Genomic DNA, 144,179 nt, shown 5'->3' with positions numbered 1-144,179 from the left:
TCTTTATTTTTAACAACAGACAACCCTAACCCTTCTCCGTCCTCTAAATGTAATCCCTAATTTTATTCTTCTTTCCACTCGGCGCTAGGTTATCTTCTTCTTTGTAACTTATATACAAAAGTCTTTATGTATCAACAATTATTCTTGCACCTGCAGCTCTTGCAACAAGTTCCAATAATTCAAAACGAATAATTTTGTCTTCTTCCTCTGATATTTGATGATCAAATGTTGGAAATTGTAATCTGTTCAACACTAAATCCTTAATCCGACTCAAGTATGGGGGTATGGGAAGTGTGAAAGTCAGTAATCCCTCAGTCTCGAGTCCAGGCGTCAACATCCATATCTCCACTGCCACAAATGGATCGAGATCGATTACTTTCACACTCTTCACTCTCCCAGATTTCTGTCCCCAAGACATCTGCTAGATAAGTCCACTCTGGGGTGGCGTACCTTCTGCAGGGCACACGTCCCCTTCTCGACCTTCGTGGACTCTCAGTTCCTGAGTCTGTCGTTTCTTCCTCCTGATCCGATTCTTCAGCGATCGGGACAAGAGTTCTTTCTTGCTTTTCCTCCGAGCTTGGCCTTTTCTTTCTCTCCGGCCAACTGGCTTCGTCACTCCTTGTTCTTCTGCTCCTTGTTCTTGGACCAGTCTCTTGGTCACTCTCAGTTTGTTCGGTATCCGATTCAGTCTCCCAGTTACTTTCTTCTCCTGAGGCGACTTCGGTCTCGCTAGTGTCTTGACCTTTGTCGTCCTGTTCCAACACAGTTTCAGCCTCTTCGATCACCTCCACAGCTTGGCTTTCCCCCTCTATGGCTTCTCCGTTTTCCGCCGGATTCTCATCCGAGAGAGGAGCTGTTTCTTCTAGAGGTGTTGGCACTCTTCGGGTGTGTGAGGCATGTATCCAGTTTGGCAGGCCTCCACACTTCACCGCAGTGTTCGTGACAAGTATAACTTGAAATGGTCCTCGCCAACGCACGTCTAAGCAGTTCTTCCTGACATGCTTTTTCACCAGGACCCAGTCTCCAGGACTCAGGTCATGGCACAAATCTTGTGCTGATGGAACCTCTGCAGCCTGGACCTGGAGGGACACAGAATTAATGGCATCAGATAGTCCCTTGCAGTAGTCCAAAATCAAGTCGTCTGTGATGTTCAATAGCGCTGTAGTTGGAACCGATGGCAATCTCATAGCTCTCCCCATTAGCACTTCATGTGGAGAGAGGCCTGTTTTCCTATCAGGTGTGCTACGTATGCTCATAAGAACCACTGGAAGTGCGTCTGGCCAACTCAGGGATGTCGATGAACAAACTTTAGCCAGTCTGGACTTGATTGTACTGTTGATTTGTTCTACAATCCCTGAAGCTTCGGGTCGATAGCTGCAGTGTAACTTTTGATCAATATTCAAAGCTGAACACAACATCTTCACTATTTCGCTGTTGAAATGAGTTCCTCTGTCTGATTCCAAAGAGGATGGCACCCCAAACCTCGGTATTAACTCTCTAAGTAACAGTTTCGCTACTGTAAGTGTATCGCATCTACGTGTAGGGTAAGCCTCAACCCATCTAGAAAATATGCAGACAATCACTAAAACGTATCTGAGTCTGTTACATGGAGGCATTTCTATAAAATCAAGCTGCATTCTATTGAAAGGCCCCCCAGACCTTCCAATGTGACTCAATGTAACTGGTGTTCTCTTTCCCACGTTTAGTTGCTGACAAATCGCACATCGCTGACATACTGCTTCTGCCGCTACTCTAAATTTAGGATTAAACCACGTTTGTCTGAATACTCTCACCATGGCATCTCTTCCTATGTGTGCTGATCCATGCAATTTCCTTGCCATTGGACTAACAAGTTCATTTGGTAAAACTGCTCTCCCATCGGCAGAAACCCAAAAATTCATTTCGCCTTTCACACAACCCGCTGTTTCCCAGCCCTTTTTCTCAACATCTGGTGCATTCTCCTGAACACTCCTTAACTCATCCCACGTATCTACAGTGTCTAACAACATCGTCAATTCAGTTCTTTCCTGTACTCCCCCCACTTTAACATCAGTGTGAGAATAACCTTGCTCTGCGCAGTAACGCGCTACTTCATCAGCATAGCGATTGCCCTGCGACACAAAGTCTACATTCTTCGTGTGCGCAGCACATTTGACAACCGCAATAGCTGATGGTCCTTGCAATGCATCTAACAAAAGTCTCACGAATTCTCCATTCCTAATGGGAGAACCCGAGGAGGTCATGTAACCTCTTTGAGACCATAACTGCCCGTAATCGTGAACTACCCCGAAACCATACTGGCTATCGGTGTATATGGTGACTCGAAGTTTGTCGCCTGCTAAGCAAGCACGAGTCAAAGCAACAATTTCAGCTACCTGAGCGGAGTGTACTCCTTCCAGGCAAGCGGCTTCTATAACTCGGGTAATCGTGCAAACTGCATAAGCTGCTCTCAGCTGACCAATATCGTCTCTTACACATGAACCATCAACAAAGAAAATTTCATCAGGGTCAGTCAATGGCTCATCTACGATATCGGGTCTCGGTTTGGTGCATAGTTCAGTCACATCAAGGCAGTCATGATCTGTACAATTTTCATCATCCACCTCATTTGGAAGTGGCATCAACGTAGCAGGATTCAAGACAGAGCATCTTTTTAGGGTCACATTCTCGGCAGCCAGTATGACTTGCTCGTAGCGTGTGAGCCTGCTATTCGTCAGATGCTGAGTCTTAGTCCTGGTCATTAACAATTCCACAGAATGCGGTACGTACACCACTAACTGATGTCCCATCACCACGCTTTCAGATCTTTCAATGCTGACACCCGTTGCAGCTACGGATTTGAGACATCCGGGCAACGCTGCGGCTACTGGATCTAATGTAGCCGAAAAGTACGCTACTGGCCTACGCGCATCTCCATGGATCTGAGCTAAGACCGCTAAAGCGCATCCCTCTCTTTCGCAGCAGTAAAGCAAAAATGGTTTTGTGTAATCAGGCATTCCTAGAGCCGGGGCACGACATAAGTCCTCCCTCAGCTGCAAAAATGCCATCAAACAGTCTTTGTCCCATGGTACCGGATCACTCACTCCTTTGTGCGTCAGTTGCAATAACGGTTTTGCCTTCAGCGAAAAGTTAGCTATCCACTGTCGACAATAACCGACCATGCCTAGAAACATCCTGACCTCTCTTTGAGTTGTAGGCGCGTTCATTTTCATAATCGCCTCTATTCTGTCTGGAGACACCTTCCGTTTTCCCTTTTCAATCCTGTGGCCCAAGTATTGCATTTCAGTCTTACAATATTGCAATTTACTTGGTGACACCTTGTGTCCATTCTCGGCCAAGTGATTTAACAAGGTTATGGTGTCTTCTCTGCAAGCTTCCTCTGTTTCTGACGCAACTAGGAGGTCGTCTATGTACTGGACTAGAACTGAGTTCTTGGGCAGCACTAGACTTTCAAGATTTCTCTTTAAAAGCTGGTTAAAAATCGATGGGCTTTCTGTATACCCCTGAGGGATACGACACCATGTTAAAACGCGATCTTCCAGCTTAAAAGCGAAAAGATACTGGCTCTCTTCATCTAAAGGAATCGAAAAGAAAGCCTGGCACAAGTCTATCACGGTGAACCATTCAGCTTGGAACGGTATCTGAAATAATATCACTGATGGATTCGGTACCACTGGACAACATGAGACAACAATATTATTAATCTTCCGAAGATCCTGCACTATTCTGTATTTTCCACTAGGTTTCTGCAAACCCATAATCGGTGAGTTACATGGACTACCCACGATCTCCTTCAGTATTCCCTGTTTAATCATGGATTCGATCACAGGCTTTATTCCTGCAATCGTCTCTGGTGTCAACTTGTACTGTGGTGTTCTTGGATATTCGGCATTGAGTCTTACCAAGATCTTTACTGGTTCTACTCCTTTAATCAAGCCTATTTCTTCTCCAGTAAAATCCCACACCTCAGCTGACACTTTCTCCCTCAAATCCTGTGGAAGCTCCTCCACTGTCAAGGTAGGATATAATTCCACACATTCCTGCGAGTTCACAACTTTAAAATCGGCATCCTCATCATTGGTCTGTACTTCTACTCCTTCAGGTGTGCAATGTATTGTGCAATTCAGTTTACACAACAGATCTCTTCCTAGCAAACACACCGGACTAGAATCACAGATCACAAACTGATGTTCGTCACTGTAATTCCCTATCTTTACTGACACTGGTTCCGTCAGAGGGTTCGTCATCCTCTTGTTTGCGACTCCTACCACCTGAATCATTTCTCCTGATATCGGCAGACCTGGGACTACCGCTGATCTCAACGTGGATCTAGTGGCTCCCGTATCCACCAAAAAGGTCGTAGGACATCCAGCTACTTCAGCCTCTACGTATGGTCCCCTCTGATCTACTTCCAGGGCTGCTCCTAAAGTACAGTCTTCTTCCCTATTCACTCGTTGCCCTGTAAGAGGATCAACGTAGTAGCATTCTTCTCCTCCTACAAATAATGGCATTTGTCTGTAGGTTTTCCCTCCATTCGTAATGCGAGGTGGTTGAGGAAACGGGGCTCGAGGAGTCTGAGTCCCCCCTTTGATAAACTTTCCCTTCGGGACTGTCGCTCCCTTAACCACGTTATTCTGTACCTCTTCCTCCTCCTGTTCTAATTCCCCTGTCTCAATATTATAAGGACACTCGCGTCTCCAATGTCCCACCTCGTTACACTGATGACACCTGGTTGTTCTTTTCAGTGTTGCGATATCCATTCTCGGTCTCGGTCTTTCTTCCTCTTCTCTGGTCTGATTATTCTGTTTCTTTGCCTGCGCTCCTGTTCCCTGCTGTCGCTGTCCACCCTTTCCAGCTGCTTGCATCTGTACTAGCATTAACTTTTCCTTGAGCTTCTTTGCCTTCGAGTCTATCTCATCGCTACAGTATCTAGCATACCTCAGAATTTCGTCTAAAGGTTTGTTCTGCCAACAGATCAAGTGCTGTTGAATCATTAGGCTTATGTCTGGTCTCAATCCGAGAACGAACTTTGACACAAACTGTCCTATGTCTTTAGGATCCATTACGTCCAAACCACTGTACTGTTTGAATGCTTTCAGTAATCTCTCATAGAACTCGTGAACTGTCTCTTTAGGCTCCTGAGTTGTTCGATCTATCTTAACCCAGTCTATGTCTTGCACCGGCACTTTCTCTTTTAGCCATGTTATTACCCTTTCGTATTTTTCCATGACCCTGTCTGATGGACCACCTGTCTGGGTATCTCTCTGAGGCTCACAAGTGGGCCATTCAATACTAAGTTTGCATGCCGTCCACAAGTCTCCGGGTATTACGATATCGAACAATGTGTTCAAATCAATCCACAGTACCTTAGAGATCCTCACGAACCTCTCTACCTGCTTGTACCACTCAACGGGATTTTCTCTAAGTTTCGGGAAGGAATTAGTGAATGCCGCTAAATCCCCCCTACTCCATGGTACATGCACGTAGTTTCCGTTCGCGATTTCTCGCAAAGGGAAAGCTTCCATTCGCATTAGGTCTGTATCCTGAGACTTCACAAGTGTACTCCGTCTGACAGATCCCTTCTTGGACCATCTTTCCTCCCATCTATCCAGATCTCTCCATATTCTAATACACATGACCAATTCCCTTATGTGTACTCTCAGCCCAATCGTTCTGCGCTCATCTAGATCTTGATCCGTGCAATTCAGCCTATGGTTGGCCTGTAAAGCCTTAGTCCGTGATATGTCTATCATGTACTTTTCTGCCAATTCAGATAACTTCTCATGAGCTGCTCTCGCTTTCCGAGTAACGTCTTTAGATAAAAACAGTATCTCATCTGGTGCGTACAGCTCTAACCTCTCAATTGCCACTGTGCCGTCAATTATTTCGTCTAAGTCTGATTTTAAGCTCATTACATCTATGCGTCTTGCTTTTATTTCGGCTCTCAATACGTCAGTCCTAGGTTGTTCTCTTACATCCCTCTCTCCTCCACTATGCGCCCTACGCCTGAGCACAGGTGAGTTATGAGGAATTTTTCTTCCATCTCTTTGTTCCCACCTCTCTAAATCCCAAGCCTTTCCATCTTCCCTTGGGGTGTGGTGGAACAATGCTCCATCCTTCAACCCTACATTCCGTCTTTTCGATTCGGTTTCTCCAGATACAAGATAAGATCCTCCGTGCTGCTCTAAACCACTGTAACTCGCTTGCTGTCTGGTATCGCTTAACAAACGATAAGGTCCTTCATGGCTCTCCATGCTCCCGCGATCTCGTTCGTGATCACCGGATGTATGGCGAGACGTTTCGCGACTACCTGTATTCTCATGACTTCGCCCTAGATCACCGGACGCATGGCGAGACCCTTCGCGACTCTCCATGTTCCCGTGATTCCAATGTTGCACATTTTCATCCGGAGCATGGTGTGTGCACCTAAAAGTATTCCGGTACTCCTGCGTCCTCCGTTCTCCCTCACTGAAAGTGACGCGAGGCACTTCGCCACACCCTGCACTCCTGTCATCGCACATTTGCCTATTGCCACTAATGGTAGGACTCGTATCTCTTCTGCTTCCTTGACTCCCTCTCTCCCACTCCGGGCTGCTTTCGCCAGCTCCACAATGAGAGAGGATCTTGTTATCCTGGTCTCTCCATTCAGCTCCTGTTTCTAAACTTTTATTCCGAGCCTCTTCGGCAGTATCCCACTCTTTCAGATATTCCCTTAATTCCTTATAGGATTTTGGTTTAGGTCCCCTCAAATCCATTGATCCTCTTCGACCCCCTTGTTCTATCCAGGGACCCGTTGCGGAATATAATGGGGTACTCCGACTCACTGGTGCTAATCTCTGTCTTTGAGGATTCATCGTGTTATTCCTATGCTCCATCTCTGCCCTTTCCCTGTCCCATCGTGCCTGTTCCTCCTGCTGGACCCCTTCTGGGTTGTAGATTGACACTATAGGGCCTATGGTGACAGGTACTTGTAAAGCGTCTGGCATTTGGTACGACCTTGCGCTTTGCGTCTCTGGCACCTTCTGGACCACGAATCTTCCCACTACTCTCTGTTCGGAACTAGCTTGGGGTATTTCCTCACTCTTGTTGGAGTCCCACTCCGTAACTGGGATCGATTTATATTCTCCCCATCTAGCTCCGTCCCCTTGCTGTATTATGGGACTTGCGGATTCACCGCTATATGGAGGTGGTCTATCTGTTAACAGCCTCTCTATCACATCCTCCTCCGTCTCGCTTTCCTCATCTTCCTCCTCTAGAGGTTTCCTTTCTCCCGTGGCTTCTATCATCGTGAACAGTTTGTCTGCTTCTATCTTTTGCACTCTCCACTTCTTAGCTTCCTCATCCCATTTGGCATCCTGCACTGCCTTTACTGATTGTCTCACTCTTTCTTGGCGTCTCTTTAAACTCTTCTCGTGCGCTGCTCTAAACCATGCACTAAGAGCTTCGAATTGTGTTGGCCTCGGTAGAGGTCTTGTCGCAAGCATTACTGCTTTCAGTTGGTTCAACACGTCTAGTTTAAACGTTCCGAATCTCGGAAACATCAGTTCCTTTTCCCCTTCTGTTAGCCTATTCCACTCGGAGATCCACATTATTGAGTGTAAGCCTACATTTACTGCCATATGATAAGCTGGTGTGCCTTCTGGTGGAGCTTCTTCTCCGGCATATAAGTTTCTTCTATTCCTCCTAAAGATCTTCCTTAAACCCTTAAAGCACTTCATTTTTGATAATCTACGATTTTTCTCTTATTAATTCTCTTCCTTATTTATGTCCTGATGACAACCACCAATCCCTGTGCAACTCTCGCTAATCAGCCTATCCCAACGCTGTTCTACGCCGACTGACCAATCTCAGTGCGATTCTACGCTGACGTCACTTGTTCTCTCTGCAGCAGTTTCCTTCTTTCTCAACTCGTCTCGCGGTCTCACATGCGTTTCATTCATACGCCGAAAAATGACTACTTCCGTCCAAGCGATCACTTTTCTCTGACTGTACGGCCACAGTCTAACTGTAATTGCCACCTCAACTGGCGAGACGTCTTTCCTCTTACGGTCGGACGTTTGCCTCAACTGATAGGTTACTTACACACAGTAAACGTACGACCAGCATGCGTTTACTCATACACTCACTCAAACGCTCCCCCTATCATCGGTCTGCGGGCGATCAATGGTACCTCATGACCCCCTTTAAATGGTAGACAAATTACTCTGGGTGTTCGATACACCCGAACCACTTAAGCCCTCTGGACATAAGATTTTATCCGGTTGCGCGCGCTCACAACCTTCCCTCAATCACACTACAGGCATTCAACTCCGCTTGACATTACGACACAGGAACAACATAAAACACCGCAATCTTACAACGCATGACCCTTATACTCACTCTCAACCGATTCTGCTGCTTTTCTCTCGACGCACCGTCAGCACCTTCTTCGGCAGGGATTCTTCTTCTGGTCGTCGATGACTAGGGACCTTGGGGTAAACTAAACCTGGCCTAGGTCGTCTTCCTCAAGAAGATAACCATCATACTCTGCTACCAACTGCGGGGAATGAGATTTTGGTATCAATTTATAATCAATTTAATAATTTATCTCATTCGTTAATTTTGGACCGCTAGTATCTGTCATTGAGTAAAAGACCACCCCCACCCAGGTTTAGTTCAGCCCCATTAAATGACGCCACTCTGAAGAACCACTTACAACTGATAAAGTTTAAAAGTTTTATATAAAAGTCAAATTTGAATGCAAATTACAATCCTCTCAGGATAAATCTCAAAGTATACAAAGAATACAAAATCAGTTCCAAACTCAGCAATTTAAAGTTTCGATGTAAAGTGGTTCCTTTGCGTCATCTATAGAAAGAGAAAAATTAATCAAGTTAAATCTGTCCCTACTCTATACTAGGTGACATCCCTAATTCGCAAGTTTCTTCCCTAAAAAGGTGTCAGCAGTTTGACTTCCAAAGAAGTTCAAACTCTCTTAGCCTCTAAAGGTAACTTAAGTTTAAGAAGCAGTACCCTCTCTGCCTACCCATCCGCTCTTCTAAGAGTCCTCGGCCTACTGCTCCCTTGCGCTCTGATCTCTCTCTCAGCGCATCTGCTCAAGGCATCTACCCTTCTAACTTGCCTCTCGCTGTTCTCTCTCTGAGCTCTTCGCTCCCTTATCCCCGGGGTGCTGTCCCTAAAATACACAATCACAGTGTGGGTGGAACGCCCCTTGACGCCCACCATGGACTTTCCCCGATGATGTCAGTTTCTGGCTCTTTCCATTACTTCATCTCTTTGCGTCGTCCGTTAGGTTGACCCTTCTCCTTAGATGTCATCTTCATCTTCTTGTTGGCGACTTTAGTTTGACACTTTCAGATCAAAAGTCATATGAACTTAAACAAGACTTTAACTTACAATTATTTCTTTGACCTTACTAGATCCTGTGAATGGTCATTCAAAAACAAAGCTCAAATTCCAATCGCCTCCTCTCATGTTTAGGCAATAAACTTCGTTCGACATTTGTCACCTTAAATCTAACAAATGCTAGACTCTTCGGCTCGCACCTTCAAGTGAAGACTATTCACGACTCCTGCGAGTCCACTAAATTACATACATTGGACTATGCTCCTGCGAACTCTTGGTTAGTCAAGTTACAATCACAAATGACCTAACTCTTCCAGCATTCCTACAAACTTCTTCTACACAGTATAACCTTTAACATACATTTACATGTGATCATTTTTAGCAAATACGTTTCTTCTAAACGAATACGATTTTACATAGAATATAATTACGTAGAATATGAACCTTATACATATAACAAAGTTATATTCTCATTGGTTACATCGTTATGTGCATGCTCTCCGCACATTTCTCCATGTTACATTTCTCGCCGTTTCTGCATTTAAAGTTACACACGTACATGAACTCTACTCTGCACGTTCTACTGTTCGTAGGCATTTCTACGTTAGCCCACTACGTATACGGGCCTTCTAGATCTAATACATTCTAATATGAATACAGTTATACATTTCCTATACCATGTTGTCACTTTCCGTTGACTTTTATACTATAAGCGTCAACTTCATGTTACGATATACATTTCATTCCTACGTTTCATGATATGCTTGTAAATATGGCCTATACATAATTCTTATTCAAATTTGTGCTCTCTCACGGTCTGAAGGGACAGACCGACAATCGCCATTACTTCGGGACAAACCTCCTCGGCCACCTCAGCAAGTACACGAGCCGGACATGGATCAGTGGGTGAGCCCGACTTCAGAGATTTAAGAATGGCCAAAATGTCGGACTCGGAAGCAGGCAAGAATGAGGTGAGCCGAGGGATAGAAACACTAGGTATAGGGGGAGACACCACCGGGGGGGAATCCAGTACCCTTGAATGGGGGAACAGCGTTTACAATGCAACTTTTACCACGCACTACCTTTACCACTCAACTTTTACAACGCAAGTCGTTACAACGACTTGTGCAGAGGGGCGCTGTAGGATAGGGAATGGGTAATTTACTATCCAAAACCTTCCCTACTATCCACGGGGACTGGAGTTGGAATAGTAAATTAAACTATTCACTATTCAGCGCCCCCAACGCAAGTCGTTGTAACGCCTTGCGTTGTAAAAGTTGCGCGGTAAAGGCATGCGTTGTAAAAGCATGCGTAGTAACGACATACATCCCTTGAATGAGAACCTACACTATCCTGAATCCCTAATATCTTGTCGACAAAAAAGGTGGACTGCCCCTCACACCATTGTTGGGAGACAGGGAGAGTCTTTTTCTCCGCACTCAGCGATAAAAAGCTCCTGACGATGGCAATGATCTCCTTGCTGTTATTGCTAGCCATCGCAATCCTCCCAGCAAAGTAGTCAATTTTGGCTTTTCTAATGGCCGTATAATACTCCCTTTGAGCTATTCGAAGGGTTGCTTTGGCGGAAGGGCAATACTTCTGACGCCAACAGCGGATGTATGTCGTTACAACGCATACTTTTACAACACATACCTTTACAACGCATTTTTTATACCGCAACATGCATTACAACGCATTCCATTACAACGCATGCCATTACAACAAATTCTTTGAAACTACATTTACAACGCATTCCACTACAACGCATACTACATTTACAACGCATACCATTACAACGCATACCATTACATTGCATATATGGTAAGTATTGGATAGTGTAGGGGTAAAAATTACTATTCTAACTCCGGGGGGTGCAGCAGTAGGGTAAGTGTTGGATAGTGTAGGGGTAAAAATTACTATTCTAACTCCAGGGGGTGCAACAGTAGGGTAAGTATTGGATAGTGTAGGGGTAAAAATTACTATTCTAACTTCAGGGGGTGCAACAGTAGGGTAAGTGTTGGATAGTGTAGGTATGTGTTGTAATGGTATGCGTTGTAATGACTGCGTTGTAATGACATGCGTTGTAGTGGTATGCGTTGTAGTGACTTGCGTTGTAATGGTTGCGTTGTAATGGTATGTGTTGTAATGAATGTTGCGTTGTAAAAGTTTTGTTGTAAAGGTAGTGCGTTGTAAAAGTTGCATTGTAAGTGTTGTTTCCCGCCAACAGCACTCCAGCTTTTTGCACCCCAATTTGAGTGCCTTAAGAGCATTAGAAAACCAAGGTTGCGAAGGAGCAGAACGCTGTTTGCTACAACGAACTGGTTTGGTGCAGATGCTAACCCCCTGACTGATCCAACAATCAAAACTATTGATCGCCCCTTCGAGATCTGAGGCGGGGACCGGACGTAAGTGATGTAAAGCTTCCGAATAAGCGGGAAGATTAATCTTCCCAGGGAGCAGGACAGGAGGCGAGATATGACTTTGAGAGGACCTACCCAAAGCCCAAAAAAACCTGCTCAAGTAGTGGTCAGACCAAGTAACGGGGTCTGGATCTCCTACATTCATGGCAAAATTAGTGCACACCAGGTCAATAAGATGGCCACCAGAATGTGATGGCACTTTGACCCATTGAGTCAGCTGAGCCAAGTTGAGAGAATCCAAGAGAACCCTCAAATCATGTGCTTCTGGTGCGTCCAAATGGATATTGAAATCCCCCAAAAGTAAAAACTTAGTATAGCGCAGGGAGCGCAGGATGATGATGTAATTAAGCGCTTTCAAAAAGGCTCCTGGGGAACCGGCCAGACGATAAACCAGCGTTCCACCCAGTGTAAAGTGAGGGGAGAGAATGAAAGTAAAATCCAAAGCTTCCTCCTCCACCCAATCGCCCGGGACTTCACTGGAAAAGGAACCCAAGTCCCTGAACACTACTGCTATTCCCCCTCCTCTCCCAGTTCTACGGTCACCACGGACAATTTTATAGCCCCTGGGAATGGCAAGCTCCACTACCTGGTCTAAGGACTCACTAAGCCAAGTCTCCGTAATAAAGAAAATATCTAATTTGGCATCCATAAGAAGCTCGTAAATGTAAGAAGCATGTTTGGCCAGGGAGCAAGCATTAATAAGTGCAGCGTGTACCCTGGAAGCACTGGAGACTATGATAGGAGGGTTTAACAAGGTGGTGCGGAAACAGAATTTACAAAGAGGACATGATCTAGAAAGGCAATGGAGGACATCCCTCTGCTCACCTTCACCACAACTAGAGCCTTTGAACGAAAACAGTTCCTCGTGGGTGTAAAACCGCCTGCTACTAACAAGATCGGGAACAGCCAGACCAGAGTGGCTGGCGCTAGTCGCATCCGGGGCACAGACGGGCGCAGACGGGCTTGCACGTCCGTGCAGGCAAGTGAAGTTTGTAGACAAACCCCTCCCCGAGCTAGACCGCTGCCTACGGTCCCGCCAGGATCCGGGACTCGCCCCAAGATGACACCCTGCCCTCCACTCAAGCGGCACAGAAAGCCTTGGTGGACCGGGAAGGGGAAACTACCTCTAAGACAGGAAGGTAAGAATGCAACTAATGAGGCTTATTTTTAAAAAAACAGGCATTAGTGTGAAGTGCCTAAGAAAATATTAAAAACAAGTAATGAGCGAGAATTCGTCAGTGCAGTAGAAGAATAATAAAATCAGATCACATCCGCTAGCAGACTGCCCCTGAACACGAGCGTAAAGCGCAGGTGCTGCCTCCACCTACACTCGCTGAATCGCGCCCAAAACAGCCAGTCAATTAGTAGACAAACCCCTCCCCGAGCTAGACCGCTGCCTATTTACCAATATGATAAGTACATTCAATCAAAAAGAACATCTCCGATGATAGATTTAACAATGCAGTATTTGACAATATGCCGCCCCAGAGTGAGTTACTAAAGCCCCCAGTCCATAAATGCGTGGACATTCACAAGCACATGTACAACAAAAATAGGTTACATACATCTGGCTCGGGCATATTGTATCTGTGGCAACAGAATGAATATAATATCCAAGAAGTGAGCAGTGCCATACGCAGTACAATAGTCTAGCCAACCCCCGAAGGCACTATACCGCAGTCAGTTTGCATGGAGGGGGTTGTTGTTGGGCCTGTAGATAAACCCGGAAAGGACCCCAGATATCTTTGGGCCTCGAAGTGTGGGGGAGCATTGTAGCATATATGTCACTATTGGTAGAGCAAGAAGCCATGGTCTTTAGCCATCCCATCACAGAGGGAGAAGTCCTACCACCCCAGTGAATCGCCACTTCTCTCTTGGCAAGGAGCAAACCTATAGTAACAAATCTGCGCATAGCCTTGGAGAACTGCGTAACGTATCCCAAAAGTGCAATCTCAGGCAATGGGGTCATAGGCACCCTGACCATTTCACTCACTCTCCTATGCAAGGCAACCCAATACGCTTTTACGTTCTGACAGGTCCAGGCAAGGTGGGTAAATTCGGCATCTGGTGCAGTGATGTGATCTGGAAGAGTCTATTCTATGGAGTTTGGCCGGAGTAATTTACATTCTGTGAAGAAATTTATAATGAATCAGTTCATGCCAGACAACAATGGGATGCCTGCTGTGCGGTCACGAACAAGATTTGTGACCACACAGCAGGCATCCCATTTTTCATCCGAGATCGGCCCACCAAAGTCCACCTCCCAGGCTTTGCATAATCTATCCTCATTGATCGGAAGAAGAGTAGCGCATGACCTATATAGCTGAGACACAATGTGCACGCCCCTCTCACTGCCAATCACGATGCTAAGTGGAGGGAAGGAAGGGGGCTCAAGGGGGTAGTCTGGAAAGGTAGCCCGGTGGGCAGAGCGAATTTGCAGAAGGACGAATTCGTCCATGAAGGAGGCATCCGGAAAGCGTGAGTCATCGTCTGGGTCGAAGGCATGTCCGTCTGAAAAAAAGGTCACGCATCTTAACAATGTCAAATTTGAGGCACGTCTTCTGTATCAACTTTTCGTTAGTTATGGGTATCAATTTTGGTTTTGGGATTGGGAGATCTGAGGAATAGAGTAGTGTAGTCTGTGTGTGATGCGTCGCAGCTGGTCCCAAGCCCAACTAGTGGTTGAGGCAGGTTGGACATCATTGGGATCTCTGGGGAACCCACTCGGCAAAACTGCAGCTAGTGTGTCTGGTAGGACTAGGTTTGATTCAGGTCAGATGTAGGGCATTCTGGTGTCTGGGTGGTACCATGCTTGTGCGAAACTACACTGTGCAGCTAAATATTATAGTCTAAGATCAGGCACCCCGAAACCACCTCCATCTCAGGGGAGCGTCATCACCTTCCAGCTTACCTTAGGGTGCCTACCCCCTCCCCCACACCAATCTTATTAAATGGGATTGCAATGTTACATTTTTTTTATTTGTGAACGGGATAGGGATGTTCTGAAAGAAATATTTAAATTTAGGAAGCACAACCATTTTGATGAGGGAAACTCGACCAGCCAAGGACAGTGAAAGCTGAAGCCATTTTTCAATCTGCGTTTCCAATTTGGCTACTGCAATCCCGTAATTACAGCGAATAATCTGCTCCACATTAAGGTGTATATGAACGTCTAAGTATTTGGTCGAGTCGGTATTCCACTCCACAAGGAACTCCAGCTCCCACTGGACCGTGCCGGCAGTGAGCAGGAAGGTAACAGACTTATGCCATTTGATTCCCAGTCCGGAATACACACCAAAGCACAATCTTTCCCGAATGAGTAGGTCTAAATTAATCTGGGGGTCACGAACATATAAAACAGTGTCATCAGCGTATAATGAGACTAACAGTGGACCCGTATGAAACTGCAAACCTCTGTGCAAGTGCTTCTCTTGAAAGTGTCTTATAAGGGGGTCCATGGCTAAGATGAACAACAGCGGAGACAACGAACAACCTTGTCTAGTGCCGCATGATAGTGCGAAGGGGGGGACAGTGTGCCGTTCAGTCTAAGTCAGGCCATCGGCTGACTATATAGCAGGCGGTCGTGGCAATGAATCTATATGGCATCTCCATTCGTTGCATGATGGATAAAAGGAAAGGCCACTTAAGGGAATCAAATGCCTTTTCCTTGCCTAATAGGATGGCTGCTGCAGGGGTTTTAGAGTTGATTCTGTGTTGTGTGTTAAACAAAGTGCATAGATTAAATGCAGTTGATCGGTGCGGTATAAATCCAGACTGGGCAGGGGAGATTATGGACTCCATTAATAGCGACAGTCGGCACGCCAAAGCTTTTGCCAGTATTTTGTAGTCTAGGTTAAGAAGTGACAATGGACAATAGAAGCCACATAATAGAGGGTGTTTGTCCGGTTTGGGGAGTAAAATAATGACCACCTCACGCAGGGTGGGAGGCAACATCTGCCGCTCAAGAGCCTCCGTATGCATGGAGCTGGGAAATCAACACATCTTTGTTGACCTTGTAAAAGTCTGCTGTGAATCTGTCGAGCCCCGGAGCTGATGAACCCTTTAAGGCAGAGATTGGCTCTTCTATGCTTTCCTCCGTTATGGGAATAGCCAGAAATTCCTGCATCACATTATCAACAAACACCAGTGCTATTTCTGAGAGATAACTCTCCTGGCCCGATTTATCCAGGCCCAGTTTGGTGGTGTCCAAAGCCTTAAAAAAGAAATTAATTCCCCTTGGATGTTCAGCGGGTCAGTGATGTGTAGCCCATGAGTGGACTTCAATTCGGGGATGTATGCCTTGCTATGGAGGGGTCTGATCATATGGGCCAGAATACAGCCCTGCCACTCCCCCTCACCGTATACATTGGCGTTATGGTATTTTCCCATGTAGAGAATTTCCTTCTCAGCAGTGTCTCTAGAATCCGCTAGCAGGGAAAGCCTAGGTTTATCTAGGTCAGGGCTAGTCGTCTGAAGCTGCGTGGTGTCCAATGTACCTAATTCTCGCTCTAACCGAGCTAATGTGTTGCGTAAGTCTCTTAAGACACCAGCACTTTTGGATATGCATACTCCCCTCATGTAGGCTTTAAAACCCTCCTACAACATAGTGGCAGTGTGTACTGACCCTCTGTTAAGGATGAAGTAATCTTCTATTGCCTCCCGCAACGCCTCACGAAAAAGCGAGCAGCTCTGGAACCTCCACTGCTGTTCATCTTCACAGTCAACAATACTGGAGAGTGATCTGAGAAAGTGCGAGGGAGTGTTCTGACCGGTTGGCACCAACTGACCAAATCTGGGGAAACCAGCCAAAAGTCCAGTCTAGTCCATGTGTTAAGACAGCTGGTGTAGTGGGTAAAGTCAGTGCAAAGATGATTTATCTTCCTATCAATGTCTGTTAGGGTGAAGTGTTCGCAAAGTGAGCTCAGTGCTCTCCTCGCCCGTGGTTTGGGATATGGAGCATTAGGTGTGGAGTCCTGTGATAAGTCCTGGTCAATGGTAAATTCACCCCCCATCAAGAGGGGAAACGGGCCCAGCTGCGCCAGTCTGGAAAACAGGTAGTAGTAAAAGTCAGGGGAATCGTTGTTGGGGCCATATATGCAGACTAAAGCTAATTTGCGACCCAACAAAGTGCCCAGTACAATAATATATCTACCTTCGCTGTCACGGATTACCAAATTCAAGTGGAATGGAAGCCACTTGTGAATTAATATTGCAGTGCCTCTCACGTAGTGGCTGTAGTTTGCAAAATATCTATGTGTACCCCAGGCCCGGCGAATTGGAACTAATCAGTGGGAGGCAGGTGCGTTTCTTGTAAGAAAGCCACATCCACCTTGTGACGCAGTAGATGTTGTGTAATCTGCCTTTTTTTCCGAGTGTCATTCAGTCTGCGGACGTTCCAAGTAGCAACAACAACCTCAGAGGGGCCAGCGTTATATCCTATCTGTGTCATGGGGGAAATGTGAGTGAGTAGTGAATGAAAATCGGCCTTCCGTACTTATCACAATTGTCAATATGTGCATGCAAAGATGTCACTAGGCAACTAAACAGTGTCTTTCCCAAACCCCCCTCCCCCCACCCAGCCTTCCCCCCCAGCCAGAGAGGCAGAACCATCAAGAACAAATAATAGTGCAAAACTAAGGTCTCCTCTGTAGTACTGAAAAGTAACCATAAATAGTACTTGTGAGATTCACACAACAATCTTATCACTATGAGGGGAGGTGGCACTCCCCCAACAACGACGTGGTAAATGAAATATAGCATTAACAGAAAGAGTCAACAAAATCCCTGTATAGATGAAGCTTTCACATGGTACAATGTCAGCTAATCAGTTCAGCCATGAACTCCTGCACCTCAGCAAGACAGTTTCCACCAAGGTGTCCATACGACCAGGTGCTGTAGGTTCCGGCAAACCTAGAATGCACACGTTGTTTCGGCGACTGCGTGCCCCCAAGTCCTCATTCTCGATCGTGACATTCAGTTGAGCCTTTTCACTGCTTGCTCCATCCCATCTTCTAAGTCGGATGTGCAAGATTCAACCACATTAAGGCGCCGGTCATGAGCCTGTATCTTTGTTCCAAATTCCGCCATGTGTTTGTCTAGGTGCCGAACTCTACATCTAGGGCCCTAAATTCAGCCCTCATTTCTTGCAACAACGAGCCAAGCTGAGTGCTATCCCCGTCTGGAGCTGCTTGTTTCTGGCCACCTTCAGCCATAGCTTCAGAGGTGTCTTGAACTGTGTTGGTGACCTTCGCAAAGGGAAGAAGGCGTTGTTTGGGATCCATGCGGCCCATTCCACAGTTCACTCCACCAGGTGCAAAATGGGCCCGAAAGTCGTTGTTTTCCTGGTAGTGGCGGCAATTGGGTTGCGACGGCTGGATTGAAATGAGCAGGAGCTGGTTTAAATGACAATCACCAATGTGCCAAGCATGTCTTGGTCTGAACGCTGTCGGGATCTAGGCCAGTGCACAGAATGGCGAACCTATAGACCAGGAAGCTTCACAGCGACGGAGTCTCAGAGAGCAGGGAATGAGTGATGTGCTGATGGCTCAGTCCTGATGGTGCGAGGGAGAAAGTGTGTCCATCACAACAATAACGCAAAGACAATCATGTTAGGGACAATCTGGTAGCATTCACGGACTATTGTGACCGCAGTTGGTTAGAGCGACATCTGTGCGGGCCCAGACCGGGGGATCATACGGGACCCTGGAGCCCAGTTGTAGCGTTTAAAGTTTTATTTTGTGTGTTCAGAAATGGCTGTTTAGCCCATGCCTCACAGAGAGGCAGGAGCACTATCAGAAGGGAGGGGGGCCACCAGGGCTCTCTGGTGGAATGTGCAGTGTGCAGCTGGGGTGGCAGCGCAGGCCCTGTCTTTGCGCACCCCCGCAAACCGCGTCTCCATATACGCTCAGCGCTCGACGGGACGGAAGGCCAAACGGACCTCCCACTGTACACGAGCGCCGAGTTAGCATTTGTGGTGTCGCTCACTGCCCCATTGTAGCCCGCAGACTCACTGCACCCTGGCAGAGATGCCAGGCTCCCGGTCTCGTCCTCGGCTTACGCTCAGGCCGACCATGCCACCATCTTGATTTCCACCCGTTCCGATCTCTATTGCAGCATCACGCCTCCAATCTATGAGATATCATCACAGCTGGGGGCAACTTGTGATCAGGACCCGTTCCGCTGCAGATTGATGTTCCTTCCTGGGTCAGTGGAGCTGCTGGAGGGTGGGAGATGGCATTGTAGCCATGTCATTGAGAGGAGCTTCAGCGCCGAGCGACCATCTCGGTCTCCGGCTTGGCCACGTCCCCTTGAAGTAAGAAAACTTGAGGGCCCCCCTTACGAGGTACATGGAGGATCTTTCAGGTTAGGGTACTGTGTTGAGGGGGTGTCTGGAGCTTGGGGGACACGGACCATAGGATCTGCAAGGGCCTATGCTACCCCACTGATTATGGGCACCCTCAATCTCCAGCAGTGAATGTCCGGCTACTTACCGGTAATATTCTTTACTCCGAGTCGTAGCCCACCCCATCCCAGTCCTAACTACATGAGCACAGTTCCTCCCACGAGAAACTCCCAAGCAACTAAAAACCCATCCCTTCCCTCCAGGCCACACCCACACCCATAGGCATATAACCATGTGACTCAGAAATCCACATCCTGTACCACCAAGCACAAGACGATGAACAGGGAGGGAGGGATGTGAACCCGGACTGGGACGGGGAGGGCTACGACTGGGAGTAATGAATATTACCGGTAAGTAACCAGACATTACCTCCTCGTCAGCCCTCCCCGTCCCAGTCCTAACTACATGAGCAGATACCAAATCAAGAATCGGCTACACCCAGTAGCAAAAACAGACTTAATCAGCAAAAGCCGGAGCAGAACACAGCACTATATCCCCAAACCCAGGAGACACAGACCCACTCAACACCCAATGAGAATGGGACATAAAAGTGGGAGGAGAACACCAAGCAGCATCCATGTAGAACACGGCCATGTAAGCCTCCCGGAAGCAAGACTAATACGCAGCCACCACAGAGTCGAGCTACCCTGAACTGACCCAGGCGTCGACACACCACAAGCCCAAAAGCAGGCCCCCACAGTCAACTCAGCCACTGACAGAGAGCAGCCACAGAAGGCCCAAGACCCTGAGTAGCCAGCCTAAAGGACCCAAAAAGGGAAACCAACTTCCGAAAAGGCACAGCAGGAAGGAAGCACACCTCCAGAGCCTGCACAATGGCCAAACATAGCAGCCGCATCCTAAACCCTAGAAAGAGGATCGGGACAGAAAATAGGCAAAACCAGAACTTCCGAGCAACCAAAGGAGAACCCAACAAGGAGCATAGGAAAAAAAAAACGGTTTAGGAAGGAAACATTTTCACAAACACCTGGACACCAAGTGGACCACCGGCTAAAAGTCCACACCCCGAAAGGCCCACACAGCCGCCAAAAGAGCACTCCGGGAGGACACAGCCTGACTCAAGTTGAGGCCAACCTCTAAGAAAACCAAGATACGCACCGGAATACAACGCAGACCCACCCCGTGCCGTACAGTAACCCCGTAAAGAAACCCCCTGAACGGCATAGGACAAGAGAGCCAAAGGGCACCCGGACCGAAGAATAGACTCAGCCACAGAAGAAGAACACCCCAAAGCCACGAGGTACAGCCACACCAGAGCCACCCCGCATGCAGACCAGACACCCCTGAGACAGAGGGGGAAACAACAAGGGACCACCGGCAAGAATCAGCCAGGTCTCACCGCCAACCTCAACAACAGAGGGAACCAAGGCCACTCAGACCAAACCGGAGCCACCAGGACAATGAGGCTCGCCCCAGTCCGACCTGCAGCAGGACCCGCAGATTTAGGGCAATCGGGGGAAAAGCACACAGCAGGCCCCCGAACATCAGAAGGACAGGACAACCACCCTCCAGACAGCTACTGACCGAACCAGATAACAACCTCACCTCAAGGCGAACACCTGAGACGTAAACAGGTCCAACTACGGGACCCCAAACTAGGCCATCAGGCCACCAGTGAAAGGCCCAACTCGGACAGGGAGGGAAACACCCTGCGTAGGCGAGCAGACACCGTGAACAAAATCCCCGGCAGAGTTAAAGCCCAAACTGACCACAAGGAAAATACCGCCCCCGGCAGAACCACTGAGCCGGCAACGGAAGCCAACCACGCATGGTAACGGCTGAAGACAGAACACACCACCACCGACCATCACAAACCTCAGGAGGACCCAAGGCAGAAAAGAGTCAAGGCCAATCGAACCGACCATAGAATACATAGAAAGCATAGGCGGGATTCAAAACCATGTCCAATGAGCCTGAGCCACCAAAGGCACAAGACAAACCAATGAGCTAAAGCTCCTTGGAGTAAATGAAAGCACTTCATGAACATTTAGCACCATGGGATACAATGAAAGCATAGGCAGGATACGAACCCTTGTCCTGTGGGAGCTTGTGCCATCAGAGGCACAAGACTTATCAGCAAGCAATAGCTCCCTGGACATTCAACTCCCATCATTACCAAGACAGCCTCAGGACCAACCGCTCCCGGGACACAAAAGGACAGCCCAGCATGAGGCCTGAACCACCAGCCAGCAGGACAATCCGCGGCCAATGGCCACACCCCCCCAGTAACAGCAGCACACAATCCAGAGATGCCGGAACCCAAAGCCCCAGTGCAAGACACACCAGGGGGAACAAGCGCCAATGGTCCCAAGGAACAAACACCACAGCAGCAGACAACAGCCCCCGAACACGGAGCCAACGGCGAGCAGCGGAAGACTGAGCTCCCAACAACCACCTCAGTTTGCGCAACAGAGCCAGTCCACAGGGCACCAACAGGAATACCCCCAAATGAAAAGTAGTTCCTGAGTGGAGCAAGTTTAGAAACTGTCCAAACTGACGAAGGAGCCAGACAACACCCAGAGAAAGGGCACGAGCGGAAAGAAAGAAGAGGAGGAATCAACCAACCGTACAATGAAGGGAACACCTTGATCCCCTGAGCAGGCAACAAAACCACCAAGGGCGCTAAAACTGCAGCAAACACCCCAGGATATGCAGACCATCCAAAAGGCAATGCCTAAAACCGGTAATGAACAAGTCCCACACCTAAACGCAGGAACCACAGTGAAGCCGCATGTACCGGCATATGAAATTAGGAGTCCCGGAGAACCAGAGAAGCCAGGAACCCTCCCCCCCAACAGAAAGGGAAGAAACAATAGGAGACGCCAACATGAAGGACCGCCGAGGGAGACACAAGTGTACAGTCGCCAGAACCAGGACAGGATGGTAGTCCCCAGAACAGAAACAGGATTGAGTAAACCCCCGACACTGCTGACTCACAGGCACCCCCAACACAGCCTCATCAGAAACGAAGACCCAAACTCAGTGCAATAGAGCCCGATACAGTGTCCAAGAACAGGGAAAAGGGGCAGCACAGAACACATCCAGTAGCCCAGCCCAACAAGGTGGGACAAGAAGAAGAGCAAGCACCCCGTTGACCCCCGGACCAGAGGAAAGAAGGTGCACCCCGGTCCTGTTCCACACCACGAAAGGGCTAGGCTGCCAAAATAGAATGGAATGCTGCCAAAAAGCCTGCTTACAAAGCAATTGATCTCCAAACAGTATAGAGCCTGCGAAGGGAAGCTCCCTCACGGCAGGCCTCCAAGCAGCACCACCTGTCAAGGCAAAGCCACACCTGCCACCGAGCAGACACAGAGGTCCCAGCTGCTGTTGCCACTGTACTAAGAGAAATGAAGGACAAATCCGCCAGGAAATGCAACTCCAGTCCCAACACGGAAAAAGATTTGGAGGGATCCATATCTAGCAAGACTGCCCAGAAAGAACCAAACAGTCACACAAAGCGACTGAACCAGAAAGCCGGGGCAAGTCGTAGCTCGAACCGCAAGACCAGAGGCAGCAAAAGCCCGCTCCAAGACCCCCTATCCCGCATGACCACAGGACAAGAAGGAACCGCAACCACGGACACCACCAGGCACTGAGATTCCACACCAGCCAGCAGGGCTCCAACAGCACCACAGCCAGGATACCCCAGCGAACCACCGTAAAGGAAACCCCACTGCCAGAAACCGGGGAAAGGCATGTTTGACAACAGCCCCCCACAAACCCTCTAGCACAGAACTCCCAGAGTTTAGGAAAAGGGCGGACTACGAGGCCTATCAACCGGTGATTGGCAAAAAAGTCTACTGACTGTCTACGCACCAAAGGCATAGGGAACCCCAAAGTGCCCCGAACACGTAGCAGAACACGAGAAGGTCTGTCCCCTGGTCTCAACCGAAATCACACCTGGATCAATGCAGCAGAGGCATCCTGTCCATGCACTAGGGAAGGAGCAGCAGAACACCCAGCAACCACCACCTCTCCCATACAAAAGAGCCCACTCACGCCCAAACCACTAAACTCCATGATGTGAACAGAACAGAGAAACCAGCGCCCAACAAATGGCCCCAAACCAAGCAATGTGTTGTGCCTATCATCTTCATGTTATCTCTGTTTGGAGTGTTATGCCAGCATGTATTCCATGTTCTCTCTTACCTGTATGGTTCCATATTCTCCATTCTGATCCTGGCGGTTGCTGAGGCAGGATGGTGAATACTTCTACTGCTATACTTGCTGAATAAACTCACCTTTACCAACTCCTGGATTTCGACTCCTTCACTTCATTTTGGCGACGCTTCGGTCTACCACGTCTTTGAGGAGTTCCTGGTGTTCCTGGAGAGCTGTTTTCCTACACTTCGTTCCTTTCTTCTGGTTGGCGCTTCCTGTGGACTCTCGCTGGGCGCTGTTCCCTCACGGCGCTTACCGCTCCTGTGCTCCTGAAAAGCGGCAACCCGAGGTACTGTTTCTTTCTTTTTGGGTTGTTTTGGCCGTTTTTGGCGTCCCTGTGCGCTCGAGCACACAGCGCAAGACAGCGCGAGTGATTCCAACGTTCTCAAGCGCCATTCCTCCGTGCTAGCGCGAGAACTCTCCTTTGTGCCTCTCAGTTGCTAGGAGACGCTGCTTGTGCCTGACGCTCTATGCGCTCTGACGTCATCGCGCACTGCGTCTGGCGGCCATTTTGAGAGCTTTTGCCAACCACGCATAAAACTCCTTCGTTAACATTGCGGTTTTGCCAACCACGTCAATTTCAACCGGCAAAACAACTTTATTGTATTAAATACTGCTTTACAACAGTTTGCCAAATCTAATACAAGCAAGATACTTTACATTACGTTTCTCTTCACCTGCCTCAGCTTTAATCCGCGAAATTTTAAAATTATAAATTTGCAAAGATACAAATTACATGGCTACCACTGCCAACCATACAATTTCTCCACCACCGGCTTTTCTTATTGAAGGGGAGATTCCCACCACGGAATGGGAAGAATGGCTAGGGTTCTTCGAAAATTATCTTGAAGCCATAGATGGCCTTAGATTTCCTGCGACCAGGAAGAAAGCTATATTATTGAATTCCTTAGGCAAAGCAGGACAACATGTCTTCAAATTTCTACCAGAACTCTTAAATGATGATGGGGAGCCTATTGATAACCCCTACAATGAGGCAAAATTAAGATTAGAAAAATACTTTGGAAAACAAATTAATATCGTCATGCAAAGGCACAAATTCTATACTGTTCCGCAAAAAGGCAAAGAAACAGTTGATCAAATGGTTGCTCGCTTACGAGAATTATCCCTGAAATGTGACTTTGGAGCTATGGCGGATCAGATGATTCGGGATCAACTGATAGTACAATGTAAAAACAAGCGCATGCAGCAAAAACTATGGGCAGCTAAAAACCCTACATTACTGGAAGCCATCACAATTGCTAAAGTCGTCGAGGAATCTGACAAATGCATGGACGAGATGCGTCTTCTTGAGTTAAAGAAGGAAGAGACTGTCAACGTTGTCTCCAAAGCTGATAAAGAACCACCTTCTAATGTTGATAAATTTAACGCTAAACCTAAAACTTTTCTTACCAAGTCTAGGTCTGTTTATAATAATCCTGGTGGGAAGGTGAAATTTGTGGGATGTTTTCGTTGTGGAGATATGTCTCATGCTGCTGATTTTCAAGGTTGTTTTGCCAGAGACAAAAACTGCCGTAAGTGTGGTAAGCGGGGTCACATTAGCAAAGTGTGCAAATCTCCTGCATTTAATAGAGTTAGTTTTGTTGAAGATGATGCTTCTTCTCAAGAAATGTTCTTATGTGTGGATGGTGATACTGATGATGACAATGCTCATTTTGTCTTGCAGAAGCCAAGAGCTTCTTTCATTCTCAACGATGTTTCTGTTACCCTTATGGTTGATCCAGGCTCGATGTTTTCCATTATACCTTATAGTATGTATAAGGAACATTGGCCATCTGTACCACTTCTACACAGTGATTTCATGCCGAAAGGTTATACAGGGAAGGTAATTAAATTGAAAGGAGTCATGGATACTTCTTTTCAATTTAAAGGCAGATCTGCTTCAGGCAAGGTTTTCATTTCCGAAGAAGGCCCAGCAATTCTTGGGTGGTTACAACAGTACAACTTACATATTATTCTTGACCCAAGGTCTGATGATGTGGTACTTGCAGTTGATGATTTTTACAATGTTGAAAATGTTCTTTCTAAATTCTCTGATGTTTTCCGCCCTACATTGGGCAAATTGAAAGGTTACTTACAACTTCCTACTGACAAAGACCAACTCAAGTCGTTTCTTGGTTTAGTGGAGTACTACTCCAAATTTGTCCCTAGTTTCTCACATAAGACTGAACCGTTACGAATGTTACTTAGGAAAGGTGTGCACTTCGAGTGGGGAACTTTACAGTCGCAAGCTTTTGAACTGGTTAAAAGTGATATCATTAATGCTGGCATTTTAACAACCTTTGAACCTGGTAGGGATACTTACGTTACAGTCGATGCAAGTGCATACGGTATTGGCGCGGTGTTGTCTCAGAGGTCTGGAGGAAGTGAGAAAACTGTGGCGTTTGCCTCTCGCTGCCTCAATTCCTCTGAGCGCAACTACGCCGTCATCGAGCGTGAGGCTCTAGCTGCTGTTTGGGGCGTTTCGCACTTTCGTACCTACCTATGGGGTATGGTATTTTGTCTAAGAACTGACCACAAACCCCTTCTCAAAATTCTGTCACCGGGCGGAGCCAATAATGGTTCTCCCCGCCTAATGAAGTTTGCTGCCAAGTTACAGGACTACACTTATAAATTAGAGCATATTTCCGGTTGGAGGAATACACAAGCGGATTGCTTGTCACGTCTTCCTGTTGTTTCAGAGGATGTTGGTGAGGATTTGGAGGATGAGAGTGTCTGTTTAATTGCTGCCTTTGAGGATGCTTGTTCTTCTGAATTCCGTTCTATCTCTAGAGAAGAGTGGCATCAGGCTGTCCTAGAGGATGCTGATTTTGCTGAGTTGGTTGATGCTATACGTTTTGGATGGAGAAGGGAAGGGAATGTTAAACCTTCTCTGCGTTCATTTGTCAAACTACAAGAAGAGCTGAGTTTGGGTGCTTCTGATGATCTGGTGTTACGTGGTGAGAGGTTTGTCCCGCCATCCTCTCTTAGGAGGAAAATCTTTTGTTTAGCCCATGAGGGACATCTCGGGCAAAACATGACCCTTAAAAGGGTTAAAAAAGACTTTTGGTGGCCTGGAGTTGACGATGATGTGCGTAGGTGGGTTGAATCTTGTCTTCTGTGTAAGGAGAGTGAAAAGAGATTGAAGATCTCCTCTCCTCCGCAGGGCTCTATTGTCAGCTCTTGTGTTTTGCCTTGGGATAAGTTATGTTTGGATTTCATTGGTCCCATGGACTCCTTACCTGCTGATTGTAGGTTTGCTTTAGTTATTGTTGATGTATCCTCTAGGTGGTTGTGTGTAGAGTTTATGAGGAATATCACCACAGATGCCGTTATAAAACAGTTGAGATCTCTTTTTCTTAAGGAGAGCTTTCCGAAAATCCTCGTTACTGATAATGGCACCCAACTCACATCGTCCTCTATGCATTCTTTCTTAACCAATCATGGAATTCAACACGTTTGCACTTCCCTTTACAACCCCCAGGGCAATGGATTGGTGGAACGAATGAACCGTTTGATTAAGGGTACCATACAGTTGTCTGTACAAGGACAGAAGGATGTACGCAGGGCGGTAGAAGATATGGTGTGGTCTTACAATACCACAGCCCATGGAGTGACTGATTTGGTTCCGTTTGAGTGCATGCGTGGGAGGACTCCCAGAACTAAACTGGTCCCGCAGTGGCTGTGGGAAGGTAATGTTGCTTCTAAGGTAGTTCCTGGAAAGGTGGGTAGAGTTGAAGTGGGTGACTTGGTTAAAATTAAGTTAGGACGTAGGGAGTTTGGCATGAATAAGTTTTCCGATCCCGTGAGGGTCAAGGAAGTACACAAATGGCATGTTGTGCTAGAGAATGGGCAAAATTGGAATTTTCGCAGGATTGCCTTGTACGCCAAGAAGCAGGTTCCTGATGAGAAAGTGGTTGAGCAATCATCCAGAGATGTGTCCTTGAAGGGTGATCCTCTCCTCAGGGATTCCCAAGTTGTTTCAGGTCCTTCTCAGGGCACATGTCACTTGCCAGACTCTTTCCCTGTTATTCCCACCTGTTCCAAGAAGTTTCTCTCTGCTCCTCGGTTTACACAAGGAGTGTCCTCTAGTTTGAGTCGCACCTCCCATGGAAGGACTCTTCGGGTTCCTAAGAAATTTGATGAATTTGTCAGATATTAATTGTTCTCTTTCTTTGTTCTTGTTTTTTTTTCCTTTTATTTTACTGTTTTTTTTTTGTTTCCTTTAAGGGGAGGAGATATGTTGTGCCTATCATCTTCATGTTATCTCTGTTTGGAGTGTTATGCCAGCATGTATTCCATGTTCTCTCTTACCTGTATGGTTCCATATTCTCCATTCTGATCCTGGCGGTTGCTGAGGCAGGATGGTGAATACTTCTACTGCTATACTTGCTGAATAAACTCACCTTTACCAACTCCTGGATTTCGACTCCTTCACTTCACAATGCAAGATCCATAAGGGCCAATCAGGGAATGCCAAACACCAACAGGACAGTAGGCCAGGCCACATGGGACACAAACACAAAATAAACGACCAAAAAGGCCCCAACCTTAAGGAAACTCGAAGGAGCCCAGAAGCCCTAGCACAGGAACCAGCCCATGCAGACCACGTCCATACAACAATCAAAAAAACGTAGCTTAGAAATCACAAAATGAAATACCAGATTTCAAGAAAGGAGTGCATTCACTATTGAGAACTCACAACCAGTGATGCACTGGGATATGAACCCCTACACAGGGGAGTAAGAGTAAGGGACCTAAACCAATAGGCCACAGCGACTCATTGTCCAGGAAGAACACAACAGAAAACTGACTCAAAGACCCTGAAAACCCACCATCAGGCCGCCCCCACTTGCATTGAGAAACGGAAACGCACCATTGAAAGTACAGACAGCCCTCAATACTATCGGGCACACACTGCACCAAACAAATGCAAGCCATTTAAAAAGGACATGGAGCGATGTGTGGCTGGTTAAAAAGGCCAGGGGTGAAACCAAGGGTACGCAGCCGCGGGATACAGTGCCTCGTTCTTCCCAAGCACCGGCCCCGGGCTTGTATTACGAGGCGCAGACCAACACCAATCAATAGAGTTCAACCATACCTCAAACAGGAGGAAAAACACGCGCTCAAGACGAGCACCGAGCACCCAAACACACCTCCGAGGAGGAGCCAAACCGCCACGCCACTGGCGTGCAGAGAAGCTAGCTGCACCCCTACCTCCCCGGGTGTTCCGCTAGAGCAAAGAACGAACCCGGAAGAGGGGAGGCCGCAGCAGGAAGTCACCACCCCACACCGGCAATTCCAGACCCTCCAACCCCACGGACCCGCTAAAGCAGGGACTCTAATGTAATGTAATGACAGGTACCCTAGGGGATAAAAACAGCCGCCAAGCAGACCGTTCCACACTTACCCGAAAGGAGGCCAGGAGTAGCACCCCCTACGACGAAGTTGCCAGGAAGTAATCTGCAGAAAAAACAAACAGGATGTGGATTGATGAGTCACATGGTTATATGCCTAAGGGTGTGGGTGTGGCCTGGAGGGAAGTAATGGGTTTTTAGTTGCTCGGGAGTTTCTGGAGGGAGGAGCTATGGTCATGTGGTTAAGACTGGAACAGGGAGGGCTGACGAGGAGGTAATGTGCTTCAGGGCCCGATTACATAAAGGCACAGGAGTGCGTGCTTGCTTTCTGCACCCCAGGACACTTCGCTTTTCCAGAAGAGGCTGCAGGTGCATGTGTGCCCCTTCAGTTATACATATCACAATGGCCTGGCTCCTTGCAAATGTAGAAAGCACATTGCCTCTGCTTCTGCGCTGAGTTATGGACACAGGCATAGAGGCAAAGAGGCTGACAGATGGGTGCACTCAGTGGGCTGTCCATGGGCACTCCCTGAAAGGAAATGAAGGGTGTCCTATGGACTCGCTGGAGCACCCCCTGCAGGCAGGTGCTCTCGGTGCCTGCACCCACCTGCAGGGGAATCGCTGTTCCTCTTTGAAAAGCAAGACATGTGCTGCCTACACACACTGTGAAAAAAGGAGCGTCGTCTGCAAAAAGCCTCACTGCTTTTCACTAAGGCCCTACCCCTGGAGCAGAGGTGAGTTAGAGACTGCCTTGGGGCTGTGCATTATCTACAATAGGATGCACTGTTACGGTATGTGCAGAACGTACCTATTAAACGGTGTGCGGTGTCACAAAGAGTAACAGTGCACCTTTAAACAAAGTAGGCCCAGGTAAGTACTTATACTGATGTTATTTTTCAGAGGCCTCATTACCTAAAGTATTGAGAGAGCTAACGGGAAATTGGATTTGGTGAAATCCTGACAATCCTGGTGAGCTGTGTTGGTGCATATATATGTGTGTTTGTGTGTGGTAAGCTAAGCGTACCTTTCTGCATTCCTCAGACTGTGTCATATTCCTTCCAGACCGACTGTTGATGTCTGTAGGTCCAAATGTGTGCCTCTATATATGTGCATGCCTTTAGAATTGTAACCATTTATATGTGGGGTTCTGTTTCATTTACCTGAAGGCTCCCTCAGATTATATGCCTGCCAGTGCCTTTCTGTGTTCCTGACTACTTGCCTGCCTGACTGCTTGTCATTATCTTGCTGTTTGCTCTTGCTTAGCTCCTCTGTGTTGGTTCAGCAGGTTGTTTGTTGAGTGTGTGCTTGTCTGTCTGCCTGCTTCTGCGCTGCAGTCTTTGTCTGCATGCATGGAAACTGGACAAAGCCTGCATTACTGATGCACTAATTGAATTGAGCAAATAGAAGCATTATTGCTATATTGTTCAATTAGGGCAAATATGGGTATTAATACAGTACTCTGAGACCAGGGAACTGGTGTCCTAGTCTGGTGCCATGAGAATTATGCATATATTTACATTGCATCAAAATTGTGGTAACTGACCAAACATGTCTGTCACTATGGTATACTTGAAACTACACAGAAATGTTGATTACTTCTGATTATATGGGAAATGGGGAGAATGGGGCTAGTCGAGATGCCATTATGAGTAGTGTAAAAATGCACACTGCTGTGGAGTTACAGGCGCCTGGACAAAGAGGTCAACTGCTATGATAGTGTGGAAACTCGCTGAGCAAACATATGCAGTACTTATAAAGCATTGTAGAAACCTGGCAAAGGTGTACTTTAATGGACCATTGGCATAAATTGGAGCTAAGCACTTGCTTGTGGCAGTGGCGTAGCTATCTTATGTGCTGCCCGTGGCAGTCCCTGAGTTGGTCACCCGCGGCTGCATGTAAGAGCGGGAGGGGTGGGTTGTGCTGGCGATACCCGAGACGACCTCAGGTAAGAGCGGGGGTGTTGGGTGGTGCTGGAGATACCCTCAACGGCCGCAGCTGAGGCTGCCTCCCCCAAAACTTGCCCGCTTCGGTTCCAGCAAAATTGTGGTGAGAAAATGTTACAGTCACCATTAGAAGACTCTACCCCCATGTCTGAAGTTCCCCCAAAAATTATATAAGGGGCAGGGTAGGGAACACTGGCCCCCTGGTACATCAGTGAGGTACTCAGATGGACCCCACTCCAGGGGCCAAAAAGTAAAAAAAAAGAATTTGTGCCACAAGTCCCGCTATACTCCAGCAGAACCCAACAGGTTCTCCTGTAGTTGCTGTAATATGTGACTATGCAAGCTTCAACAAGTGATGCTGTCCTGCGGGTGACACTCGAGCTGCGAGTTTACCTCTGCATTGCAATTTTTTTTTTTAAATATACAAAAGTGTGGGGTGAGGCTTCATGGGGAGTTGGTCCCCCTGTGTGGTTGACCAAACCCAGCGTCCAACCCTACAACATGAATGCTCGAAGGTCCATGTGTGGTATGGAGGTTGAGCACCCATGTGGGGTTGGGTGAATGGGGTGGGCTGAGTGCCTCCAGAGGCGTTGGAAACAGAGCCAAAGACTGAAACCAAACCTTCACTGTGCAAGGTCAAAAGCTATGCTCAGCTCAGATAAAACTTTAAAGTGACGTGTTAGGTTTGGGATAAGAACGTACTCTCAAAATCAGTAATATCATCAATTATGTTATTTGAGGTGTCATTAGTGATGTCAACAATGATGCCATTTAACATATACTGAGTGATGTAATATGTGGGGTCACAAGCAGTGAATGACAGGGGCACCAGAAATAGCTAGCTCAGTAAACTATAACTGGTGAATTTCGAGTATTTTTGGTGTTCAAGTACTAGTTTTGTAATATGACAACACCTTAGTATAACATCACTTTATCCTTTGATTTTTTTCAATGAATTTCTGGTTTTTTTACCGTAAGCTAAAGTCTTAGTACATTACTGAACTATAACGTCACTTTAACCACGTTCACACAGGGAAATAATAGAAACCAAAAAAAAAACAATTTTGGTAATTACAATTTCAAACAGCCATTGTATACAAAATGTGAACTCTTTCTAGCCCACTCAGCACCTTTTTCAAATGATAAGATCTCAAAAACTGCTGACTGGCTTTATAAATAATAATGGAAAGCACGGTTTTTGAGTACAGTTCTACTTTAATGACAAATGTGGCATACATGTATTCACTGGTTTTTGCTGTAGCTTCAAGAAAGATTTTTTGTGGGAGTGAAAAGGGGAAAACTCATCTTTTTGACCACCTCTTTAAATCATGTTTTCCCCTGTACTGAACTTCAAGAAAAATGGAAAAGTGTCATGGCGGACATTAGTTACATATGCAAAGAAACGTCTAAATTTGTTATATTCATAAACAAGGTTGTTTAACTAAAATATTTATATAATATATCAGATATATTATGCCTTGTCATTATAAGCAGTGCTGTTTTCTTTTGTCAAATAATTATAAGATGTATTATGTGACAGCTGTTCATATTACACAGTGGCAGTCACCACCACCACAGTTTAATTATATTTAGGTCAGAGTTTCCATTGGAAAGGCAGTTTTTTGTTTTCCTAATAGTTTTGAGGGTTTGTTAAATGTGCACTAGATTTTCAACAAGAAACGTTCATTTACTTTAGCTCCTTCATGGAAGGTTTTGCATTGACATTAAGTGGGGGCCGAGGAAAAAAAGGGGAATCCCCAATGGGCGTTTTCACATGGTAATTCCCATAATAAACTTTACTTTCTAATACAGAACAAAATGGCTGAAAGTAATGATATCAAATTTGGCAAAAATGCTAAACTTTTCTCAGAAAGCATGTTTTTTGTGATTTGCATGAATCTGGTCAGCCTTTCAGCATTTTGAGAGGTGCTTGGATTGGGCATGAAGGGGTTAACCCTTAGAAAAAGTTAAAAATATCTGAACGGTTGGTTTCAGGGTACTCTCTCAGTATGGACCAAAATGAAAAACATTCTTAAACTTTATCGATTGAGGGAGCTGTTTCTCCTTTTGCTGTTTTGATTCTAGTGTAACTGTACTGCCACAACATCAAAGAAAATATTAAAAGTTTGTGGCGCCCATTACATGCTCAAGGACTCGGTCTGGCAGTATTTGTCTCCGTCGGCCATTTGATCTTTTCGTAATAAAAATGTCATCAGCTTACTCGTCAATTCAGAGTTTGTTGTACATAGGGGCACATGCATCAAGCAATTTTGGAATCGCAAACGGAGCGAATTGCAAAATTCGGGCGGAAGGAGGGTGTGGGAGCACACTGTTCACCTCCCAGCAGAGTCGCCCCTGGGCATCATGGTAGATGCAGTTCAGATCAACAAGCGAGTACACTTGGAAAGTCTTGAGTGTTTCACCAGGTGGGTGCAGATTAGTGCTGGCCATCTCTGGACACGTGTTTCTGGATTATTATCCGTCTTCAGCAGAGATTAGGCAAAATGATTTGGGGTTGCTGAGCAGGCTGCCGTATCCTTGGAACGTAGTATCTCTCCAGGCGCACAGGTGCCTCTCCACAAGCTCGTCAGCCCACAGCGGCTCGAGGGCAGTCTTTAAGTAGAAGGAGGGTGTGGGAGCACACTGCTCACCTCCCAGCAGAGTCGCCCCTGGGCATCATGGTAGATGCAGTTCAGATCAACAAGCGAGTACACTTGGAAAGTCTTGAGTGTTTCACCAGGTGGGTGCAGATTAGTGCTGGCCATCTCTGGACACGTGTTTCTGGATTATTATCCGTCTTCAGCAGAGATTAGGCAAAATGATTTGGGGTTGCTGAGCAGGCTGCCGTATCCTTGGAACGTAGTATCTCTCTAGGCGCGCAGGTGCCTCTCCACGAGCTCGTCGGCCCACAGCGGCTCGAGGGCAGCCTTTAAGTAGAAGGAGGGTGTGGGATCACACTGCTCACCTCCCAGCAGAGTCGCCCCTGGGCATCATGGTAGATGCAGTTCAGATCAACAAGCGAGTACACTTGGAAAGTCTTGAGTGTTTCACCAGGTGGGTGCAGATTAGTGCTGGCCTACTCTGGACACGTGTTTCTGGATTATTATCCGTCTTCAGCAGAGATTAGGCAAAATGATTTCGGGTTGCTGAGCAGGCTGCCGTATCCTTGGAACGTAGTATCTCTCCAGGCGCGCAGGTGCCTCTCCACGAGCTCGTCAGCCCACAGTGGCTCGAGGGCAGCCTTTAAGTAGAAGGAGGGTGTGGGAGCACACTGCTCACCTCCCAGCAGAGTCGCCCCTGGGCATCATGGTAGATGCAGTTCAGATCAACAAGCGAGTACACTTGGAAAGTCTTGAGTGTTTCACCAGGTGGGTGCAGATTAGTGCTGGCCATCTCTGGACACGTGCTTCTGGATTATTATCCGTCTTCAGCAGAGATTAGGCAAAATGATTTGGGGTTGCTGAGCAGGCTGCCATATCCTTGGAACGTAGTATCTCTCCAGGCGCGCAGGTGCCTCTCCACGAGCTCGTCAGCCCACAGCGGCTCGAGGGCAGCCTTTAAGTAGAAGGAGGGTGTGGGAGCACACTGCTCACCTCCCAGCAGAGTCGCCCCTGGGCATCATGGTAGATGCAGTTCAGATCAACAAGCGAGTACACTTGGAAAGTCTTGAGTGTTTCACCAGGTGGGTGCAGATTAGTGCTGGCCATCTCTGGACACGTGTTTCTGGATTATTATCCGTCTTCAGCAGAGATTAGGCAAAATGATTTGGGGTTGCTGAGCAGTCTGCTGTATCCTTGGAACGTAGTATCTCTCCAGGCACGCAGGTGCCTCTCCACGAGCTCGTCAGCCCACAGCGGCTCAAGGGCAGCCTTTAAGTAGAAGGAGGGTGTGGGAGCACACTGCTCACCTCCCAGCAGAGTCGCCCCTGGGCATCATGGTAGATGCAGTTCAGATCAACAAGCGAGTACACTTGGAAAGTCTTGAGTGTTTCACCAGGTGGGTGCAGATTAGTGCTGGCCATCTCTGGACACGTGTTTCTGGATTATTATCCGTCTTCAGCAGAGATTAGGCAAAATGATTTGGGGTTGCTGAGCAGGCTGCCGTATCCTTGGAACGGAGTATCTCTCCAGGCGCGCAGGTGCCTCTCCACGAGCTCGTCAGCCCCGAGCGGCTCGAGGGCAGCCTTTAAGTAGAAGGAGGGTGTGGGAGCACACTGCTCACCTCCCAGCAGAGTCGCCCCTGGGCATCATGGTAGATGCAGTTCAGATCAACAAGCGGGTACACTTGGAAAGTCTTGAGTGTTTCACCAGGTGGGTGCAGATTAGTGCTGGCCATCTCTGGACACGTGTTTCTGGATTATTATCCGTCTTCAGCAGAGATTAGGCAAAATGATTTGGGGTTGCTGAGCAGGCTGCCGTATCCTTGGAACGTAGTATCTCTCCTGGCGCGCAGGTGCCTCTCCACGAGCTCGTCAGCCCACAGCGGCAAAATTCGGGCGTTTGCGATTCCAAAATCACTTTTTGGGATGCATCATTCATTTTACATTTATCGCAATTTAAGAAATCGCAATTTTTTGCGATTTCTCAAATTGCGATAGCATTTAAGAAATCGCAAATTTTGCGATTTCTTAAATGCTATGCATGATTATTATTTTTTTGCGAATTCGCAATTTCGAAGGGGAAAATTACCATGTAGTACACCTTCATGGTAATTTGCGAAAAGTTTCAAAAATGCAAATAAATGCATTTTTGAAACTTATATTTTACACACACACATGCCCTTGGGACATGTGTGTGAGTAAAATGTACTTACGTGACATTTCAGGGGTGCAGGGGTGGTCCTTTGGACCCCCCCCCATGCACCCTTGAAATTGCATTCTCATTTTGCGATTCCTTAATTGCGAATTCGCAAAATGAGAATGCCTTCCCATTGATTCCTATGGGCCTCTTGGCCCATAGAAATCATTGTGAAGGGTTTTCCTTAAATGTGATTCGCAAATTGTGAATCGCAATTAAGGAAAATTACCGAATCGCAAAAAAAATTGCGATTTCTAAATTGCGATTCCTTAATTTTCGCAATTTAGGAATTGCAAATGGGACCGTTGATGCATGTGGCCGCAAGTCCTTTAATGATGGCCGATCTGCAAGTCTGAATACCCTATCGTTAAAAGCTCTTTTTAGTAGCAAGACCTGGATAGATTTTAAGAAGAGCAGACACAGATGAGGTGAATGAAATTTTGCCATGCTGCACCACATAAGCTACGTGTTTTAGAGCTTTTATACTTCATGCATGTTGATCGTCCAAACTCAGGGGCATATTACCAAGCAATAGCGATAATTATCGATATTGCTTGGTTAGCGATAAAAAATTATCGCCGAGCTGCGGCGATTTTTATCGCAGATAAACTTTGGCATTACCAAGGTTTATCACAAATGTGATTAAAATCTGCAATAATGCATGAATATCGCTGAAAAATCAGTGATATTCAGGCATTACTGAGCTAATGCTTTTAGCCATGTTATCCACCTCCCATTGGATAACATGGCTAAGAACTGCTCCTGGGCAGGTGTTAGCTTTTGGAGATATTCGCGCTTAGCGCGAATATCTCCAAAAGTTGGCAATAGGAGATAGCGATGTTAGCGACTGTTTCCAGTCGCTGACATCTTGGCACAGACACTTTGCATGTCATTAGTGATACATTTTTCTGACATGCAAAGAGGTGCTCAAGATGGTCGCTATCTCCTACTAGCTGTCGTAACTGGTGTTAGCGGCAGCTAGGTAATAGGGAGATGATTTTATCTCCACTTTCTTGGCTTTTAAAGCCACAAAAGCGGAGATAAATCCCTTGATAATATGCCCCTCAGTATTAACCCAAATCTGATCACCATTAGCTTTCGTTTCAGACGAGATGAATATGTTGTACTTAGGTATTCCGCCGGCCGTATTGATGTATTGGATTTAAGAACTATCCAGGCATGGAACTGTTTAGCTAATGTAACTTTGTCTTCTAATAATGAGTGAAGTTTAGCTGCTTTGTTTTTCACTCTGCGAAAGACTTGGAAGGAGGGGACCTGATCCCAGAGTTCTGTTATATTGGTTTCCTTCATTGCAGTTTTCATGAATTAGCAGTAACTTGAACTTGGATCGTCTTCCTGGGCTCTCCACAGGGCATCGTGTAAAACATTGGAGCGGTTCTGCCAAAGTTTGTACCAGTTTTTTAAGGCAGCGTATTTTCTCCCTGTCTCCAGTTGGATAAGACCGAATTCCAATCAGACCTGAGCCGGGGATGCATTCTGAGGTAGACTAAAGACTTTTTTATACGTCTTTGTTTGCAACGAGTCTAGAAGTTTTGCATCCTTGCCATTTAATGCTATGCTTGTGTAAGTTACTGTCGGTAATAGTTTTGCGGCTATCACTGCTAGTAGTGGCCTAAAATATGGGCCCTGTAATTTTTTTGCAATGGCTCAGAATGCATAAATAAAGCAATTTCCTTTGATTCCAGGTATTATATATGAAATTGGAAATTCAATTGATTGTCTATATATAATAATGACATGGATATTTATATGTACTACCTATTCCTAGGCTCATTTCTCTCAGCTTGTGTGGATATTGATGTCCGGGGCGATTCATAATTGACATAGTTTTTGTTTCTGTGATGTTGATTTCCAGAGCGTTAGCCTTAGCGAACATTATTATTTTGTTGAGTGCTCTTTGTAGGTCAACTCTGGTTAAGCTAAGCAGGAATATGTTATCTGCATATGAGAGATGCGCTATGGGAAGTGTACCCAGGAGCCGAGGATGTGAATTAACCTGGTCCAATTGTGGTAAGAGATCGGCCATAAATAGATTAAATAGATGGGGGGGGGGTAATACGCAGCATTGTTTTAATTGGATCTCTGTATTTTCCTGGACAATTTTGTACCATTTGCTATTTTTACACTGACCCACGTGCACGTGTACAATTGTATAATGGGTCGTAATTGTCTTTCTGGGAAACCCAATTTCTGTAATTCACTCCCTTACAAACCACGAATTACACTGTCAAACGCGGCTTTAAAATCTATAAAACATAGTTGTAGTTTTCTTTCCAGGAGTTAGCACTTATTCGCTATTGTGGCCAGGGCTAAAATGTTTGTTGTTGTGCAAAACTCTTTACGAAATTCTATTTGGTTGAATGGAATCAGCCTGTTTGTATTAGACCATTCTACCAGATCCTCCAGGATTAATGATGCATAATATTTGGCTTCAATGTTTTACTTAAATGTGCTACCCATCCTGTCTCCGTTACGGAGGCATTATTTATCATTTGTGTTGATCTTGTTGTACCATTTACTAGCTCCCAGAAAAGCAATGTATGGCTTGGGCAAAAGTCATGGTTTGCTCAGTAAACTTCAACTGGTGAAAAAAAAAGCAAAACAGAATTTTGGAAATTGCAATATTAAATGGCCATGGTATACAAAAATGTTAATTCTCACACACATGAGCAACTGATTAATCAGGAATTCTTATGGGGAAACATCAGTTTCCCTAGTATGTCAGGTGTTACCTATGCTTAGTCCTAAATATTTAGGGGGTTTCCAAAGATATTGGAGTAGATGCCTCACTCACTTATCGTGACATGCTTCATCATCGGCGCCTATCCACACCCTGGTAAGGTGGTACTACCAGGGTGGACTGACCATAAGTGGAAACGGGATTTCTTAGATAAAACAAACTGGTTAAGCAGGGATCAAGAAAAGTGATGTATTAAAAATACCTCAAGGTATACCCAGAGGTTTTTCTTTATTAGGAGGGCACCTAGGGTATTGATACAAACTTGAAATTTGTGGATTCTATTGAATGCAATTATTGAATTATACCCTTTGTTTCTGTGCCAACATGTTTCAGCCCTATCTGTGAGCTTGTTCGGGCATGGGGACTTCATCAGGGCTATGCAGTTTTTATTCCTGTTCTTTTTTGTGCACGCACACCATGCACACTTGTGAGGCCTAGTGCTCTCACCTGTCTTGATTCTTTGCTCCAGATGATTTTTCTTCAAAACAGAAGAATCAAATGAAAAGAGAGGGGACTTAGCTTCAGTGTTCCATCCTGACTCATTACACGCGTATCATACATTTCTAATGGTGGACCATAATTATTGGGTTAGCAGGTATCATTAGTCGTTAATCATCACATCTGACATTAACCTTCCTTTCTAAATTTATAGTATACAAACATGAAGCTATGTGCTCCCCAGTGAACGTGTGGTATTTTCGGATATGGCTACATATCCAAAAAACTAGGAATAGTTGATACCTTTTTCTATAGAGTGGTATATTGTCTAGGTCCAGATATCAGTGACTTGAGTGTAGAGTGTACAGTCTATCTTGTGCGGTCACCCATACTTAACCTGTTTGCGCTTACCCTCTAGTGCGTCTTTTCAAGGGCATGGGGATGGTGCCATCTTGAAGTGACATACTTTGGAGGAAAATCAAGTATAAGTGTTTTTAGTTTGTAGGTATATGCTTTAGCTCGTTTATCTGAGCTTTTTGTTCTCTTTTTGTTAACCCTTTGTAGCTCACTATGCACTTTTTTCAAATGCTAACATCTCAAAAGCTTTGAACAGATTTAGTAATGTATTTTTAGAGGCACATTGAGTATAATGGTACAGTTAAAAATGCAGCACCAATGCCTTCTACGTATGGCAGGGGTTCAGTAACAAATTGCAATCTAACCCCATCGCCATGATACAAGTATTGTGAAGATGGCACACACAGTACACCAAAACACATGCAAAACCAGATACCAATGTATATCCTCCAATAAACAGGATTATGAGCACCACAAACTAGGTGTTGTGGCCTATCAGATCCCAAGGTGTAGCAAATTGAGATCTGCTTAACCTTTTAACTGTTTTTCCTCATGATCGCTCTGCCTTACTATGCATACCTACTCTGTCTCCCTTATATAGTGTAACAATGGGGTCTGGCCTGCCTTTAACTTCTTATGGGGTGAAATCCGTCCCACTTAATTATTGGTAGCAACAATAGCAAACTAAATTAGTGCACAATATGTGTAGGGTAGGATCATAAAAATAGGCATGTAATGAAGTGTTCTCATTACAACTATGCCTTACCTCAGTCTGCCCCTCTAACATTTTAAGCAGGTCTGCAATATAACACAGTACTTGACATCACAAGTATGGCAACTGAGTAATTCCTGAGCATGTTGTGAAACAACTTACCAGAAATCTCCGGATAGGTAGCGTGTATGTGCATTTAGTGAATGCAAGTAATGCGTGTAGGTGCGTAAATAAATAACCAGACCGTAGGATTTCAGGCATTTCACAGGGATCTGACTGGTCCTAATGTAAGCCAGGTGACCCTCCATGTAACTAATTTCCATCTGAAACATGTAGACCATTGATCATTTAGATGTACAAAATAATTCCAATTTTCTTTTCTCTGGTTTTAATTCGCCATGGGTGTCCTTGAAAAAGGAACAATTAGGTTTTCTCACACAGGTATTTTAACCATATTAACAGGATCCCACAAAACACAAAACAAACTGTATCTTGGAAAATTAAAATGCACATTCCAAATGTGGGGTCGAGTCCACCCAGTGAAATTGGATGCGGGACATGGTGATGAAACATGCCACGATGAATCTTGTAGGTGATGTCCCTTTTATGTTAAGTTGCAGGTTTTGTAGTACGGACAGCTGCCCCAGCAAGGATCACTGAGAAAATATTGAGGGGAAGAACATCGAGCTACCACAATATCCAGGTAAAACTATCGAGTGACAGAATATCAACTTCCTATCTCCAAACAGGTAAGTACAAAAATAGTGAATCCTAAATATTGTTGTTAATAATATAATTTGCTAAAATATCAACTTTTTAAATGACTTAAAAGTAATATAAATTATTTAAATGATAAATATAATTAAGTAAAACATACTTAAAAATAATTTTAAAAAGTTTAAATTAATAAATAATAAGTGTAATGTAATTTTTTAAATGTTCTTATATATATTACCTTAGTATTATTAAAGAATAAATATTATTTCGAATAATAAAATGTTTAAAAATATAATTACATATATAAATAAACCTATAAAATAAATATATACATACGTTATATATAATAATGTAAAACATTAAAATACATATTTTTTTGAAAAATAATATTTTACACTACATTAAATATAACAATCCTGAAAATTGTGCATAGAGTAGGGGATAACATTACTATTCCCACTCCAGTGAGTGGTACAGTAGGGAAGTGTTGGATAGAGGGTGAATAAAAATTACTATTCCCATTCCAGCGAGTGCAACATTAGAGCAAGTGTTGGATAGTGGGTGGGTAAAAATTACTATTCCCAATCCAGCGAGTGCAACATTAGAGCAAGTGTTAGATAGTGGGTGGGTAACAATTACTATTCCAACTCCAGTGAGTGCAACAGTAGGGAAAGTGTTGGATAGAGGTTGGGTAAAAATTACTATTCCCACTCCAGCGAGTGCAACAATAGAGAAAGTGTTGGATAGTGGGTGGGTAAAAATTACTATTCCCACTCTAGTGAGTGCAACAGTAGGGAAAGTGTTGGATAGCTGGTGGGAATGTTGTATTATTCCCACTCCACAAAGTGTAACAGTAGAGAAAGTGTTGGGTAGCGGGAGGGTAAACATTTGTATTCCCACTCCAGCGAGTTGAACAGTAGGGAAAGTTTTGGATAGCGGGTGGGTACAAATTATTATTCCCATTCCAACAAGTGGAACAGTAGGGAAAGATTTGGATAGCGGGTGGGTACAAATTATTATTCCCACTCCAGCGAGTGCACCAGTAGGGAAAGCGTTGGATAGCGGGTGGGAATAATTTAATATTCCCACTCCACCAAGTGTAACAGTAGGGGAAGTGTTGGATAGCTTAGTGGAATAATTTAGTATACCCAATCATGCAATATAATTAACATTAATTAACAATTAGTTATTATTTCAAATTTTCCCCTATAAACGTCACCTATTATATTGTAAAATCTTAACAATTAACATAATTAATTAACAATTAATTAATTAATTATTAACAATTAATACATTAATAACCATTAAATCTAAATTAATTCACACAATTAACACTTTAATACAACTTTTAATAAATATTCTCTAAAAAAATAATAAAAATTACATCACAAATAAATTACTTCCCACCCTACTCCCCTATCAACCCTCAACCTGCTTTTAAAAAAAGTACACAACTAACATATTTACAAATCAATTATTAATAATTAATATCTAATTAATATCTAATTAATTACTCATTAATACAAATAATTTACCACAATTAACATAATTACCAAATAATTATTAATTGTTATAAATCAATTCATAATTAAATAATAATTAGTAATAAATAAATTAACATAAATTAACAATATACATTATTAAATATTACATTATTAATTAATAAAATATTAATGACCTAATTTCAATTAAATTACCTCCCACATTATTAATATTTGGAATGTACAATTGTTTTGACTAATAGATCAACTGTTGACACTGATTTTAGGATAGTGCTTAACTGACCCGATTGTGCATTGTGCTATGTTGTTATGTTATTTTGATTTGTAGAGCGTGCTATCACCTGGAAGCATACCTGGGCATTGAGCAGGTGTGAGCCCTGCTAATTCTAGAGCCTTGTTGGACTACTAGAAAAAACTTTTCTTTAGCTCCTTGTGGAATTCAAGAATTGAGAATAAGGCTCTTATGTTTAGCTGCAGGTGATCCCACACTTTAGGAGTGCTGTGGGAGAAGGCTCATATGCCGGATCTGATTTTCCATCTGTGTGGGATGTGTGCAAGTAAAAGTCCGGGTGAGCGGAGGAGTCTAGAAGGTTGTGAAAGCAGATGTGATTGTTGAGGTATGCTGAGCCAGTGTTATGTAGTGCCTTGAAAATGTGGAGTTTGATTTTTTCTTTGCGTACTGGGAGCCAGTGGAGCTCCTTAAGATGTGGTGTGTAGTGGGTGCAGCATGGGTGGTCGAGAGTGATTATGGAGTCCCACGGTGAAGTGCTCTTCCTGAGCTTCATGATTTCAGACTGATTGCTGTTCAGCTTCAGACAGTTGGGCTTCACCCAGTGTGCAATTATTGTCATGCAGGCATTGAACTTGATCCGGGTACTGGGTATCTTGTCCATGAGAAAGAGAATGAGTTGTGTGTTGTCAGTGTAGGAAAGGATGTTAATATTGTGAGAGTGGATGATGCTGGCTATAGGGAGCATCAAAGAATTGAAGATGGTAGACATCGGAGATGTTCCTTACAGAACTTCACAAATGAGGTTGCAGGTGTTCGAGGTGTTTGAGGTGGACGGTGCGAGGATGACTGACTAATTCCAATAGCATATAGGCATTAGATGAGTAAGAATGGGGTAATAGACTGAGTCAAATGCTGCAGAGAGATGCAGGAGGATAAGAGCCACCATGTCTCCTCCGGCCAGAGTCATCTCGGGCTGTGATTAGGGCAGTTTCCATGCTGTAATTGGGTCTTAAACCGGACTGGGTGGTGTTGACGAGTTGGTGGTCATTGAGGTATTCTATTAGGGCTTTTGTTGGTGATTTTCTCTAATACCTTGACCAGGAATGGTATCAGAGTGATTGGTTCGTAATTATCAAACATTGAAGGGCCCTCTGGGGGGTTCTTCAGCCATGGAGGACAGTTGCATGTTTCCAAGCATCTGGGAATGTCATGGAAGAGGTGGAGGTGTTCAGAATGGGTGTGAGCATGACGCTGATGGGGCGCAGTCCTATGGAGTAGGTGTGGTGGGGGGCAGTAGTCAGATGGGGACTGATTGGCGCTAATTTGTTTTCTGTGTGGGTCTAAGCAATTGACAGTCTCATTTTGCCTCACATTTTTAATGCACGGTTATATCTGTAATCATAGTAAGAAACGTTAATGGGCATTAAAACAGGTTGGGATAGTTTTTGAACAAAGCAACCCAGGTTTCATTTGTGTTTTCAGTATGGCTACATTTTGTAAAAACACTCAAAAAACAATGGTAGATGCAATCTTGCATCTTTTATTTGGTTTTAACTTGCAATTTAGCACATGCTGATCAGTTTCAATGAGGTAAACTTCTTTCATTTAGACAGTGCAGTTTAATTTTCACATAGGTGTCCCTTGACAGCATGTCATTTCACTTTCATTAAAGGTCTTTATTAGAACTAAACCTTGTTAAGTGAAGCTAACTTCGAATGTATAAGAACAATTGAAATTGTACAAAGCTGTTCTAGGAAGTACCTGTCCCAGAAAGGAGTTACCCTTTGCACAATACCACTGGCCTTGGAAGCCACACCTTTCTATGACATATGGACAAATTGTGGTAGCACTCAAGCAAAGCGGCATACCATTTTTCACAGTTTGTTTCCTTCAGGAAGGTTGCCTTCAAAAATGCCCTGTAGGGCTGTGATAGATGTAGCTCTTGCATCATAAATTGAGTTTTTATCGTCTTTTAGCATAAAAATCCTTAATAACTTACCTTGAGGCACCCTACTTTGATTTACATAGTACTGTCCATGTTTCACTAAAGTAGTTATCTGATTTCTTGTTGTTTCAGGTGCATTAATGCTCTTCAGAGGTACCTAACCTTGAAGGTTGTACTGACTTTGATTGCTGCAGAAAATAACAAATGGTTTAATACCTGTTAGAGGTCAGGAAGGGGTCCATATCATGGTGCCTTTGAAGAACCAAGTTTTCGTGTCTTAAACATATATTGTAGTAAAACTGAAACAGATCAGCACAGAATGTTTCACATGTGTCTTCAGTATGATTACTTTCAGTAATGCCCCATAACATTGTGCTATATACATCCTTTCGTCTTTCATTGAATTTTTTTATCTTTATAGCAGTATAATAATTAGCACTCATCCATCAAACAGGGAATCTTTCATTCAAATAGTTAGCACAGTCTGATTTTAATAAGGTAACCTGCTTACATGCTAATATTTTTCCTTTAATAAAGAATCTTCAAGTTTCACAGGACCATGTGTGAGTTGCTCATCCAGTCATGGGTTTGTCTTTTCATTGTTGGAGTTGTAGTCCTTGTTTTGTAATGGGATAAGCAGGACTACATGTCAGAGAAGGCAGATCACAAACTTGGACTGAATGAGCTGCTTATGCATGCATTGGCTAAGAAAAACTGATAGATCTTCAGATGAACTCAACCCTGCCTGGTGGTCCTGACTTTGAAATCTTGGCTGGTCTTCCTGTTTGAGGACGCCAATGCCCACAAGCCATTGCAGATGAAGAAGAGGCTCTTAAGCGTGCTGACTCCCGCATGGTGCGAAACGCTTTTTCAGGGTGAGAACTTCATTGCCCACAAGCCCTTGCAGATGAAGGAGAATCTGCACCAGCATTGAGATGCTCTTAAGCATGTTGACACCCCGGCGACATAGGATGCAGCCGGCCATGTGCCATGGCGAAGACAAGAGCAGGTCCATCTAATCCCATTCTCACCTGAAGAAGGCCAGGCTGGGCCTCTCCTCTTGGGTGTAGGACAGCATCATTTGGAGGGAATGTGGTCATACAGGAAATACTGAATACCCCACTTATGAAGGTACTGGAATCGGGTTTCGCTGTTGTCAATGTGTTTTTCCTTTATCCCCAGTACAGTGACTAGTGTTTATGACTTAACCTTTCTGTTCAACTATTTAAAACCCAGGGAGGACTACTTGTCTTAGGACTATGGGGAAATGGAAAATGCTATGTGGCGGAGAAAATACGAAAGTATCCACCACACCCGTAGGCTCAAGATTAGACATGTTTCTCACTTGAGCAGTCAAGGCTATTTCCAAAGAAATTGATTTAGCCCAAAGGTAGCTGTCCTTGGACCAATGCGAATTACTGGCCACATTCCCTCCCATTTAACTCTTTCATCACCTCGGAGCTCTGAGCAATTAAGAAATAACTCACAATGCTCCAGCAGAGGGCAATCTTATTAGAAGAGCTGTGATCTCTTTGCAGGATGAAATTGATCTCTCACATTCACCAGGGTGGAGGAGGGATTTGGCAGCAAATATTGCCCCTAAAATGGTATCTCATGCAAAGGCACATCTACCGGGTTCCACACACAGTGTAATGGTCATTCCACCAACCAATTATATTGCCGTGACCCAAGACATGAGGGGTGAGGAAGCACAGTACGATGCTTCAAAGTCTAGGAATTTCCGGGCACATGCATCATTGTCAATTGCATTCGCAAACGGTGCGAATCGCAATATTCAGCTGTTTGCGAATGCAAATTGGGATGCATCATGTTTTTGAAATCGCAATCATGTTGCGATTTCTAAAATTGCGATTGTATTTAAGAAATCGCAATGTGAGATTTCTTAAATGCAATTCATGAACATTTTAAATTTGCGGATTCGCATATAGGGAGAGGCAAATTACCATGAAGTTGACCTTCATGGTATTTTGCGAACACTTTAAAAAATTTACAAAAGTGCATTTTTGAAAGTTTCATTTTAAACACACACGTGAAAAATGCACTTAAAGTTATATTTGAGGGGTGCAGGGGGGGTCCTTTGGACCCCCGCCTGCACCATTGAAATTGCATTTTCAATTTGCGATTCGCAAATTGCTAATCGCAAATTGAGAATGATTTCCCATTCATTCCTATAGGCCTCTTGGCCCATAGGAATCAATGGGAAGGGATTCCTTAATTGCGATTTGCAAATTGTGAATCGCAATTAAGGAATTTTAGGAAATCGCAAAAAAAATTGCGATTTCTTGATGCATAGCCTTTTGCGATTTCTTAATTGCGATTCCTTAATTTTCGCAATTAAGAAATCGCAAACAGCAGCAATGATGCATGTGGCCGTTAGACTCTGCAACCTAATGGGAGGGTGGCCACTACTAGAGGATGCTGCACACCGTCTCCATCTTAATCTTCCAACTGATTATTTTCCCTATGTAGCTGTCTTGACAAACATCTTACACTCACATACAGCCAGGGTGGAAATGTATGGTGATCTTAAAACTAAAGTATTCCATTGGTTAACTAGAAACACTTATTTCAGTATTTCAGAGTAAAATAACATTCTTCTTGTTAGGAAAGTTGACTGGATTGTCCCTTTAACCAAACATTCCTGTGAGGATTATGTGGTCATCAACTAAAGGAATCCGAATTCAGCTGATCAACTGATTTTGCATAGCACACAAAATGCCTACTGGAATCTTCAGGAAAAATGTATCACTATTTTTCTATTGGGTTATTTCTATAGTCATGTCTCCTGCAATCAGACTGCTATGTCCCCATAACCACCTTGGAAACCTGAACAAATTGCCCACACATGTATCCCCACAACCAAAAGATACACCACCAGCAGCAGCAACCCAAGCTTAGATCCGCAGTTTTATGGAAGTGATATCACACAGGGAGATTTCACCTGAGTTTTTGCAAACATAGGACTCATTAAATCCCTTAGTATGCTGGAACATGACTGATCTAAGCACAAGGTGGTCAGACCTGAACTTGTTAAACTATATCTCAAACTTTGATATACTTAAGTTACAGGAAATATGGCACCAGTGGGATATTGTTTGGGGTGGGTTTTAAGTTTTTACTTTACCTGCCACACGTTCTTTTGGGTGCAGAGCTCGATGCAGATGGCATGGCTATCATGGTCCGTGTTTCTTAGTTGTTCAAGGTAATTATATGTAACCGCTGAGAAATTCAAATGCTATGGCTCGTCCTGCCAAACAGGTTTAATATGTTTGTTCTTAACATTTGTAACCCAGCAGTGGAATTGGGTTGCCAAATAAAAGTCCTGTTTTTTGTCATAGAAATTCAAAAAACAAAGCTGGTTTTATTTTGAGTGAATTGCATGTGGGTATTGGGCGTGACTTCAATGCAAAGTTAGGCAACAATGTAACCTAGTGTGATTCCTTTCAAGCAATTTGCATAAATTTGTTTGGGCAGAGGGCAGCCAGACAGGCCAGTCATTGCAGCACAATTTTCTTGTCTTTGATCTTTATCATTTTTCCGAAATCAAGGGTGATTTCCAGGCACAAATACCTACTTTTTTGGGCTGGGGACAAGGAACCATTATCAATTACATTTTCATTTTCAGTAATATGATTGAGTACCTAGCTGTGGAGGATGCTAGGGAAAGCAGACTTAGTGACCATAACCCTAATGAATTTGACTCCTGGTTAGCCTCAAACCGTCCAAGCATAAAGACGTGACTGATCAGACTCTGAAGAATAAGAGACTTAGACACAGGTGGTGAATATTACCTCCCTTGCGAGACTACCGTAAGGGCTAATCTCATTCTGATTGTTGAGCACCTCCTAATTGTTGATCACTGGGTAATTGGCACAGCAGAGGCTTTTGAAACCCTAAATTTGCTTATTAGGGCCTCCCTAACAGGCCCTGTGAAATATACACAATCTACCCAGCCAGGATGGTTTGACAGTTCATTACGGTCGGCTTAATATTGCCAGTGACTTGTAAATTGATACTTGTATAGCACACTACTCACCCGCAAGGGTCTCAAGGCGCTTGTACGAATACCACTGTGGAACCCATCCTGGCTTTCCCTGTGAGGCGTCCACTCCTGGGCACCACCAAGGTGGAAGCCAGGCATCCTTAGCGTTGTGGGGGCCATTGTGGAGATTAAGCAAGCTATTGCCCAGAGTTGCAGAGTGGGACTGCATGATTGGAATAGGCATAGAGGCGAGAATTATCAGGTCTGTGGAATTTTTTAGCCCAAGACCCGCCGAGGCGGGGAATCGAACCCTGGTCCCGGGCTAGACCTCTGCATCAGGGTCTGCCGCTCTAACCATTGAACCACACTTCTCCACATAGCCACACTTACCTCAGCCCTAGAGATAGCTCTACCATAGCTAAAAAAGCCATGGTTACAAAATTACATTAAATAAAAGAAACATGTGCTAAAGAAGCAAACATGGGAAAGCTTGATAAGAAACTGTAAAGAAAAGGATTATGTTGTAATTAAAGAAGCCCTTGCGCCAGGTATATATAACAAGCTGAATTTAATAAAGCTTAGTTCCAAGTTAGGTTTCAAGTAGATAAGTAAAGATGACAAAAGCCCCACCAGGAGCAGCCTCCCTGCTGCTCAGCCTGCATCCACCAACTGCCACTCCACACATCTCCAGACCCCAAGCATCCTGTGACATCACACACATCCAACATTCCAAACATCATCAAGTACACATGCACTCACTCTGGCTGAGCAGTAGGGAAGAGACAAGTAAGTTGGATTAAGGACCAATATAATGATGACAGTTGGATCAACCGCATTACATGTATTTTGTTTTTGAGAACACAAGGCGTGTGGCTTTGGCTGAGGACACCCCCCTCCTCACATTTCCCATCTATAATAGGTTTAACATTGAAGATCACCACCATATCTACTAGTCCATCTAGAAAGACACCCAAACCTGATGAGGTCCCCATGGATTGCTAAAAGTAGAATATCTCGCTATGGGTCCCTATTATCACCAACACTTTGAAAGTCATGCGGCACTTGCTAATTAGCTATCATACTCCCAATATTTAAGAAGGGCAATAAGCAGGATCCTTCCTTTTATGGACCAATAATGTTACTGGAATGGGTAGTCAAAGTTGGCTGCAAGATCATCCTGTGTAGGATATAAACCTGAGCCCAACAGACTGGCTTGATTAGTAAGGTGCAATATGGTTTGAGAGAGGGGTTGGAGCATGCAGGAACAGTGCCTGAACCTTAGCCTATTGATTGGAAAATACACAATTGCCAGAAAGAGTTCTCTGTTCCTTGTAGCCATGGATTTAAGTAGTGCTTTTGACCATGTGACTTACTCTAAATTATGGTGTATCCTCACGCATTAAGGCTTGCCCCAGCTTTTGGTGGATTTTTTACAAGCCCTGCACTGTGGGGTTTCTGCAATGGTCATGTACTCCACTGAGTGGGTGCGTACAGACACTTTTGCGTTGTCTCTGACAATTCTGTTCTGCACTTCGCACTCCCGATGATTTACATGGTCTTACTGATTGTTTTGTTTTTTTGGTGGATGATTTGGACCTTGAAACTGAAACGTCTAAAACCCACTATAGGGTGTCTGGTGTCCATAGATGCAAGACAGGCCTATATTGATTGAAGGTAAAAACAACTCCAACGGGAATGATTACTTTCTCTTGGGGTGACCTTAGATTACAGCAACAGGCTCCTGCCTTATCGCTCTAATCATGCCCTCAGACCCCGCGTGATGTGTCCTTAAAAGTTGGCAGTAAACCAGTATTGCCCTTACTAGACTTGTATAAGGTGAAATGTTTACCTGTGTTGAAGAAGTATGGGGCTGCAATATGGGGCTTATACGACTGCACTAGGCTACAGTTGGAGAAGTACCTGCTTCTGCAGAGGCTTGCTGAGACTAGGTCCACGTAATTCCCATTATTTCCTGCATGAGGAGTTGGGCTTGATGTACGTGGTCGACAGAGTAAAGGTTAACCCACTGCTCTTCTAGCTTTAATTGTGGAATAACCAAAAAAGAGTCATTCAACTACAAAATCATAATCAATTGCCCTGTGTGTGATTTTGGTTTGTAATCTATTTTGCTCTGCCTCTGTGAGGAATATTCTCCTCAAGCTTTGGTCCATTTTTTCTTTTTCTGTACATTTTATCAGCCGTTCAGATGTAAATATTTGGTACCTGTTCCTAAAACGTATGCTTTTTTTTAATATATCTGCCTTTTATTTTCTTTGTATATTTTCTGACCCTCTTGGTTTGTAGGCTGTGAGAGGATTTAAAAAAAATCTTAAAGCTGGTATAGGAATGTTGATTTCTAGCCATTATGCTCACACTAGCTAATTTTATAACCTCTAGAAGGTGATCATCGGTTTTTAATGCATTGCATTTTCTCTGTTCCTTTATGATTATACATTTCTAATCAAATAAAGATATTCAATCAATCTACATAATAATTCAAATTGAAAAGGACACAAGTGGCTATAACAGCAAGGGAGTAACTCCTACCTTGTAAGCCACGAGTTGTAAAGGCATAAATACAGATAGTTGTTGCTTTCAAAAAAGTGAACAGAATATTTCACAGATGTGTACCTTCAAAGAGACCATCTTCAGTACGGCCCCATAGTATTGTGGTAGATGTAGTCCTTGCATTGTTCACTTCATTTAACAGTACATCTCTGCTCAATTTTGAATTTGATAATTTCCTTTCATTTGAATAGTACAGTGTAAGATATACTACAGTAATCTCCTGATCATGGCTTCCAGTGCAGCTCTTCAGAGTAACTTAACCGTGTTGGGTAGTGTTGATTTTAAATGTTGTAGAACAGTTCAAATGCCAACTTAAAAAAGTATCTGTTCCAGCCAAGGAAAAACCTTGCAGCTTGTCTCCACCGGTTTGGTTACTCATTTGCTGAACACTGACAGAACGTGCATAGAACCTCTTTTTTTTTTTAACATTTTTATTGTTTGCAAGAAGTGACAAGATTCATTACAATTCAATTCCATACTTAACATACAAATACAATTGATATAAACAGCAAATAAAATGGAAACAATATAAAATAAACTGTAAACCAAACTTCACATTAGCTCTACAGTTAAAGTAATAAACTACTAAAACAGAAAGACCAGACTAGACCTAATCACATTTCTTGGCCTTCAAATAAGTTCTTCCATATCTTTTCTTTTCTCAGAAGAGCTTTTGGACCTCTAAGCTTAGCTAAAGAAAACTCCATAGTTCTAATTTCATAAACCAATGATAACCAATCCGCAACCTTAGGGGGTTCTTTAGATATCCAGACCCTAGCTACTATTAATCTAGCACATGCTAACAAAATCATTAAAAGATCCTTATTGGGACAGTTCCTATCTTGGATATCTAATAAAACCATTTGTACTGTAAGATCCGATGAATTTATTTGATTAAAATGAAGATGGTAAGATATGCGATTCCAGAAATTGGAAAGTGCAGGACAGGAGAATAACATATGTTCAATTCCTGCCGCGACAGTATTACATTTAGGACACCTAGATTTATCTGTCAAAGAGTTACCTTGTGCCCAGCTGGATATTCTTTGTGGCGTATAATACAGTTCCGTGATTGTCCTATATAGTTGCATTTTAAGATTAGAAGAGTGGACTATATCACTTAAATGGGTTAGGGCTCTTCCGATCTGTACTGAATTGATGTTTTGATTTAATCTACGAGACCATTTGGCTGCGATTTGAGTTGTATTTTCTCCCTTCTCCTTGATGAGCCATTGATATCCCCATTTAATTAATGATTTAGTTTTTTCTGAATAAATACCCTCAAGAATATCAGATTGTTTGACTTCCGTTATTTTCAATTTATTACAGAAAAAATCTCTCAGTTGTCTATATTTAAAGTGCATATCATCCGTGAGCCCTTTTGTAATTTTTAAATTCTCAAAATCCATCAAACCATTAGTACCATAAAGGTCTCCTAGTGTGTTTATATCTTGTCTTATCCACCGATTACCCAAACCGTCCGAAAATATACCAGGAAGGCCAGGATTGTTCCATAATCTAAGTTCAGCATTGTAAAATGAACTATTACTAATGTGCAGAATTTTGTCCCAGATTCTTATAGCATGTTTAGCAGTCTTAAATTTTACTCTTTTGAAGTAGTTTGGATCGTGGACCCGTAATAGAAATTGATTGGCATCAGCCCCCAGCATGTATTGATGAAAAAATAAAGATGGAGTATTTTTTAATAAGCTCCTAATGCGTAAAAGAAAAGTAGCTAAAAAGTAAAAATTAAAATCCGGAAAGGTAAGTCCCCCTTTAAAGATTGGTAATGCCAGAAATTTTACCGCCCTTCGTGCCTTTTTATACCCCCAGATAAAGCTACTACAGATGCCATCCAACTTCCTAAAAAAAAGCTTATTTGGTTATAACGGTATAGCTCTACACAAGTAAAGTAGCTTGGGTAAGATTTTCATCTTAATCAGATTTAATCTCCCTAGCAAACTCAGGGGTATCTTATGCCATTTTTTAAAACTCGCAGCAGTTTCTTTAAGAAATGACCCATAGTTTATTTCCACAATTTTCCCCACTTTAGCAGTAAGCTTTATACCTAAGTATACTGCTTCTTTGCAGGTTTTATAAGTACGTGTAGCCGGAGTGTAATTGAGTATAATTTGGGTTTTGTTAACATTTAATTTATACCCAGAGATTTTCCCATAATTATGTGCTTCTTCTATAATTGCGGGCATAGCTTTACAAACATCCGATGTATATATTGCAATATCATCCGCGAAGGCAGTTAATTTAAGGGTTATATCCCCATGTTGAGCTGGTATTATATTGATTTGGTCGTTTAAAGCATTTAAAAAGGGTTCTAAAGATAAGGCAAATAATAATGGGGAAAGGGGGCATCCCTGTCTTGTACCTCTTGCAATCTTAAAGTTATCAGAATCTATACCTCCATAACTGATCACGGCCCGTGGTTCATCATAAATTGACTTAACCCAATCTAGGTAAGAGCCATTTATACCCATTTTACTTAATACTGTCCACAGATATTCCCACCCCACTCGGTCAAATGCTTTTTCAGCATCTAACATTATCATACCGAGTGGGGTGTTAGTAGTTTCTGCTACATCCAAAGCGGTTATTGAGGTATTAACATGCAAAGTTGTATCTCTACCAACCACAAAACCATGCTGTTGGGGAATGACAATGTCCGGCATATGGGGCGCTAACCGATTAGCTAGAATTTTAGCAAAAATTTTCACGTCAGAATTAAGTAGAGATATGGGCCGATACGAACCACACTCTTTTTCCGGTTTTCCCTTTTTCAGAAAAAATATAATTTTAGCGAGTTTCCATGAAGAAGGTGCTTGTTTAGAAACAATAATTGAATTAATAACTTTTTGTAGTAATGGAGCCAACTCTTGATAGCAAAGTTTATAAAATTCACCTGGTATACAATCTTCCCCGACCGCCTTACCTAATGGTAAGTGGTCGATAGCCAGTTTAATCTCCTCAGTAGTAATATTAGAGTTTAGTTGTTGAATTACTTCGTGGTTTAAAGCTCGCGATGGTCCTAGATATTGATCAAGATATTTTACAATCTCTGTTTTATTCGGTGACTCCTCTGGGGTGTATAGATGTTGGTAAAATTTAACAAATTGATTTAAAATTTGATCCTCTTGCCCATATATCACTGAATCTGATCCAATTATTTCCTTTATTCTAGTTTTCGCTTTTCTATCTGCAGTTTTAAAGGCCAATATTTTTCCGATACAGTCGCCGCCTTCGTATTGATCTAATTTGTATTTATGTAATTTTACTGCATATCTTTCTCTTAACCTTTTTCTAAGTCCAGCTTGTAGTTCCGCCAATTGTGCTCTAAGCAACTCAATATTATCTTTTGAATGCTATGTTGCATCAGCCAATTGTGCTTCCAGGTCCGATAATTTAGATGTCATATCTTTGTTCTTATTGCGATTTTCTGCATTAAGCCTATATACATACTGCTGGACACACCCTCTAATACTACACTTACAAGTGTCCCATACCGTATTAATACTGGCTGAGTTGACATTTAGTACAATAAATTCCTGTATATGTTTTTTTAATTAGTGAAATAAATGTTAGATCAAGTAATAAGTGTCTGGGAAAAGTGAACTTTCGTGGTTTTACATTTTGATTTTCAATATTAACTTCCAAAAGAAGAGGGTTATGATCCGATGTAACTTTGGGGCAGATTTCAATCACACAATTTTCTAAGATTTGTTCAGAGGCCCATACCATATCAATCCTAGAACATGATCTATGTGGGGCAGAGTAGTAAGTAAAGCCTGGCACCCTAGGATGTTTGGACCGCCATAAATCTCTAATATTGTTTAATCTTGCAAGTTCTAAAATTGCAGCTCTTACTTTGTACATTCTTTTGAAGTTCAATGGCCCCGTAGAGTCTATTTTATAGTTCATAACACAATTAAAGTCTCCAGCAATGATAGTTTCCCCTTCCCATTCTAGTAGTTCTAAGCTTAGATCTTCATAGATTTTAGGTTTATCAATATTTGGACCATATACCACACAGAGTACCAGTTTAGCCTTAACACCTTGCATCTGTGCAATTGCCCATCTACCTCTATTATCTGAGGCAGTTTTAATTACCTCTAATGGGAGTGTTCTTTGTTTCAAAATAGCAACCCCCCTTATAGTCTCATTTAAAGAGGTACAAGTAACCAATTCGTAGCCTAGTTGGGTTAGCAGCTTTCTGTCTTGATATTTTATATGAGTTTCTGTCAGCAGCACTATATTAGGGTTATACATTATAATTTCTTCTTGTACTAAGTTTCTTTTACTTTTACTGTTTAGGCCATCTACATTCCAACATAAAATTCTTAACTTAAGCATTTATTTGATATTGGTCTTATACATATTGTTCTCCTTTTCCTCCATGTGTTTTACCTTCGTTAAATTTTCATTCCTACTTTTCTTAGAAAAAAATAAAGCGTCAAATCTTGCAATCACATTTTTTACTTTTATCACCACCCCCCACCCACGACACCCGATGCCACCCTTGCCCTTGTGGCAACCCCACCCCCCCCCTTGCTGCGACCCGTTCCTTGGGGGGGAGCTCCCCTCTAGCGTTTGCTGCCGCTGAAGTGGCAGCTCAGTGAAGAAGCATGCATGAGTGGCTGCTCAAACCATAATTAATTCATGCCTTATTGTATCTATATTTAGCTCAAACTCAAAAAAACACGCAAAGGAGAGAAAGAAAAGAAGAAGAGAAAGGGTATAAACATATAAATGTATATAAACCTGCCCCTTTATACTTTAACAAAAGAGTGTAGCACTAATTTTCTTTTTCTTTTTCTTTTTGGTTTCTTTTCTCGTTGTCACGGGAAAATTTTTCCAGACATTGTTCCGCAGATAGGGGATCAGTGAAGAAGGCCACTTGCCCATCACGAATGACCTTAAGGCGAGCAGGCTCTTGGAGATAGGCCAAACATCCTAGATTTTTAAAGGCATCAATCAGCTTCCGAAGTTCCGTTTATCCATAGTAGCCTTAGTTAAGTCTGACTTCACAAAAAAAGTGAAGTTATCAACGGTAACAGGATTATTAGGTTTTGCTTTTAGTGCTACTGCTTGTCGCAAAAGAACGTTGCCAAAATAAATCAAAAAAGGTCTCGGAAATTTGCTATTAGTGTTTCTTTGGACTAAAGGAAGTCTATGTACTCTCTGGAGTTGGGAGTCCCAATCCCAATCCGTGAGGTCCAAGAAGGCCCTTTGGAAAAGTTTAACCATAAAGGCTCTCGGGTCTGACCCCTCAATACCTTCAGGTATACCGAATAGTCTAAGGTTTTGTCTTCGGGCCCTGTTTTCCAAGTCTTCCACTTTAGCTTCCAGAAGGGACACTCTTGAAGTATTTTGTTTGATAGTTGATGTGGTTTGGCTTACATCTTCCTCCACCTCCACTATTCGTGATTTAATATCGTCTATTTCTTTTGTTACTCCTCCTAAATTTTGGCAGATATCCCTCATAGTTCCTTGTATTTTAGTATTATCCTCTCTTAATTGAAGGTATTGTTGTTGTATCTCCACTCTCTGTTCTATCAGGGTCTGCATAATTGCCTCCATTGATATATCTTTCGAGGATGTAGGATTTGAAGTGTCAGAAGCACTCGGCTGAGAGGATTTACTAGCTTGTGCAATAGATAAATCGGTTACTGTTTCTTGGAAATTGAAATTTGTATCATCCGACACATCAACCAAAGAATCGGGTTCCACAGTTTCTCCTGGATTAGCATCAGAGTTATGATCTAGTTGTGTTTTAGTTTTCCTCAAGCTGGATACTATAATTTCATTAGTTTCATTTGTCGCATCAATATTAAGAGTTGAAAGTTCAAGATCTTGTTCCTCACTGAATTTCGCAACGTAATTTTGTATGGTATGAGACAGAAAGATATCTGAAATACCGGTAGGAGAGACTCTAGAAGTCCCTGAGTAAATCCCAGTACTTAAGTCACCATTCCCTTCCTCAGAGACTATGATCGTATTGCTAGATACCTCTTGGTTCAAGGGAAGTGCGCTTGAGCTAGAGTCAGTTAGTGGATCCATGGGCTTGTTCAAATTTAAGCTTATAACATTACTTAGATTGCCCTCTTGAATTTTACTAAACTGACCATTCAGCTCATCGGGACTGGCCCCCGAAAGTCTTAAGGCCATATTCTTAACTCCACCTTTAGCCTCTATCCATCTTCTCAAAGGGCTATCATCTATTAATCGACTTTTTTTACTTTCTACCAGTTCTTTACCTGTTGTTTTTAGTAAGAGGATTTTTTGTTTAGTCTTGACCTTTCTCTTGGCTTTCCTTGACACCAGTTTTTTGCTATTTATCGCTTTGGGGACCTCATTAAGCCCTTCTTCTTCTGGTTCCAAAAGTTCCTCATAGTCGACATTTGAGTCTTCATCTGATTTAGCCCCAGATTCCTGTACTAAATCAATCACACCCTCTTTCTCCTTCTCGTTCTCCGTTGGTTTAAGCTTGTCAGTCTGTGCAAATGCCTTAGTGTTAGCATTAAGGTGTACAGAGCCTCCCAGTTGATCTTGTACCATATGCAGTGGTCTATTTGTTAGGTCTCTCTCTGTTGGAACCTCCATATTGTTTACAATTTCACTTGTCTTGGCCAGTTTTATCTCACTGGTTTCTTTAGTTACTGAGCTTGTTGGCCCCTTATCCAAGGGTAGTTTATCCGATCCTTTCTTACCACCGCGTGTATCAGTAGCAAGCCCATTATCTTGAATTACTTCCTGAGTAATCTTCTCTGCCAAAGTCTCCACAGATTTGTTGCATGACACTGTGGACACTATAGGTGCAACAGGCTCTTTATTGACATGTATCTCACCGGTTTTATCCCCGTTTTTATCGCTTTTGTCATTCTCATTCCTCTTTTGTTTGCCGGTTGGCAGTGTCTCTGTTATCCTTGAATCAACATTTAATTCGCCACTGACACCTCCCTTTGTAGCTGTAGCAGAATCAAGTTGCCCCCCCGGGCACAAGCTCTTACCGACATCGACCTCAGCATTACTAGTACCATGAATATTTGAAGTCTTTAGATAGTCAGGGTTATGTTTAAGTTTAGCTGAGTTACTAATCACATTTGTAGATGTTTGTTTGGTCTCGTTTTTATCCCCTAAGGAGCCTACCACCGTTACCCCTAGAGCCACTGCAGTCATAGTACCTGAAGGTGCCTTTTTTAATGTCAGAGCGGTCTTCCTGGATCTGGTCTGGCGTGAGGACATTGATTCATGCACCGCCGCCGTTTCCGCCGTTTCCACCATTTCTGTCAGCTTCTGCAGCCTTAGCCGTGTAGCCGGGAAAGCCCTCAGGTGTGCGCCCTGCTGAATCAAGGCTGGGAGCGCCCAGCCTGCTGTAAAGATAGAGGGCGGTGATGAGCGAGCGAAGCTCGCTGCGCGGCTCCAAGAGCGAAGCAAGCTCCTGCCGCGCTGCTGCAGCAACTGCCAGAGCATCGGTCCCGCCAAGCTCAGGTCTCCAACCGTTCCTCTCGGTAAGTGCAGAGATTGCAGTGAATGCGATAAGCTTTCTTTCTCCTTTCCTCAGATTGGAAAGCTGAAAATTTTAAACATTAAGGCAGTGTAGTGAGATTATCAGGAGCAGACCAACACATGCAGCGTCTTCACTCGGCGGCGTTCAACCCGCCATCTTGACTCCTCCCTCAAACGTGCATAGAACCTCAAATCAAAAAAAATCTGAAAAATAAAAACAGTATATATGCAGCTGCTGGCGCTTTGTGGATCTTTATTTTAGTCCTCCACAAAATGCCAACATCTCTTTATATATTGTTTTGATTTTTCAGATATTTTTGATCTGATGTTGACTTTTTGGATTATTCATACTTACGTTGGAGGAGAAGTGAACCAACAATGCTAGCTCTGCCTCCCTGGTTGATTTATTTTCAGAACTCGCATAGTACATTTGGGAGCTCGTGATTCACAACATATGGGAGAAGGGATGACACCTGCACTGAGCTGGTGAAACCATAATTAGCTATCTGACACTCACCGCCTCCATCTTCCATGATTAAACTCAATTGGTTGTTAACAGTTGTGTGATTTTAATCTGGTTGGGGCCTGAGAGATGGTAGCCTCACACCATCACTATTGAAATAACCCTGCCGAGCCCCTAAATCCTAAAGCCAAAAGACATGTAGAAGGGATTCAGCAGGGAAGAAACGGCCACATGCATCATTGTTGCCGTATGCGATTTCTTAATTGCGAAAATTAAGGAATCGCAACTAAGAAATCGCAAACAGCTATGCACCAAGAAATCGCAATTTTTTTTTGCCGATTTCTTAAATTTCCTTAATTGCGATTCACAATTTGCGAATCGCAATTAAGGAATCCCTTCCCATTGAATAAATGGGAAGTCATTTTCAATTTGCGATTAGCAATTTGCGAATCGCAAATTGAAAATACAATTTCAAGGGTGCAGGGGGGGGTCCAAAGGACCCCCCCTGCACCCATGAAATATAACTTTAAGTGCATTTTTACACACACATGCCCCAAGGGCATGTGTGTGTGTAAAATGAAACGTTCAAAAATGCACTTTTGTGCATTTTTGAAAGTTTTCACAAATTACCATGAAGGTCAACTTCATGGTAATTACCTCTCCCTATTTGCGAATTCGCAAATTTAAAATGTTCATGCATTGCATTTAAGAAATCTCAAATTGCGATTTATTAAATGCAAATCGCAAATTTAGAAATCGCAACATGATTGTGATTTCTAAATTTGCGAAAAACATGATGCATCCCAATTTTTTAAATTGCTTTCGCAAACGGCCGAAAATTACGTTTCGCACCGTTTGCGAATGCAATTTACTTTGATGCATGTGGGCAAAAGTGTCTTAATTTGAGTTCACACAAAAAAGCTTAGATCAAATCTGGCATAATAAAATGGGTTAATACAGGGCAGCTCATAATTTACTAATGACATAGTGTGACTATTATTATGCAGGTTGTGCTCTATAACAAAGAATGTTGGAACACCTTTTAGCTCCAATGGTGCACAGCAGAAAAAGTGCAAACAGAGGAATGGCTTTGTGCTGTCTTGTGTCATTATTTGACAATTTCATGCTATGCTGAAGGAAAACGCTTTCATAGGACAGAGTGGGCTGGAGAGACAGCGAGAGAGCAGTAATGACAGCAGACTTTTGATAAAGCAATCTCAATATCTCAGTAACTGAACATAACAAAAAGATGCCCCTTTTCTAGTTCTTCAATCATGCACAGTGAACCCATTGATTCAGAGATGGGCGCGCAGAGCCATCCTTCCAAAAGCACAGCCTCGTCTAAAATATCCTTTGTCCCCTCCGAGGAAATACATCGATGAGATAAAAGAATAAAAAGAGAGATGACCCGTGCCGCAGATTTCTAGATGTGAAGCATAAGGAGCGAAAAGGGAAAAGAGACCCCTTATTTGACAAACACTTGAAAGTACAGCTGCTGTAAGGTGTGTTGTGCACACCTCTGTGCCTCTTAACGGAGCATGAAAATGCTCATTTGCGCAGCTGTCGAGCTACAATAATAATTTTGCTCATGTATTATGCATCAAACCATGAACAACTTCAGTTGAATGCAAGCATGGCATCTTGAAGATACCGGTTCCCAGATCTGATAGCAAGCTGAAAGGGTATCTCACCAACTCAGGTGATTTTTACAAGAGATTTGCAGATGGAAAGGAAGAAAATAGAGTTATATGTACATTAAAATACAATTCAGTATTATACCTTCACTTTAGGCAAGGGATGCATGGAAATTAAACTATCTCATATATATTGATTTCTCTGCAACACTTCGTATCGTAATTTCCAGCTGTGTAAATTACACTACAAATTAACGTGTACTCAATTTACCAACTTCAAAAGGATGGAAAGCTGAGACAGTCTTGCCAGGATTCTAACTCAAGACTTGCAAATCACTTCATTTTTCATTAGTGATCGGTGCACCTGGCCCTCTCTGCAGGGTCACCCTCAAAATATTTCCTTTTCCATGTTTTCTCCACTTTCTGCTGAATTCAATGTTGTTGCCCTGTGCACTTTACCACTCCTAACCAGTGCTGAAGTGCTTGTGGAACTCCCCGAAAACATTTGCATGTTGGCTTGTACCCAATTGGCACATTTAATTTAGGTCTAAGCACCTTGTAGAATAGTATAGGATATTCTCAGCGCCTGGAAATTAAATGCTACGAGTGGGCATACATTATTTTAAAATGTTGTGGTGCTGATTGGCATCATTGCATCATAAGTGCATTTCAATTTAGAGAGCAACACTAGCGGTAAGAAATGACTGTGCTCTCTAAATGATAATAAGGCCATTACTCAGAATCATACATTTACAGCTAAATTCATCATAGTCCCGTTTTGTGAGTCCTTAATAGCGATTATTAAGGAATGGCTATTAAGGACTTGCAAAACGGGATTCATGTAGGAATCGCTAAAAAAATTGCAATTCCTACACATTCCTTATTTGCGATTAGCAAATTGCTAATCGCAAATAAGGAATAACTCCCTATTCATTCCTATTCCTATTAATACCCAGGCAACCAAGGTTTCGACGGTCTGTTTCGGCCTTCTTAGGTCGATTAAAAAAATCCTTCCTCTTCTCCCCTTTGAGGCCAGGCAGATAGTGATTCAAGGACTAATTCAATCCCGCCTTGACTTTAGCAATTCACTATACCTTGGGGCCCCGGAGTACAGCCTGCAAAAATTGCAGCGGACACAAAACTGTGCAGCCCGCACTCTGTTGGGACTCCCACGTAGATCCTCGATAAGGCATGGCCTAAGGACTCTACATTGGCTTCCCGTCAGGGATAGAATAAAGTTTAAGACTCTCTGTATTGCCCATCAAGCCTTTTGGAAGACAGGCCCTGAAATCAATCATGCTCTAATCCTCCCTTATCAGCCCAGTAAATCACTTCGCTCATCAAATGCCTTCTTGGCAAAAGTCCCTAGGATCTATAGGGCAAGAGCAGGAGGCCGCTCTTTTACCTACAACGCGTCCAGACTGTGGAACACTCTTCCATGTCATCTGAGAAGTAACTCCAACTTGGCAAGCTTCCGCAAACAGCTCAAGACCTTCTTGTTTAACTAACCCGGATCCTTCCTGGATCGTCTCCCTGGAAGACACTGTTCTAGCTTTAGCGCCTGGACGCCTCAGGGCAACTGCTGCGCTCTATAAAACCGCTTTTCATTTCATTCATTCATTTCATTCATTATTGCCCTGAAGGCCCATAGGAATGAATGGGGAGTTATTCCTTATTTGCGATTAGCAATTTGCTAATCGCAAATAAGGATGCGATTTCAAGGGTGCCAGGGGTGTCCAAAGGACACCCTGTAGCACCCCTGAAATGTAACCTACATTGGTGTTGCGCAAACACATGTCCAAAGGACATGTGTGTGTGTAACATGCAACTTAGAAAAATGCATTTAAATGCATTTTTCGAAGTTTTCGCTATTTACCACAAGGTTTGACCTCGCGGTAAATAGCGGCCCAAAATTGCGATTTCGCAATTTTAAATGGTTCATGAATTGCATTTAAGGAATCTCAAATAGAGATTCCTTAAATGGAATTCCTCGCAAATGTGCGAATTCTTTATTAGCGAATTTTGCATTTGGGGTGATGAATCCCAAATGCAAAAATTGCACTCGCAAAGGGTCAGATTCTCAGAATCTGGCCCTTTGCGAGCGCAATTAAGCTTGATGAATCTGGCCGGCAGTAACATATTATAGCATTTTCTGCAATATACATAGCAAAACGGAAATATCAAGTGCACTGTGTCCCATGTGAAAGAAAAACCACCCAATAGCAGGAGTAGTAACAGTTTTCCAGAATACCAAAGAAGTAAAGTGTGTTACATTAACAACAACCACCTTAAATAACATTGTACAAGGGTTTAAATATACCCAAGCCTGTCAATATGTTTGGCTCTAATAGGTTTGTTTGTATGTATCATGTGGAGGACATTGTGACCATGACCTGAATGGAGCGTCTCATCAAGACCAATCGATAAGGGGACATTCTTATTAAGATCCTTCGCTATAATCACAAAACAATGTAGAGCAATATTGAATACATCCAGTGTGCGACTCTACTTTGTGTGATAAAAAGGTAAAATTACTCACTCAGGTAACCAGTTAGGGTTTCTTTCAGTATATACGGAGGCCGGGGCATTGGATTTTCAATTAGCAGACTTGGTGCAAAGGTCTAAGGACGGGTCCTTTTTCCTGTAAACTTGCCCCTTGGTACCAAATAGCCGAAATCACAATACGCTCGGACTGCAACTTGCAAAGGATGGGAGGTATTCTATATTCTGGTTCATGTGAGACCCCAATGTCCTTTTGTCCCCTGTCTGGAAGGAATACAGATCACACCACACGAGAGTCTTTAATAGCCATGTGACAATGGCAGAAAGGCCTATTTGCGTTGGGGAAGAAAATGACAACTTTGTATAAGTGAAAAACACAAAAGGTGATGTGAGGCTGCTTGCATTAAATCTGAACACTGACAATAGCTCGGGGTGGCACTCCAACCAATCATTCTTCTGCTTGCCCTGCCACCTCAGTTTAGTCCCAGCGATATTTAAATCAGACTTTACCCTGCTCCTCCTTGGAAGAGTCCAGATCGAACTGTAAAGCCAGGTCCTCCCTGAAATGAAACAAAAGCAACCCAGGACCGGGTTTGCCCTAGTTTTGGACTCTTCAGCCAGATACAGTTTGGTTTTAGCATTCCATCCATCACCTTTTTGTATCATTTAGTATGACTATCACCCTAATTAGGATGGGTCTGCCCAGACAATGGTCCTGTGCACACTGCTTCTGGAAACAAGCTGCACCCGGCTGATGAGTCTATGCCTAGGGAAAAACCTGCTCTTAGAACTGGGATATTCTGGTTGGCTAAGGCTTGCTCCAAAGCCAGGCAGAAACCACCACTCTAGTCAGGGCAAGGAAGTTACTCGCCAAAGATAACCCCTGCTCACCCCCTTGGTAGCTTGGCACGAGTAGACAGGCTTATCCCGTAGGCAATGTGTAAAGCATTTGCGCACGCACACAACAACAACATCCCAGGCACAATACAAAAGGAACTCCACACAAGGTTATATAAAAATAACTTTTGTATTCTTAAAATACATCAGATAGTAATCACACAATTTACATTGTGCCAAATGGCACGGGCAATATTCACATGGGATTATTTACACGGGACAGGGCCACGTGGGCCACTGTCAGGATCAGCACTTAGTAAAAATAGCACTTAGAGTACTTGTAGCACCAAATAACAATTATAGAAAACCACCAGTAACCACTGGTAAAAAGTAGGTACACACTACGCAATACTAATCACCATAGGCATAGATCACGCAGGGACACATAAACTCACTAGTATAAACTATAATAGGCAAAACAACCTCCTAAGCATAAAAACACATTTAGAGGTATCACAGGCAGAAAGGCATTGCACATTACGCATAAATCAGATTAGGCCTAACCAGTATAAATACAGTAGGCAGTCTCCTCACTAGTCTAAACACATTAAACCCTACCTCCTATGTATAACTCACATTTAGGGGCGTAAAGCACAGAGTGAAGCACAATCTCACTAACACAAACCTACATCGGTAAAACAAACTCATAATCATAAACCACAGTTATATAGGTATCAGATACAGGGTGCGCAAAACATACTATGAACAATACATTTCCTAGCACGACATTTAGAAACATCAATCACATTAGGGCCTTGCGCCCTATCCCCACACCAGCCCCCTGGGCAACTGGCCATCTCAAGAAGGGGCTCAAATGCCTGGTGTCCAGAATGTCAGGGCGCACTGCCAGGGCAGCACCAGTCAGGGGTGCGCCATCTGCGCAAACCTAAACGTTGCAGCTGCCCACTACTTGCTGGGCAGTTGAGAACAAGAACAGGGCCTAAACGCTGCAGCTGGCACTAAGTGCTGCGCAGCTGTGGAAGCCAAGGCAGGGGAGAAGGGAGTGCGACTCACTCCTAGGTTCACCAAGAACAGGTCCCCTGAAAGAAAAGCCTCAACGGTGCAGCTGCCCACTACTGGCTGGGCAACTGTAAATCAAATCTGCGGCATGGGCTCTCACTGGCCCTCTGAACAAACTGCGTCAATCATTGGAGCCCTCTGGCTCTGGAGAACCCTGCACAAACGGTGGAGCCCTCTAGGCTCTGGACACACATGTGCCCTCTGGAGCACTCTGGCTCCTCAAATACATAATGCCCCCAAAGTAAATATGTCCCAAGGTGGAGCGATAGGGGCTTTAAGCAACATATGCCCCCCAAGTCCCTCATGGGGACTCTTAAATACTGTGGGCATCATTGGAGCCCGCAGGCTCTGAACATAATCATGCCCCCTGTTGGAACGGCCCGCTGTCATTGGGGGCGCTCCGAAAAATGGCACGGTACTGTTAGGGGCACAAGGGGGGGGGGGCACCGACAACGTGCCCCAACACCACCACCCCTTTCACAATGCAGCCGGCCCCGGGGAGTAGGATGTTGCGGGCTTTAAATTGGATGGAGGAGCATCGTCCAATTTCTCTTGAGGAGCTTTCCGTGGCCCTGGGTATCACCACCTCCGAGGGCCGGTTTCAACAATGACTCGTGGTGTGTAACCCATGGACATTGTGGTTTGCTATGGCAAGGTGGGATCTATGCAGAGTTCCGGCTCTGTCATAGTAAACTTAAGCTTCGCTTGATGGAAGCAACAGGAGGAAATTTGGTCTCTTTTTTATGAAGCGAAGCAGATTTGCTTTTGGGCAAAGGTAGCTTGCACGGGGTAGCTGGCTTTGTTGAAATGGAATGCCAGCTGCCACAGGAGGCGGGGAGGTGGCAGGGAGTATGACGAATTGGGGCTCTTTGCCTGTTTTCAAATCATATTGGGAGGCTCCGGGGATGCAGTTCCCTGGGCCTAAAATGGTCCGGTTGAGGTATTGTAATGAAACTTGAGGGGGCCCTACTGCAAGGTACATCGAGGGGCTCTCTCCTGATTAATATCAGGAGCTCTCCGGACGGAGCCCTGTGCTAAGGGATCACCCTGGAGCCTGAAGGCCCCCGGCAGCATGGGGGCCTGTGTCACTGAGCCTAAGGGTGGCTCTAAAAAGAGCCCTTGTGTTAATTGTGAGTTTGTTGGAGCTACATGTAAGTGCAGATGCACAGCTTCAGGTTGTTGAGAAAAACTCTGTTTCCCTGAACTGTGAAGTGTACTCCATCAATCCTGTAGATGCCATCCATATAAAAATGTATGTTGTTGTTGTAGGTGGACCCCATATGATCTCTAAGGTATGCAGACACAGCTATATTTACATTATTCCTAGTTTTTTGGATCTGACAATAGAATTGATTTGACCATTTCCACTTCTGTCTTAGGCATATATTGGAGTATACAAAGACAGTTTGAGGTAAAAGCAACATTAATTGTCCAAAGGTATCCTTCATGAGCATTTCCAGACCTTCCCCAGTGAATGTGCCTAGGTCATTGCCACCACAGTGCACAATCATGAGGTCAGGGGGTTGGAGATGCAAGGAGATTTTAACCAAAGGCAACAATTGGTGCCACTTTAATTCTCTTTGGGCAAACCATGTAATGTCCACATTTTGTAAGCCTAGGTCTTTGTCAATACGCGTGTGTTCAGCTTACCTTTTGCACCAGAAAACATAGCTGTGTACTATGATCCATACTAGCATTTTGAAGGTATGGCTGGAAGGAAACAAAAGATGTCTGTAGCTCTTGTAGTCCGTTGGTAGAATGAGAGATATGTTGAAAGGTGGAGAAGAAGCTTTTTTTGCACGAAAACGACAACTGATTGGGTGGTGAAGAACATTGTGTAGCGATTGGTTACTAAAAAACGTTTGAAACGTACACTATATAGGATACAATCAGACATGCAGAGCGCAACCACACCTGCTGCTTGCATTTAGAAGGTACTGTTCTGAACTTAAAAAAAGGGTGAACTTGTGACCTGCACGTGCTGTTGAATGTTCCAGAAAGTGTTAGGATGAAGTATGGTGAACATATGACCTGCGCATAGGGTTGAATGTTCCAGAAACTGTTAAGATGAAGTATGGTAAACTTACAACCTGCACGTGGCGTTGAATGTTGTTGAAACTGTTGGGATGAAAGTTGGTGAACTTGTGACCTGCAGTCGTAGAACATAATCACATATGTACACTGTGGCACTAGGTTTGACTTTACATCGGATTATATACATTACAGGGCTATTCGGGCCACTGTCATATCACCACTCACAGGGAGTGAAAACACCAGTAACTACTGGCAATAGTACCCTAGCATAAACACATTTGGCATACATCCTAATCATCAGCATAGCACATTCTGCACATCAGGCCCCTCTTAGGCATAAACAAAATAAGGGGGGGCTTAGCAGAGCAACTTACTCGCAGCCATTAGCATTAGTGCAGCATACCATGAACACTTATTAGGTGTTCATTACAAATACATCATGCCCCCATTAGACATATGCCAACCACTCATAGTGTGCATTAGCAACGTCAGAGCACATCACCTCAGTGGATACACTATCCCAGGATAGAACTCTGATGTCGGTACAGGAAATGAAGTCAGTCCCTGCGATCCAGTTACATCCAGGGATCGGCGGCCTCCATTGAGGTCTTCCCTTGGGTGCTCAAGGGGAAAAAGGCAATGATCCCTGTAGGCAGAGAGACTTTACTTAGTCCCTTTTCCACCAGAACAGTGACCCCAGGCATGCTGAGTGACTGCCAACAACGTACGCAGTGGTCCGTTAATGGTGAGGCCTGAGTGGAATCACCACAGGTGAGACCTTCCCCGGTCTCCACGACCCCCAACTGACCTGGCAACGTTGTTCATTTTCTGCCACTTGCCTTGGTAATGGTGCCGGTGGACTCGCTCCCCTCTCCACCAGGCCAAGTTTGTTACTCCCCCTCCGTAGAGGAACAGACCTGCTGCTGCGGGAGGCCACACTTCAGTGTAGGCGACCCGAGCCGGCTTCTCTGCCCTCACTCTTGTGGTAGTGGGCCCCACCCACAGTCAGGCATAGACTTTGCCTGACTTCCGGCGGGCTTCTTGAGTAACTGGTCTCGCCCCAAATGACAGCGGATGACACCTGTGGGGCTCTCCCCTTCAATCAACTACTCAACCCATTAGGGTCTCAAGGTGCTGGCGGGGCAGCTCAGGCTCAGTCGCAGCTATGGATAAGTCAAAAAGCCAGGTCTTGAGATCCTTTCTGAAATTGTGCAGTGTGGGGGAGTGTCTGATGTCCACAGGGAGCTCGTTCTAGGTTTTGGCTGCGAGGTAGAAGAAGGCTCTCCAGCCTGTTCTGTTTCTGCTGATGCGGGGGACCTCTGCCAGGGTTAGGAGCTTAAAAGTGACCCTCTTCTCAATGGGGAGCCAGTGGAGGTCTCGAAGGTGTCGGGTCATGTGGTCGTGCCACGGAGTCCCGAGGACAAGTCTGGCAACAGTGTTCTGGATGATTTCGAGTCTCTGTATTGTAGAGCACTGTTGATTTCGGCATATAAGGCATTGCTGTATTCCAGTCTGCTGGTTATGAGTGTATGGGTGACAGACTTTCTGCAGTCTGGGGTGATCATTTTGAAAGTCTTGCAGAGGCTGTGCAGGCAGTTGAAGCTGATGGAGGCGATGGTGTTGATTTGGCAGTTCATGGAGAGGGAGGAGTCTAGGATGATGCCAATGTTTGGTCTGTAGGGATGGGTGGATTCCTAAGGGCAGAGGGCCACCAGGTGTTGTCCCAGGTGGAGGTGCAGGGTCCGAGGATGAGGCCTAAGTCTTCTCTGAGTTGAGCTTCAAACAGCTGTCCTTCATCCAGGATGCCACCTTCTTCCTGGAAGCAGAATCTGGTGTCTCCAGGATTCTTCTTGAGTGAGAGGATGAGCTGGGTGTCGTCGGTGTAGAATACAATGATGTTCCCATGCTGTCTTATGATGGTTGCGAGGGTGGCCATGTAGATGTTAAAGAGTGTAGGGCTGAGCGATTATTCTTGGGGTACTCCGCAGTTGATATCGGTGGGTTCATAGATGAAGGGAGGGAGTCTGATCCTCTGGGTTCTGCCGGAGAAAAAGGATCAGTCCAGTCGAGGGTAGCTCCTTGTGTCCTTGTAAAGTCTGGCTATGAGAGTGCGGTGAGAAACGGGGTCGAAGGCTGCGGAGAGGTCTAGAAGGATGAAGGCCGCGGTGTGACCCTGGTCGAGGAGCATGCAGATGTGTTCAGTGGCAGCGAGGAGGGTGGCCTCGGTGCTGTGGTTGCTGCGCAATCCAGACTGGGAGGCATCTAGGATGGATTTCTCTTTGATGAAGGTGGTCAGCTGGGCATTCACGAGTCTCTCTGTAACTTTGGTCATGAAAGGGAGAAGAGAGATGGGCCGGTAGTTTTTCATGTCAGTTGGGTTGGCTGTGGGTTTCTTGAGGAGGGGTTGTACATCCGCCTGCTTCCAGTCATCAGGGAAAATGCCGGACATGAAGGAGGTGTTGATCATCCGTTCAAGTTTGGGTACGATGGCGGCAGCGCCCCTGTGGAAAATGTGTGGGAGCAGGGGTCTGTTGGGGCTCCTGAGTGCGTTTTCTTCCTGATGGTGGTGATGTGTTCGACGGTAGCGGGATTCCAGGTCATGATGGTTGGCTTATCGGTGGCGTAGGGGGGAGGCTGTGTCCTGCGTCTGTTCACTGAAATTGTGATAGAGGGCCTTGATCTTCAGATGGAAGTATGAGCTGAGGTTGTCGCAGAGTTCCTGGGAGGGTGAGATGTCTGTGGCTTCGCTGGGGGGGCTTAGTGAACTGCAGTATGACGTTGAACAGTTCCTTGACGTTGGTCTCATTGGTTTGGACTTTGTATTGTATGAAAGTCAGTTTGGTGTCTCTTATGAGCTGGTGGTATTCCTTCAGGGCACTCATGTGGATGTTCCATGCTTCCATGGTAGTTTGGTTTTGCCAGGTTTTCTCTAGGTGTCTGCAAGAGCGTCTGGCTTTATGTAGGTCTGTGGTGAAACAGGCGGCCTCCAGCGGGTGTTATTTTGCGAGGTGGCGGAGGGGTGAGTGTTTGTTGGCGCAGCAGGAGATCCAGCGGTAAAGTTCTGTCACTGTGGAGTTGGTGTCGGCCGTGGCACTGATGGGGTCTTGGGGGAGGGTGGTGATGAGGAGTTTCTCCGTGGACTTGCTCCAGTTCCTTCGTGGTGGTCGCTGGGCAGGCTTGGGTGCAGTGGTGGTTCTGAAGGTGAAGAGGACACAGTGGTGGTCCTTCCAGAGGGACTGAGTGGTGTGGCTGAAACAGATGTTTGTTCCTCCCGTGAATATAGGGTTGAAGGTGTGTCTAGCTCTCTGTGTGGGCGTGTTGACCAGTTGCTTCAGTCTGAGGTTGTTGAGAAGAGAGATGGAGTCAGGGTCATTTCGGTTGTCGAGGTGGAAGTTCAGGTCACAGAGTAGAATGTAGTGCATGGAGGTGATTGCGTGGTGTGCGGCAAGGTCAGCGATGGTATTTGTGGACTGGCTGTGAGGTCCCTTCCACATGGGAGCCCTGCCCACGGGTTTAGTGCCTCCTCCTTGGGCTCAACAGAAAAACTATCAAGCACCCCTGTTGTAAGGACACCGCAGGGTCCCCACACCCCAGGGACGTAGATGAGCACCTCCTCATGGGCTCAACTGCAGACAGGCAGCAGTGCTCATCACGCGCTTCTGCAACAAGAGCCAATGTCAGAGGGTCATGCACAGGGGAGCCCTTGTGGCGCTCCAAGCATAGGTCCAGGGCAATCAGCAAAATGTGCAGCACTCCATTTGTCTCCCACTTCCAGCTACCAGCATGGAGCAGGCAGTGCTTTTCTCAAGGAAAGGGGCAAAGGCAGAGCTGGCACAGGCAGGCCAGTATACTGGGTTCCTAGACAGAATAGCAGACTCTTCAGCTGCCAAGCAGGGCAGCAGGTCAGTCCCCAGCGGCGGTTCCTCCTGGTAGTCCGGCAGTCTGCCGGCCACAAGTTCAAAGTAAGAACCAACAGCACACTTTACATGGGGTCACAGCCCCAATATTTATAGAGCAAATGTCTTTGTTCTACCCCCTGGCACAGGCCTAAGCCCAGTCAATACAAGTTCCCGGGGGTACAGCCATACATTTGTTTATAGTGCACAAACACCCTCATTGCATGCACAAGGTAAATGTATTTATTTATGTAATTACTTACCTGACTCCTGTCCATTGTATGTCGGACTCCACTACCTCCCAACCCTGCCCCAACCCTCCCCTGACCCTGACCCACCGCCCATCAGCACTCCCTTGGCCAGCGGCCACTGCTGAGACCATACCTATCTGGTTTCTTGAGGAGGGGTTGTATACTCTGGGTTCAGACAGATTACAGAACCCTCAGATGGGTAATGCAGATAACAAGTGAAAATCCCAAATTGTTGCGGTGGTTAAATCTCCTTACAGGGAATCGACTTTACAGTGGAACACTACCCTAGAACAGACAGGTTCTTCCACCTTTGTGAAAAGAGCAGCCAAAGGGTTGGGTATCTCTCCCCACTTTCAGCTGGTGGGTGCACATGTTAGACCTGGCATCCTTGGCGTGGTTCCCCAAACTTTGTGACTTCAGGCTTCCTGTTTTTGCTGACTTTGTTTTTGCTGGCCTTAGGAATCTGTACATGTTACCACTGCTAGCCAGTGCTAAATTGTTTGTTCTTTTTCTCTAAACCTCTAAAACATGGAAACATTGGCTTATCTCCAATCATTATATTTAATTTACTTATAAATCCTTAGAAAAGTGCACTACAGTTGCCTAGGGCCTGAAAATCAAATACTTCTAGTGGGCCTGCAGCATTTTGCCAGGCCTAAATCTTCATTGTTAATCCATAGATGTCACCCCAAAAGTTGGTTCTGGACAGCCCAAGGGCAGGGTGCAATGTATTTAAACAGTTGGGTATGTACTTTGCAGTTTTACATGTCCTGGTAGTGAAGAACTCTTAAATTCATTTTTCAATACTGCAAGGCCTATATCTCTCATAGGATAACATTGCAGTTACCTTTGTACAATTGATATGTGTAATTTCCAAGTGAGAAGAATGCTCTATGGATAATTACTGGCTCTTTGTGCAATAGAAGTCTATTTTAGGTTTCTTTAGGCATTGTAGTGTTCAGTTTTTGAAGAACTGAAACTAAATTGTTATATCACTTTTTTAATAGGGATCATACTTATTTAACATGATTCAGTATGCAATGCATTGCTAAGCTTGACATATCATCCCCACGCATGCGCATTTTTCACCAAGAATGCGATGAAGAGGAAGAGGGCAGCCTGGGGGCGCCGCAGCTAAGGTAAGGCATTTTTATTTACCTAAATCTCATTTTTTAAAAGTTTTACACAATTGTTAATAGGGCGGGTGGGAGGCGTGTGGCATTTAGCTATGCAGAGTCTCACGGAGTTTGTTCTCAACTCTGTGGCACTCCGCGTGGCCCCACTACGCCCAGGGTTACTATCAACATCCAACTCGCCTCAAATCAAACCACATCCTGGACCTCTCCCAATCAGGCTTCAGAAGCTACCAAAGCACAGAGACCTCTCTCCTCACTGCTACATCTGCACCCTCCTTGACCAAGGTAAAACAGCTGCACTCTTCCTCCTGGACCTTTCATCCACCTTTGACACCGTCTTCCACAACATCCTCTGGGATGCTGGCATCAGTGACAAAGCCCTAGAATGGTTTGGAATATTGCTCACCGGGTAAACACTTGGGGGTCGATTCCGATTCGGGAAAAACCACTTCAAATAGCCGTTCGGAGCGTTTTTCCCGTACAAATCATACCCTGCAACGTCCCCCGTACGTACGACGAAGTACGATTCGTACTAGGAGCCGTACTCCGTACGAGTCGTACAAGACACCGTACGACTCTAATCTCCGTACGATTCTCCCTCAGAAACTTGCTGTACGCGACATCTGTACGGTTCGCGGCTGGTTTTTACGACCCAGCAAGTACGATATGTGTCGGGTACGCACCGTATGACCCTTTTTCTACGGGAGCTGAAAACAGCCGTAAAATCAGAGTTCGTGCCGAAACAGGTACGGAACGGCCCCCCCAGGTACGGTGCGTACCCCCCATGATCGCAGGGGTACGTGCCGTACCCCTGCGATCATGGGGTGTACGAGCCGTACCCTCATTGTACGATCGGTGTACGATAGGTGTACGAGCCGTACCCCCATTGTACGATCGGTGTACGAGCCGTACCCCATGTACGATCATTGTACGAGCCGTACCCCATGTACGATCGGTGTACGAGCCGTACCCCATGTACGATCGGTGTACGAGCCGTACCCCATGTACAATGGGGGTACGGCTCGTACACCGATCGTACATGGGGTACGGCTCGTACACCGATCATACAATGGGGGTACGGCTCGTACACCGATCGTACACCGATCGTACACCGATCGTACAATGGGGGTATGGCTCGTACACCGATCGTACACCGATCGTACAATGGGGGTACGGCTCGTACACCCCATGATCGCAGGGGTACGTGCCGTACCCCTGCAATCATGGGGGGTACGCGCTGTACGGGGTGCATATAATCGTGCACTTTTTTGTACGAATTGCCCTTACCAGACGTGGACCGTACGAATCGCGTCCTGATTCCCCGGTCCGGATCGTACTTGTCCGGTCGTACGGCGTGTGTACGAGTCGTATGGTTCACAGTCTCAGCCTTGCAATACGTACGGATCGCGACGATTCCGACGGATTCAAGGAATGCGGATCGTACTACGCGACTCGGACGGACGGGTACGATTCGTATGGAAAGGGCTACGAATACGAATCGTACGGTGGATTTTTTTACCGGATCGGAATCGAGCCCAGAGAGTCAGACTTTCACAGTTCAACTCAGAACCCACAGAGAACAGCTGCGGAGTGCCTCACTGAGCCCCACTCTCTTTAACATCTATTTGTCCCATTTGCACCATCGCCAGTAGTCACAGTCTCAGCATCATCTCCTATGCCGATGATGCCTAGATGAGTTTCTCCCTCACAGACGTACCCAAAGCCACCAAGAACAACTTCCACAACGGGATGAAGGCAGTGGCCACCTGGATGATGGATAGCTTCCTCAAGCTTAACTCGGACAAGACCAAAGTCCTCATCAAGGACTCCACCCACTCTGCCTGGGATGAGTCCTGTTGACCTGCAGCTCTCATAACCCCCCCACATCCATGGACCATGCACAAAACCTTGCTATCATCCCGGACTCCTCACTCTCAAGGAACCAAATCAACACAGTTGTGTCTTCCTGCTTCCACACACTCCGCCTGCTTCATAAGATCTTCAAGTGGATCCTCATTGACTCAAGCGCTCGTCAGTAGCAGACTCAACTATGTCAATGCACTCCATGCCTGTACCACCCCGAAACTTCAAAAGAAATTGCAAAACATCCATAACGCCTCTGGCACACTCATCCTGAACATCCTATGCTGCAGATACATCATCGGCCACTTGAGTGCCTTTCCTGGCTATCAACAAAAGTATTACCTTCAAGCTCCTCACACACACCTACAAAGCTCTCCCCAAAGCAGGACCAACATTCATCAACCACCGCCTCTCCTTTACACTCCCTTCAGACATCTCTGTGATGCCCAACTGGCCCTGGCCGCCATCCCATGGATCTGCAAGACCATGGCTGAAGGAAGATCCTTCTCCTACCTTAATGCAGAGACTTGAAACTCCCTGCCTCTGCACCTCAGGCAATCACCATCACTGCTTCAATTCAGGAAGGACCTCAAGAGGTGGTTCTTCAACTGGGTCGAAGATCCCAACCCCCTCTCAGAGCCTTAAAACCTGCAAGGGTGAGAAGTCACAATATACAAGAATTCTGATTGAATGATTGAATGGATAAATGAACAATTATACAGCTAGATAATGTGAAAAGATCATGTAATTCACTTATTAATAAATTCATTATTGTCATATTTGGCCCAATTCAATTGGAGCCTAATAGGATGTTGAATCAGCTTTAATATAAACCTCTCCTGCATGCAAGCTACTGATACTTCCATATGCAAATATTGATAGTAGAGGGATCCTAGACTGCAGCAATCATTTTTACCAGTCAGTAATCATGCAACAAATAGGATATAAAATATGATAGGTTCATACCTGCTATGGGCGATTCCTAAGAGTGTTGTTGTCACTACACCAATCCAAGCAAGGCAGGCTTTTTATGATTTGTCTCTAATAAATTATTAAAATTAGGCATGGACAAACAAGGATTCTGTATACCTTTGGCAACTTACTTCTGCGTCCACACTTCCTCCTCACCATATATCTATCATCCTTGGCATTAAATAAAAAACAGATATCGTTTACTTTTATAATTATTATCTTATGTGGTCGGCACTGAGGCTGGCACTGTGTGTATGCTAATCAGCAATTGGTGAAATCAGTAAATGGATTATTTTGAGATGGCTATTGGGACCATTTTTCTGTCAATCTATTTAGATTATTTTCTTTTTTTTAAACTTCTTTTTAAAAAAAAGAAATGTATTTACATCAACGGGGCGGTAAATGGATAAATTCATAGGGCTAACTAAATATGAGTAGTACATATCATCTTGACATTTGAATTAATCAAAAAGTAAAAAACCAAGAAGACAAAAAACATTAACAGTAAAAAGTGTTTGCCTTTAACCCAAATGTATCTAAACAATAACATAGCAATAACATAGCAAAGAGACTTATAGAACAGAGACCTAAGTAAACCTTATTTAATTAATCTAATATCGCCATGTCCATGGGACCCCAGATTGCTTCGATTTTAACCATGGAGCGAATAACCCTAGCTTTAGCCAAGGCAGTTTCCAAACAGAATGTTTCCCTAATAATGGTCCACCATTCGTCAATAGATGGCGGCGGCGGGGAAACCTAAGCCTGAGCTATAGCTAGTCTAGCAGAGACCATCATGATTGAAAAAAGTTGTGCCAATGCTGGTTTATCTGCCTTAAAGCCTAACATAATTTCTAAGACAGTTAGTGAGGGACCCAATCCTAATTTAAAATGGAGCACCTGGTCTATCTTCTGCCGGTAAGTCCTCAATTCCGGACATTCTGTAAACATATGAATAAGATTAGCAGCATGAGTTCCACACTTGGGGCATTTAGTCTTTTCTCCAAAGTTGTTCCCTTCAGCCCATTTAGCTATCAGACGTACAATAGAGCATACATATTGTGCGGAATTGCTGTAATTGTAAGATCGCAGAGTGGACTTAATCACCTATGTTACCCAGGGCCTGTTTGATCGTGTCATGTGTTACATCTATACTCAATACTTGGCTCCAACATGTTGCTAATATTTCACATCCATCCGACTAAAATTGACAGGTGTTTGTACATATTGCCAATTATAGACTTAGTTGATTTCCCCGTATAGACAGTCCAAAATCATAGAATGAGTTATCACGTTCGACTTCAAGTTTTTCCCCAAGTGATCCCTGATCTGCAAGTATTTGAAAAAAAAATAAGCAGGTAATTTATAATAAAGTCATAGAACTTCGAATGACTTAATTCCACTCACATCGTACAGGTCTCCCAAACAAGTAATCCCATACTTGGACCAAGATTTACCCATATGGTCATGGAACACATCAGGAAACATAGGGTTCCTCCACAATGGAAGCTTATTGTGTATTATTGATAGTTTACTTCTGACAGCAGTAGCCCGCCATATATAAATGCTCTCCCTACCTGTCTTGAATCTGACACGCTTAAAGTAGTTTGGGTCATTAGTGCGGAATAGAAATATTTGACTGTCATCTCCTAGAATCAGCCGGTATAGGGAGTTTTTCTGGTCAGCCCCAAGAAGGCTGCGAAAACGCCTGGCAAACGCTGCCCAGAAAAGGGTTTTGTAGTCCGATAGGCCTAGGCCGCCTTGAATATAAGGGGATTTAAGCAAATCAAGCGCCCGGCTAGACATCTTAAAATATCATTTAAAGCTACTTAGTAACCCCATCTATTTAAAAAAAAATGTATTAGGAACACGCAAAGTAATCAACCTAAACAAATATAAAATCTTGGGGAGTATTTTCCTTTTTATTTAAGCTGCATCTCTCTAAAAGCCCTATAGGTAGCTTATGCCAGTTCTTTAATAATTTTGTAGTTTTGTCCAATAATGGAATGTAATTCAGAGTTACAATTTGACCAACTTTGGCTGAAATCGGTAAACAGACATAATATCGAATCCAAAATATAGACTGGACATAATATCGAGGAAAAAATATAGACTAGACAAAATATCGACCAGACATAATATAGACTACAAAAATATCGAGTTATATCGATATTAATAGCCCAAATATCGAATCAAAAATATAGACTAGACATAATATCGACTAGATAGAATATAGAGAAAAGAAAATGGAAAATAAGGCAAGTTTTTACTAATTTTTAATAATTGTGTAATATAATTCTGTAGCGGGTAGTGGGTTTAAAGGAGAATAGGGTGGGAAGTAATTTAAATATAATGAATTAATTATGTAATTATTAATAATAATTGTAAAAAAATTAATAATTGGTAATTAAAAATAATAATTGGAAATTAAAAATAATTGATTAATTGATAAATAATTAATTTATAGTAAATTAGTTTCAGTAGCGGGTAGTGGGTTTATAGGGGAATAGGGTGGGAAGTAATTTAAATATAATTAATTAATTATGTAAATTAATATTAATTGTAAAATAATTATTAATAGTTAATTAAATAAAAAAATATTGGTAATTAATAATAATTGATTAATTGATAAATAATTAATTTATAGTAAATTAGTTTCAGTAGCGGGTTGTGGGTTTATGAATGAATGAATGAAAGTATTTATAGAGCGCACGATGGCCAAACGGCTTCCTGGCGCTGAGAGCTCTAGAGAACAGAACAGACAGGGCCGAGGTGGTTAGCGGGGGTAGGCCTGGGCAAACAGGAATGTTTTGAGCGCTTTACGGAAGTGTGAGAAGATAGGGATAGAACGCATAGAAAGAGGAAGGGAGTTCCAAAACCGGGGCGCAAGGACAGAGAATCTAGTTCCACCAGTGCGAGTTTTGCGGAAACGGGAAACAGTGAGGAAGGCAGAGGAGGATGATCGGAGAGTGCGAACAGGGGTGTGCGTAGAAATCAGAGAGTTGATGAACCCCGGTGCAGAGCGATCGAGAGCCCGATAGACAAGGCAGCCTAGTTTGAACAGGGATCTCTGCAGGATAGGCAACCAGTGGAGAGATTTGTGGACAGGAGTGATGTGGTGAGTTTTGGGCAGATGAAAGATGAGACGGGCAGCCTGCTTTTGGATTGCTTGAAGGCGGCGAGTTTCGTAGGCAGGAATACCCACGAACAAGCTATTTCCATAATCAAGGCGGGAAGTGATGAGGGCAGAAATGATAATTTTAAGAGAGTCAAGGGAAAAGAAACGGGAAATTTTTCGGATCAACCGAAGGGAAAGAAAGCAGGAAGATACTACAGCACTGACCTGGCCATGCATAGACAGGTCCTGGCTGACCTTAATGCCCAACGTTTTAACGGAGGGAACGGGGGTGGGAGGGGGGCCAAAAATAGGGGGCCAAAAAGCGGAAGACCAAGGGCTGGATGAGCCGCCGGTCAGGACAAGCTCAGTCTTGTCTGGATTGAGCTTGAGGTGATTGGCGCTCATCCACCCAGAAATAAAGACCATGGTGGAGCGAAAAAAAGATAGGGAGTGAGAGGAAGAAGAAAGGTCAAAGACGAGCTGGAGGTCATCTGCGTAGTTATACACAGAGACCCCCAGCTGAAGGAGAGAAGAAATAAGGGGGTGAATGTAAAGGTTAAAGAGAAGAGGAGAGAAGGAGGAGCCTTGTGGGACCCTACAGGGCACCGGGAGGGGAGAAGCAGAAAAACCAGGGAGGTGGACAGCTTGTGAGCGTCCTGTTAGGAAGGACGTGATCCAGGAGAGGGCAGGGCCTCGAATGCCCGCTGCGCTGACACGGTCCAAAAGAATGTTGTGATCGACTGTGTCAAACGCAGCGGACAAATCGAGGAGAACCAAATCTTGGGGAGAGTTGGTGTCAGCCTTAGCTTTCAGCTCGTCGAGGACAGCGAGCACCACAGATTCGGTCGAGTGGCCCGAACGGAAACCTGCTTGGTGGGAAGCAAGAAGATGGTTCTGCTCGATATAAGAAGAGAGACAGGAAGTGACGTAGCTTTCAAGAATTTCAGCAAGATAGGGAAGGAGAGAGATAGGTCTGAAATTAGAAGGGAGGGAGGAGTCAAGACCAGGTTTTTTGAGAATGGGGGAAACAATAGCAGACTTAAATGAAGAGGGAACCAATCCAGTAGAAAGAGAAGCATTAAGAAGGGAAAGAGGGGTGGCAGGGCAAGAAGAAAAGAGAGTTTTCAGGATGCGAGCGGGGGCACAATCGGTAGGAGAGCCAGACTTGATTTTTGTGAGCAGAACTAAAAAGGAGACCAAGGAAAGGGGCGGGAAAGAGGAGAAGGGAGAATTAGACACAGAGGGGGCAGAATGGAGTGGAGTGAAAGGAGTGATAGAAATGTTGGATTTAATTTTAACAATCTTCTCGATGAAGAAGTCGTTTAAAGAGGAGCAGAGGGCTTGGGAAGGGATAAAGTTAGGGCAGGCACGATCAGAGGTGGCCAAGTTGTTAACCAAGGAGAAGATCTCTTTAGATTTGTTAGCAGATAGAGTTACCTGCTCGGAAAAGTACTTGGTCTTGGGCACAAGAATGGCTTTCTTTAACTCTTTAAGGAGAGATTTGTATTTAGCCTTGAGGTCGGGGCAGTAGCTGCGGCGCCAGAGGCGCTCAGAGCGTCTAAGTTCCAGTTTGAGGACCTTAAGCTCAGAGTTGAACCATCGGTGTGCCTCGTGTGGACGAATGGACTTGACTAGCTTGAGGGGGACTACTAGATCACAGGCGGAAGATAACCAGTTGCTAACTGCAGCGGCCTGTAAGTCAAGGGGAATGCCATTGAGATCAGGTAAGGAAGAGGCAAGGGAATGAGAAAGAGAGAGTAGGTCAGCGCGATTCCAGCTGCGTGTAAAAACATTCTTGGGACGAGGGGATTTGTGAGGGGAGCCAAGGTTGATAGTGAAGAAAATAAGGGAATGGTCGGACCAGGTGCAAGGAAGGATGCTGGGGGGGAAACTATGTCCTGGGATGACCACACTTGGTCCAAGATATGTCCAAGATTATGGGTAGGAGTCGATACATGAGACTTGAGGTTAAGGCACAAGAGAGTGGCCGTGAAGTCCTTGGACGCTAAGTCCTCCCTGGGGTCACCAGACCAATAATTGAAGTCGCCTAGCAGGAGAACAGAGGAGGTATTAACTACGAGCGTAGCAAGGAGTTCCTGCAGGGAGGCCACAAACAGAGGCATACTCAGGGGGGGCGATAGACAAGGACGACTGTGAGAGGTGCGGAAAGATAAGTGGAGCGGGCAACCAGAAAATCCACCCCAGCTATAGAAGGTTGGGAGAGAAGCTGGAATTGGAGACTGGTTCGAGCAATCATAGCTACACCCCCCCGGTCTTGCCGTCGGGGCGGTCGGCCCGGAGGGCATAATAAGAATCGGGGAGGATGGCTAGAATGTCAGGGAGAGAGGCCTCAGAGAACCATGTTTCCGTTAAAAACAGAATATCAGGGGAATCTGTGGTAAGGAGGTTGAACAGTTCTAATTGATGCTTGCCTGCCGAGCGAGTGTTGAGAAGGCAGGCAGAGGCAATGTGTGGTGGTGAAGGTGTAGTGGGAGAAAGTCTGGTGTCCTGAGTGGGCAAGGAGAGCGTGGGCCGCGGAGAAGTGACACGGTCTGAGTGGGGGACATAGATGCCTAGAGAGATAAGGTGCTGCGTGAGAGAAAGGGATAAGGGCGCATCAGCAGTGCAGGAGAGAAGTTGTGCAGGTGTGTATGCCAATGAGGAGGCAGGGGGTGTGGCCCCTGGTCCCGGCCCGTCGTGGACGGGCGCAGAGGGGCTTAACTTAGGCGCAACTTCGGCGCGCCTTTGTCGCGCCCGCTGCGCTCGTCCGCTGCGCGGCTGGGATAGAAGTGCTATAAAGTAGGCTACCGGTAGTAGTAGGGGCGTGGCAGGGGGTGGAGGGACAGAGGAGCTGCCCCGCCAACCACAGAGCAGCCCGAGGTGGTAGCCACGCCCGTCCCCACCCTCGTGACCTGCCCGTCAGAGGGGGAGGGAACGCTCAGCGTGGGGCGCTCTGGCGGCGGCAACCAAGGGAATCCGGTGGCGAGAAGGGGTGCGCGATGTCCACAGCGCAGCCCCTGAACCAGTGAGGCAAGGTAATTAAAAACAGTCTTGAGGCACTCTTAAAAGTGAAGTTGCGCCACGCCTAGGCAGCGTTGTTGCTCCTGGCAGAGCCTCGGGAGATCTGAACCGTTACAGAGAGCTGGGGCGGGACTCGCCAGGCTGAAGGAAATTGCCAGGGGGGGAGGGACAGAGGAGCTGCCCCGCCAACCACAGAGCTGCCCGAGGTGGTAGCCACGCCCGTCCCCGCCCTCGTGACCTGCCCGTCAGAGGGGGAGGGAACGCTCAGCGTGGGGCGCTCTGGCGGCGGCAACCAAGGGAATCCGGTGGCGAGAAGGGGTGCACGATGTCCACAGCGCAGCCCCTGAACCAGTCAGGCAAGGTAATTAAAAACAGTCTTGAGGCACTGTTAAAAGCGAAGTTGCGCCACGCCTAGGCAACGTTGTGGCTCCCGGCAGAGCCTCGGGAGATCTGAACCGTTACAGAGAGCTTTATAGGGGAAAAGGGTGGGAAGTAAAGCAATAATTAATTAATTAATTAAGTTAATTATTTAAAGTGTTTAATTAATTAATAATTGTCCATGAAATTAAAATTAATTGGTAAATAAAAGTTATTGGTATAGGAAATTAAATTTACTTGGTACTAATATTTCTATAAATTATAATTAATTATGAAGTTTTCCCTTTTTATACTGTTGCACTCACTGGAGTGGGAATAGTAATTTTTACCCCTACGCTATCCAACGCTTTCCCTACTGTAGCACCCACTGGAGTGGGAATAGTAATTTTAACCCCTACGCTATCCAACGCTTTCCCTACAGTTGCACCCACTGGAGTAGGAATAGTAATTTTAACCCCTACGCTATCCAACGCTTTCCCTACTGTTGCACCCACTGGAGTGGGAATAGTAAATTTAACCCCTACGCTATCCAATGCTTTCCCTACTGTAGCACCCACTGGAGTGGGAATAGTAATTTTTACCCCCACGCTATCCAACGCTTTCGCTACTGTTGCACCCAATGGAGTGGGAATAGTAATCTTTACCCCTAGGCTATCCAGCGCTTTCCCTACTGTTGCACCCACTGGAGTGGGAATAGTAATTGTAACCCCTACGCTATCCAGCACTTTCCCTACTGTTGCACCCACTGGAGTGGGAATAGTAATTTTAACCCCTACGCTATCCAACGCTTTCCCTACTGTTGCACCCACTGGAGTGGGAATAGTAATTTTAACCCCTAAGCTATCCAATGCTTTCCCTACAGTTGCACCCACTGGAGTGGGAATAGTAATTGTAACCCCTACGCTATCCAACGCTTTCCCTACTGTAGCACCCACTTGAGTGGGAATAGTAATTTTAACCCCTTCACTATCTAACGCTTTCCCTACTGTTGCACCCACTGGAGTGGGAATAGTAATCTTTACCCCTACGCTATCCAGTGCTTTCTCTACTGTTGCACCCACTGGAGTGGGAATAGTAATTTTAACCCCTACGCTATCCAACGCTTTCCCTACTGTTGCACCCACTGGAGTGGGAATAGTAATTTTAACCCCTACACTATCCAACGCTTTCCCTACTGTTGCACCCACTGGAGTGGGAATAGTAATCTTTACCCCTACGCTATCCAGCGCTTTCCCTACTGTTGCACCCACTGGAGTGGGAATAGTAAATTTTACCCCTACGCTATCCAACGCTTGAGCTGTTGTAGAATTCACTACAGTTGTTACAATGAATTTTAACCATTTTGCTATGCTACGGTAAAATTATTATATATGTTTATTTAATTAAAAAAAATTATATAAATATATATGTATTATTTTTTTATATATTTTTTAATTTACAATAAATATTTATTAATATAACATTAATGTAATGATTTTAAGTAAGTTTATAATAAATATATTTATTATTACATTAGTTTTAACTTAATTTAAAGACATTTAAAAAAAACGATATTTTTACAGTCTATATTTTAGTAACTCGATATTTTAGAGTCGATATTTTAGTACTTACCTGTTTAAAGATGGCCAGTCTATATTTTGTCCATCGATATTTTATCAACGATATTATGGCAACTCGATAATTTTGAGGTCGATATAATTTCAGTGATCCGCTGAAATCCTAACCCCCAGGTACGTGGATGTGATGCATACCGCGAAATTGGAGATTCGGGTTTGAAATTAATAAGCACCTGTGTTTTATTATTTTTTAATTTATAGCCCGAGACAGAGCCAAACTCAGTTTCTGCTATATCAACAGCTGGTACTGCTTCAGCTGTATTAGAAGAAAAAATCATGAGCTCATCTGCATACACCATGATCTTAAGCCTACTTGACGCACCCACTAACAGTTTTATATGTATGCAGGCTTGCAAAGTACAGATAAATGGCTCTATGTAAAGAGAGAATAATAATGGTGAGAGGGGGCAACCCTGCCTTGTACCACAAAAGATATCAAATGGAATTGAAAATGATCCTGAGTATGACAACTTAGCTTGACGTTCATGATATAAGGCTTGCACCCATTGTCTAAACTGCCAACCAAGGCATAGTGCGCTTAATGTAGCTCATACAAATTCCAACCCGACCTTATCAAAAGCCTTTTCAGTGTCTAGAAGAATCATACCAAGCCCATCCTCTCCTTTTCGGCATAATCGAACACCCCATGGCCATGTTGACATGAGCAGTAGTTTCGCTGCCAGGTATAAACCCATGTTGATTTTCAGACACTAATCCTGACATCAATGGGGCAAGGCGGTTTGCCAAGATTTTCGAAAAGATCTTAGCATCTGTATTTATGACCGAGATGGGTTGTATGATCCGCAGTCTGTGGGTGACTTGCCTTTCTTAAGGAGGAACACGATCTGGGTCATGTTCCATGACTCAGGAGTCCTCCCACTAGTGCCGATATGATGAATAACCATGCTAAATGGAATAGGCAGTGCGCTTTTAAAAACCTTATAAAATTCTAAGGGTATTGAATCTAGCCCTGCTGCTTTCCCTGAAGGCAAAGCCGATATAGCCAATCCTATCTCTTCCAACAACACTACACTATCTAATAAGGCTGCATCTGCCTCATCCAAGACTGAGAGGTTACAATCTGTAAGATATTGTGCCACATTGTCTTTGTCAGGTGTAAAAGTAGATGAATAAAGTTTCTGATAAAAAGATGAAAATTGTTTAACATATTTGAGGTGTGAGTATGTAGGATACCATCTGCACCCTTTATAGCTTTGATCCTAGTTTGAGATTTTGCCTTTGCCACCTGATAAGCCAGAATCTTGCCAACATGCTCTCCATATTCATATTGCTCCATGCTGTACTTATTATATCTGGGCGCTATTTTGTTCCCTGAAAGACTTTTTTACCACCATTCTGATAAGCCAGAATCTTGCCAACATGCTCTCCATATTCATATTGCTCCATGCTGTACTTATTATATCTGGGCGCTATTTTGTTCCCTGAAAGACTTTTTTACCACCATTCTTGCATCTAACAAACAAATGGTCATGACCGCACTGGTCTCGTGCTAAAGCATTGACATGTTGTTTTTCAATATCACGTAATACAGCTATTAGTATCTCCATATCGCATTTTCTTTATTTATTTTGTTGCCAAATGTATTGCTGGGTAATGCCTCTAACAAAGGCTTTCACCGTATCCCAAACGATCATTGGGGATGCTGTCCCGGTATTTTCCCTAAAAAATACCTCTAGTTGTTGCAGAGTGTTAGATACGTATTCACTGTCGGTAAGCAAGTACCTGGTGAAAGAAAATAGTCTAGCATTTTTACACTCAGCTGTAGCCATAAAGGATAGTTGAATAGGATTGTGATCAGATGTCACCCAGGGACATATTTCCATATCTAAATCTAGGGTTAAGCTATCAGGGAAAACACCCAACACAGCGGCGTCAAAACATCGCGGTGCTATCGCACCGCCACTTTCACATCGTATGGTCGTTCACATCGCATGCTATTACCACGCATGCTACGCCGCCGCGAGGCCATTCACATCGCATGCAATTACAACGCATGCGATGTTAAGGTGGCATTACAACGCTACAGAAACGGGCTTTATTCATAATGCAAAGTGTCAAATGCCAAGTGCCAAATGCAAAAAAATTCAGAAACGGGCGTAAATGCAAAAAAAAAGATGTTAAGGTGGCATTACAACGCTACAGAAACGGGCAAACGGACAGTGTCACGCCAAACGGGCTTTCCAACAAAAAATGCATAAACAAGAATTTATTCATAATGCCGAGTGTCAAATGCAAAAGAATGCAAAGACGGACGGACAGCGTCACGCCAAACGGACTTTCAAATAAAAAATGCAGAAACAAGGATTTATTCATAATGCCGAGTGTCAAATGCAAAAAAAAATGCAAAAACGGGCTTAAATGCAAAAAAAATACAGAAACGGGCTTTTGCAATAGAAATTTCGCGGATTACATTAAAAATGCTATGTTAAAAGGCACTATTAATGGTGGATGGATGCATGGATGGGTGCTGGCAGATGGATGGATGCATGGGTGGGTGCTGGGTGGATGGATGCATGGATCGGTGTATGGGTGGATGGATGCATGGATGGATGGATGGGTGCCGGGTGGGGGGTAGATGGATGCATGGATGGGTGGATGGATGCATGGATGGGTGCTGGCTGAGGGGTGGATGGATGGATGGATGGGTGTATGGCTGTATGGGTGGATGGATGGCTGCTGGCGAATAGATGGATGGATGGATGGATGGCTGTATGGGTGTATGCGTGGATGGAATTTTTCTTTCTTTAAGTTTTCTTTCGCTCGCTACAACCTACTGCTTGCTTTCTTTTTTCCTCCCTTTTTTTCTTTCCTGCTTTGCATTGTTTTATCCTCTTTCTTTGGCGTTTCATTCCATTTGCCCATCATTTTCATTTTTGTTGCCCTTTCCATCATTCATCTTTCTCTCTGTACCCAGGTTTGGTTCCATTGCCACCCCTTTGCCCCATCGCAAAACGGTGTCATGGTATCTTCTTTCTAGTATTTATTGGCGTGTGCTTCAGTCTTGTGACCTCGGACTCACAGTTCAAAGTTAATAAAAGCAATCAAATTCACGTTAATATGCCACCCCTGCGCACGCTGTTTAGGTGCTTCAGTGCGCCGAACGTATTGGAGCGCTTTACACGAGCACCAGCGACATCGTCTTTCCCTCAACGCCACATAATATCCCTTGTGTGTGATACAAATGAAAAACAAGTGAAGCACAATAGCGTTATCATAAGCGCAGGTTCTTGCTTATATAGTGTTCTATCGTTTCTAGGCGCTGTAAAAAGCAGAAGGTTACTCTCACACAAGGTACAGTACTCACTTTATAGATCTCCAAAGGATATAATCCAGAGTTGGCTTTGTGGGTTATTTGAACACGTGTGCAACTCACTGTGCCATCCGATTGTTTTTTTACTAATGGAGGTTTTTTTTCCCGGATGCAGCAATTCACGGGTCAATCGTAACCAATCACTGGAATACAATTATGAAGAACATTCGTAAGATTGTGACTTTCCTTTCAGTGATAAAAATGATCGGTACTTTCGCATTTTAACTAGTTGCACAATATCATACAGAATCAAAAAAAAACTTATTGTTACATTTTATTATACTTCGACTAACGTAATGACAATCATATTTCAAAAGAGGTATGTGTGTTGAGGTTGGTATGACAGCTTGAATTCGCACTCTGCCATAAGCCTTCCACTGTGAGGATTCACTCATATTTTAGCCAGGAAGTCCTCTTTTTACTTTTAAAAATGTGTTTGCTACCATGAGATTATTTCCTGTTAAATGTTCTGTATCCATTCATTCCTTATTTATGACCTTCAATTCTGGGGATATCTCTTTTTCTTCGGTTGTTTGTGATTGTTGAGATTCATAGTTTTCTACTTGGAGTGGGGGTCGCTTTACTGTATTAGAGTCTTTTGGGGGCACATCACATAAACAGACGACTGGCGGTGGCCGCCGTTTTGTGCTGACTGGTGTCTAATTGGTTAAAGGACTGGAGCAGCGATATCTAATTGTGAGTGTTAAATAACTAGAACCAATAGAAGTTGACTGTAGGGCACAAACATCGCGTTGTTATGTCGTGCGATGTATCACGCGATCCAATTAAAAGGCCGCATTAGCAACGCAACAACGCGTGATGTTTAAATTGCAGATGTCATTGCCGTTGCGATTTAAAAGCGGCAATGTAAATGCGCGCGAAATCTATGTCCGCGATATCGCATCATACAACCAGCTATCAGAGACCCAGGCCATGTCAATTCTAGAGTATGACTTGTGTGTGGCTGAGTAGTACGTGTACTCCAGAATGGACGGGTATATTTGCTTCCAGGCATCTTGAAAGGATTGTAGTCTTGCCATTTCAAGTATTGCCGCCCGGGCCCTTCGCATTTTCCTAATACCCTCCTTCCTTGTGGAATCGATGTATAAACCATAAAACACAGTTGAAGTCCACCATTAACAAATGCTTCCCTTCCCAATTCAACAGTTCAAGTTTAAGAAACATCTATATTTGGCCCATATACCGTACATACCACATATTTTTTACCACAACATTTCTAACTGAGCCAATACCCAGCGTCATTTCTGATCGGCCAGTGTCTTAACAATTTTCCAAGTGAACCTCTTGTCTTTATTGTGGCAGTTCCTTTCATAGATATTGTTTGTGTAGTGCAAACTATTGTTTCATACCCCAGGTGTTTAAGCAAATGCCAATCCTTATAGGCCGAATGAGTTTCAGTGATTAAAACTATATGTGGTTGGTACAGTTTAAATTCCACCCACACTAGATGCCGCTTATTAGCACTATTGAGCCCAGCCACATTCCATGCCATACTTTTAACCCTTGCCATAATAGACTCCCTACTGCTTGAAATGAAGATTGACATTGGAGCTCTTAAAAAATGTTCAAAGACACGTAAACTAGTAACTGTCCCTTAGCCATAACCCTGGAATGCCCTAATGATTACTTTCTTTGCCCCGCAACACCCCACCCAAACCTCCCTCTGTCCCAAAGGACCCCTGGAACCTCACCCCCTCGTCCTTTGAAGGAGGAATCCTCCCCTTAACCTGCTCCCTCTGACTGGGCAGCACATCAGAGCCACGTCGCTACGGTGGCCACCCCCACACCCCAACACACAACCTGAGTGAAAACACCTAAGTAAAAGTAGAAAACAAAGGCCTAACCATTCTTAAGCAGTAAGCTATACCCTCTCTTTTAAAGTTTAAACTAATGAAGCTTATCTTAACATGTTTATTATAAGTTTGTTTTAGTGGCTACTAGCCAAGTCAGGAATACAGTTAAGCTAATGGAACTTATGCATCTTTTTATACTAAGGTTTCTGAGCTGATCCAGTTTGACAATTAGCAATTGCTAGTTTAGCTTCTTGGTCATCAATTAAGAGATGAGTGCTTCCATCTCTGAAGACCTTTAAATGTGCTGATTCTTGAAGATAAACTTGTGCCCCAAGAGTCTTTAATGGATCAATTAATTGGCGGAGTTGCCAGTGCTTGTCCAATGTTATTTTGCAGAGGTCCGACCTTACAAAAAAAGTAACCGAGTCCACTGTTACAGGAGTGTTAGGGTGGGCTTTCAAGGTAACTGGCTGTTTGAGCAAGAAATTCCCCATAAAAATCAAAAACGGGTGGGAATATCAGCCCCCCTGGTTATGCTTGTCCATTGGGAGTCTATGCACTCTTTGTAACTGGGAGTCCCAGTCCCAGTCATATAAGTCTAGGAATGCCTTCTGTAGCAGCTGCACTAGATATATCCTAGGATCTGCTCCTTCGGCCCCATCTGGAATGGCGAATAACCGCAGGTTATATCGGCATTGGCAGTTTTCCAAATCGTCTAGTTTGAGCTGGATAGTTGAGATCTGAGTAACCTGTTTCTGAACCAGGGTGTCTGTAAGATTTACCAATTGCTCAGTGTCCCCGACTCTCTGTTGCAGCTCAGATATATTTCTGGTGAGGCCCCAAATTTTTGCTGTCATTTCTTGCAGTGTCTGTTGCATCATATTATTATCCGATGTAACTTGTGTATAGTGTCCTTAAGCTTCTGATCTTTGGTCCTTCAGAAACTGCAATATCAAGGCAAGTGAAGGCTTTGTAGCTATTAGAGAACTTGCTACTGGGAGCTGGATTGGCAGGTCCTTTACATCAGTAGGATGTGATACAGGTGTCCGAGATTGTTCCCCTGCTGAGAAGGGCAACTGCTGGGAGCTATCCCCCCTCTCCACTTGATTTTCTATGGCAAGACCGCTTGCAATACAACTCTCCGTCAGGCTGTTGCCAGTTATTCGAGAAACCATACTCTTGACACTCCCCCTTTTGCTTGGACCCACTTGCGGAAAGGGCTGTTTTCCGAGTTCCCTTTCCCACTTGTAAGCGAAATACTTTGTTGTGCCATGTTCTGCTATGGGTTATCGGGCCCTTGAGGTGTTTTCTTTGTTTTAGTTTTAGCTTTTGTTTCCTTCCCGGGGGTGTTTTGGAGACTTTGGATAGTTTAGCACTAGTCTCTACTGCTGCCTCATTATCAGTGGGAGATGCTGGTTCTTCCCACTCCTCCAAAGCAAATTCAGTGCCATCGCGGCATACAGTTAAGCAGACCTCCCCATGCCCTCTATAACATCCGTGCCCCGCGGGGTGCTGCCTTCACATAGCACACCTCCTAGTTCTGCTAAAAACTGGCTCGGTGATTCACCCAGATCCACTGAGTCCGATGGTGTATAAGCAGCTTGCCTGTGATCAGCAAGCGTCTCTGTCTCCGTTTGAGCGATCTTCTCAGCACCGGTACAACCCTCGTTGCTACTTAGTATCACAGGCTGAGAAGGCTGAGAAGACTCTTTAGTAACATTGTAGCAGCTCGGAATGGCCTCCAATAATGTTTCTGATGTCTTTTTGCCAGTCATTGTTTGATTAGTAGCCCCGGTAGCAAGGAGTTCAGCTGCCTTTCCCGATTGAAATAATCGTAAAATCGGCTTACCCACTACTGACGTGCTAGTCTTGTCCTCGTTACTGCCACTGCCCATGATATCTGTATCACCCCCTGTAGCGGCTGCAAGAACTCGCCCAGCCCGTGTACCTCTTGAAGCATTCTTTGGTGGCACCATGTCTCTGTTAGCAGCCAGCGTCGGCGCAACCGATAGGAGCAACCTTGTTCAGTAGCGCGCCGGTCCACGCCCGGAGCTCCACAATACTAGCCGAGACACCAACAGCCTGCGTCAGGCCCCCGCTACGCAAAATATCCACATACGCTTTTCCACTTTTTTCGAATTTCCACAAGTTATGCACCCGCTGTCTATAAAGTAGCTTACTCCACTATTATGCAGTAGAAAGTTTAGGCATTATTAACAGTTTCGGGTGGCAGGGTGTGGGGAGACTCCTCTGTGTGGTGGTGCTCCTCGGCAGTATCAGTCCGCCATCTTGCCCCCCCGCCACCTTGCTCCTCCTCCATTTAGAATTTTTTCTAGTGTTTCCAAATTCAATGTTACATTACCATTTTTTAACCAGATAATATTGGAAATTTTTTTTTTAAAACCTTTATTACAAGAAAAGTAATACAGTTACAAACCTACAACCACAAAGGCCGGCCAGTAGCAATAAATATCAAATTCAAAATGTTACACAGCTCATCAGCCGACAACCCATGGGTCCGGCAGCGATACCATACGTCAATGCAGTGATCTTGTGGTGATAGGAGGATAAGAGAAAAGTTTCACATTTTATATTTTATAAAACAAACACACCAACCAAAATTCAGAGGCAATAGACTATATAATAAGTGGCTGTCTCAGGTAGCAGGGGGAGCGACCCAGCTAAAGGAGCTAATGTGATAAAAGATAGAGGGTCTCGAGGAGGGAAGGGGGCCGAGAGTATGCAAGCAAGTCGTATACAATAGGATATGGATGCATGGAATGCACGGTCACGGGGACAGAGGAACATCAGAGGTTTCTATGAAAGGGGGAGTGTAAATCTCTCTATGATACGAGTTCCATTGGCCCCATATCCTCCCCCACTTCTTGGGCCTGCCACGGGCGACATACACAGTTTTTTCTCTGAACATGCACCAGTCCATGTTTTCCTTCCATGTTGAGACCAGAGGTGTCCTTTGAGACCCCCACTGTTGGGCTATGTCGCTTTTCGCTATCATGTTGCCGAGGGTGGCCCATTGAGTCTGAGCAACGCTGTAATCATTCTGCTCCCAGGCGTTCAACAAGCAGCGTCTGGCCTCTGGCAATATTGAAACACCTGTCACCTCTCCCATAACTGCATTCACACGGCTCCAAAACACCACGACATCCGGACATTCCCATAAAATATGGAGAAAAGTAGCAAGCATACCACAGCCTCGCCTACACAACCCATCCACAGAATAACCCATACTCATCAGGCATGGACCCGTGACATAAACACGGTGTAAAATCTTCAGTTGCACCAGCTGGAGACGCGCCGGAATCGCGACCTCCTTGGGGGAAGATATCGCGGCCTGCCAGTCTTCATCATCCAACTCCAGCCCATCGCCGGTCCAGGTCCCGCGAAGCTGTACAAGAAGATCCGAGCAGTCATTGATAGGTTTTTTATAAATGAGAGAAATAGTACTATCGGGGACACACCCGTCAAGCACTCTATCTTCCAGGGGAGAGGACTCTGGAATAGCGGTTCCGGCTGGGAAGACCGATTCAAATGCGTGGCGAATCTGGATATAGCAAAAGTGCTCCCTATCACTCAATTTATATTCCCGTTTGAGTTCATCGAAAGTTTTGATCCTATTCTTGACCCAGAGATCTCCGACCTTACTGATGCCGATGACGTCCCATTTGACGAACCCCCTCGTCGTCCACAGACTACCCAGTTTCTCTGCTGCGTAAAGCGGGGTAGCTCTCGTCAGCTTGTCCGACCACCCTGTGGCAGCGGTTGCACTACCCCACACTCGTACGGCAATCCCGGTGGGTCCGGTCAGATTCTTCCTAGCCGATCTAGAGTAGAGCGCCCTATTAAAGTCGCCTCTCTATCCATCTCGATTGCGGGATTCGGGACCGGACCGTACATTGCGTGGTTGACTTCACTCAGTTGGGATGCCCAATAGTATCGTTTGATATCGGGCAGCGCTATGCCGCCATCGTACCAGGGCAAAGTCAATTTCGCCAGTGCAATGCGGGGCCGCCCGCCCCACACCAGTTTCCTCTGGAGGCCCTCAATCTCACGGAAATAACTGGCAGGCACCAAGTCAAGCGTATTTTGGAGGGCGTACAGGAATCAGGGAAGAGACATCATCTTAAAGAGGGCCGTTCTCCGTACAGGGGACAGCGGCAAACCACACCAAGCCTTGACGTCCGATCGAAGCCGGAGAAGCGGAGGAAGCAAGTTCCTCTCATATCGTACTGCGGAGTCCAATGATATGTAAATCTCTAATTACTTGAAACCGTCGTGCGATATCGGTATCGGACAGACGCGGGGCAATAGAGGCAATTCTCCAGTGAGCGGATAGATGCAGGACTTGGCCCAATTAATAACCAAGCCAGAATTCCTCCAGAAGGAGCTCAAAATGTCGAACAATACTCCTAATGATTTATGAGGGGAATTGAGGTACAACAAAATATCGCCTGCGTACAACGATATACGATCCTCAAAGTCAGGGGACCACCTAATGCCTTTGAGCGATGGTTCTCACCGTAGCCATGTGGCAAGGGGCTCAAGGGCGAGCGCGAAGAGCAGTGGTGACAAGGGGCAGCCCTGCCGTGTGCCTCTTCCGAGAACAAAAGGTTCCGAGGCCCTACCGTTGACCACCACTTGGGCTAGCGGTTGCTCATACAGAAGTTTAACCCACCTGATGAAATTTGGGCCAAAACCAAATTTTGCGAGGGCCGCCCTCAAATACGGCCACTCCAGCGTGTCGAAGGCCATCGAGGCAGCCAGAGAAACCAAGATGGCCGGCTCACGAAGTGACCTCGCCTTTGCCAACACACCGTGGAGACGGCGGAGGTTGAGCGCAGTATTGCGACGGGGAATGAACTCAGACTGATCTGGGTGTATCAAATCGCTGATCATAAGTTTTGCCAAGATCTTAGGCTCGACGTTCAAAAGCGAGATCGGCCTGTATGATGAACATTGATCACGGGGCTTCCCGTCTTTGCGGATGACTGCAATGGACGCCAGTCTCTGATCCCGGGGAAGGGATCCAAGATCTCGCGATTCCAAAAACATTTGGCGAAGATGCGGCGCCATTTTTTCAGGACACAACCTGTACAGTCCTATCGGGATACCATTCGGGCCGGAGGCCTTCCCCGAGCGGAGGGAGCGGATAGCGAGCGCTACTTCATCGGTGGAAAAGTCCGTCTCCATAAGCTCCTTGTCTGACTCCGACAGGCTAGGCAACGCGATATCCCTAAGTAGCAAATGTAAGTCCTCCTCCGGTCTGTCCGAGACCGGCGCGTAGACCTTCTGATAATGCTGGGCAAAGACCCCGACTATCTCAACCGGGTCCACAGCCCGCGTCCCATCCACTTTTTCTACAACAGGCACCACCCGATTCAATCTTTCTCTTTTATCCAACCAAGCAATCAATTTTCCCGCTTTGTCACCAACATCATACAGACTCCCCTGTTGCTCACGACTCATCACCTTGGCCGCATCCGTCACCAGAGCCCTGTAGTTGGACTGTTTAAGGGCTAGAACATGCAACCCCTCAGATGTAACCCCAGATTCCAACTCTTCTTCTAAAGCAGTAATTTCATTCTCCAAACATACCACCTCCTCATTCTTGCTTTTCTTCGCACTGGCAGTCAAGGACAAGGTTTGACCACGGATCACTGTCTTATAGGCCTCCCACAGGGAAATGGAGGAGGATACTGACCCCACATTCTCTGCAAAGTAATAATCCATGCATTTAACCACCTCAGCTCTAGTCTTAGGATTACGAAGGTGCCAGGGGTTAATCGGAGCAACCCGGCCTTCAGTTCCCAACTGCACATCAATAGTAAGCCAAAGTGGGGATCCCCCTAGCAAGATGTCGAATTACTCTCACAGAGACCACCTTCACCGCTGGTATCAGGATATAATCAAGCCTCAAGAGACTCCCATGTGCTCCCGAATAAAAGGTATATTGTGCCTGTCCGGGGTGCAGTTGCCTCCAGCAATCCACTAAACCCAGCGTATCAAGGAAGTTGCCCAGCCATGATTGTGATTTCGGAAGAATCCTGGGGGGGCTACGATCCTCACTACCACAGACAACCGAGTTAAAGTCACCACCCACAATCAACATACCCTCAGGGAAACCCAAAACCACCCTTCCCAAATCAGAAAACGTGGTGGACTGTAGGCCCAGCGGGACATATACAGAGAGTACAGAGATCGTCTTCCCCTCCCAGCGGCCCGTAATGGCCGCATATCGGCCTCTATCATCCAGCACAGTGTTGTCTATCTTCAGGGGGAGGGAGCTCCTAACGAGGACGCCCGCCCCCCTCGACCCAGTAGTAAATCCAGAATGTGCCGCCAGACGATAGCCCCGTCTGTTTAATGCATGGCATGTGTTCCCTATCAGGTGTGTTTCCGGCAATAACACTATATCTGGTGAAAGACGCTTCAAATATTGCAAAACTATCCCCCGTTTTATCCTATCACCCAGACCATTGACATTCCAACTCAGCACCCTCAGCCCCCTACCCCCAGTCCAGAAATAAGAACTGTGCTCCCCCCACAAAGAAACAGGCACAAAAGACGGAATATGCAGCAAAGTGAAGCCTTGAAGTAAACAGATAAACAAAGACCCCTCCCACCCCCAAAGGAATCCCCAAAACACACCCCTCCACCCTGCACCCCTGCGTTAGACCAAAAAGCCACCCCAACTTGCATTGTGCCCCATTAAACTAACCTACAAAAAGAGAGAAAAAACCTCTAGAGGAGGAAGAGTCCCGATTCCTCCCACCCCCGGGTAATCACCGATATATGTACATAAGAACCATCAAACCACTGCTATAAGTCCATAGAGCTGGCACGCCGGTAGGGACTCATTCCTCCTGTTCCTCCAGGCCACCTTCAGCGCCCCTTGATTGTTCCGGGCGGTTCCTATGCGCCGACAGGGTATTGAGCCAGTCGCTGACAACCTCAGGGCGGTCAAAGAAGAGCGCACGTTCCTCATATTCAATCCTCAATCGGGCCGGGAAAAGCATGGCGTACTTTAGTCCCATGTCTCTAAGTCGCCGTTTCACCCCCATGAAGCCCATGCGTTGTTTTTGCACCGCCTGAGTAAAGTCCGGATAAAAACTGATCGATGCGTTCTCAAATTTTGTGGGACCATTGGTGCGTGATGCTTGAAGAATAGCGTCTCTGTCCCGAAAATTAAAGATCCTGGCTATGATAGGCCTCGGGGCGGCACCCAGTTTAGGCTTCCCGCCTGGGACTCTGTGGGCACGCTCCACCGTGAAAACGTTACTGAGGCCCTTGGGTGTTAGGTGATTCAGGACAAGGTCCTCCACCAGGAGGTCTGTGGATAATTCCATGGAATTCTCCGGAACACCAATATTGTGGACATTGTTGCGCCTGGCCCGGCTCTCGAAATCATCCAGCCGACAGGCAAACAGGTCACTAGATGTCTGGAGATTACGGACTTTGGTCTGAAGATCCGAGACATCAGTAGTAAGACTTGCAGTCTTAATGTCCAGGGACTTGACCCGCTCATTGGTCTTTGCGAGGTCCGTCCTGATGAGGTTGACTTCAACCGCCACTGTGTCTATCTCAGTAGCCAGTGTCTCGTACTGCTGGCCCATAGAGGTCTTCACACTTGCAATGGCGCCCATGACGTCCCGCAGTGTCAAGTCTCCCGTCGCAGAAGAGCCATCTCCAGTCTCGTCCGAAACTTTACCCACACCACCAGGGGATCCCTTCGGGCGGGTGAAGCGATCCATAGTATTGGTTTGGGCGACACCCCCTCGGTACGTGCCCCTAGTGGCCCGCTTTCGCTCTCCGACTTGCCGGCCATATTGAGTAGCGAGCCCTGACAGGCCTTTTGAGATCTGGTTAGAATGGCTCTACGCAGAACTGACTTGTGGAGTCCGGGGACAAAGGCGAAAAACGAAAGACAAGCCTTGAGCCGGCAGCAAGACACAGGCCAGCCGTGTCAACAGGCAGCAAGTCGCAGTAGACAGTGACCAACAACGAAACCGAAAGTACCACAGGGGCAATAGCCAAGTCTCACTGGCCGTTGTTGTTCAATTGCCACCTGGGTACCTCGGGGACTAAGTCCGTGGATAGTCGTCTATGTAGGCCGCAAAGTTTCAAAGTGTAGTGAGTCCGGTTCCCGACGACCAAATCGATTTTTGAAAAGAGATATTGTGTCAGCAGGGCATCAGCTAGTAGAACCCGTCATCAAAATCAGGATACGTGGTAGGATAGATGCGGGAGGCGGAAAGGGTCTCGGGAGCCCTGTGCTCACGCATCCATCTAGGATGCGCGCGAAGCCCCTCCCCCCATTGGAAACATTTTTTGCAGTTTGTTCAGAATCACAGTGAAGTAAAAAAATATTTTACATTTGGCCATATATATAAAGCAGCATGTTTCTACATCATGTTATTCAGTTGAGTGCAGGTTCGAACTTTGGTAGAATACAATTGATGTATAATTTGAGACTATATACCCACCTGGCTTCAGATCTACAATTTACAGGCTTAAAGTTTATTTGATTTCTGCAGATTTTGTTCTCTTGTTCTGTTTGATTGCTCAGTGGGATTTTTTTTGTTTCCCATATAGGGAGAAAGTGCCCCTTTTTCTGTGGTCAACTATAGTTCTTTAACCCGTTGCTGTTAAAAAGTGCCTTTAGAAATGTAATGCTGTCATGTCACTACAGTAACTACCCCCCAATAATTATTTTCACTAGGAAAGACAGGCTGTCCTCTGAGAAAAACTATAGTGAAGATTATTATATTAAGTTTGCTATCTCTGGTTTGGGACAAGAAAAAATAGATTTTAGAAAGTTACGCGTTCCATGCCTGAAGATTCCTAAGGTGTATTAGCATCCCAGCAGCTGCCCCTGCCAGTCCTTGACCTTAGTGAATTGTAAGAACTGCTCACAGGACAACGGCTTAGGCGTGGGGACAGGATGGACTGGGTATGGGGCAAGTGATCCCTATCAGTTGGGAGCAATTAGTTACGGAAGAGACCTGAAAGAGAGAGACTCTTTGACCCTAGGACAGGTGTTAGTCAGCCTGGTTCATCCCAGTGGGTGTGGAAGCTGGTGTGGAAGCTGGTCCCAAAATGAGTTTGGTGTATCTCAGGAGGAGGGAATTGCTCACTCCCTAAGAGCCCCTCTGACTGGCACAAAGCTCCCTTTAAGGGCAGAAGGCCTGTACTCGCTTGGATTTCCATTAGAAAAGCAAATAAGGTGTGATGTAAAAGTGGGTATGGTTGCTCTCAAGAAGATTTTCCCCATTGGATAGAAAGTGTCAAGGAATCCTTCTGGCTGACTGGCTACTTAACTGTACATAAATATACCTTGCTATCTGCTCCTCAGAACACTGTCTGAATATACAGAAGAACAGAGCTGCACCAGCTATTTGAGACCAGTGAGGAAATTTGAAGGGCTGGACCTGCTTCCAATTGTACCAAGGATAAATAAGTGGAATATAAGAGTCAGTTGGCTGATCACTTGTGTGACTACTAGGACCTCACATTCTGCAAGGGGCCTTTTTCTGCAAAGACCAGTTGGCCAGTTTCCACTGGACCTGGACCAAGACCCTTTTATAGAAACAAAAACTAATTTTATAGCATTTCCAAACGAAAAAAGAAAAGTTAGGTGGTACAGCCATACTTATCACAGTGCTGATATTATACCTGATCCTCCACCTACATGACTATATCTTGTCCGTATAAGAATCCACATGATATCAAACAATAAACATGCATTACATGGCTAAACAGGTGGAGCCGAGATTTTGCCTCGAGCAACATAAGTGTCATAATTTAGTAGGCTGATACCAACTAAAATTTCGCACCAGAAAACATTCTTCCCTCCCTCAATATCTTTCCCCCCTCCCTCTGTCGTGCCTTTGCTCCTCCTGTCATTAGATGTAATAGGTATTCCAATAGCTCTGCATCTAAAACACTATGGGGCAGATGTAGGTAAATACTATTTACCTATTTTTAAATACCGAATTTAACCGATTCAGTATTTAAGAATAGGTAAATAGTATGTAGGTAATGTTTCTGAAAATTTTACCGAATCTGTAAAATTCGGTATTTACCAAATCAGTATTTACAGATTCGGTAATTGCCATTCATTCCTATGGGCCTGGAGGCCAATAGGAATGAATGGCAATTACCAAATCGGTAAATACTGATTCGGTAAAAGGGGGAAAACATTGAAGGGTGGCAAGGTGTCACTTTGACACCCTGTTGCACCCCTCAATTGTGTATGGGTGCACATGTTTCAGAAATACATGCCCTAAGTGCATGTATGTCTGCAACATGGCAATGAAGCAATTTGCATAAAATTTCTTTATTTTTTTATCGTTATTTACCACCAACATGTAGTTGGTGGTAAATAACAAATCCTAACATGAAATAAGCACTCATTTAAGTTCTCCCTACATTAGGAATTTGGTAATTTACCGAATCGGCTTTTAAGAAATCGGTAATTTACTGATTCCTTAAATTACCGAATCCTTAATTTCGGCCCCTACATCAGAAAAGCCTATTACCGGTCGGCAACAGCCGAAATTCGTTAATTTCGGCCGTTACCGACCGGTAATAGCCTTCCTACATCTGGCCCAATATTACACTGTGTGCCATCTCAGAGCTCTAAGAGCCTGTTGCACTAACCATGATCCATGCATCGGAAGAGGATGTGGCGCGCCTTGCTCATGGACAGCGTCTGAATACCCTCACAGGTGATGAGCCACGCTAGATAAATATGCAAACATGTACATCTTCAGGGTGTTGGCACTGGGATCCCAGCTCATCTTGGTGATAATTTAGGGGTGCCCAGCCCTTCTTTCGGTGAAGGGGCATCAGGTGTTGCAACACCTCAACTAGTGTCTCCCATGCCCTAGCTGCAGCCAACAAGCCCTGCTTTCTCCTGGCCTCACAGAGCTTCACTGCCCCCTCGTACACTGCACATCTTATCAATTCTACACCACTTCTCCTGAGCCCCCTGGAGGACCTGGTCTAGACCCTTTGCTGTGTCCAGCTGGGTTTCTCCAACATACTCTAAAGAGTTGGGAGTTAAAACATTTTAGGACCTTCAAGGGCTCCAGAGCGTCAGCAAGACCTCGCCACAAAGATGTCCACTTCAATATGAATTTGTCTAATAATGCTTCACTTACCCTGCAGAAGGATTTTAAGACCCATAAAAAAGACAAGGGGCCTGATTCACAAAGGTAAACTTAACTTTTATGTAAGTTTATGTTTTTGTTTTGTTTCTCACACACTACGAGTTAGTTGTAAATTTATGATTGTGGAGATTACACAGTCAGGATGAAGAACTCTGCTCATAAAAAGATTCACCTATTCTATAATCTTGAGTGGCCGAAGATGCAAAAAGTATCTGCCAGATTGCAAGGACTTTGTTGGCCCCAACATGTAAATTTCTCTGGCACTGAGCCCCCCCCCCCCAAAAAAAACCAATAGTTCACCAGGACCTCATTAAGCAACTATTTGACTCTGAGAGGACTTCAGTGACTGCAGCTTGCAATCTTGCCCCACTGAAGGATTTGATTTCCATTTGAGCGACTAGTCTCAAGGTAAAACCCTCAACTAGGAGGAACCTTCATTGCAGTTGGTCTGAAAACACACGTAAGTCTCGATCATCTGTGAAGGTGACCATTGATTATTGCTTTCGTTTTTTCTTAGTACTTTGCCTTCAATCTTTGAAAATCATATCCTGGTTACCCTTTATTGGATTTTTGTCCTTTTTGTCTCATTTTGTTTATTATATTCCTGTCTATTTTTATCAGTTGGTTTGGGATTGTTACTGTGTTTTTTATGACTTTTTAACAGTTTTGCTGCGTCTAAATACCTTACAATTGTTTTGGAAAAAGAACAACGGTGGAGGATTCCCATCAAAGAAAGCACCTGGTCAAATATTCTCACAAAATTAGTTTAGACCCACATTATAGTGCATGGGACAATATGTGTGCACACTTCAGTAACACCCACCGTTACAATGTTGGTTCAAAACATGAACTATGAATTACTTTAAAAAAGGTCAAGGTGCACCACTTTGGAGTTTGCATGAACTGACAACTTTGATGAGGTTAGCAGCAATGATCACATTAGTTGTTACTTGTGTCCTTTAAGAGTTCTTTTATTAAGTTCAGTTGTAAGTAACAAATCACACAGGAGCTACAGCCGACGCGTTTCGTCCTCTTGGGACTTCTTCAGGGCGAAGTGAGCAAAAATAGACTAGTGTCCTTGTGTCTTCTCCCGTGATTATCAGGGTACGTAGAGATCTCTGTAGCGAGTTGTTATACTTGATAGAGCATATCAAGAATATAGATGATGATCCAAAAAGAGCTGGAACCAGGGTAGTAGTAAGTGTAGGTTTTAATCTGGCTATCTATTGTAGTTAGCTTGTTATGAGGAAAGGGGTATTGGGCCTTCTGCTTAGACACTCTTATTAAAGTGAGCTAAGGCATCCCCTGGTTCCTATATCCACCTGCAGTACAACGTCCTCCTCCGTCAAGTAGCAGCTACTTGACGGAGGAGGACGTTGTACTGCAGGTGGATATAGGAACCAGGGGATGCCTTAGCTCACTTTAATAAGAGTGTCTAAGCAGAAGGCCCAATACCCCTTTCCTCATAACAAGCTAACTACAATAGATAGCCAGATTAAAACCTACACTTACTACTACCCTGGTTCCAGCTCTTTTTGGATCATCATCTATATTCTTGATATGCTCTATCAAGTATAACAACTCGCTACAGAGATCTCTACGTACCCTGATAATCACGGGAGAAGACACAAGGACACTAGTCTATTTTTGCTCACTTCGCCCTGAAGAAGTCCCAAGAGGACGAAACGCGTCGGCTGTAGCTCCTGTGTGATTTGTTACTTACAACTGAACTTAATAAAAGAACTCTTAAAGGACACAAGTAACAACTAATGTGATCATTGCTGCTAACCTCATCAAAGTTGTCAGTTCATGCAAACTCCAAAGTGGTGCACCTTGACCTTTTTTAAAGAAAACCTTACAATTGTTCACTAACTTGCACGTGTGTCCTCTGTGCCACATCTACCAAGGACTGAGCTTCATATTTTAAATTAAAGAAACCTTTGCATGGACCTAAGAGGTTCGTAACTTTATTACCTGTGTTGGACTACTATACACCCAAAGTATTAGTTCACTTACACCTGGGCTATATGTATGTGTTGGTTACATATGTATCCACCTCTGCGATGAGTTTTTGGGCTGACGAAAATTAGTTTCTGGTTTGTTGGGAGGATTTTTATAGCATCATTGCTGCTGTCATGGAACTCGAGTTTTGGATGTGACCGTGAATGGCCTCTTTCTATGAAGTAGAAATAGATGTAGTGTCCAAGGAGCAGATGTATCAAGCGTTTTTTGTCACAAAATCTGTGAATCGCAAAATAGCAGCGTTTGCGACAAAAAACCGGGAAATACGATGTATTCAAAAAATCACATCGCAAAAGTAAGGAATCGCAAAATTTGCGATTCCCTGATTGTGCGCTACCATTTAAGGATTCGCTAAAAGCGATTCCTTAAATGGTATGTAAGAAAGAAGAAAGTTTTGCGATTTCACTCTAAGAAATCGCAAATTACCACCAACTTGTAGTTGGTGTTAATTTGCGAATTCTTTTAAAAATGCACTTTTTGAAAATGTTAAAGGTGCCATTGTGACGCTCATACATGCGCTAGCGCCATATGCGCACATATGTAAATTTCAGGGGTGCAGCAGGGTGTCCTTAAGACACCCTTGCACCCTTGAAATTATTCTCAATTTGCGATTCGCAAATTGCGAATCGCAAATTATGAATAACTTTCCATTCATTCCTATGGGCCTCCTGGCCCATAAAAGTGAATGGGAAATTATTCCTTAATTGCGATTAGCAATTTGCTAATCGCAATTAATGAATTTTAAGAAATCGCAAAAAAATTGCGAATTTCTAGATACATACCATTTAGCAATTCTCAAATAGCGATTCGAAAAAAATTGCTATTTGAGAATCGCTAAAGGGTATCTTGATACATCTGGCCCCAAATGTTATGCCTTAATTAGGTGTGTTGCGTGCAGGCCAGTCCAGGTGTCACCCAGTAGATTTCTTCAGACCCCCCTAGGCCCTACAGGTGTATCAAATTACCATCTGAAGCACAATAGAAATTCAATGAACCCCTTCCAAACCTTCGTAAAAAAATCGATGCCATCAATGAACTTTACCTGTCAGAAACCACAGGTAATTTATAGGATTCCCCTCAACGGTTCCCCCAAATGAGCATATACAAGAGAACTACTGGAGCATTTTATAACGCTTTACATGAAGTCAACCTACTGCAGAATATATGCAACATTGAGGTCAAGCAAATAATATAAAAAATAGGCAACATTTTATTCTACAAAATTCTCACTCCTGCTTAGGCTGGGATTCAGAGTGTATTGGAGATGTAGGATCTATTTATCACACCCGTTACATCCGACAACGTGGGGTTTGGGATTTATCGGATGCAATAAACAGCTCTTAATCAGAGTTACTGTGCGCTTGCTGGCCTGTAACAGTAGCTAAAGCCTGCAAAGGGAGCACTGCGATAACCTGGCCAGACCCCAACATCCCATGCAGGGTGCTAATTAAAGCAGTGTTTTCCAATCTGGGGCTGTCTCATAAATAGTTGCCTGTTTTGCGCTTTTACTCTCTAAAGTGCATTTATTTAGGGCAATTTTTCTCCAAGTGTGAACGTGATTTTCAGATGGCTTAGCTTGGAAAAAGGGAGCAGCGTGTTCTACCCTCCGTTGCCATGATGTGCCATCTGAAAATCATGCACTAACTCAAGGAGATTCTGAGGTAAATGTCAGTACTTTAGTGTTGAGAGTTTGCCCTTTCTGAAGGGTCACACAGGGTGATTGCCTTCTTTGGTGGAACCTATTTTTGCTGGCCGTAAGACTCTGTGCACATTACCCCTGCCAGTCAGCAGTAAAGTGGCTGAGCCTTCCATTTTAAATCTGGTAAAACCAGCATATACCTAATTGGCACATTTAATTTACTTATACCTCCCAAGTATATGGTACTTCAGGTACCCAGGGCATTTAAACTAAATATTCCAAGTGTCTGCAGCCTTCATTGGGCCACCCACTAAAGTCGCATGCAAAGCATGGTTCTTGGTCTGCCCCTGCAGTCTGAATGTGCTGTTTTAAACTGACTCTTCGGCCAGGCAAAAAAGACCTCTTGCCATGCCTAAACTTTCCTTTTTATTTACTCCCTGCAAGTCAACCCTAGGGTAGGCCACAAAGGCCTGATTTATATGTTTGATGGTAAGTCTACTCCATCACAATGGTGGTGGGGCATGTTTACCACCAACACAATGATCCAACCATGGCCGGACCATAGTTTGGCCACAGCAGAGACTACTCTGTCTCTGCCTTGGCCAAACTTTTCTGATGGCCCAACGGAGTAAGGGCCATCGTAAAATTGGCTGTGTCCGCCCACCAAACTCGAAATAGGTGGGCAAAACTCCAATGTTAGGTGGGGATTGTTTTTTTATTTTTTCAAAAACAAAATCTCACTTTGGAATTTTGGGGCATATCATCAAGACAGGCGATAAAATTATCGCCGTTTTAGCGTCAGACAACTGCCGCTAAAACAGCGATAATGGGCATGATAATATGCTCTATGGAATTCCAATTGAAGCCCATGTTAGATTTCCTTCACATTTAGCATGGGCTTCAAATGGAATTCCATAGAGCATATTATCAAGCCCATTATTGCTGTTTTAGCGGCAGTTTTCTGCCGCTAAAACAGCGATAATTTTAATCGCCTGTCTTGATAATATGCCCCTTTGTTTTTGAAATTTGCAAAACTTTAGGAACTTTTTAGTAGTGCTCCATCGCACTTGATGGAGCATATAGTAAAGTGAAGGAATATGAATGAATTAATGAATATTTTATTTTAAATTGCACAGTTACTTAAAACCATCTGCAATATGACTTACATACAATTTTAAAAGAAATTTAGAACAACAATTGTTTAAAAGAAAGACATTCTTATAAAAATGGGTTTACATACAACATTATCAATACCGAATAAGAAGATATATTATATACATTTATAAATTGGCAAATGATTGTCAGTTTATCCTTTTTGCAAATTTGATATAGGTAACTGAGTAAGAAGATATGTTATGTACATTGATAAAATGGTAAAAAATTGTCGGTTCAACCTTTTTGCAGATTTGATACGGGTACTGAGATTTAATAATAATTAAAAAAACTGTCTCTTTTTGATCTAATTGTTGGAGAATACTTGTTTAACAAACCAGGTTGCCATTTATATTGCCTGGACCCTCTTCTTCCATGAGCCTAAGACGCAACACAGCCATGTATCTCCCAAATTTGGCCAAGTCTTGCGGTATGGTGCAGAAAAAGGGAACCAAGGTTGATTCTTTCACTGTCCGGACCCCGTTACGCAGCCATATTTGTTTTAAAAGGTTGTGAAAGGACTGCAACATTCCAGGACAACAACAGATCAAATGTAGCAAAGATTCAAATTTAACCCCTTCTGGGCAGATGACGAGCCCAGGCTCGTCATGCAGCACGGTGCTCGTGTGCTGGTGACGAGCCTGGGCTCGTCATGAGCCGTGGAATGCTCACAAGCGGGGATAATTCCCCTGCTGTGCTGAGCGTTCCATTGCGCGGGCGGGTTCATGACAAGCCCAGGCTCGTCACCAGCACACGAGCACCGTGCTGCATGACGAGCCTGGGCTCGTCATCAGCACCGCGGCGCCGTGCGCAGCCCCCCTACCCCCCACGCCGTGGGGAAATTAGCCCCGCAGCGAGGGGTTAAAGTCGCAGATTCTACATCTGATTTTGTGTTCAAGAGATTTCCACCCGGTTTTAATTCTTTAATTTGGAGGGGCACTAGCCTGGCCCATACAATGTTTTTACTACTTTCCTTCCCAGAGCTTGATTGAGATAGGGCTGGATTTTGCTCCCTGCATACAATGTTATCAGCAAGGTGAACCTCTACCTGTTGCATATTCTGCTAGATCATATCTATGCGACAGTTGGTAACATTATTTATTAATTGAATTTTTGATAGCCAGATAATTTATCGACCCCTGTCCCAATTTTCAGTTGCTAATCCCAATGTTTCCACTGCTTCCTCCTTGTAATGTTTGTAATGTTGCCATGGGTTAATTGACCCTCCCGTAGATTGGCTTCAGAATCCTCTTTAGGCTTCCGGCCGGAGCTGTTAGGACTTGATAGTAATATTTTACGTGCGTTCCCAAGCATTCTTTACTTTGTTGCTTCAGTCCGAATTCTAGGCAAATTAGGTTGTTGCGTGTATTTTTAGGCAGTTGGAAAATACTTTTATAGGCCTGGCATTGTGCTTTGTCTAACATTGATTCAGTTTTACCCGGGAATGCCTGCTGTGCATAACCTGCAATTGCCCGGATTTTAGCTTGTATTACTTTCCTGATCGGAGCTGATGTTGGATTTTGCATTATCTCATTTAGGGCCAGATGTATCAAGGCTTTAGCGACTCGCAAAGGCCGAAATTCACAGAATTTCGGCCTTTGCGACTCGCAAACGGCCGGTTTGCATTTTTTCATATGTATGAAAAAATCGCAATTTAAGGAATCACAATTATTTGCGATTCCTTATTTTGCCATAGCATTTAAGGAATCGCAAATTTTGATATTCCTTAAATGATATGTATGACACATTTTGAAATTGCGATTTTGAGTTAAGATATCGCAAATTACCACCAACTTGTACTTGGTGGTAATTTGCTATTTCTTTTAAAAATGGCCTTTTTGGCATTTGTGAGGGTGGCATGTGACACACATACATGCCCATAGAGCATGTATGTGTGCCACATGCACACACATGTAGATTTCAGGGGTGCAGCAGGGTGTCTTTGAGACACCCCTGCACCCTTGAAATAATTCTCAAATTGCGATTAGCAAATTGCGAATTCGCAATTTGAGAATTATTGCACTATCATTCCTATGGGCCTCCTGGCCCATAGGAATGCATTGGAAATTATTCTTTATTTGCGAATTCGCAAAATGTGAATTCGCAAATAAAGAATAATAAGGAATCGTTAAAAAAATAGCGATTTTGTACATACATACCGTTTTGCGAATTCTAAATAGCGATTCGCAAACAATCGCTATTTAGGATTCGCAAAACGAATTTTGATACATCTGGCCCTTAGTTTGCATAGGGCATAAGTTGTTGGCTGTGCTTTAGCCTTCATTTTATGCAGATGTAATGTTGGTTTACCGGTTTCACTAAGCCAGCACCCGAGGTAATTGTAGGATTTTGCGGTGGCAATGATTTCTTTGCCCACATGCCATTTCGATAGATCCTTTTTTGGGCAGTGTCCAAAAATAACTACTTTAGTTTTTTGAGCATTTATTATCAGCTCATTTCTTTCGTTGTAGTTATTGAGGGCATCTAGGCCCCTTTGTAGCCGATTTTTGTGTGGTCCAATACCACTAAGCCGTCTGCAGACTGTAATATTGGCAGTTTGTTAGTTCCAATTTTCGGAGTTACAAGACTATCATTGTGAAGCTTCTTCCCTAGGTCAGCCGTGTATAAGTTAAACAATGTGGGGGGAAGGACACATCCCTGTTTTAGACCACGGTTTTTCCAACACTTCTTTGTTGTGGTGTTGTCTGCTACCTTCACTTTTATGCAGGTGTTACTATACAATGAAATAATGGCGTTAAGAAGACCAACTGGGATATGCCAGTTGAGCAATTTATTTCAAAGCTTGTGTCGAGGTACTCCATCAAAGGCAGCTGAGTAGTCAACGAAGCATGCAATAACTGGTTTATTATTTTTGCCATTTGCGTGCTGGTTTAGATACAACATTGCCACAATGTTATCAATTGAGGACCAGCCTTTGCGGAATCTGGTCCGATAGGGTGGTAGGATTTTATTCTCTTTAATTCATCTATTTAATACATACAATAAGGTGCTGGCATAGGCTTTTCCTTCAACTTCCAAGAGGGCGATTATTCTATAATTTTTTGGGTCTGTGTTATCTCCTTTTTTGAAGATAGGATGTAAAAAAGAAACTCATCATGAATCGGGCACCTTTGCTTTCAGTGGACATAAAATAAACAGATTGGATAAAAATGTACCCCAATATACCGGATCTTCTCTAAAGATAGCTCCTGGAAGACCATTGGGCCCGGGTGCCCCGTCTTTTCTTATCTTTTTTATTATTTTTTCGACTGCCGTACGTTCTTGTTCTTTGCCCAAGATTTCCACTGAGGCCTCCTCCTCTGTATTTTTGCTAGCCGACAAACAAACTTCAGGGCTTCGAAGGACTATGAAGCCCTCCTTTTCAATATAGATTGTGATGATATGTCTCAGCTAGGCATCTGCATGTACAGAATTGCGCCTATTTACTTTACCTTTCTCCAGGCTAGCTATAAATTGCCAGAGCTGACGTTGTTTGTGTGGTTTTGAGAGCTCATGTATCATTATCCAATCTTTCTCTAATTTATTTTGTTTAAGAGACCATAGCTGGTGTCTGCGCTTTTTCAATAGGTCTTTGCACATTTCCCATGTTTCTTCCTTTCCTGCAATCCATATGCTCTTTTTGCCCTCTTAAGCTTAGGTATTGTTGAGCATAGTTTTTTGTTGTTGTGTCTAAAATGTGAGGTGTACGTTGTCGTTCCATGTGGGCTATCTTTGTAATTGTTGACAAGTATAGCTTTTAGGGCACAAATTCAACTCGTCCAGTTATCCACACTAGGTTGTTTTCCAGGAGGTTTCCCTTTGCACTCTTGTTTATCTTTCCATATATTAAATAACGTGGCCTGATGCTTGTTCCATTTTAACCTTCTAACTAATGTATGGTCTTCAATCCCTGTTGAATGGGATACTACAACCGCTTGTTCCCTCTGTGCAGTATTGGAATTTAATTCCACCTGCCGCAGTTTGTGATTGCTAGTTTTGTATGATTTTACTTCAAAGTTTACTATTTTCTGAGTGAGAAGGCTACATAAAAAGATGTATTCAATTGAGGAACAGTTCTTAAAAGTGGCAGCACCTGAGTACTTGGGATCTAAACTTTTCCAGGTTTCATTGACGGACTTTAGGTCATAGTTTTGCAGAAGTGCATTAAAAATTCTTTCAGAGAGGAGGAGCTACGACACCAACCAAGATGGCCGCATAGTCTCCCGGCTCCGCTGACCTCCGTCCTTCGATCTATTATCCTGTCGCTTATCCTGGTTACCTGCACCGGATCCGTGTGTGTGATCCGACCTGCTCTCCAGTGGTGCAATCCCGGAGTTTCTCCGCCGTTGTGGAGCGGAGTTACGTCGATGGTCGCTTGAGGCCTACCCCAGCAGGGACGCCGCGGTCTCGAGTGCAGGCTCTGCCGGGTCCGAGTTGAATAACAACGGACTGCTGAATGTGGTCGGGTCCGCTCTCTGGAACACTCGGACTTTTTGATTGGTCTGCTACCACCAGCTGCCTGGTGCCCTACAGTAGGTGAGGTGACGAGTAACGCACGGTGCTGTGTCGCGGGGTCCCTGACCGGGGGTTCGGCATTCGCATCGTCGATCCCCCCGGGTCCGTGCCTCGCTGCGTATTACTGCTTGCTCACCGTCAGTCCCTCATGGCTTACTCCTGCTCCGCCTAATTTTGCCCCGGAGAAGGCGCCTCTCCGTGGGGACCACCATGTTGGAGGAAGAAAGGCATCTAGCGGAGCAGGCTCGAACTGGCCCGTCACTGCGAACGGTGCTGGAAGCACTCATGGCACTTAAGGGGACCATTGAAATCCATACTTGCAGTTTGTTGTCTGCGACGGATGGACTCACAGGCCTGAGAGCGGATCCTGACTCGACACCCGCGCCCCGGCAGCCAGATGTTTCGGAGACGTATTTTGACCCGGCGCTGGAAGTAGGGTTTGCCCCTATTGTACTGGATCTACCTGACTGTACTGTGCCCGATCACCCAATGGAGCCGTTGGAACCCCCGATTGTGTATCCCTTGGAACATTTACATGTCGTCCCCATTCTGGAACTTTCTACTATTTATCTTTTGCTGTTTCGAACCGTGTTGGCTCCCCTCCCCTTTCGGTCTTTCAAGATGGCGGATGGGGTAAAGCTTGGCTTCGGAGACAGGGAGGGGCAACATTGGCACCAGCCGTCTACATTGAGAACTGCCGTTCTTTTCTCATCTGTTTACTCCTGTTCTGTAGACTCTTGCAGTAATTTGTGGAAAGGGCTTTCTTTAATTGACGACTTTAGCGAATTTGATCGATGGGGCCAGGGTTGAGATTGTTATCTTGGTCTCTCATTGTGGCACTAGGTTTAACGGGATTGTTTTCTTGACCTAACGGAGTCCGGGGTGGGGCTGGCTACGACGGGGGAAGGAGACCGGGAGTCCGTAGAAATATGCCATCCTCCGATTTCCCTCACCGAGTGGGGTTCTTTGCCTTTTCTTTCTATCCCTTCTTCTATATTTCGGGTTCTGATTACTGGGAGACAGGCACGCTGCGAGGGGGGTGTCCGTAGTCATCAGCAGGGGTGCAGGGTGGGGGGGTGTGGGGATGGGTGTTCGTTTTTATTTTTGTTCTATGGCCTCTTTTCTTCCTTCTCTTCCCTTGTCCTTTCCTCTTTTTCCTTTTCTGGGTTAGTGTAGTGGGTTCGGCTTTCTTACATCCTTGTTTCTATATCTGTACCTTGACTTTTCTGAGGTTTTGGTGCTCTGGGGCGGACAATAATGATGGAGTAGACGAATAATAATGTGCTAGTTTATCCTATGTCGTATGTCTTAACTCAGTTGACTTATTTTATAGCGAGCTTATTTTGGACACGTTGTTTCTTTGCTCGCCCCCCCCCTTTGTGATCCGAGACACTGTGCGACACCTGACTCTTTCTACTTATTATTTTAAAATGAAAACCTCCTATCCTGTGTCTAAATTGAACTACCTTTGCAACCAATGCGCTTTGTGAATGGTGATCCTATGCTCCCCAGGGAGGCGGGTTTGAAGTTGGCTGGTAATAACGTACTAAAATGCTTAGCGGCCAGCCCTGGCGGTTGTAGGCCCTTGTCTGTATTTGATTGCAAATGTTAAATAAAGGTTTTTTTAAAAAAATGCTTTCAGAGCTGGTTGGACATGAACTGTCAATTTTATTTGTTCCCAAGTGGTGCAGAATAAAGTCTCCTACAATCACTTTGGCCACTAGTGCATTATTATGTAAAATTTCCTGTATTAAGGTTATAGTGATTTTTTGTAACTTCCAACTTTTTCGGACCGTATGCATTTAGATATATATTTATAACTAGGATTGCAGCACATTCATCTCTGCCCCTACTTCACTCTATTAAGACCGCCTGTAATATATCTGACTCAATTTTAACCCTTTTTGCTTTTATCTATTTTAGATGTTTTACATAAATCGAAATTCCATGTGATGGTCTACCAAACCGATTATGTTTACTTGCCAGTGTATGAAAACCGGCGTAGCCTGCAAGGTGGGCATGCTCTGTAGCCCAGGCCTCTTGTAGGCATACTATGCCCCCTTCCTGCAGTTAATTGATTACTGTTTCGTGTTTCAGTGCTTTACGTATTCCTGTCACGTTCCAGAAAATGATTTTGAGATTGAAAGGTGATTTATGCTTAATGTAAGGTGCTTTTGACGTTTCCGATACTGGGTTTAGCGGTGGGCGACCCTTGTTGATTCCATAATGTATCTGATAAGGCAGCTCAGTCATCAAGAATAAAGAGTGCCAAGTTGTGACTCTCAGCTTGTCCTACTGTATTGATCATTCCTTTGAGATTTCAGTAGCCCTTCGTCTTTTACTGTCCTACTTATGGTCGTGTTTTCCTGTCTCCTTACTGATATGGTATAGTTTTTATCTAAATGTATTTTTGACGTGCCTCGCAGTATCCTCTGTGGGTGCTGTCTGTTTGTTGTTGTATGATTTATGTTTGCCGGCTCTAGTAGAATTGATGGATACTTTCCTTGTTCTGGTGCACTTACAACAATCCCCCAGTCTCTAAATATATATTTTTCTCTAGGGACTGATTCAGACGTGTGATGGTTTGACCAAGTCACTACAGTATCTTCTTTGCAGATGTCTCCCTCTTTTGTTTCAAATTGAACACAAACTATATCTTCACATTTTATGTGAGTCAGCAAAGGTATTTATTGAAGGAGCCCTAGTAAATTCCCCCTGTTTAGTGTATTGTGTCTACCCTTTGATTTGTACTTTGGTTGGAGAAATGGTTTGCACATATTTCTGGTGTGGGCGGAAGTTGTTGTTGTGCCCGACAAGGGTTCAGGGTGTGGAGTTTCTTTGTGCTGTATCTCTCCTGGTACGTTTTTAAAGTTGGTGTACACAATGTTTTGGTTTTTTGATCCCTCTCCCTTTATTCGGTTAAGCAATACACATTCATTTTTATCCCTAACAGTTTCATTTTTTATTTGTATAGTTTTCTTTACTGTTCCACCGCTTTCAGTGGACACTGATTCCTGTAACATGGTGTTAACGGTATGTGCATCTTCACCCAGAGGTTTATTTTGTTTTTGGCTCCTAATGAATATTAGGTATAGTTTATTTGATAGTTACCTTTCCTGAATTAGCGGGAAGTTGATTGTGGCCTCTTTAGAGACATGTGTAGACTGACCCCAACTCCTTCTGATTTGTGTGGACTTTTGGCGCTTAAATTGGTTTTTAGTTTTTTCTTCATATGTCGTGACAGATTCCAATTGATAGTACTGGTTGGATTTTCCTGTTTGTTCTCCTTGTCTGGAATTCTGCTAATTCCTACAGATTGGGTACCAATTAATGGATCCATATTTATGTTTGTGTTACAATTTATAAAGTCCTTTTTTGATACTTTTTCTTTGGTAAATTGCTCCTTTATCACAGATGTTCTGTTACCTACTATTTGAACTGATTGTGTCTTTAGATCTTCGATAAGGGTGAAAGGACTTCTGGGATTGATGCCAATTTGTCAATTGTAGGCCCACAGGCGCATTCTGTATTTAAAGTGTTTGCGTATGCCTGGGCTTGTGTAATCAACCGATTTAAATCCGCTAGTTTTAGATTAATCCCTGAGATTGTTGTTGCCATGATGTTGAGCAAGTCCACTTGGACACTCATCTTGTTTGATTGATAGTTTAAGGCCTCAAGTGTGAGTTGAGATGTCTTAAAGAATATGTCCCATATTGCTCAAGAGTCTGTCATTGCTACTGGGTGTATACCATCAATGTTTCAACCATGGTTGTCCTTTGCAGGGGTGTTATTAAAAGACAATTCACTTTTGACTAGTGGGTGATTTTGCGTAGTGTCTTTACTATATTGGAACGTGTGTTACGATGTTTGAACCAACCTACTGTGGGTTTCGTCTCCCTCTCCACCTTGATTTTTTTCTCCTGTTTCCTCATGAGTCAGGCTGTTTTGTGAGCTAGCCAACAGTGCTATGAAAATCAATGTTTGGATTTTACTATCAATTTCAATTGTTTCCACGTGTTGATACGCATGTTGAGTGTTGTTTGAGAAATGCTTGTTAATTTTTAAATGTACATCAATTGGTTGGTGGCCCTCCGTACTCTGAAGTTGCTCTTGAGGTTTTTTGTAACATTTGTTTGGCTGGAGATTCCATAGGAATTGTATCCTGGTATACTGAGTGGTTCCCGTTCTTCAGGAGATCCTGGTCCTTAATAGACCCCCATGGTTGATCCATTTGTACTTTGCTTTCTTGGTCCTGCTGGGACCCAGTTTGAGTTATGGACCCTGTATTAATTTGATCATTCTTTAAATTTGTGTTCCCTATGTGAATAAATGGTGGGATTGGTGATGGTAGCCGATGCTCCTGCCCTTCCTTCTCATCATGATGAGATAACACTGTGTCCACTGGGTCTTTTAGAAAGTTAAATATGTTTGGTATACTGATTGATTTAGCAAACATTTTGTACACTGGCAATATTAAAGGCTACACCACACCCTCTAGTTTTGCTTTGTTATTTTTTGCCATTGAGTCTTGGGATTTCTTTTTCCTTTTTGTTGATGGAAGTGTTGCTCTCTCACTCCCTGACCTCATAATATATGTGCTTTATGCCCTTTTCTCTTATTTTTCTTATTTCCTATTTTTTGTATATCTTATTTAATGACAATTGATTGATGTTATAGTTTATAACAATCCTGCTACTAGCCAGCTGCAATTTGTTTTTAGGATTTTACTCCTTTCTTATTTTATTTTATTTTCCTCGTTCACATGCGGTGTCTCCAGAATACCTGGGTACAGAAATATGTGTGTGGCCTAGCTAGTTGTACTGGCCTTTTTTGCAGGTACTCTGTGTGCTATATATCGTGAGCTGCATACTACTAAGCCGTGCACACCCCAAATACTCTAGCTAATAGGCAACGGGCCAGACACACCTAAGAGTCTATACTCCTTTTAGGATGGCTGTTGATGTCTCTTTTAAGAACACTGACACTGCCACTGCCCCCAATCCTGCATGTTATAAGCTGTTATGAGCTGTAATCTGTCATCTGTAGACTGTGAGCTATACACTGTAGGTGGTGGGCTATGACTAAAGGGTTGACCACCCCACTCCAACTCCAATTCCAACTCAGGGGGGGGACGCCGGGGAAGACGGGGGAGCAAAAAAACAAAAGCCCAAGCTAACAATTCCCTGTCAGTCACTCACTAGTCACTCACTAGTCAATCGCTGGTCCCCAATCTGGGGACGTCCATTTTTTTGACTGGTTCTGCAGCTCTCCGCGCTCTCTGCTCTCAGCGCTAGGCCCTCCACCTCCTGTGTTGTGCTGTTTTATGTACAGATCTCCACCGTCCTCTGCCCTCTGCCGTCTTCTGCCATCCTCATCTATCTGCTGTCGGCTGTATGTCTAGCCATGTGTCTTAAGGAGAGTGGAACAGGGGGAGAAATCTGCAACCACGAGGCAACCCGCCTCGGTCCGCCCCCGTCCTCAGTCCGACCACTGTTGCAATCAGCGGAAGTCCGCCGCCGCTGTAATCAGCTGAAATCCACCGCCTTCCCCACCGCTTGACCCTTCCGCCAACTGCTATCGGAAGCGGGGGGCGGGCTGAGAGCGGGGTTAAGCAGGGTTAAAGCTGAGAAGTGCAGTGCATATGGGAGAGCAGAGCAGGGGTCCGAGAGCCCCGGGAGAGTCCGGGAACAGGAGCTGTGAACTGCGTCTTCCTCACCTGCCTTCGATCGCGGCAATAAGAAAGCGTGAAACCGCTAACTGGAGCAGTATGCAGTCAGCAAATTCTGTTCAAAGATGCTGTCGGTCTGTCACATCAGGTATGCGGCTAAGGCTCTCGAGAACAGTAAAGTGAAAGCTTGATATGTCCATGAGGATGACAGACATGTCATAAGTTGATGGTCGGGCCCTCTGTCAAGATATAAATCGGGCCCTTAAATGCCCACAGTGCAGGGTGTATGATATTTTAAAAGTAGGAGATGTATATTTAGTGTTTTGTACATGCCCTGGCAGTGAAAATCCTCCAGTCCTTTTTCACTGAGTCACGTCTGGCTCTCCCTTAGGTTTACACTATTAAAGTAGTACCTTTAAAAGTGTTATATTCAGTTTGGGAGCAACTTGAAAATGGTTCAATACTCATTTTATCAGTAATGTACAGCCCAACTTAATTGTTAAGTCGGATTTTATATTACTATTTTGGAAATTGCCTGCCTGAAACCGAAAGGCTTTCTTGTTAGTGTTCAGCTGTCACCTGACCCCTAATGGCTCCCCTGTGGTCAGATGTGTACAGCTCCTAGACAGTGGACAAAGGGCTCTGGGTGTGGGGTGGGGTTCTCCTCCCTTGAAAATGGAACCAATGCCAGTTGTAAATAATAATGACCTTTTTATTAAAACCAAAGCACAGGAATAAATGTCAAGTATTTTCCTGAAAACGCCAGGAAAATACTTTGGAAGTCCAGATTCCATGATTACCAGTTCTTACCTCCTTGGGCGGCTCCTGCTGTAGGTGGGAGCCATGCCCAGATACTAGCGCTTGTAATTCTTGGCATTTCTGGATAGAGGAAGTGTTTTCTCATTGCATGTGCAAGGAGCTGAGCACCACCTGCAGGAGACCTATGCTCTTGGCAGGAATCAGATGGTGATAGTTCAACTTGGATTCTGCAGGCAGCTAAACAACAGTAAGTAAGTTTTTCTTGTGATTTTTCAAGGAAGGAAAAAAAATCTGAAGCATGGAAAGTGTAGGGCTGCACATCTTGTTTTATTAAGAGCTCTTGTTTTGTAAGAGATAAACATTTCAGACTCACTAATGGATATTCAGTGCACAGATTGTGTTTAAAGATAACAACGGTTTGTTTTTATTGAAACAACTGCTAGTTAAAATACCAACAGATTGCATGGTACAGATTAAAATCTGAAAGCAAGTTTGTATATAAAGTTCACAAGGGTATAAAAAGCATATGTTTCTAAAGGATAGGCAGTTTAACGACATTTCAAAGAAATGTACACTGACCTGAAAGTTGATTTCTTGTGGGGAGAAAACCTAGGGGCATATTATCAAGGGGGTTTATCTCCGCTTTTTTGGCTTTAAAAGCCAAGAAAGCTGAGATAAAATTATCTCCCTATTACCTAGCTGTCGAGTTAGCGACAGCTAGTAGGAGATAGCGACCATCTTGGGCCCCGCTTTGCATGCCAGCGATATTTATCACTAATGACATGCAAACTGGGCGTGCCAAGATGTTAGCGACTGGAAATAGTCGCTAACATCGCTATCTCCTATTACCAACTTTTGGAGATATTCACGCTAAGCGCGAATATCTCCAAAAGCTAACACCTGCCCTGAGCAGTTCTTTGCCATGTTATCCAATGGGAGGTGGATAACATGGCTAAGAGCATTAACTCGCTAATGCATGAATATCGCTGACTTTTCAGCGAGATTCATGCATTGCGGCCGATTTTTATCGCATTTGCAATAAACCTTGGTAATACCAAGGTTTATCTGCGATAAAAATCGCTTCAGCTCGGCGTTAATTTTTTCACGCTAACGAAGCAATAGCGATAATCATCGCTATTGCTTGGTAATATGCCCCTAAAGAGAAAAGAACGATAGATTCGTAGTAAAAAAAAGTAATATCATAATATAAGAAGAAATCCCTGTGTAGCAATATTAAACATTACCATGACCCTTGAGTGTTCTGATGGCATTCAGATAAACCTTGAGAAACTTGTGCTGGTCCTGTAAAGAAATGCCTGTGGTGCCCACAGGCAACCATCAGCTGAAATTAGGCACTGCCATTCTCTTTAACAGTGAATTCTGCCTAATTAAGATTAGTGGACCAGAGTTTTTGCACAGCATACAGAATGATCATTTTTCTGCTGCAACGGATTTATATTTCAGTTTCAGCACAAAAAAATATTTTCAGCTTGCAAACCAGCCAATCTTTTTGTACTGCAACTGCTTTGCGACTTGAGAATAATACACAGAACCCTTAGGACCTCTTATGAGGAACTGGCTTAGGGCAGCAACGCAAGTCTTCTAGCTGCTCTTCCCTATGCCAATGTGAAAGGGCTGGAATCCTACGGTACAATCCTGTCCTTTCCCACTGTGCTGGTGCACAATTTACTGCCTAGTGCCAATGAAGTCACCCTTGCACCATGGGGCAAGGGTGTCTCCGCTGCATGCAGGATTGTTTTTGTGCCGTAAGGGGCACCTTTCTGCACAAAAACTACCCAGAGAGGCATTTTCCTCTTTCTGTGTGTGCTGAAAAATACAGCACACATGGAAAAGAGGAAAAAAAAGGAGAAATAAAAATCTATTTCTCCTCGTTACACCTGTTCTGGGGAGGTGTAAGGTTTTGCCTCTGGACCAGGTTTACTTGATTCAGTAAACATGGGGCATTGCCAAAATCCATGGATGTTGTGTGGGAAAACCCACCGCAACGCCCCTGAAACACCTCCTTGGCACAGAGTAAGGCCAGGCAGGGACTTGCTCTGCTTTGTCTGACGTCATATTTATGAGGCCATGCAAAGCCCCACAGAGTAGCTTTGCGTCACCTCATAGATAAGATTGAGAGGTTTGCGCCACCAGAGCATAAAAAAAGGGTTGGTCCAGTGGCGAAAATCTCTCATGAATAAGTCCCGAAATTCATTGTTATGGATGTGTTATGGATGTCAAAATCATCTAATGTATTTAATGACCTACAATAATGAACGGAAGTCATTCCTTTCCATAGCTGAAACTGGCACACTAAAAATCCCTCACCTAATGTGCCTAGCTGGGGACATGTTTGCACGAAATATGTATTTATTCAGCGTCTAAACATGAGTTTCAGTGTGCATGATGCACTTGGCCTCCATCGAACTAATGACCTAGATGAAGTTTATTTTCAATGAGTGTATCTAGTCCCACCATTCCTCATGCCTCGGTCTGTCCCTGATATTCCATCAATCCGTATTATTACATTACACCTGATTTGTTAATATTTCACCAAACAAATATCAAATGGACAAGCAGTCCACATCAGCATGTTATAAATCTTTAGAATCCCATCAGCACCAGGATACCCTCCCTGGTGTTAGTGCACTCTACAAATCTGCACAAAACAACACAACCTTGCACAACCTAACCTAATATATCATAGCAGACTTGTAAAGCATGACTAATCACCCGTAAGTGTATCCAGGTGCTGAGAATCCTGCTGCAGAGGTGGGGCTCAGTCGAACAGCCAAGTCTTGAATTCTTTCTTGTATTCAAGCAGAGAGGAAGAGGTCTGGACCTGAAGAGGGAGGTCATTCAGGACTTAGCCATGAAGTAGAGAAGGAACATCCTCAGTTGTTGCTACAAAGTATGCAAGGGGGTTGATCGATGTAAAGGGAGGCAGAGCGCAGGTGTCTGGTGGGTTGGTGGAAGTTCAGACAGTGGTTGATGAATGCTAGTCCGTGGTTGTGCAGAGATTTGTATGTGTGAATCATCATCATCTTGAAGTGATATCTATTCTGAATGGGAAGCCAGCGGAGTTTCCTGATAGGACGGGGTAGTGAGAGTCTGCTTGGGGAGGTAGATTGTGAGTCTGACCACTGCATTCTGTACAGTCAGGAGTCTCTTCAGGAGGTGCGCATAACATAACATAACATATGTATTTGTAAACCGCACGTATCACTCAAGCTGGGATCTCAAGGCGCTGAATAACAGATGTATACCGTTACCCAACTCAATGGTTTGAACCTGCGACCATGAGGTCAAACACAGGCCCTAGAGTGGACAAATTAGTCAACTAACCCACCAGAGCCAGCTACAACATATAGAGCCTTTTCGTAGTACAGCCGGCTGTTGACAAGGGCTTGGCTAACTGTATATTTGGTGTTGATGGGGAGCCATTTGAAGATCTTGCAAAGCATAATGAAGAGTGAGGAAGTAGGCAGACGAGATTACTTTGATCTGGTTTTTCATGGTTGGAATGCTGCCCAGGATGATACAGAGGTTGCAGGCATGGTCTGTTCGCATGGGCGAGGGTCTGAGTATTGAAGGCCACCAGGAGTTGTTCCATGGGAGGTGTAATTCCCAAAGATCGGTACTACCGTTTTGTCTGTATTGATTTTCAGGCAGTTTTCTTTCATTCAATCGGCGATGCTCGTCATGCGCCTGTGGAAGTTGGCCCTCATCGTGAAGGAATCGTCTGATAGCGAGAGGATGAGCTGGGTTTCGTTGGCATAGGGTATGATGTTTAGTCCTTGGGTTCTGATGATGTTGGCCCGAAGGGAGGTCACATAGGTATTGAACAGAATGGGGTGGAGGGACAAGCCATAAGGAGGACTGCAGATGATTCTTTTGTGGTCAGAGGTGAAGAGAGAAAGGCAAATTCTCTACGTTCTGTTGAAGAAAGAGGCTATCCATCTGAGGCTGCCTTCTTGAATTCCAATGTGCTAAAGCCTCTTGATACGGGTGTGGTGAATAAGGTGCTCAACTTGGTTCCAAGGTTGAAAATGTGGTGGGGACAGTGGGTTCTCCTGAGTGGACAGAGTTCATGATGGCAGTGGTGTTTTGAGTGGTGAGCTGCTCCCAGGTGTTTAGCAGGTGGTTGGGATTTGCATCTGTAGGACTGATGAGGGTGTCAGTTGTTTGGGGTGTGAAGTTTTTGTAGGTGCTGCAGATTTTGTCATGAAAAAAGACCGCCAGGGAGTCACAGAGTTCCCAGGAGGGGTTGAGGATTTTTACAGAGGCTAAGAGGTAAGAGAACTCTCTGACAATGTTAAGTAGTTATTTACTGAGGTTCGAACTGGCTTTGATGCAGTTAGCAAGGGCACTCCTTTTCAAGAGTTGGTGGTTTGGTTGAGTGATGTTTTGAAGGAGGCTCGGTATGTGGTATACTTGCTGGTATATTACCTTCTTTTGAGTTGCTTGCAGTTGAGTTCTGTAGCTCTAAATTCTGTAGTGTACCAGTTGGACTATTTTGGAGGGTCTCCTAGGTTTAATGGGCTTAAGAGGGGAGACACTGTTGGGTACTGGCAATCCAGGCTGAGACAGCCTGTTTTAGGTTGGTTTAGGTGCCCGAGTAGGACATGTTCAGGGTGTATGTCCATTGGGTTTCTGATAGTTTGTTCCAACTTCAGTGCAAGGTGGTGGGCGGTTTCGTGGTGGTGCTGGGAGGACTTGTGATGGTGAAGTGGATGACGGCATGGTTTGTCCAGGTGAGCTCGGTAACACAGCTGTACTTTACTCAGTCACTGGCTGGTAAGATGGGGTTGAGTGTGTATCCAGGAGGAGTGTGGGGTTGGTGACTAGTTATGTGAGGCCAAGTGTGTTCATGCTTTTGAGGAGGTTGGCAGTGTTGGTGTCATGAGGATCGTCGAGGTGCAAATTGAGGTCTCCAAGGAAGATGTAGCGTTTGGAGTCAATGGCGAGCAGTACCATAAAATCGGGGATGGCGTCGCAGAAACTGGGACTAGGTCTTGGAGGACTGTAGGCAAGGATGCCTTTAATGGTGGTTTTGCATCTGTGTGGAGTTAGAAGTTAGTTAAGGTGTTCCATGATCGAGTGGTGCCGTCTGCATTGGTGGTGTAGTGAATTGTGGTGATGGCGGTTCTGCCTCCATGCTTTTTGAGGGGTCTTGGTGTGTTATCTTGTAGCCATAGGGAATTGCTAAGGCACTGTAGGGCGAGGATGGAAGGTTGAGCTAGTGCTCGCTGAAGAAGATGAAGTTGAGGGTAAAGGAGGTGATGGTGTCCCAGATCTAAGTGGCGTCTTTGCAGAGAGGTCTTGCATTGAGCATGGGGCAATGGGGATATCTTGCTGTGGTTGCGGTTGACAATGTAGTCGTTGTCATGCGTGCGCTCTGGTCTTGCAGGAGATAAGCAGTGCCAGCAGGTGAAAGGACCTATAGTAGATCAGGGCTAGGTGTGGCTGCAGTTGTTGTTGAGGGGTGCACGGTCCATGGCTCAGAGCTCGGTGGATGGGGAGCCAGGGTTCTTGCCGCTGGACATGGATCAGGCGATGATAGCATCAAATGGGTTATTGTTAATGCTAATGCCATTTATAACGCACTCAAATTACCCCGAGGGGTATCTCGGCGCAGCCTAGCAGCTTAGCGAAACCAGCTCAGGGTTGCTTGTGGCCTTCATTAAGTAGGTCCTGGGAGAGGGAAGGGTGCTAGCATGTGGTGGGTGGGGTTGGCTGAAAGTGGGATGCAGGAGAGAGAGCTTGGGTGAAAACAACTGGAAAAGTGGCAGCAGTGGCAGAGCAGTGGAAATAACAAGTAATCCCATCCGAGATACAAATATGATACAAGTTACATATATCAGAATCTAAACACTAGAGAAACAAACTATAAGGGGCTAAGTAGATACAGGAAAACACTTAGTGGCTAAAGAACACACTGTTACCAATAGAGAGCAATAGACAGCAAAGATAATAGTGGCAGAAATAATGACTATGGACATAAACAGTAACATGTTGAAATACTATTGGCAGAAAATAGACAAAATAATGAACAATCAGCTCGAGCGAGTGAAGCAGCCGCAAGTGAGAGCTGGCAAGAGGTCTAACATGAATTCAAGGCATCCAAGTTGTTAGAATTAAAATTCCCAATTCTTATACTGCATTCAGCATGTTTATTAGACCCGTAATCCCTGGTTGGCTGCGGTAGGTACCTTAGGCCAAGGCCAAGTTCCAACTTCAGGGAAAGGAACGCCACCTTCTTAGATAGCCCCGCTCACCCCCTCGGTAGCTTGACACGAGCAGCCAGGCTTATCTTCAAGGCAAATGTGTAACCTATTCGCAAACACGCTCACAAAAATCCAATGATGACACATCAAATAGAATCCACACTTTATCTTAAAAGATATACGATAAGACCACAATGTAAAACCAACATATGAGGCTGTGTAATATTTCTCCTGGTTGTTAGGCCAGCCAGCCCTTGTAAGTCTGGCGATGTCAATGAGCACTTCTATGTAGATTATCGTGGAGGACTAGCTAGGTTGTGAAAGGCGACTCAATGAGTACGTATGTGGGCAAACCATTTGGTTTTGTCATGAAGCCCTCACCCACCAACCTAGTTGGAGGCATGCTTCATCATCGGGCCCACCACAGTGACACCGAATGTGTCCCGGTGTGCTTCGACTCCAGATTACTGAGGAGCTGGTATACTTGCTGAGTGTGCAGTGTTGGTGAGTGTGAATGGTGATAATTAAAAGCTATACAGTGGGTCCCAGTACCCGAGGGTAAATGGATGAATTTTAATCACTGGGCCTGATTAAAATGGAGACTATTTCATTAAAACTATGAAGGAAAGGGTAAAACCAAAACAACAACTTCATGAACGCAACTCAATGGAAAATGACAACCCAGGACTGAAAAAGGATGCCCTGGAAGAAGTGGAATCATCTGGAGTCATTAGAGATAGGACACCTGGCAACTGCCATGTGCACACTGACACAGAAGAGTTTCTGTGAGCCTCTACAAGACTGTGTATGAATTAGGGCTTAATTCGAGCTGGTGCACCAGCACTTAATTGTTAGCTCCGGCCCTTATGCAACCTGCCACTAGGTGGGGCTGTTTGTGTTGTCTGGAGATGAGCACAACAACAGTTGTTAATTAGTATAAAATACATTCAAAATGGCTAATACCTGCCGCCCGCTTCTCACAGCTTTGGGGGCCTGGAGTGGTCTTAGTTGTCACACTTGTAGGTGTGTGATGGCAGGAGTTGTATTGTTATTGGCACTGGCTGCATTGGCAGAGGCAGTGGGTGGTGCAAGCTGCAGTGATCTCCTGACCAGAGTGACAGCACTTTTTCTTTTACAAATTAAGCACTGTTATAAATGTGTTTTTCTGTCGCGCTGACTATGAGTTTGTCAAAATCTAGGTTTTTTTTTATCGCACAGATACATGTTTATAATTTAGGAGTACATTATTTATCAAGTGCAATAAATAACATCCATTTCCTGTTTTTCAACGCAACAAAATTCACATGCTCCAGTGAAAGCAGACAGTTTTCCCCTGCTAAATTCCGGCAAAAACTTAACGAAGAGAAAGATATTTAGGGGCATATTCACAAGTAGCTATAGCAGAATTACCTGCACTTTATAGCAGCCAAAGTCTAGATAAATTTACCCCACTAATCACAAGCTGGTGCCAACAGCCCCCAACACCAGTTTACCTGCAATAGCAGCCGCAAAAAACATCGCCAAAGAGGACCCACGCAACTATCGCTAATGAGATGCAGAGTAGGTGTTCCTGTGCCAAAAGCCGCGACAACCCCACACCACAACATTCACAAAAACCAGCCAGATTGGTGAACACAAAACGTGCAATAAGGTGCTTTAACAGCAGGATTTCTACACCTGCTCTGACCTGGTGTAAAGTTGAACCACAGCCTGCACCACAAAAGGGAGCACAGCCCAGGGCGTCATCGGAAGGGCAACAAATCCCATGGAGCAAATGATTATGCAGGCCGGACACCCAGGAGGGCCATAACACCCACCGCCACCACACCAAGGACCATGCCACATCAGCTAAACCTAAACTTGTACGAAATATTCTGCCTGATGCTGCACAATCACAACTGTGAAATGCATGTGTCGTCAAAGAAATGAGCATCACACACATTCGAAGAGAGAGAAGAAGAGAGGGGGAGAGAGAGAGAAGAAGAGAGGGGGAGAGAGTGAGAGAAGAAGAGAGAGAGATAAGAAGAGAGGGGAGAGAGGGAGAGAGAGAGAGTGAGAGAGAGAGAGAGAGAGAGAGAGAGAGAGAGAGAGAGAGAGAAGAGAGGTGAGAGAGAGAGAGAAGAAGAGAGGGGGAGAGAGAGAGAGAAGTAGAGAGAGAGAAAGCGAGAGAGAGAGCCAACCCTGCGCACCCAGGCCACACTGCTCACCTGCTGCCACTAGTGTGTCTCCAACTACTTGCCAGTACATACAACTGCACACCAGGCCACACATCTGAGACAGAGCCATCATCTGAAACAGAGTCCAGGGACATGATTGGCACAGTACACACACTTGCACAAGACAACGTTGCCCGCCCGCCCTTGCGCACACAGCCAGAGGCATCCCAGGCCCTCCTGATGCCCATCGGAGCATGCCCGCCCACTGCTCACCTTCCGCCACCGGCATGTAGACTGCAGGTTCAACCACGTGCCGCTGCAAGCCACAAACCCGGGGCCCGCAGACATGGCACCCTCCACACCATACATCCATGTTACACAGGCCACCAGGTCACAAGTCTGGTGCTGGGACTTGATCACACAATGGCATAGGACATACCAGTGCACCTGGCAACATCGCAGCCTGCACAGCCACTCATACCAATGGGTACCACTTACTCTGTGACCCCAGAAACGGGGGGTAGACCCGCACAGGCCACTGGCGCAGCCTACATTGCGGTCCAGCAAGGCACACAAATCCTGAGCAGTCCTGAATGCCAGGACGGGCCATCATCGCAGGCTGCACACCCGCTCATCAACTCAATGTGCCAATGACCGTCCCCTGGTGGGGTGCCTGTGCCGGCCGCATGGCATCATCTGCCACAAAACCTGTCCAACCCCAGTCAGCGTCCTGTGGCAGGCCTGTGCCAGCCACAAGGCCTCGGGTGCCACAAACCCTGTTCAACCCCAGTCAGTGCCACTGGTGGTAAGCCAATGCTGGCCTCAAAGGCTTGGGTCCATCATCCAGTCCCAAGTGGCAGAGGGGTATGTGATGTCATCAGCCCCTTATATTTGTGGGATCACATGGCCTGTGACGCCTGTGATGGCTGGGTGTGGTGTGCATGCAAACCTGCCCTCAGTGAGTGGCTGTGACATGCTGACAACTAGACCAGTGACCTTCACACCACCAGCGAGTACGCCTGTGATGTGTAGCACTGAGGCATCCCCCGGAGCGTGAGCAGAGTGGTCTGGCCTGCCATATGCTGGAACAGGGCAAGGCTTGCAAAAATGACTGGGATTCGTTCAGTCCATATCCGGACTAGAAAGTGGCTGGTGCGTGTGTCCCTGTTGTGGTGTCCCCGGGACCCGTGACCCAATTCGACATGTAGCACTCTCTGACTGGCATCCCTCAGGATGAGCATCATTGACGCAAGGGAATTCACAATCCCTAAATTCATCCACACATACATACATGAATGATGAAAGACATGACACAGCAGTGCTACACTGGATGTTTATTACACATCCAGTGCTGTTCCTCAGCTGGAGCGGTACAGGGCACTGCCGAATACACCACACTATATGGGCCAGTGTAGGGCCGGCCAGAGTTCATCCTTGGAAGACAAGTACTGCGCGAGAGGAGGGGTGCAGTCCGTAGTCTAGTCTGGTAGCTGTGTCATTGGTCATCAAACAGGATGTGGCGGTCCATGTCACAGTCGAAGGTAAGTGTACCTGAGTGAATCTGGGGTCAGTGGAAGGTCATAAGGCCATGTGCGGGACCAGGCAGAAACAGGCCAGGTGGTGGGAATGGATGCTACTGAGCCTTCTGAACAAAGGCCCATCCACGTCCTCGTACCCAATTTATGCCCTGCCCCACCTGTGGGGGTTGCTGTACCGACGGTGGCACCTCAGGTGGCACAAACACCTCCGGTGCTGGAGTGGTTACGCCTGCTGCACAGGGAGGCATAGCCACACCAGGGGGCGGAGGTGTGGGTTGTATTGTATTGTATTGTGGTATACTTATATAACGCAAGCCTGTCACCACCAAGGGCATCCTGGCGCTTTGAACCATGTTCCAGCAAATTCAGCAACTTAGCCTGTCCTAGGGAAGAGGTAGGTTTTCAGCACCTTTCTGAAGGCTAAGAGATCCTCAAGACTTCTCAGGGATATTGGCAGGGAGTTCCAGAGTTTGGCCGCCGCTACTCTGAATGATCGGCCACCCATCCTCACTCTCTGGAAGCGCGGAACTACTAGTAGCCTGGATGAAGAGGAACGTAAAGCTCGGGATGGAAGGTACCAGGCAAACATTCTCCGAAAAGGGATTGGGTCCAGGCCATGGATAGCCCTGAACACAATGCACGCTGCTTTGTAGCGAACGCGTAGATGGACCGGCAGCCAATGGAGTTCCTGTAACGCTGCCGTGGAAGAGCTGTGGTAGGGGCGGGAGAGGGCGAGTTTGGCAGCCATATTTTGCACCCTTTGGAGCTTGCCCAGAAGTGTTACCGGGGCCTCCAGAAGTAGTGCGTTACAATAGTCCAGTCGACTTAGGATGGTACTTCGCACTACTTCGGGTCTGGCTTGCTCAGGGAGGAGGGGTAAAACCTTGCGCAGCATGCGGATCAACATCATGCACATTGAGATGGTCTTATTTACGTGCAGATCCAGCTGCAGGTTGGGCCCAAAAATGACACCCAGATTACGCGCCGATTGTGCGGCTGACACCGTCTCTGAAAATGACGGGGGCCAAAAATCGTCTGGGAGATCTCGGGGAACTCGGTCGTTGGAGCAGTACAGGACCTATGTCTTAGTTCCATTGAACTGTAACGAGTTCAAACTGAGCCATTCCGCTGTAGCCTGCATGCACTGGTGGAAGGTCTCCAATGGGACTGCATCCTGTCCCTCCAGTGAAAAGACCAGCTGGGTATCATCCGCATAATTAAATGCGGAGATCCCAAATGATTTAATGAGCTGGACTAGAGGGCGGAGGTAAATATTAAAGAGTATAGGGCTGATGGCTGAGCCCTGAGGTACTCCTTGTCCTACTCTTCGCTCCTCTGAACTGAAGGGAGGGAGCGAAACCCGTTGCTGACGGTTGTCCAGATAGGAGATTAACCAGTCCCTGGCCTTATCTTTGACCCCGCACTCTTCCAGCCTTGATATCAAGGTAGGAGGCTGACCGTGTCGAACGTGGCCGACATGTCGAGCAGCACCAAAAAGGATGCCCGACCACTGTCGACTCGCGCCCGCAGATTGTCTAACACGGTCACCAACGCGGATTCCGTCCCATGAGCTGGGCGAAAACCGAATTGCGTCTCGTCCAGCCAGGTGTTCCCTTCTAAGAAGCTGGACAGAGTGCGGGTAACCAATTTTTCCATGATTTTGACTGGAAAAGGAAGCAGGGAAATTGGCCGGTAGTTGGAAAGGCAAACAGGGTCAAGCGTAGGTTTTTTTAAGAGCGGGGATACCACTACCTTCTTCCAGCAGCCCGGTACCCTCCCTGTTTCAAACGACTGGCAACAGATGGAATGCAAGGGCTGGAAGAGATCCTCCTGAAACACCCTCCAGAGTTTTGGAGGAAGAGGATCAAGGGGCGAGCTGGATGAAATCGTAAGGGCTAGGCTGCCAAACTCCTCCAAGGAGGGAAGGGGAAAGCTACTCAGCTGGGGTCGACTGGCCTCGATCGCCGGAGCTCCCAAGCTGAGGGCCGGATCCAAGGAGGGAGGGGAAAAGCTACTCAGCTGGGGTCGACTGGCCTCAGTCGCCGGAGCTCCCAGACTGAGGGCCGGATCCAAAGAGGGAGGGGGGAAGCTACTCAGCTGGGGTCGACTGGCCTCAATCGCCGGAGCTCCCAGGCTGAGGGCCTGGTCCTCTGGTCGGGGTCGACTGGAAGGCGTGGCCGGAGCTTCCAAACAGAGGTGAGAAACCCTCTGCAGGGGTCGACTGGCCATCTCCTCCGGAGATCCCAAACCAGTGGTGGAATTAACCGGGTCCTGCAAACCCTCCAGGATTTTACGGATTTTCTCCTCAAAGGCATCAGCAAGTGAGTCACAAAGAGCTTGCGATGAGGGGACGGAGCTGGCCACACACGTAGGGTGGACAAGGTCCCTGACGATTTTAAAGAGGGCCTGTGCCTTGTTTGGGGCCTGATTTAAGGTGGATTCAAGATAGGTCGCTTTAGCCATCTTGATCTGAGCCTTGTATTTTTGTATAGCGGTCCTGAATACAGTTTTCTCCGAGTCTAAGTATTGTTTCCTCTACGCCCTTTCTGCGCGTTTACAGTCAAGTTTAAGCTGGCGTAATTCGCTCGTATACCAAGGGCTAGCTCGATTCACCCTCCCTCGTGACTTCCGGAGGGGTGCCAACTTATCCAGCGAGCTCGATATGGACTGGCAGAAGAGAGTATAGCTCTCTTCAGCTGTGTTGCCAAGCTTAAAGTCCTTACCTAAGATATTCGGCAGTGGAGAGGTTTTAAGAATTCGGGACCAAGGTCTCTCTAGCTTGGCTTGGGGTATTCCAGCCTCTCGCGAGATATGATGGATGGTGTGGAGGCAGCAGAATTCAACATCGCCATGCCCTGTGGCAGCAATGCCATGATGAGGATCTGCAGGGCATGGTAGATCCTTGCTACATTCCGCTGATGTTCAGCGGTGGCTGCCATCCTTTCCACCTCCATCCACACCCTGTCCTCCATGAGCCTCCGCATGTGTGCCAGCTCACGGCTGGTATGGCTGGAGCCACTCTGAGCGGTCAGGTGTTCTTCTCTCTGCGTCTTGACTCCAGCGATGTCAGTCAGGGCTCATTGGAGACAACAGAGCAGGGCTACACACCCAAGGATGGCGTCAAGTTTGGTAGCCATGAGATCGAACCCCACCTGCATCTGCTCTGCGGTCTCCCTCTGGTCCTCCCGCACACAGAGTTGGAAGGTCATGTGTTGTTCCTGGGGGTTTTGGGGGGTGCTGAGGCTGTGGGTGGCTCCTGCTGGGTGCTTTGGGTAGTGGCTGGGGTCTCCTCAATGCAGCTGGCCTGCCCTGATCATGGTGGTGAGTTTCGGATGAGGTCAATGATGTCTTGGATGTCTTGGGTGTTGATGGTGGTGTTGTCCTCCTCGTCATCAGTGAAGAGTGGCTGGGACTGCTCTGCAGAAGGTGTTGATGGTGCCCCTGTGATGTGAAGGGGAGATCGTGTATTACAAAGTGTGTCCACATGTATGTAGCCGCATAGCACATGTTGGCATTCAGACAGCATGGCATTGTACATTCTGACAGTCTGTGGATCTGGGCGAGGACCCAGAGTCATTGTGGGTGTACACTGTGCTGTGCTTGGTTGTGCATCTGTGCCATTTTGCCCATCTCCACCCATCCCCCAGTACCTGGTGGTCACTCACCCTGTTGCGGTTGTGTTATGTCCTGTTGAGCAGTGCCCGATCCCCTGACTCCGGCCATAGTCTCCATAGTGATGACAGTCGAGACCAGCTCCTCCATGTCATCCATCTCAAGCTGTGGGGATGGGACCCCACCTCCAGTCTGCTTTGCTGCCTTCCGATTGGCGGAGAGTTTCTCCTTGTCCGCCACTTGATGTGATTCCATCACCTCTTGACCTCGTCCATTGTCCTCTTGTGCTCCCGGACGGCATTCACCTTGTCACGATACCCGCCATTTTCCATTGTTTGTGCCCAATGACACAATGGAGGTGACGAACAGTTGTTGATGGTGTTTCATCACCTCTGTAACGATGATCCTGTTCGCCTGCGGCCTGAACTTTGTCTTCCTCTTCTTCTTGTCCTTGCCCTTCCCTGTCCCCCGAGGTCCCGGGCTGGTCATCCGGGGTGCTTGTGCAGTTGCGCTCATCCTCTGCGCCTGCTCGGCAGCCTCCTTGGTGCTAGGGTGTTGGTCAGTTTGTGTTTGTGTTTTTTTTTCTACTTTTATGTAAACTTTTCCCACCTGCCAGGTGTGTGTTGCAGGTCTGGCTCTGCTTATCGCTGGTTTCCTCATCGCGCCTTGGCCCATCGCAGGTTTTTTGGTGTTGTGGTTTGTGTTTTTGTCGCCATCGAGGTGGTTGTATCGCGGACGTTGTCCGCGCTTTCGGAAGTCTATCACATGCTACCGCCATGTGGGGAATTCCACGTTGACACAGGGTTATTTTCCCATGATAGGCTGCAATGGTGAAAGTTGCATTACGCTACTCTTGCGGTAGTTTTCACACGTTCTTGTGAATATACCCTTTAGTGTACACAATACAGGTTGAGTTAAATAACACCCATCTCATAATTCCTTCATTTGCACAAACAGGGCTTTACAGCAGAGGTCTGAAATCAAGGCCTGACTGGCCGAAGCAAGCACCTGGTGTTTCCCCAATGGGTTGCCGAGGTGGGGGCCTGGATTATACCCCTGGAGCAAACACTCCACTAGCAATTACTCTCCCCCATCCCCCGCAGTGCAGGCTGAACTCTTTGCCAGGGTCGGTTTCGGCTCCCAGTCCGGCCGTCCGAAATCATCGACCTACTCGTAATCGGGGCCAATGTGTGCAGTCGACTATTTTGCCAGCCTTCTTGACTGCCTTTAGCAAGCCAGTCCATTCTCAAATTTGCTTTGATTTACCTAAATTGGAGTCATTACTTGAAAATAATGAGGTGTAAATGGAAAGTCCTCGCTGGAAAAGACGAATATTGCATTTAGCTGTATGAGTGAGTTTTATTCTGATATTGAAGTATTGTATTTTAGTTCATGTCTTTGTTTACAGTGGGGACTTCCCATCAGGTTGAGCGTGCACCTTTAATATACTGGATAATGTACCCTCTGCCATACATCATCACGATAATGGAAGTCACTAAGGAGTTTCAGTAACATATATGAATAAATCCAAAGGCGGAGTCCCTTAATAAGTTTACCCATGAAACGCAGAGGTGATTCGCAACATCATTTGAGCATAAGACAGAGGGTATACTGCTTTTATAAGACATGTGAAAAACCATTACCCATCCCCACCCCCCCAAAAAAAAAAACAATCATTGGTCTCTTGTTTGTGGGTATGAACCATATATGTTTGAAAATATATGAATGAATGAATGAATAAAATTTATAACGCGCAAAAAATAACCCGAAGGCATCAAGGCGCCTAACAAAACAGATCAAAAGTGGAATCGCTACATCACTACAGGTACTCTTGCGCAAAAAGGTGTGTTTTTAAAGCCCGTTTGAATGCCTGGAAGGTGGGTAACGATCTTATTTCCAGAGGGAGAGCATTCCACCACTTGGGCACCAAGGTGGAAAAGGCCCTGCCACCCCATTTCACTCTCCTGAAACGGGGGACCGATAGCAGGAGTCTGCCGGAAGACCGTAGATCCCTAGCGGGAGAATAGCGGGACAAGATAGATCCTAGACCAGTGGGGCTATTTCTGGCCAACGCCCTGTATGTCAAGCATACGGTCTTAAAGTGGATCCGTGCCTCGACAGGAAGCCAATGTAGCAGCTTTCTAGCCGCTGTGGCTGAGGTGCGCCTGGGAAGATCCAAAACAAACCTAGCAGCGGCATTCTGGACTACCTGTAAGCGCTGCAGTAGGCTCTTTTTCATGCCCGCATACAGCGCATTACAGTAGTCCATTCTGGAGCCGATAAGGGCAACAGCCAGCTGTTTCCTTGCCTGTAAGGATAGGTAATGCCTAATCCTCCTCAGGATATGGATAATGCCCCAGCAGGTGGAGATGGTTCGACTGACCTGCTTACCCATGTCAAGGGCAGGGTCCATCATAACCCCCAGGTTTTTTGCGGAGGAGGTGGGGGTGGGACAGGCTCCTAATGAGTCTGGCCACCAGCAGGATGACCATACTTCCTCTTTCCCTCCGAACACCATCACCTCCGTCTTCTCTCCGTTTAATTTAAGCGAGTTTAGGATCATCCATTTACCGACTGCCTCCATACAAGATCTAAAATTGGAGGCAGTCGGGACGCTAGCGTGGGAGAGAGACACCAGGATCTGGGTATCGACCGCATAGGAAACTATCTCCATCCCATATGATCTGATGAGCCTTGCAAGTGGGGTCACGTAGATGTTAAATAGGGTCGGACTGAGGACCGACCCCTGGGGGACCCCACATTGCACAGGAAGGGATGGAGATAGGTACTCCCCCAGCTTCACTCTTTGCACTCGATGGGTGAGGAAAGACGTGAGAAGATCCAGGGCTGCTCCACGCACCCCAATCTCCCTCAGCCGAGATGTTAGTACTGAGGGGGAGAGGGTATCAAAGGCTGCTGTTAGATCTAGGAGGATCAGGAGGGTGGTCTGGCCCTCATCAACACGAGTGCGGATATTATCAAACACTATGGTGAGGGCTGACTCAGTGCTGTGTTCCCTCCTGAAACCATGTTGAGAGGAATCGAGACATTCCGAGCTCTCAACAAAAGCGGCAAGGTGCGCATTGAGATGCGCCTCAAGCATCTTTGCTGGGGCTGGGAGTAAAGAAATGGGCCGGAAATTTTTTAAGACCGACGGATCCAGGGAGGGCTTTTTTAGAAGAGGTTTTACCACCGCCCTTTTCCATTGGGTGGGAAAGACGCCATCTCTCATGGCTCTATTCATGATGTCTACCAGAGGAGGCAGGAGAATTTCCCTGCACTGTTTAAGAATCCTTAGGGGACACACATCCAAAGGAGAGCCTGATTTAGTTTTGTTAAGGAGGCTATCCAGCGTGTCCACAGAGAGAGGGGGTAAGGAGTCTAAGGTTCCAGGGAGAGATGTTTCTACCGGGGCGGGATCCATAGCCCCTAAAGCAGGGGGCCCGCTCATGAGTGATTTTTGTAACTCCAAGGCAGAGTAGATGTCTGATATTTTTGTCTGGAAGAAAGAGGCAATGTTATTACAAAGCTCTTGGGACGCCACTACAGGATCAGGGGTTAGAAGGGTTATAAGTGAATCTACAACCCTAAAGAGCTCTTTAGGGGAAGACAATGAAGTTGTCAGGGTCGTGAAGTGCTCTTGTTTAGCTTTTATAATTTCGGCCTTGTATTTTCTAAGCAGGATCTTATGAGCTTCCTTATCTTTTAGGTCCCATCCTGTGTGCCAGAGGCGCTCCTGTCTCCTTACCTCCTGTCTCAGGAGTCTAAGGTGTTCAGAGAACCAAGGGGCTGAGGGCCTTTTCCTGGTACGTCGGCAAGGTTGTAGCGGGGCTAGTTCATCTAGAGCTTCCGTCATGGTTCTTTCAAACTGCATAGCAGCTGTGGAAGCACTTTCTTCCTGAGATGGACACCAGTAGGATGCCCACAGGGAGAGGGAACTATTTGAGATATCCTTGTAGTTCCTACGGAGTTCTTGTTTGCTGGGTATGTTAGGGGGCGCAGAAGTGTGGGGATAGCTAAGTAGGAATGGGACGGCCAGATGGTCAGACCATGACAGAGGGATAGATTCCTCAATCAATAGCCTGTCATCATTGGTAAAGATACCATCGAGCGTATACCCAGCTCGGGGAGTGGCCCCTTTGACCAGCTGGTTAAAGCCGCAGGCTGACATAATGTCCAGCAGAGAGAAGGTATCATTCGCAATTTGACGTTCAAAATGATGCAGACAAACAAAAGAGCGTGTTTATTTATGACATATCAACATGCATATGCTTTTATTTCACAACACAGGCGATTACACAGTTCAACAGTTTCTGCTTCCATGTTATGAACTAAATCCATGCCAAAAGTTAATAGCTCCTTCATGCTAATGGCTGTCCATTTCAGGAAAACAGTTCAGAAGAGCAGAAAAGCTGGTTTGTGTTTCATTGGAGAAATGGCCTTCTTTATTCTGCTCTCTGACCTTTCACACTGTCAGCTGACGCTAGCAGAGGCATTTAATTATCACAACTCAATTGTAATGATTTATTGCAGTGGAGCAGCTACACGTTGTCTTATTTACAATACAAGGGACTAGTGATATCACAATTAGACTGTAATACAATTAGAGATAGTTTTGTATTTAGGTATTGCAGGCTCCAGGCATTACATTTAAAAAAATACGTGTGACCATACTGAGTGACCTGACAATCTTTGTAGTGGGGCACCAGAGTTGCTAGACAGCAACATGCACACCTAAAAGCACGCATTCCGGTGTCGTTTTTTTTTAGTTTTTTTTAACAGAAAACCAGTCTGGGATTTGTACTTTCATTTGTTTCTATTGAACCGTTTGTAGGGGCACCCCTGAAAACAATTATGTTATATTTAGCCTGTCTCTTTTCTGTCTGTGGGTTTTCATTGTCACCCACATGATGTCACTACTAGAACCTTTGGTGACATCATGGAGTGTTGGGGGCTTGCCCTGGTCTCTACTGACAGTTGCCACCAGGCAGGCTGAGTGACAAGGAGGTCACTCCTGGTGGGTCTTTTATTATTACCATCTTGAAGACTTGACTTGCAACTATCTTTAATAAAGAAACCATAATAATAAACCCGGCTCTGGACATCTATTTACAACAAATTATTTAAGAAAGAAAGACTTAAGCCTGCGTGCATGATGCTTGTCCTGACACCTCTATGCCTGCTGTGTGCCTGGACGTCCTGGATCTAAAGAGCAAAGAGCCGATGAGTTATATATGATTGATAAATTCCTGTCACTATTGATTTTTGGTGAATCGCAACTGCTGATTGTTCAAGCACTTAGACCAGATGGTCCTTTAAGCATCCATTTGGTCCAAGGTTGTTATACTCTCAGCCGTGTTAATTCTCTGCTAATTGAGTACAGCTGCAATGGCTGACTAGGTCATCAGAGCCAATAATCAAACTGCATTTCCTTAAATGACTCTGGGTGTATGATGTGGCACCTTATTCCCTGAACAAATCACTTGCTTGACAACATTTTATGCCTTCTTCATGTTTATTCAATTACTCTCCCCCGCTTGCAGGGATCCGCGCGAGCCATTGTTTAATGCCGCGCGCCAGTTGTGCCATCCACGCTCCTAAAACAGATGACGTTCATCTGTTGGGTCCTTACAATGGCCATAAAGCAAATTGGTTTTGTTTATGGCAACGAAATGGTGAGGAATGAGTTGTCAAGCAGGGAGAGAAAGAACTGGTGTTTGTTCTGTCCCGTGCTTTGCTGTGATAGAAGAGAACTGTGTGTTTTCAAATGAAATAGCATGCTGTTTGTGGTTGGAAAACAGGAATTGCAAGGGCGTGATGATGATGAAACACATTTAAAAAGCGCACAGATGCTCCTGGGAGTGTCCCGGTGCTAATTCAAGAGCAAGCCGGATTACAGAGTGAATACCCAAGTTTTGAATCACTCTCTATAAGGGAAACAGTTCATGTAAGTTAAATGTAGGCCCATTGATGTCTTCCTATCCTAAGTCTTAACCCCTTAAGTGCTGATGACGGAACCACTCCGTCATCAGCTGCGGTGGCGCTGTGCTGATGACGGAGCGGTTTCGTCATGGCCCGCCCGCCGCTCAGGCGCGGCGCGAATTCCGCGCCTGCGCTGAGCGTTCTATTGAGCGGGCGGGCCATGACGAACTGCTCCGTCATAAGCACGTTACCACACTAACATCATGGGTACAGTAAATGAATAATAAAACATGAAACCAGGATAATTTGTTTGTCTGAAAAGTTATTATTTTGAATTCAAGACAAAGAATAGTTCTGTACAAAAAATGAACTGTAACAAAAGACAGGGTGCATACAAAGATATACAATGGATATTTAAGGTATTGGTTACTTTTCCTATACTATATCCAAGCACGTAATTGACGTCCCGTGCTCGTGACTGACAAAGGGTCAACCATTGTATATAATACTACTCCGTCCTGATGATGGTCTTGTAAATGATCAAGATAAGACCGAAACGTCGACCTACCTAGTCCAATTCTGCACAGTTTGATTTGTATCGACTTTTGATTTTCTCTTGATTAATAGTGGAAATCTAGTCATCACCTTTTCTTAGCAGTCTGGACTGTTTGCTTGGATATAGTATAGGAAAAGTAACCAATACCTTAAATATCCCTTGTATATCTTTGTATGCACCCTGTCTTTTGTTACAGTTCATTTTTTGTACAGAACTATTCTTTGTCTTGAATTCAAAATAATAACTTTTCAGACAAACAAATTATCCTGGTTTCATGTTTTATTATTCATTTACTGTACCCATGATGTTAGTGTGGTAACATCCTTTGTTTCTCATTGTTAGAAACTTTTAACTTTATTGAACAGCCATTGATTAAACTCAGATTTAGGTACTTTGATTGCCCTGCAACAGGTCCTAACTAGTGCTGCAACCTCATACAAATAAAATCCCTTGCTGGCCATTTCATATTATACTAAACTCTGCCCGAGCCCGCAAGGGTATATTGGGTTACTCACCTTTCTAAACACCGTCATAAGCACAGCGCAACCAACGCTGGTGATGGAGCGGTTCCGTCACCAGCATGCGCCCGCCGCTCTTCCGCCCCGCCCCCTTAGCACTGCGGCGGAATAGCCGCCGCAGTAAAGGTGTTAAAGAAATAAGATTCCTGTTGCTACAATCTGAGCATGCAAGCCCATCCGAGAAAGCAAGTTCCACCCACTGCATACAGCTCACACGCTGATTGGCTGGCATTTTCAGAACCCTCATGGGTTGTCTGTTGTTGGGCCTCTACTGGCTTAGTCCCTGTTCATCGTTTAGATACCATCCCTTGCTGCACTTGACTCTGCTTGGCATATGTGGTTTATTCGAAGTTCTACTGGAGTAAATGTAATGTAACTATTAATTTAGACCTGGCTGTTGTGCGTATATTCAACATGAAAATTGCAGAACATACATTTGGCTTCTCATTTGCTTTCATATTTGGATTACGTGTTTTAATATTAGCGAGAAGGAATAGTGGGTGTCTAAGCTGCCCTAATTGACCTGATTACTTTTATCTGATTGGAGAACGTTTGCCCTTTTCACGTGGATTTAAGGACCTTGCCTATGCCAGCTGTCCTGCCTGAGCTTGAATGGTACACGGCGAAAATTCACAAAAAAAGTCCGGGGCTTGAAGAATCAGTTCTGATTACAGCTCCCTATCTGCGCTGATCAGGAAATCCCATAATAGCACCAGCAGAAGGTTCTGGACTTCTGCGGTAGTACACTGGTGTGAATTGGTTGATGGTGTTGAAGAGGAAAAGAGGGCTCCTTTCACATAAAGCTGGTGCAAGTCTGTTTTGGAGAATGTGGTGACATTTGATGATTCAGTAGGATCAAATGCTGATGCTTTCCTTGTTTCTCTTTTTAAAACCCCTTTCTTGGCTTACCACACCTTTAGGACCAATTTAACTCCTGTGGAAGAAGCAATACTCGTGTTAGACCTGTAAGACTAGGGCTGGTCTTCCTCCAAACGTGTTGCCTTTTTCTGATATCGTTTTTTTGCCATTAGGCCTTTGCAGACGTTACCACTGCTAACCAGTGATAAAGGTATTGTGCTTTCTTCCAAGGACACAGTAATGCTGGATCATCCCCAATTGACATATTAAATTTACATAAGTCCATAGTAAAGTAGTACTACATTTACCCAGGTCCTGTAAATCAAACACTACTAGTGGACCTGTAGCACTGGTTGTGCACCCCCTTAAGTAGCCCTTTAAACATGTTGCAGAACTGCCATTGCAGTGCCTGTGTGTGCAGTTTTGAACTGCCATGTCTACCTGGCGAAATAAACCTTTAAACATTAAATTCACCCCTGCGGCAGTCCCTGAATATCCCAGAGGGCAGGGTATACTGTATTTAAAAAGGAGGACATTTGTTTTATTTATAGACAGAATTTCTATTGTATTTGCATAAACATCTGTAAGGACAGGTATTTTTAAGTGTTACATGCTCTGGTAGTGAAAATCTCTAAAAATTGATGTTTACTACTACAATGCCTATCTTTCCATTAGGTTACCTTGGAGTTGCCTTATACATTTTATGAGTGCAATTCTAAAATGGGAATGGATAACCAGTTCAGATTTGGTGCCTATGACATCACAACTTAAATTCTAACGTATCATGAATTTGGATTTTGAATTGCAATTCTGAAAAAGCTACTTTTAGAAAGTTGGTGTTTTCTTACCTTAGCCATTTAGATCTTTTAGTCGGTCTCGGGTACCATGAATGGGTGTAGTGGATAGTCAAGCTTTGTGCATTTCTCCTAGACCGCCACACAAAATAGGGAGCTGAGGTGTGCCTGGATTGGCCTACACTGGCAGGATGGGAGGGAGGAACTGGGCACAGCCGCACTTACACCTAAATAGGCTGTGTTCTGTCTCCACAGAAAAGGCTGCATCCCTCCAGTAGTTAGTGTGGAGCCAGGGCAGGGAAGGCAGGATGTCTCAGGACTTCAAAGAAAACTTTCAGAAGCTTCTTTCCCCTGTAGTTAGTCTAGAGCCAGACTGGCAGGAGAGGGTATCTATGCACTCAAAAGGCACGTCTAGAAGGGTCTCCCCGTGTAAAAGGCACAACAGTGTATAAAAAAATGACCTCAGACACAACCACTGCACTACACTTCTGGACCTGTGGATACTCTGCCAGGAAGAATAACACTTGTGCTGCTGAAGGCCTGCCACTGTGCTCGATTGCACTCTGCCGGACTCCTGATTTGCTGAGCTGACCTGCTGCCTGCTGCCCCTTTGCCTGGGTAAGAAGGACTGGACCTGCTTTTCAGAACCCAGAGTGACTCCAAGGACTAGCTGGTTGGCCTCCAGATCTGAAGCCTCACAGACAACCTAGCACACGAGCGTGGCCTCTGCCATCTGTGAATCTACTTTGCCAAGGGGTGCCACCCTAGTCCTGGACCTTTAGAAGTGGTCTTGAGAAGCTTTGCCAGTGTTTGTGGACCCAGTGGACTCGACTCATCTCCTCTGGTTCAGGCCGCAAAACCAAGCGTGTCTCTGCTGCGGTGTGGATTGGACGTATCGCGAAGAGTTGCATCGCCGCCACAACCTGCATCACTTTTGGAACCACCTCTGCGTGATGCATTCTTAGCACAAGTCTCGCATGCCTAATCGACAGCAGCCTCAACGATGAGGACCAACTCGGGATCACAGTCTCGCACCTCCTCAGAACTGGTGTATCACTTCGTCTGTGCGATTTATCCCCGACTTTGCATCACATGCCCTGTCAATGAGATCCTCAACATTGATGCAACAGGACCTTGACCACAGCCTCACTGCATCTCCGAACCAACACATTGCTTCGGATGTGCGATGTATCTTGGGCACGGATCCATGCAACACCCCACAAACCAGGATTGAAGGCACCTTTGTTCAGCGGGCCTAACTGGGCCCCCATAGTTGGCCCATGCTCCATCACAGACGGCCTGAACTTCTCACTTAGTTCAAGTCTGGTGTGACCGGATATCCACAGTTGGCGCTTTACACCTTTTACCTCTATTTTCCCTTAAGACTTTAACATTCAATGTCGCCAGTTCTACTAATTGGATTTGTGTCATTTCAGTCTTGTCTTACTTTTTAAATAACATTCTATGTATCTAATACTGTTGTTGGCTCCTTTGTGGTGTTTTTTCCACTGTGTTACTGTTTAAAATGTTGCACAAAGAAGTTACAAAATGCATCTAAGTTAAGCCTGACTGCTCTTTGCCAAGCTGCCAGGGCGTTGAGCACAGGTTAATTTGGGGTTTGCTTGTGCTTTACCCTGGCTAGTAATGTGAATGTTGCTTGACCAGGGTGCACACCCCAGTCAACCAACAACCCAGTGTCTTACGCCTCCAAATCTACTTTTAAAGGCCTTTCTGTATCTTATCAGAGGAATAGTAGAACAGTTGTTCATCCCTATCACTATAAAATTTAGTGTGAAAATTTGATTCTGAAAATGTGTTCTACTGAACAATAAGAGGCCTAACAATTTGCATTTATGACCAAAGAATTTAACGTGATAAAATTAAAAGCATTTCTTTTAGAATTTAGCAAAATGAGAGGATTACAATTATGATGAGTCCAGCCGACCTTTGAATATCAGTTTATTCAGGCTACCCGTCGTCATTTTTTTTCACCCATTGGGTACTGAGGCCAGAATGATTCCTTCCTCAGTCATGGTGCGGAAGGAACTGTTTCTTCCTTGCACGCACGCACGGAGAAGTGCTGGTGCTCCCTCATGGGCTGTCCAACTACAGACCTCCACTGGAGATGGCAGCAGAAGAACTTCCGCTGTCACCCTCAACCCCCTCTTGGTGATCTCTTGATGTTGGCACGGCATACCAACATCATCAAGTGCAGCCGGGGGCACACTGGAAGCCAAAATACAGACACAGGGGAAAGGATAGAGTTTTTTCTTTCCCTCTGTGCCTGTTTAGGGTGGATTTCTGCTTCATATTTATGGGTGGGGCGTAATCCTAGAGCAGGAATCCACAACACTGGCCAACAAGGTATTTCTTTTTCTTTTGTTGGGGGAGCAACCACTTAAGTAAGACGTGCTCCCCTGGGGCAAGTTTTGTCTGTGTTTCGCCCCCTGGGGTCAGATTTGGCCATTTTTAAGACTAATCTCCCACCTGGGGGAAGGGGGGAGTGAAATGCACTATAAGTCAGGGAATCATTTATTTTTATGATTACAAAGAGCAACCGCATGGGCAAGGGTCACTGCCCTTGGGGTATTTTTTTCTGTAATTTCATCTCCCTCACCCAGAGGGCACATCTGCCGATTTTAGGCTGATCTGTAATCTGGGGGGAGCCCAATAGACACCAGGGAATTCATGTTCTATATGTCACGGAGTGGCCCCATGGGCATGGGTCATTCCCCTTTTGATCTCTTTTTTATTGTGTTCGCCATTTTCTGTACCCCTGGGGAGAGATCGGCCATATTTCTAGGCCCATCTACCCCCAAGGGGAGCAGAAAGCCACTAGTCACCAGGGATTGAATTTATTTCTATGTTGGAGCAGCCCCTTTGGCAAGAATCACTCCCCTAGAGACTTCTTTTTTTTGTAATTTCACCCCCTCCCCCAGAGGGCAGATCAGGGAATTTTAGACTGTTATGCAATCTGGGGGGAGAAAGCCCAATAGACACCAGGGATTGCATGTTCTATATGTCACGGAGTGGACCCATGGGCAAGGGTCAATCCCCTTTTTATTTTGTTTGCCATTTTCTGTCCCACCCAGGGAAGAGATCAGCCATATTTCGAGGCCCATCTTTCCCCAATGGCGGCAGAAAGCCACTAGTCACCAGGGATTTTATTTATTTATATTTTGGAGAAGCCCTTTGGCAAGGGTCGCCCCCCATTTTGAGGGCATGTATTTTGGCCTTTTCTGCCCCCCTTGGGGGCAGATTGGCCATACGTTTAGACCCACTCGCCCCAAAACCACTAGACACCAGGCTTAGTTTCTGTGTGTGTGTAAACTGGAATTCGGCTGACAGTCTGCGTGTACTTGGTGTGGACTGGCTGGCAGTGTGTGTGGACTGGCTCTTGGCTGGTGGTGTGTGAGGACTGGTGCTTGGCTGGCGGTGTGTGTGTGGACTGGCACTTGGCTGGCGGTGTGCACGGGCTGTAGGTGTGAGTGAAGTGGCACTTGGCTGGCGGTGTGTGTGGACTGGTGCTTACCTGACAGAGTGCGTGAACTGGTGCTTGGCTGGGGGTGTGCATGGACTGACGATGTGTGGCCTTGCACTGGGATGGCGATGTATGTGCACTGGCATTTGGCTGATGGTGTGTTTGAATTGAGGATTTTGCTGGCTGTCTGTGTCGACTGGCTTCCTGCTTGTGATGTGTGTGGCTGGCATTTGAGTGGTGATGGGATGACATCAGGTTTATAATGTTAACTGTTTTATTTATTTTCATCATTAGTGATTGTAATGTTTTATTTCTTCTATTTTATTCTACTGCAAAAGTTTTGATATTCTGTGCTGTGACTCCTGCATTTGGTTTTGGCCTTAGTAGAGTTGCCGTTTGTGTACACGCATGTGTTTGGTAAAAATGTTTGGGTACTGTTTACTGTAAGTGAATATCATTTCCCTGCATGAATGTGAATTTTGTAAATGCTGTAATAGCAGCCCTTTTAGCTTCTGTTTTCTTGGATTTGTGCATGATGTGTATTGTGTTGTCTTGTGTATAATTTTCTTGTGTTCTTACTTTCTAAGGACATCTCATTGGTGCTTGCTGATCCTGTGCAGAGAAGGTCCTGGTGAGTCTAGCTGTCACTGGCAAGTGGGTGGTATTGTTTTTCGAAATATAGGTCCTTGTGTGCTTTGTATTCATTCACTTTTCCTTTGACATTACCAGTAGTTTTACTTTCTGTTTGATAAAGTCACACTTTGTTTAATACCTATTTCATAGAGTGTTGGGTATTGTTGACATATTTGGCAAGTTACTTTTCTTAGTAAGGTTTATGGCTAGCCGCAGGATTACTGCTCTGCAGGTTATTGATATGCTTTTCAAGGCTTTCCCTGACTATGGTTATGAGAATGACTCTGTATCTGAGGAAGAGAAGGAAGTCCAGGATTCAGGCAGTGAATTTTCTGTCCGAGAGGAAGCATCTGAGGGTGAGGCGACTCTCAGTGTGGAGGAAGTACCTCTTTTAGAGGAGGACACTGATGTGCTGATAGAGCAGCAAGAGGCATCTGGATTGCAGCCTAGGGCTGAAAGGCTTATGATTGGAAGAGCTGAACTCTGAATTGCTCCAAACATGGTGCAGCCGGCGTTGCCTCCCTAGTGGTGTAGTAGCGTGTAGAGTGAATCCTGAAAATGTTTTGCATATACATTTCTTTCAGTTGTTTATGGGCTATGTATTTTAGGATGTGTTTGTTGATTAGACTATTTTGTAGGTATTTGAGGGACAACAGTGCCAGACCTAAGCCCCACTCAAGAGCTACCCAGTGCATTCCTACAAATCTGGATGAGTTAAAGAATGTATTGCACAACAATGTCTGGTTTTAGTCCCATTTTTACATTTGCAGGACATTGCGGGTAAGAACACTTATTGGGATGCACCAGGGGCCCATGACTCCTTGAATCCTTGAACAATCCTTGAATACAACAAAAGCATTGGAAGTTGTTATATGGAATAAATGGATAGCCATCTTCTTATACCAAAAGTAAGCAGTAACAGTAAGGAATGGGGACAGATCTTTCTCTCAAATTGCCCCAGAAACATGGAACACTTTGCCTCTATATCTCAGAATGGAACCGGATCATAAGAAGGTCCGAAAAACACTTAAAACCTGGCTTTTCTAGTTCTGCCGAGTCACCTCTTCTGATTTCTCTGAGTATCTGCTGGCGCTATGAGACCTACGGGTGATATACACGCCTAACGAAAAGAAGCTGCACCCGGCTGATGAGTCTATACCTAGGGCAAAACCTGTTCTTAGAACTGGGATTTTCTGGTTGGCTAAGGCCTGCGCCAAAGCCACGCAGAAACCACCACTCTAGTCAGGGCAAGAGAGTTACACGCCAAAGATAACCCCTGCTCACCCCCTTGGTAGCTTGGCACGAGCAGTCAGGCTTATCCCGGAGGCAATGTGTAAAGCATTTGCACACGCACACAACAACCACATCCCAGGCACACCACGAAAGGAACTCCACACAAGGTTATATAAAAATAGCCTTTGTATTCTCAAAACACATCAGATAGTAATAACACAATATACATTGTGCCAACCGGCACAGGCAATATTCCGAAGGGATTATTTACACAGAGCAGGGCCACGTGAACCACTGCCAGGATCAACACTACTTTTTTACATGTCCTGATAGTGAAATACTGTATATGTCATTTTTCACGATTGCAAGGACTAGCTCTCCCATAGGCTATCATTGGAGCTGCCATATAACATTTTACAAGAGCAACTTTCAATTGGGAACAGCTAGAGATTTGGAGTTTAGATTCTCTGAATTCAATATTTAATAACACACCTTTTTAGTGCAGGTGGTTTTTAAATTGTGTGTTTCAAAATGCCCCTTTCAAATAGTGGGCCTTTTCTTGTTTAATGAACCTGTGGGCCTCTGCATGCAGGTGGATTCACCATCTGGTTTTATAGTGACAGGGGCCTTTAGTACATTCCCTCCAGACACCCACACAAAGGGAGCTGAGGTGTGCCCTGCATATGTTGAGAGGACATCCTGGGCTAGAGAGGTATGAGGAGTTGTCGCGGACACCTAAATTAGTGGGGACTGCTCTTCACAATGCTGTCTCCAAAGCCTGTAGTGAAACTGGACCAGGGAGGACAGAACTAGTTTTACTGAGCAATAGAGGCTTTCTGAAAAAAACTTCAACGTAAAAAAGGGGTATAAGTATTAGACTTAAAACCCCAGATCTTTAGATTACTTCTGGGATGAAGAGGACACTCTGCCAAGGAGAAGTGCTGTAAAGAGTAGACTGCCCCATGGCTATGTGTTGCTTGCTTGGTTGAGATGCAGTTTATGCTTCTGCAAAAGAGAGGACAAGACTGGACTTTGCTGTGAAACCTGCTTGAGAAGAATCTCCGAGCTCTTCTGTGTGCTTGCCTCTTGTTCTGAAGTCTCAGGGAGACCAAGACTTCACCTACAGCCTTCTTGAACTCCAGTGCTAGGAGTACTGACCTGCCCTGCGGTTGCTCTGGGCCCATGGAGATTTTCCTGCTACAGAAAGCTGGGAAGAACCTAAAAAAATCTGAAAATCAATACTTTGTCCTTCTTGCGGCTGAATTTTTTCAATGCAGTACTGCCGTCAAGGAGAAATTCCCAATGCACAGGCTTGTGCCTACGACAAAATCCAAGCAGTCAAAGTCCCGAAGAGTTGCTGCATGCCGAGTCCAGTGCACTAACTCCAAAGTCCGAGATCACTGCATCAACCATGAAGCAGGCCCTGCTGTGCAGTTACAAGAAAAGATGCATTGTGGGACCGGGGCTAAAGAAACCGACACAGCGTCTGTTTGCTGCCACTGCATTGACCTCCAGCACACTCTGGATTTTCTGCCTGTGCACCACGCATTGGGGCACCCACAGACCAGA

The sequence above is a fragment of the Lissotriton vulgaris genome, chromosome 3_1 (assembly GCF_964263255.1).
Source record: "Lissotriton vulgaris chromosome 3_1, aLisVul1.2, whole genome shotgun sequence".
NCBI lineage: Eukaryota > Metazoa > Chordata > Amphibia > Caudata > Salamandridae > Lissotriton > Lissotriton vulgaris.
The sequence above is the reverse complement of the archived record's forward strand: the minus strand, read 5'-3'. Positions refer to the sequence as shown.